Consider the following 108206-nt stretch of genomic DNA (forward strand, 5'->3'; position numbering starts at 1 on the left):
AAGTCGCGGGCGACAGCTAGTATTTAGAAAAAATTATGTTTTGAATTATAAGAAAGAATTAGATTATTTGTAAAATAATTTGTTACTAATAATCGTGTTCAAATTCAAAAATTGCTTACTAGATATAAGCGATGTCTCACAGTTTTTTGTTTCGTGTAACATAAGTACTCTTTATGATGATTCAATGTCTTTTAAGTTAAAAGATAACTTTCTTGCACTCGTGCATCCGGTGAGTATTACATTGAATTAGTCAAATGAAGCAAGAAGACAGGTATATTTATTTTGTACTGATAACGTGAAGGTGGTTAAACTAACTTATTGCATGGAACTGCCTTAATGACCAATTAATAACTCTGAATATGGCAGTAATTAAATTTTACTAACCATGGGTTTATGAGACCAAAATATCTTTATAAAACATATATCGTCATTCCTATCATTATCTTTGACAAAACAGATACAATGGTATGTTTTAAACGGAGATTTTGGTCTCAGAAACCCACGACAAGCGACATTCACTAAGCGGCTGTTAACAATTTAATTACTTTAGTTATAACCCGGGAGCCAGGTACATTTTCGGTCAATTATTTCCTCTCGAGCGAAACTTCGTAAAATACATAAGGGACTTATACTATGAATACTCACGACCATCAGCTGCGGCTCCGTGGATGGGGTGGGCAGTGGCAGCCTCCCACGCATGGAGAAAAAAAATTTTTTTTCAGTCATTACTATGAATGAAAATTAATGTCAGCTTGCTGTATCTCAGTGGAAAGTTTGTCAGCTGGTACCTTGAAAGGTGTAACGCAACAGCATCTATGACAAAATTTGACAAACTTTCCACTGAGATACAGCAAGCTGACATTAATTTTCATTCATAGTAGCATATAAACGATCACCAGGTAAATTTTTAGTTGAAAGGAAATCATTGAAAAAAAATATTTTTTTCATCTTCAAGGAGCCAGCTAACGTATAATCCACCGTGTTATGGTCAGCCGACTATGTTTTTCTTTTAAAATACTACATAAACTATACTCGGATAAATTTTCAAATGAGAGGAAATGACTGAAATTTTTTTTTTCTACATGCTTGGGAGGCTGCCACTGCCCACCCCACCCACGGAGTCGCAGCTGACGGTCGCCAGTGTTCATAGTATAGGTCCCTTATGCATTTTACGAAGTTTCGATTGGGAGGGAGTTGGTCATGAAAATCTGTCGCTGGCTCCCGGACCATTAGGTTAGAGACATTAATATAATTTTGAATAAACACAGAATGTACTTTGTAATTCAGAATAAGAATCAAATACTAAGATTCACAAGACAATTATACTGCCTTTGACAATGGACTTGTGACGGAAAGAGGTAATCAATCAATTTATACAAGGGTATGTTGTACATATACATATTAAGTATAATCCTTATTGACTGATGTATGTATTTTGATATATCAGAAGTCATATGAAGCTTTTTCTAGTTCTAAGCGAGTATAAGCTTTTCTTGGTTAAATTAAATTTTGTTAAATAATTAATTATGTTTTACTTATTACAGTTCATGATTTTGATTAAAAGAAATCCTATGTAGAAATTTATATGGCCTATAAAATCGTGAATCAAAATTGCCTCCGAAATGAGCTTCAATACGTAGAATTCGTAGAATTTTCATTAACGAGCTTTCTAATGGAGAGTGAATTTTCGAGATGCATTGTAAATTATTTTCGACAAACAGGAACAGTATTTAATTAAGATTTCATTTGAAATGTAATTTTAATAAATGTTACATTTAGTTAATTATAATATTGTTCTAAATCAACATGATGTCTGATATTGGTGATAAAACAGGCTGTTTATCCGAGTTATTCGATAGATAATAATAAATCTTTGTTTAACCTTGAAACAGTATGACAACATATGTATACATATGTAGTTTTGACGCAGGGAGGTTGTAATTTTTATGACCTTGCTTTTAACTTACTCGGGAACTGCGAGTCGGTATTTTCATTCACACTAACGGAAGCGAGTTGAAATTTCCTTGTCAACCTCAGACTACTTAATCTGGGAAGCAGACTGAACTCGTCGGAGGCCTGAGGCGGCTAAATATACTAACATATTGAATTAAGATTACATTCCTTAAAATTAAACTGAATCGTATTCACAACCTTGATACAGTAAATATAATGCAATAAGTTGTAAGCTCCCAAAGTTCTCTCAATTTAAAGTTTTATCGTTAAATCATGTGATCTTTACCTCTGATGTTCTTGTGATAACAAGTTATCAGACATGACATACCTACACGTAAGTTATATTTCCTGATAGGTATCTATTTTCATAAGATCTTCCCTTTGAGAAAACAATAGATTCAACTCGCTTGCATATGACTTTGTTTGTACTACATCGTTATCTCTAGCGCATTGTTAGAGGAAAGAAAATTATTTTTCCTTGGAAAATAGCACGCAGTTTTGTTGAATATATTTTTAAGTAAGACGCAATAATTTTCATTAGTAAAAATAATTCATCATTTTTATTATGGCTTTATGGTGAGTACTAGAGTTATCTCTATTTTATGAAAGATTAGTTGTCGTCCGCGGCTCCGTCAGCGCGAAATTATAAAAAAACGTAATAAGTAGTCTATGTGTTCTTCCTATGTTAAATTTCATAAAGATCCGTTGAGTAGTTCCGGACATACCCGCAAACAAACATCCATCCAACCATCCGTCTAAACATTTGCATTTATAATATTAGTAAGATATTTATGTTTTTTTAACGTTCTCAGCACTTTAAAGTCTTGGTAAGGTTACGTTTGTAACTTAGGTTAGCCTTAACATACGAATGTCATAAATTTCTTTTACACTTCCAACTAAAAACATTTTCCAGTTGAAATTTTGCAATATTTTTGTAATCTTTACAAAAATAATACCATCAAAAACATTTACTGAAACTTTATTTGTTATATGAAATTAAACACTTGCTAATTGTATATACCTTTTTCAAAAATAATAAGAGATAAGGCAATATCATTTCTATTACCTAGAGATGAGTTTTTACTTGTCACTCTATTTAACAACAGATACGTAAGTCGACGAGTATTGATGACCTGTCGTTGTTACTATGACCTTCGTTCTTGTTAAAAAAAATACGTTAGCAAGTTTTATAAACACACAGAATTTTATAATATCAATAATCATGATAATTAACTTATTAAATAATTTTTAAATATGTCGTTAGTATACCTCAGCATCTTGAAGATTTCATCTAAAAGGGGCTTTTAAAAAATTGAACTCAAAGATATTAGATTCAAAAGTTTGGTTAAAATGGTACAACACTTATACCATAGGAATGGAAAGAAGGTTTTACAGCTTAACTTCTTTAGTGTACATACAAACATCGGTACTCCTTACAGTCGGTTTTCACTGCCGGTATTCGTACAAAACACAGATTGTTGTCCATGTCATTTTCAATGAATAAAAAAAATTGGGATGACAACACTGTTTAATACTAGTATTAGTTGTGAAAACTGATTGGTTATTTTTTATTATACACCAAACATTTTATACAACTTGTATACACTTTAGGCGATATAAAAAACACTTTAAGAACTTTTGAGCAGTCGTTAGACAAGAAAATTATTTGTCATTATTTTTTTTCGTAAAAGATTTCACGATTAATAAGACGAGATAACTTTAGTAAGATAGAGCATGATTCGAGTTCTCCTGACTCCTTGCTCTATAATATTTTTTAAAGCCCTAATTTAAGTTAAAAATATTATGTAGTAATAATAGGCGACGGGTTAATCAGAAACGGGAACTTTTGCAGACCATCAAGATGAGAAAAGTATCTTACCTCGGTCACGTGTTCAGGCACGACAGATACGAACTCCTCCAACTCATCTTGATGGGAAAAGTCCCCGGTAAAAGGAGTGTTGGTCGCAGAAAAAAATCCTGGCTGCGCAACATCCGAGAGTGGACAGGGGTTACGAGTGCCGCCCAACTATTTCGCCTCGCAAGAGACAAAAGAAAATATGGACAACTGATCGCCAACCTTCGCTAGTCGAAGAGGCACTTCAAGAAGAAGAAGAATACTATGAGAATTATTCTTCTTAATGATTTTAGGTATGGATGTTTTATTTATTTATTATAAATTTAATAAAAATATTTGTAATGTCACTTGAAAACAAATTGAAAACTTAACCATGTCTAGAGCGTAAATAACAAGACCTAGTTTATCTATGTAGCTGCAGTTAGGAAAAGGGTAATAATAGCTTTTAGAATATACGAAATTGCAAAGCCATTCAATCTATTTACAATATATTTTAATGAATATATCCTAATCTTATTGTAGAATCTAACATTATACAAAACAAGCGTACGTACATAAATATATATCGTAGTTGATATAATTGTGTGTTTGCACTGCGAAATGACCTGTACGGATACATACTCGTTAGTTCTATTTTTCCAGAAAGAATGGGAGAATACAGAGGTAATATCTACGGTACTTTTAGGATTAATAGTTCTGTTTCGGTTGTTATATTCATTTGTAAAAAATCGTTCATTACGCAAAGTATTTAATTCGAACCAAAAACGTCATGTGAAAGCTGAAAGCTTTTTCAATGTAACTGTTGAGAGTTTTCCCGTCAACAGACGCTTTTGCTAAAACTAATTGAATTGCCTTGTAATTCTTTTTCACTCGCTATTTTGGAAATGCATTCAGGCGAATTTCGTGCAAATTATTCATTTCGAAAAGAGACTTCATTTGTCCACATGTAATAAACTTACCTATCTTTTCCTACGATATTTGCACGAACACCGCATTTCTACAAATCACAATTACTTATTTAATGTAAAGTCAAATTAAAGTACATTTCAACAACAATACAAAAGAAATAAGACAATTGATTTCTGTTTAAAGCCGGATTTTCGATTTGCTCATAAGTACAATTATTACTTATGGATACAGTTAAATAATCAATCTTACTGTTATAAATGTGAATGTTTGAATGGATGGATAGATTAATGGATGTTTGTTAGAAGGTATCTCCGTAGCGGCTGATCGGATTAAATGAAATTAATTGTCGATGTAGAGCATAGCCTGCAACAACACATAGGCTTACTAAGTTTTTCACATTCGAAAATTAGTCCGCAATCATTTATCTTCTAATATGGAACCGCATAAAACATGTTGAACATGATAGAACGGTACTGTATGAACTTTTTTACTATGAAACAATCCCAGGACCGACTAACACGGGTTTCGAGCATGCGATATCGATCGTTATCGTTCGCCATACACGGATCGCAGTTTGCAGCTGACACTAAAATGCTGTCAGCCGAAATTCAAACGCTTGAAGCTGTTAAAAACGCCCGCCCGGCTGTTTTTCTGTATAACGTATTTAATCATGGGCTTTGAAATTCAATAAATTAATAAAGATATCTAAATAATTTAGAAATCTTATGAATGTCAGTCAAAATAGTAAAATACACAAATTTTCCAATATATCTCGGTACCAGGCAAAACTAGTTTTAAGGTTTATTTTCACATTCAGTTTCGACGCAATATCACGTTAATTTGCATCCCAGTATTTGATACTATGTTTTCAGATTGGCTAGCTCTGTCGTGGTTTAGAAATTCTGCTATTCCTGTAATTCACTGAAAGAGTGTACGTGATACTCTGCGTATTCAGATCATGAATATAACAGTAATTTTGCTACCTTTGTTCATGGATTTGTATGTGAAATTCAAAATGAATTTGGAATTTCCTCGGTTCAAAAGGAGTATAACAACGTGGCCCTACAAGTTTCTACTAGCACTATAGATATTCTCTTTCGGTTGAAACTCTTATAATAAAACATAACATTTACCTGTCTCATATGCTTTGAAATTTAGGAAACAGTATTTTTTATTACTTTAAACTATACATCAATATTTGTCGGAAAAAGACGTCGCATCTCGATTAACTTTTTTTTTAATTTTATAATCTGAGAAAACTAATATAAATATATTCCAAGAAAATAAATTTACTAAACAAAAAAGACTTAAATAAATAACACAAAGCTACAAATACATACAGCAGGGCCTTACCAAATAACATAGAACTACTCCTTTAATAACATACCGTCTCCTGAAGAAATGTAAACTGTACCAGAAAAAAAGAAAATTTCTATTCATTACTTACTTAAGTTTTGCATTTCTACATTCTCGCCCAATTTTCTCATCGTAAACTATAAATAAACCAATCAAACCAAAATAACAATTGCATTAATGTTTGATCCAATTATTTCGTGTCGTCTTAAGAATATTGAAAAATTGACTCCCATATACAGTACTAGAATGTTGAGGTAAAATATGGCGAGAGTTAATTAGACACGACTGAATTGATCTACAACATCTGTTTCCGTCATTATACTCGTAATAAACGTAAATTCACTGCGAGTTCTTTTGTTTATTATTATGAGTGTACCAATTACTATCTTTTAAATTACAAAATAACGCAAGTAATAAATTTTTTTTCCATAAAAAAAGAAATACTTATTTAGATTTATTTAGGGTACAAACATTCTCTGGTCTCTTCAGATAATCCTACTAAAATTTAATTACAATCTGTCCATTGGTTTAAGAATGCATATCAAACAAACGTACATAATTTTTTATTTATATAGAAAAATTTGACAACTATGTTACGTATTACCGTGAAATTCTACTAACAAAATTGTTCAAGCCTATTGTATTATATACGTATGTCTTTGTCTTTGTTTATCAAATGAAATGAGAGGGACATCAAGATTGTTTTCTATAATTATTTGGAAACATCATTTGTTTTTTTCAAGCTAACTTACACCGACTCAATAACGATTAAAAAGCTTTTATACGACAGCGCTCGTAATTGCAACAAAATTAATTCACTGCGTAGGCGTAAATGCTTGTTTATAAAGAACATGAATAAAATTGTTCAACGATTCATTTACAGAACGTGCAGATAGAAAACCGAGACAGTCTGGCCGAGGTAACTTTATTGTGAAGGTAGAAATAAAATTTGAATGAAACTAGATTGCACTACAATGTTTCAGGTGCAAAACGAACTACGCAGTGCAATCCAACTGCTTAAATGAATATTTAAAATGGAATTGCTTTTGGTTATTGCATTTTGTATTTTTGCACCAATGAATTTCTTACACGCAAATGCCGAATATGTACAAGAAGTAACTTAGAACAAGAACTAGCTGTCTTCTTAAATAAATTAGCCGAAGAAAAATTCATCTCTCACCAGTGTTTTATTGTACATGTTACTGTGAGCAATTTTATAAATTTTAAATTTTTTAAAATACTCAAATGAGATTTATTATTAAGAGTAGTTTTGTAGTTTTAGAGTTACCTATCTATATTGGTAGGTCTGGGATTCATAAAACTTTTCCGTAATTATATATGCGTTCAATAAGAACATGCAAAGCAAAAGCAAAGCAAATATACATGTTTTTTCAACTTGTAGTGCAGGAAAGAAAACAATCTTGAGGCTTATACATAGATGATCATTAAGAATTGAAATATCAAGAATACTAGCTCCATCTGTGTTCAAGGAATAAACACTGTTAAACATAGTATATCGAAACGAATTTTCTGATTTCCTTTGCATTATATTTATTGCGACATCTATACACAAGCAAAGGAAACAACTAGAACTTTGTAAACAACTGAAGCTTTTTGACCAACTAGAGCTTTGTGGGCCAGCACTAGTTTTTAGGACAAGTGAAAGATGTCGCTGTTCACTTACTATTCGTGGTCCTTCCTATGGGTCGCTCAAGGAGTGAAATTAGTATTTTTAATAGTCTTAATATAAACCTACTGAAATTAACCAGAACATATCATATACTAGTTGTCGCCCGAGACTCCGTCCACACGGAATAAAGAAAACTTAAAAACATAGGTTACCTAAGTGTTCTTCCAGACTATGTTCCGGAAGACTATGATCCGCTAAGCCGTTCCAGAGATACTTTCAAACAAACATCCATCCATCCATCTAAACAATCGCATTTGACTATAGAGGTAATATTAGTTAGGTTATGACTAAACGAAAAATCAAACCATACTCGTGAAATCTCATGGTTTTGATTGTTCACTTTATTTTCTAAGATTTCTTTTTGTCTAATTTTATATCTTCAATGATCCTATTAGTATTTGTACGAATTTAAAAAAAAACCAAAAGAAAACTTTAATATTAACAATTTTTGTCTAGTGTGTTTCATAAAATATAACTCTATCAACGACGTACAAAACAGGATTCGCACTGCGATATTCTCACATTATAAAAGTTCGATTTGCGCGCTATTTTATCCGCGCACCTAGCATTGCCAGGCAAAATAAACGGTTTTCCGGCTTTTGTTAGGCTAAAAAGCCTAACAAAAGCCGGTACACTCTCGTTTGGGAAATGTAAAAACATTTCCCAAACGAGAGTGTACCTATTACTGTACTAATACCTATGTACCTAATACTGAGACAAAATCCTAAATAATATAGAGTGTCCGACTTTTCTACTAAAATGTCCGGCCAAACTGGCTGGGCTGTCTGGCTAGCAGGTTTAGCGACCTGGCAACCCTACGCGCATCTTTGGATATCTCTGCGCAGGTGTTTTTGTTTAACTTGTTGCTCTGCTAAAAGATCCATAAATTTCATAGACCGTTGCCATGGAAATGACATATATTCCATTTTTCACTCCCTGGATTTGTAATGATCAGGTATATGAGGTGTATTCCTGAAACAGGTATGTGCGATGAAACACATCTGTCAAGGGAAAAATCCAATTGGCAAGTTATCGCTGTCGTGATTAAACGAGGTGTTTTTGTGAAAATGCTGTGTTTAAAGAGTTCATTAAGCAGAATGTCAGTGAGTATTTATGTTATTTATTATTTACCACTAAACATGCTGAAATAATATATTAATATATGTCATGAAAATATTGATTTTTATGTGTGCGTAATAATAATTCAATATTTTTGAAGAGTTGTTTTTTATAAGCGATATTATAAATGTATTATAATTTTATGTTTTATTGGTTTGTAATAAACAAGTTGTTATTAATCAAAAAATATTTTTGGTCGCCGCGATAACTCTTTGTCAGCAAAATTGATTTTCTCCGCCGTGGCATAAATCAATGCAATTTGCGCGTGCATTCACCGATGCGCGAATTTGTATGTTGAACGACTTTCCATCATTACTTAACCCGGAACGTATTGTTAAAAGTCAAAATAATGCATAAGTAATGATGATAGACCGACAAAGTTATCTGATCCGGTGAGCATGTCAAACTAAGTTAAGATAGGTCCTTAGCGCCTCCTGTCAATATCAAAAAAAGTATCATAAGATCTTTGTTGTAATGTAGTCTTGTCATGATTTTTTTTGTACCGTCCTTTTCTGTGTCTATATAAGTTTCACATGTTTTCTATCAGAACCTACCGCGACAGCAGCACCTCTTACCGCTCCAATTAAGCTTGTTGCAGTATAAATGTCAAAAGAATTAATCTCAATTGTCTTGCTTATTTGCCACCTTATATTATAAAAAAGAAATCCAAAACTGTATCCCAATCTGATCTACGCATATAGGTCAAAAACACAGGTGGGCACAGTTAATCGAAAAGTTAACTTCGTTAATCGTTAATTCGTTAATTAAAAAATTAACTTCGTTAATCGTTAAAGCGTTAAATTCTCGAAAATTTAACGCAAGTTAAAGTTAATCGTTAACAGTTAACCATACCAAAATTATACATACTAATTTCACATTTATTGTGGCGACACTTGTTTAAAATAGTAATTTGACTATACATTCTATAACAAATTAGTATTGGAGACAAGTATGAATGCATTATAGTATATTTCATTACGAGTGCGGAAAGCCTGTCATTGCAGAGTTCCGACAAATGTATACCCGAGCCGAGGCGCAGCCGAAGGTGAGGGTTGACAGTTGGAACAAGTTGTAATGACAGTTCCGCACGTGTACTAAACAACTATTTTAATACAGTTGCGAAAAACTAAAGCAATTTAATAGAATAATAAAAACACAAAAAACTCGACTAACTAAAATGTTTGAAAAATGGCGCCAACTGTAAAAGAATACAAACAGAGATTTTTTTTGTTTTCTTCACCCATTCTGGGTAGGTAAAGGGAACTATGCCCAAACGGTCAAGTCTTCAGTAGATTATTTTTATTGAAATGAAATTTAATGAGATGAAATAAAATGAAAACTAACCTAATTCATTGAATCAAATCATTAAATCTGATATTGTAACAAATTAGGAACTTCTTTTTAGAAATATTTCCATGAATCATAAAAACTTCAATGATTTTTTTTGTAAAAACTTCGTGGTTGGTTTTTTTCTTTTTAATAGACATTATTTTGACAGTTGGGAAAGAGAACGCACGAGTTTGGAAAAGCTAAAGAAAAAGCACGAGTAAAAAATTGTTTTAATACAGTTGCTCAAAAAAGGGATTGAAGGGTAATGCAGGGACGAACAGCGTTCGGAATGTGGGCTATTACATACTCTTGTTTTATATACTCGTAATGAAATATACTATTTCGAACCTTCTTTTGATTTTGTCCTGTTGGTCACGTCTTTCCCGGACGCTCTGATGCATCACACTTGCACGCGAACTTCACATATATCAATTATCAAATCACCATTGGAGTCGCCGACAGTCGCCCAACATAGATGAACTTATGAGCGTGGCGTGGCACGTAATTTAAACAAAATGACAGCACGTCTCCAAGTTTCTAATTTAACGATTAACGGACTTTTTTTAACGGAAGTTGAATTTAACGGAAGTTAACAAAAGCGTTAACACTTTTTGAAGTTAACTTAAAAGTTAATCCGTTAAGCAAAATGTTAACTTCGTTAATTAACGATTAACGGATTAACGAGTTAACGCCCAGCTCTGGTCAAAAATTATAAATATTATCTGTTCTGCTCTTTATTAGTGTTAGCAATGTTTCACTCTAATTATGAAAATTTATAACGTTTTTCATAAAAATAATTATTTATAAATATTTTCATAACTTCAACACGGATTTTCAGTGCCCATTCTCTTGTAAAAATTAGAAACAAATGATTATTACTATTTTTTTCTTTTCAATGAAAAGTAGAGTCATGATACTATTTATTTATTCTGTAGACAGGAGGATCTTACCACATTTCTTATGATCATTAAAAGAAACATACAGAACCACATATAAGAAAAATTTATTAATATAAAATGCAATACGCTACATAACTCGATTCGCCGCAACGGGTAATACTTAAATTCATACAATTCCACCAAGTACACATCGGAAACTAAATACGAGAACATAAAAACATAGGTCTATATATTTATAGTAAATATATAAGTAAAATTAGACAAATGTAGGTATGTACAGTAGCACGGCTAATCCTGGGTTTTCGAGATCAAAATCCCCGTTAAAAACATATTGTAACCTCTGTTTTATCAAAGATAATGACAGGGATAACGATATGTTTTATACGTAGATTTTGGTCTCAGAAACTGACCGTAAGGAAGTCAAATAGCCGTCGCATTAAATTACTATGAGATACATTTAAGTAAGTAAAGGGTATTTAATCTTGTCTGTTCTTATGTTTGTTTACAAGACATCGAACGTGTATTATTAAAATATTGAATACATTAAGATAATAGTAACACATCAATTCCAAAGCTACTTGTGTAATTAAGATGTAAGTAAACATTTTAACGAATCTCACGATCAATATTTCACATTTAAAATAAATTCTGTGATTACTAAAACAGACAAATGTTCTTTGTAACATTATTTAAATGTTTTTTTTTTTTTCAATTATCATCGAAAATCAATCTCACGTTTCATCCGTTTTATTAATACAATCCATAATTTCCAAAAGAGATATCTAATAAAAGTTAATACAATTTAGCAATACTTTAGACACAGACAGACATTTACACTACAAATAGTTACATATATTTAATTATGCAATAGGGCAAATGATTGAAATCATTCATGTTGTATTTGTGCATGCTCACATTACCATAATCTTAAATTTATTGAATTAAATATAGAGTAATCAAAAAAGATTTCATTTTACAATTATTTTCCATCAAATAGTATTTACTTAATATATGACTTATTGTAATACTTTATCTTTGTAAATTTATTAAAAAAATGATGTGGTTTTTCAAAGAGAGATAAATACGTTTAAAAATAACAATCCGGATAGTTTACAAACAATGTTATTATTAATCACAGACATTAGTGTTAATGAATGAGTGATATTTTACTAGGTTTTGTATACATGTAAATCTAAGGAGAATTTAGAAAGTTTGCACCTTAAATGATATAAAAAAAAATCGTCAAGAACCCTATTATATTTTACTAATCTATTTATACTGATATCACTGCATTATACGTACGAATGGCTGAACATTGAATCATTTAAATAAAATATATCTCGATTTCAAATACAAACGATATCAGTTCAACCGTCCGTTTGTTCGTAGCACAGCAATACGCATTGTTTATGCATCAACCTACCGAGATAGAAGCACAATGGAATGTACTGATTGAGAAATCTAATCAACTTACTTAAATCAATATTATCATTTAATAAAAATTACAATTTCAACATCGATAAGTATCCGTATTGCACTGTCTATATTGCAAAATAACACATTACAATAAATAATACTTTAAAATTAAATTACACGCAATTCTTTATACTTTGATAAACATTTAAAATATAATTATTTCATATATGCTAATTAATTGAAATAATAAATGTACATTAAAACAATAACTTTGTGTTAAATTGAGGTCTGAGATAATGAACATATCCATAAATACATTTTTATGACCTTTAAACATTGTTTTGTGTGAGAAAAATAATATTTGTAAGATGAATGTATATGGAACCAAATAGTAGATCTCTTAAAATTTTAACTTATTTGTAACATATGGCCATTTTTAATACATTTAGCTCAAATTTGCAGATCTAAGCATCTTATAGATTAGAGTAATTGTTCGGATCGATTGTATTCTGTAAGACAAAGATGCAATGCAGAGTTGTATGGATATTCGTAAAGGACAGCTTAATTTTATTATAATAGTATCTTGCATTTGAATCTTTTTGTGTATTTCTGTACAATTGTATTAAAAAAAAAAACCCTGCCCCTAAAGGTATAGAAATAAAATGGTTTTACTATAACACAGTTTTTACTAAAGTTAATTCGAACAGATCTTTTAAAAATAAATTATTAAGTAAATATGACAGTGCTAGTCTTATATTTTAATGATAAGAGAATATCAGAATTAAAAAAGCTCTTCCAATTAACAGAAAGCAAGTTAATGTTAAAAGCATTATAATTATAGTAAAAGTATAACTGGCTTTGAAACTTAAAAGTTGCTGTTAAAATACGTAATTAAATAAATTTAGAAATTAGACACCATATAAAATAACTAAAAAACAAATTGTAATATTTTCTAGAAAAGAAATAATATTGTAACATTTTTATATTATTACTTAATTAATGGTAGAAATTAAAGCATTTTTATTTAAGAAACTTGGTTATGATTGCGTGCTTCTACAGTTCAGTAGGTTCATACGTATACTTATATACAGGTTGATTCTTTTTCACACAGCCGCAACTTTTATATCAAAATTTTGCTAACATATTTATTATTTAATTTATATAATTGTACATTTGATAAACGCCATTATTTTAATATAATATTCTTGCTACTCATCTCCTAACATGCAGTTGTTAGCCCAAGTGCAAATGAATATATATATATTTTATATCTAATCACATCTATATATTACCTTGAAGCACATGTATACACGAATATTTCCATATTATTTTCTATATACCATATATAAACTATTACATTTAATTTACTACATACATACACTTTGAATAAACTTATGAATCACATTTTAAATATTACTTAAAATTATTTACATACATTTTCCGATACTTCCACATGAAATAATTATCTAATTCATAATACAAACCAAATCAAGCATGACAATTCAAAATGTTCAATTACTTTTTATTAATTAAAATCATAATCACTTTGTAAAATTTGATTGTACTGTATTTAATTTCAATTGTATATTTTGTGGTCTGTGGAGCGAGGGCCTGGTGATTTGGACACCAGTTCCTTACCCATAGGGAAAACAATAAAGTTATTTCATTTTATTCCAATTTTGTAAAATTGTCTACATTTCAAATTTTAATTAAAGAAGTGATTGAGGTACAATTATTATACTCATTGTTACAATACTTTAATTTAACCGTTTCTAATCTACACATAAAAGAAAAGGTACATTTAAAGCGGTTATATTTATCTAAAATAATTTAGTAAGAAAGAGTGACACGAGGTCTTACTTTTACATAACAACCAATATTTTTTTCAGGTATGAAATTAAAGAGTACTTATACTTAGGAACCAGATGATAATAATTTTATACTTCATTCGGTTTAGATGTTTATGTATATATTTATACATACTAATTTCATTTAAATCGTACCCACAAAATTTTACACATTTATAAAAATCCATCAATTGAAATATTTAGATTCGAAAATTCTAAACAATGGCGTTATAGATCTATTTTCTTTCTTGTTATACCTAAAATAGTGGTGCATTTGGCAATTTAGTGCACACGAATTTTCTAATGCGTATTATATTTAACATTCGCTGATAATTTAAAGGGCATATTAATTCCAAAACTCCATTGAACATCGTCGTAAATCCCGAGAACGTGTAATTTTAAAATTTTGTCAAATTCGGGAAGACAGCAATATTGGCCCCCGGCTTGTCTAGAATTACCTAGAGCACGAAGATTCAATCAATGAAATATCTCGTACAAAACCTGTCACTAAAGGAATCACGCCCTATTACAAATTATTTAAGTAGTCAGTAAAAACAGTCGTTGTACTTCTTATATAATCAATATGAAAACACATCAAAAATAAGTATGGGAAATTGTTAGTCGTTTATGTCAAAATTTTGCTATAATGTTGAGCCCGTTTTGAAAACACTATTTATTACAACACCCTGTATCCACAAAGTCTTTCACTTTGTCGTTGTGAAGCAAAGTATTTCTATTGATTCTGTTCCATGTCCTTTGTAATACTATTTTTTTATTGTGGAATGAATGAATGTAAGGATGTGCTGTAATTTCGATGTCAAATTGTATTGATTGGAATCATTTTTGTATTAACAGTCCATTTGGAGCTGTTTGTTGTAAGACTTTAATATCACATCAATATTAACATCGAATCTACCACAAAGCTGAATCTTAAATTTAAGATATTTGACTAAAAAATAGCGACTGTGTCTCAGAATCAACTTGTCAGTAAAATTATGTTTATCCACGCCTCTACACACCTAGTTTATGTGAATTCAAAATATATGTATAACAATTACGTATTCAACTTTACGAATATAAATTTATTGTTATATAGACCAAAATACATTAAGTTTCCTAACAACACCACGTGTGTAAAGGCGTACAAGCTATAATCTAAATGAACCCCCGCAGTGAACGACAAATAAGTAGAAATTTCCTTACAGAAAAAACAAAAACCGTAAGGAACACCGCGAGGCTCACACGTCGGAATGAAAGAGTAAAAAGAAAGCTTAAAGTAATCATACATCGCTTACATCAATTCCTTAAAAATAAACACAGTACAAAATAAAAATACAAGTATTTGTCAACGTTTCGAAACAGTCAACGAGATGGTATGTCAATTTGTCGTAGAATGTTATGTAGGGTAATTGAATGTAGATAAAGATGAATTTTGCCAATGATTGTTTCGAAACGTCGACGTATCAGGTAACGCGACGCACATCCTACTAAGCTTAAAACTAAGGTTGTGCTGGGCGTCGGTGGGAATATCTGCCGAACATCCCGCGTTTCAATAAATAATATGTCACGTGATGTGAAATGCGAGTTGGCGAAGGGCACGCGGTGCATGCGGTTTGTGAGCGGTTTGCGTTGCTGCTCCGCCCCGCACTGCCCTCCGCACGTCGACCACTATGATAACGATGGCACAACTTTCGGCGCACGGCCGCTTTGCGACCGCGCCACATAAAAACAAAACCTCTCTGTACACAAAGCTTACAAAATCTTTTACACAATAAACAACGGCAAATATAAAATGTTTCCATATTGCAACAAAGTACCGCAACGATAGAGGCCAAAACATCAAAGATTTTAAACTTTTTCGACGATAAAAATCAATAAAAAAGGAATTAAAAATAACTTTAAAGCATTAGGTGCGATGAGTGTTGACTCGGCTACGGATCGTAGCGATATTCTTTGGCTTGCAACGCTCTGTGAACACATCCTCCCCAGGGGCGCGCTATTTAAACCGTGTAAAGCTAAGCGAACGTCAAACGAGTAATCTTCATTCAATTTAAATAGATCACAATTCACAACAAATGTAATCATCTGATAAAACACACGGCGCGCGCCTGCGTTTTAGGCTAAAAGAAACAAGTCGGGATAGCTTGTGGGTTCGGTTTAAGGTCGTCGCGCCTGGGGAGTGGCAGGTTGTTTAACTAACTACGTGTGGCGCTTGGCGTGGAGCGCGAGATGGTCGGAGCGGGAGAAGCATCGCTCGCAGTGGCGGCAGCGGAAAGGTTTCGCGCCAGTGTGCTTGCGGTAATGTCTGGTTAGCTCGTCGGACCGGGCGAAGCGCCACTCGCAACCTTCCCACGAACACTTGTACGGCTTCTCACCTGGAACCACAAGCACGGAATTCTTTAAAAAAAAATCGAATGAATATCTTACAAATTGAGCTCTAAAATTTTTTATTTCTGAATAGTGCTGTTTATATATAGATTTTTTTCCCGTAGAAATCTTTTAAGCTTAGAAAAATTACGATTCAGTAAAGATAATTTCATTGATGATTTAATATAGTTTGTGTCGAATCTGAACACCGCTCTGATCGAATGTAGCGTGTTAACACGTGGTATCGTCTGGTTCATGCTCCCCCTCATATGTAATGACCGACTATCATATTTTTATTTCGTGGTATTTTTAACTCGGATGCCGCGCGGTGTTTTATTTCCCAGATAAAATGAGAGCGCAGTAGCTAACGTCATATATGTGGTACCATTCGGTGCAAAGTGACAAATGCCGCGAAAACATATTTCATGAATAAATTTTGCGCACGCGAGAAGTTTTTTAAACAAATTTTCCACATTCCGTCATAACATTGCGTGTAAATATGAATATCATACTCCACAGAATAACTTTGTTACGGAAAATAGTACACGAGTTTCGGGCTGAAGATATAAACTAACATAATATATTTGATACCTATATCGGGCCGGTATCCGGAAGTTTCTAACAGATGTAACCGTTATAACAGCATATATTTATTTTTGGATTAGGAACTACAAATATCTAGTCCAAAACTATGTCAATCCATTTGATATTTATTTGTTGGATTAAAATAAAATTGAATGTATATTGTTTATTGTAGGAGCGCAGTGGGACAGGAAGCTCTAACACAACACGCGATGTATACTCGTAGTAATTCATTTGATGTTGGATCAAAGAGAATTCAGGGAACATAATGGATTACTTCAAACTAACATTTTATGTCTACTTCTATAGATGACCATTATTATTATTCAATAACCATGATATTTTTATTAAAAATATTTTATAATAATTTCGAATACTACTAAAGTACTTCAGAATTTAAATACAAATTGATTCTTATCATATATAATGTTATATTATACCTAATGAAAGAAATACATATTTAAAATTTACGTATAATGTAAACTTGTGTCAGGATGTTTTGTTTTGCATTCAATTGCATTCTCGATAAACAATTAAAGGAAATAAAGCTTCGTTATCTAAATTTAACATAAACGCAATTAATATCGTGCAATTATTAACGTGATGAATAAATAATCTGATATTTACATTGAGAAGAAAATTCGATCACTATCATGATTATGAAGAATGGAAAATTCTGTTTATTGAGTATTCACAATGTTGACCCGTTTCAAAAGCTTTCATCTCTGTTGGATAGCGTGTTTGCTTACCAATGTTGTAGGATGAAATCTGTTAATGTAATTTTGACCTACTTCTCTCCAACAGATTACCTAAGAGTATGTGTATATACGATTTAGTCACGAATAATGTTTATATACGATTATGAACTTAATCTCTGTTAACATAGATTTATTGATTATTAACCCGTCTTCCATATTGGCAACGTAGCAAAATATATCAAAATCCAAGATCAGCCACTTAACCTCTTACTATATCCAAAACCAGTGATAGTATAGGTTCTTTATTCACACTGTTGCTTGTTCATGGATTTAAGATTCGCATTACCACATGTGATAAGAGGGTACTGAGCATCCCAGAAGCTGTACATGAGAAAACAGCTTCGCAACTACGGGCATGAGTTAACATGATCCATGCCGCTATTGCCACTGTCAAGTATGATAAACACCTTGCGAGTTGTAAGACGAGTGTTAGCACTCAATTTGTTAAATTGTTCTTTTATATGCATTAAGTAAACTTACCCGTATGCGTCCTCTTATGCGCCTTTAGATGCGAACTTTTAGTATAGACTTTATCGCAGGCGGGGAACTCGCAGCGATGGACTCGACGGCGCGGATCCGTTGCGGGCGCGGGGGTGGCCGCCTGACGAACTACAGGCGGCCGTCGGCTCGGCGCAGGGCACACTGGCTCTTCTGAAACCCACAATGTAATGGTAAGACTACACAGTATTAACACACACACAGACTTGTTTGTAACAAAAGGTAGCAAAAAGTACAGTTTTCTCAAGTGACTGAAGTTTCGGTTGATACTTCAGAAGTCTACGCTGACGGCTTACAGAAGAAGGATTTGTCTAATAGACGATATTTATCTACGAGTACCTTAATTAAAGACGAACGAAATATTTGAAGGCATATTGCTAGATACTCGGAGGAATTTTATTATTTAGTAAGCTTATAATACATTTTGTAGCAAACATTCATCTCTAGCAGAAAATATAGCTGTATGCAAGATTTAGAATATCCCATTTTTCACAACATGGAATGCAATAAACTTAACTTCATTATAATTTAATGAAGTATTTTGAAAAAAATTCTGTAGCGAGATTCGTTTTATAACCTTCATTTTTTTTAACATCGTAGCAGTTCAATAGCAATAGTATTGATAAATTGTAGATGGTAGTAAAATGTAGGGATTACTTTTATTCATATACATTTTACGCCAGTAACTTAAAAAGTTTGACCTGGTGGCATTGATGTGTATAAACATTTTAAAGTTTCATATGAACACACGGTCTCACTTTAAAAGTGTTGTTTGCGAATTCCGAAATGCAAATAAAATAGCTACAATTTAAAACTTTAAAATATATAAGTGGTGCATTAGCGTCTTAAATCTAGGGTAGTTTGAATAACTCACGAACATAGAGTGAATTGCAAATCATTAGTATTAAGTAAGGACATATATTGACCTAAATATTAATTAATAAATTGCAGCATAGCTAACACAATGTTTTTGTTATGAGCAACAAACGAAAACCACAGCTAGAAGTCTGTTATTTTTTTTAATTTTCCAGATATTTTTTGTATGTTATACATTAGAGTCTGGTTATTTTCTTTGTAAGTAGTGATTCCGGCCATACTGCGGATTTAAATTTAGATTTATGTTTTTTGTATATCGATTTGTTTCTTTGCCCATTACATTGTAACTTACTGTGGCCGCGACCGAAACCATTTTGACGAGTGAGCTGTCGTTTGTGTCCTATCCTTTCCTTGAATGTAATTTCAATGCAGTCAAAATAATTAACAACATCGAAATTATGTAAAATTCTTTCGAATTTCTTCATTAGTTAGTTATACAAAATTCATCAAAGAAAACATTTTTTTTACGAAGCTTTAAGGTTAAGAAAATTTAGCTTTGAATAGATAACCTATTCAATACAAGTAGATTACTTCCAAAACCGTATCACATTTGTCTTCACCAAGGGCATCTAAATATTTATCCTTACTATGTCAAGACTGAAGTTATGAGTTGGTTATTTAATCAATTGTATTGTCGGGCAACTGCTATTGAAATATATAATATACAAATAATAATTAAAAAAAACATTATGCCAACAAATATTTCATAGAATACTTATTACGGCTTAAAATATCCAGGTTAAATTTATATCGTTATATTTTTAACAGAATCATTGACTTCTAGAACTATTAGTTCCTAATTTATTTTGTGTTTGAAACATTGTATGTATACGAATGTTTGTTATATATTTTTCTACAGAGTTTTCGGAGTGGATTAACGTTGGGTTATCATAACTTTGCCAGAACCCGCATAAGATATTTAATTGCGCGGACATCGTGACCGACCGATGACCTCGTTTGTCGGTCTGTGGGGGGAAAATGAACTGTATCCGATATCATTATATTACATTCCTTGCACTAAATGCTTTATTAGTTAGGTATTGGTAGCATTAGAAATAGTTTTTCTACGTTTCGAATTTTCTTTTCATTTCCTTTTAGTATTTCCATACCTTCCGTTTTGATGTGTTGATATTTTCAGTTAATGATAATCGCTTGTTATAAAGTTGATTAATTTTCTCGTTTGGGATCAGAGTAGATTTGTGATCACTATCGTCTGAGCCACGATAGTATTTTTTTATAAACATAATTTATGTTATCAATAACCATTACGTTTAAATAGCATAAAATAGATAAACGATTTGAAGTATGTGTGGTGTGAAATAAAATAATTTTATTCTGCGAAATGAGCAAATATCTGAATTTTTTCAATTTAAGAGTACCTACTTCTAGAGGTCGACTGTCTGTCTGTAATATCGATTGTAACAAGTTCGCTGATACGGCAGACGTCTCGCGTAACCTTCGATGAAAGTGGAAAGTAGTGACTAAATTTCACAAAGAGATTGTGATTGAACATTGTCACAGAGGCTACAGATGCTATATACGGTCCAATAAATATTTGCATCGGCATGCGTTTCTCACAACAAATAGGGGATATAACCGTTAATATTGTGTGCACTTGGCGGAAGTCATGTCATGAAGCACAATTGACTATTAAGTATATTAAACGGATATCTCGGAACCATTGAATCAACACGTTGGAACTTCATAACACGAAAACAATTTATTTGTACACGAATTACTTTAAGCTGCTGTTGCTATATCAGATCCCCTATTCGGTGCCGAACATTAAAACCTTCTAATGATACTATCGTATTATTATATGTATAAGTCAATTGATATCTCAAATATAAATATAGGGACTAACTAAATTATGTTAACTTGTACGGCATTATCGGATTTTGGAAATTACCGGGTTAAAAATTAATTTGTTTTCTGACCTCTAGGTTCGTCGGAATCGCTCTGAGGTTCAGTCTTCACCACGGTGACGGTGAACACCCTCTGGGTAGGTGATGATTGCAGAGAGGGGGGAGAGGCGGTCTCTGACCTCGCCCATTCCTCCTCTTGGGCCGGCTCCCGCCGCTTCCCCCGGGGCTCCTCTCGGAGGTACCGCTCCATTTCGTAGCATGTCTGAAAGTTATTTGAAAATTTCATGTTACTCTTAGATGACGCTATCGTATTTAATGTCCTACGAATTTCTCTCGCCAGCACTTAGTATAATTTGCTTTCTTTGCAATTTAAATTTAACTGTTGGAAAAAAGTCGATTCGCATCAGAATAGTATATCTTATTTTTAAGATATCAAATATATTACCAGGAATTTATATAACAGAGTAAGGAAAAAACACTTATATATGTACCTACCTATAATATGTGCATATGTCATTATCATTTGACATACAAAATTAATATAGTCAGACGTGAGTTATTTTAGAAGTATGAATGTTTCAATTATATTAAATACAATAGGTGTTTGTTCTTTCGCAAATCAAAATTGTAAGATTCAATAATATATATCGCTATGGCCGAGATTTAACTATATGCGTTTTGTTAGTAATGGCACTAATGTATACATACACTAACTTAATAATTAATTTTAAAACAGCATTGCATAAGAATTATAAAAATAACACGATAAACAAGTCCAGAATAAATTAAATTTAAAATACAACATTCGCTTAACATTTTCATAATATCTTAATTCATATTAATAAAAAAAAAAAAAAAAATAGAAAACGATTGTTAAAACATCGAAAAATCACTACCAATAATTACACAAAGCAAAATTAAAAATTAATTAAATTAACTTTTTAATTGGCAACATGGCGTTTTTATTTCATTAAATTCCTAATACCAATTCACACTCCTTATCCAATATACTCTAAATAAAATTTTAGTTGTAGTTACATTAAATATTTTAACCACTTTAATTCACATAAATAATTAAAAGGTTCAAAGGCTTCTTCTTAAGACTTAGGTACAAAGTTATAAGTAAATACTGTTATTGTATATTTTAAGTTCTTCATCTTACTTTATATTATTATCTTATTCACCAGTATCTTATTTTTGTTTTTCTAAAATCCATTTAAATTGGAGTAGGATTTCTAAAATCAAATTTTACTCGTAAAGGCACCTTCTGTTATAGTCACGAGCACTCTACCTTATTGCCAAGTCTGTTAACAAATGTTCATCTCGTTTCTTCGCAAGTGAATAAATTTATGAGACTCTACTTTTTAAATCATGATATAAAATTTTACTACGATATGATATGATATGCAATAATAATTATTTTAAAAAGTATTATACATATATGTATTTTATATTGAACATTCTATATTTTTTATCTTACTGCCCAACTCGATTTACGAAATTATTTACTTAAACAAAAAAACAAATGATTAGTCAAGGTGTTTCTATTGATTATAATTTTTACATGAAATAGAACACAAAGCTCGACTTACTACACTCACATTTCTGTATAAGTTCAATGGCCTGCTTCAAGGTTATAAGTTACACAAAGGTACAGGGCACGCCTCTCTAAACCTCACTAACGGTACACGCTGTAGTTAACAAAGTTAGAGACGTTAATTATGTTCACATAAATAGCTTTTATGACATCAACAGACGGTCTATAATCGTATGGTAAAGGCATTTTATCAATAATTGTATGTAGTTCCAAAGATGAAAGTTATTATTTATTAACAAGGCTCATGAGATTTAAAGTTTGATTTGGTTGTAAGGTATATTCTGTTTTTTAGACTATTAATTAAGAAATAAATGTGTACTAGTAATAACTAATACATTTTTTTGCAAATTTTTAATGGAAACTTTAAAAATAAGTTTAATTTTTTTCTGATTATCTATATCAATTTAATTAGGAAACCAATTGAATTGAATTTTAACCTTTTTGAGCTTATAACATACTTTTTGCGCGTGTCTCAGTCAGAGTGTTACTATAGTGTTATTATAATTTCTATATAAATCTCTGCATAAAATCTGTGTTTACTCTTTTAGTTAGTGAATCACGGCGCTAGGTTTTACAATATAGTACGGTACTACAATATTAACTCAATATGAATATTCGGAAAAAATGCAGCAAACGTTTTTAGCGAAATATAATGGTCGTCGATTGGCGAAATTCTTGAATAGCAACTATATTTTCACGTTATTTTTAAATACTTATGTCGTTTGACTGAATAAGTGTCAAGATTGAAAAAATTGAAAATTATCTCTAAAAATCTCGGTTTCATTCCAAAAATGAATGTGCACTGTAAAGATATTCGGAAAACGCCTTAAAAATATCGTAGATGAACAGACATTTCGAGATGGACCGTTAGTTGTGGATGCTTTATTTTTTTTTTGACTAACATTTACATTAATACCTAGAAAACATAATAACTTGATTGGTCAGATCTTTCCGACCTAGTTCAGTGCCAATCTTGGTACGATAGTTTCTCGTAGTTCATCTCGTCACACATGGTCACCCTACATAGTCGACGTTTCCGACGTGCACGGCTCACTTTCACAACTGCCTTTCGCAGTTTTCTCGTATTTTTCCACGCTCAATAGAAAAACTCATTGTTATTGTATATATGTAGATAAATTCATACGACGACAGGTACTTGCGCATTGAACATCAGGTTAGATGCTGCATAAGTAAGACTTGTAGGTTAACATTATCGCACTGCCATAATGTAACACATCACATTTACCTTTGTAATGAAAGCATTATAACACACGATGACGTCAATTGATACGTTCTTGTCCTACTAAAATATTTTACAGCTTGTATCAAATATTAAAGTCACGATATCTGCCATAGAATAATATTTTACTGGAAATTGTAATATTTATTTTGATGATATATAAGTAATAATAAATCTTTTTCTGTAACATCAATAATATTATAAACAGTATTTAAGCCAAAATTAATATCACTCCGATATTTGGATAACAATTTGGTTGATGCCAACACCAACATGTCGTTATCTTTGTTTGGTTACATGAGAATATGTTATTGTATTTCGACATTGAAAAAAAAAACGGTATTATTTCAATTATTATTAATTAATTTATTGTTATTAAAAACTACAAACTCGTAAGTCTGCATTTCATAAAAAAACACATCGAATCTGAAAATTTTAACTTTATATTTTCTATTGCAACAGCCATGAATATAAATTCAGTTTGATGGACGTTAATTCATGTAAACATGAACGATATCCTATAGACATAAAGAAAGGGCAACAATAGAATCTTAATTGTCAGACGACGATATCATGAACCGTTCTATTCTCTTTTCTGTAACGTCGTTTTTCAATGAATACAGTTAATATTAAGCAAAATTCCTATAGATGTTTTGATACCATGGTACTGACTATAAGTACATTTCACAATTAATTTATCTTGAGAATAGTATTTCAATTTCAGATGAACAAAGGATTGATTTTTAAGGGTTTTTATCATTAAAAATAATTAATTCGTAAAAAAAAATAATTACTTTCTTTTTCAACCGAATTGAAGTTTCCAATATTTAATGTTTTCGTAGAATTTCTTTTTAATAATCAATACATATTTAATCTTTAGTAACAAAATAAACGGCTGGAAAGCGATTTTCGTCGTTGTGCAAATATTCTGCAAAATTTTTAAAAGCCTGCGATGGTTTTCTGTTGTACAGTTTATTTACATTGAATCAAATAGTTAACATCATCATCATCAACTCACTATACGTCTCGGAGTATACCTTAAGTTAGGGGTAGACTAGGCCGTAGTCAACCAAGCTGGCTCAGTGAAGGTTAGTTAACTTCACACATTTCTTTGAATTTCTGCGCAGATATGTGCAGGTTGCAATCATGATGATTTCTTGCACCGTAAAAAATAGTTATAACACAGTGTTATTTCCATTTTCATCAACCTATTTGTCATTCATTTTTAGCGAAAAATCAGTTTTTTTATATTAATGCGTCATAAACTGTGTTGTCAACCCTAAACAGTGTAGGATGGTCGCTCTTCCCGGACAGTAATTACATTGGCAGTTCCGCGCTTCACACCGGAACATGGTTAACTTCTTAATAGCGAATCCTATCACGAACTTAATGTACTAACTTTAAACTTGCCTGTATCGAAATTCGTTAATTCATAATTAAAAAGCTGACACATCTATACAGAAACATAGTTATCTCGATTTTAACAAAGAGAACAAGTGGGATACAATATGTTTCTGTACGCTTGTTTCAACAACTGAAACTCACGGTTAGAGAAGTCACAAATTATTCTATTCTTCTAGAGTTTAGATAAATTGAAATTAGTATTATTTTGATTCCTCATGATTTGATGGTTAATTATTAATAATAAAAAACTTTTTACAGTAATATCTTGTCCCGGATATTGTTTGTCTAAATCTACCATTGAAATTGCGAGGGCAGCAATCTATGATTGATAGCAGTGCGGCTCCATTTCAACTGCAAACAGTATCATGCAAACCTTACTATGACATGTTATGAATCCAATTTACGTTGTCACTTAAATATGTTAAAGTATCACTTAAATATAAAAAGGGATCGTTCTATTTCATTTAGTTGTTTTATAAAGAAACACGGTACCTCGAGATAATACAGTGAACAGTGATCTCATCGTCTGTCAACCACGACGTTTTTAGTGCTAAAACGATTTTCGCGAAAAGAGGCCACGCCATTGAGGGCACTTAGAAACCGTTTGTACTACAAATTGTTAGGAACACTGAGCGCTAAGCGGTCGATAATTTCACTTCTGCTTGCGTAAACTAAACTAGTATTACAAAAATACGTTAACCGCAACTAGGGCAATCTGTATTTATTAATGAAGCTAAGATTTATTTACAACATTCTTTAAATATTTCTTTACGTACGTTTTGATAAAAGTGACATAAATATAAATGACGTCGTGTAAATATAAAATTATTAACTTTAATTACAGGTTTTCTAGGAATTCTGAGTTTATATTTAATTGTAAAAAAAAACTGTTCCCACTAACTATCCAAGGGCAAAAGAAGATTAAGGTCGAAGTTGTATTTACAGGATTTTTGAAAGTTGTCTTGTTGTACCTGTTTTACTGCTGCAATTACTGCTAACCTACTTAATATTTTTCTTTATTTTGAATACTAAGTATTTACAGGCGTAATAAATTCGAAATGTCACTGTACCACACTATAAATGTCATGTGATGACAAATGAAAGTGAAGTAACCAAATGACTCGGTCAGGGGCCCAACGACCCATTAAAGTAAACTGTCATTCAAATCGAATGTTTTAAATTGATTGAAATAATGTAATGAGAATTGCTTGTCTTGAAACGACATCGACGTCGCTTGATTGGACGTCATCTTAGCAAATAGTTCTTTTTTCTTTTCAATAGTGTTGACAACATCTGTACAAAAAATATTGTTACTACCATCAATTTCATAAAAAAAAAAAATCAAAATAAATGTGCCTGTGGAGATTAATTTTTCGCGTTGTTAACTGTTACAAAGGACGTCATAACGGCAACTACAACGTGTGAACATGTCAATGAGCTGCATGGAAAAGCCAAATTAATTTTAAATATTTTGTAACATGGTACAAAACTTTTCAAAATCAGTTTAATTATAAAGTAATCACTAAACTGAACCATTTTGTCCTTATCCTTTTCGAAGCAACTTTCAATGTACGCTATCCTCATACATTTTAATGTCACAAAAAATGACAGGTTCAATCAATTCAATTAAGATATGAGAATATTACGAGTAGTTTATATAGTATTATTAAAAGTTTTATATTTTATATTAAATTATCTCGCGGGCTTAAGAGCATCCTCACAGATTAATCAAATTAACGTTACGTTAGATGCGCATAGAGGGCGTATAACGTAAACGTATGAATGTTGACTTTTATTTATAGAGTTTGGATTGAATGAACGTCACTACCGGGAATGAAACAAGATTTCAATAGGTACTAATGGAATTATAACATTTCAACGAACTGTAGCAGTACGAATTAAGAACGTTAAACAAACTCTCCAATCCATTTTGCTCTGAGCAGTGGGTCCTACTTTGACTACGTTATTCAGTTTTGAGTCTACGCTGACGGACTCGGGGATAAATACTCTTTCGAACAGATAGTTAGATTTACGGAAATAGTTACTCGATATCTACAGGGTACTATGCACTGCCAGCTATTATACTTATATTCGTCATCTATAATTTATTAGAAAAATCTATAAAAAAATAATAACCATATATTTCTATTGCAATGCGCACAATTTAACATTCGCATAAACGAACAGTGGTAGATCCCGCAACAACAATATTTGTTGGGTGCACGAATGGGCCGGGTCGACCGGTGAAATACCACGACCACACAGAAGACAGGCGTGAAGTTGAAGGAATTCCGCGTTTCGTCTGATGAGTGTGGTCCCGGAGGCCTAATTTTAGTCCTCTTTCCCTTCCCACCCTTTTCCTATTAGGAAATAATGGGAAGGGGAAGAGGATTTTGCGGAAGAGGGGACGCAAAGGAATGGGAAATATTCTCTTTCTGTGCGTCCCCTTCTCCGTTGAAAGGTAGGCAACGCGTCGGCATATGCGGATGTCTATGGGCAACGGTCGCCTCGCTATTTCGGCGAATTCAGGCCAGGCCGTTTGCTTGTTTGCCACCTTTTGATATAAAAAAAAAACCATCAAACTTATAGCAAGAATGTTTGTAGGAGTTCGATTCTACCAAATATATGTAATATAATAGTAATAGTATAAATAAGCAGATGGAATCCATCTAAATAAAAATTAGAATGTAGAGTATTTTTCTCCCAGATATACATCCATTTTGTATAATGCATTGTCCCTTTCATATTCACTTAAATGTGTATGTGAAAATGTACAAAGGCGCTATTTACTAATTAATGACTAACTAAATAAAATATCGTAAAAGTCTATGATTAACAGAAGAACATATAAGTAAAATGCTAATCTTCAATTCCTTATATATTTATTATTTCAGAGTCTTAGATTTTTTTACGAAACAAATATATTTCAGTTTGTTAGTATTTAAATGAATAGTTTATCACCGACACAGTCGCTTTTACGAAGCCTTACATCAGATGAGAATAATTGAAATCGCTTGCAGCGTAATTGCTCGTGTTTGTTGTTTTTCGTGTGGGTTTGCAAACACGTATCGGATATGTTCGAAAAACACGGTCACTAGGTGTTTTATGCGAAATGTAAGAGACACAATGGTAAATGTAGTGAGAATACTTAAGAAATAAAATTTAACTCTTTACCTGTTTAATTTTCTCAATTCTGGAAATGTATAAAAATAAAGTTATAGGAAGTTTTATTTTTAAGGCAAACCAAAAAATTATCTCACGATTTACGGTAAGGCAAACACGTAAATAATGTCTTTGAATGGTTAAAGGGTTTGCGTCGAAACTTTTAAGTCATTCGAAGACGACGGTACTTTTACTATAAAATATAGGTACTCCCTACAAGTCAATAAGATGCATAGGAAACACTTTACAGAATTTAACTGACAGCACAATGGTCGTCTAAGAGACGTTCGGTTGAGCTTCGATTAAAAGGTACCGTTAGTACTATACTACATAAGCAAGATAAAATGGTTTCAAACAAAATGCGTTGCGTCATACGGACGAGCCAACTTTGTATTGTTATGGTATTTCTGTCCGTGAGTCATCAATGAAGCTTGCTCATGTGTTCACGTTTAGGGTTTAGACCCAAGTTTCATCAAAAATATGAGAATAAAAAAAACATATACGTAGTGTCAGTATCAATTAGTAATACCAGATTCCTAGTATCTGATTTAACTTTTTAAATCTATTTTAATAATTCATTTTCATATTTTCGATGTATTAAAAGGACTTGAACGTCACAAAGTCAATTGTACCGTACTTCAACATTACTTTTACAAATCTTTTAATTTATAGATATCCACCATGCACTGTTAGAGTGAGCACAGCGGACGTTGTTGTAAATTAGTATGCAAATCGTAGCATTAAATTTATGCAACGCTCGTATTCCCTCAGTGGCAGCCCTGGCGGGCAAATGACCGTCACCGGGTCTCAGGCAGTCGCCGCGGCACAAGATTATACGCCCCATTCACATGTTATAGCCCGCATACACCCGCCACGCTGTCGTCCCAATCCCCGCTCTGGCTTACAATAAAACCAACAATTCTTCCATAAATAATTGCTTCCTTCTATCTACTCCAACAATTATTAGTGACAGCCCTTTGCCGTAAAATGACTACTCATACGTTGTGTTTTTTTATTAATAAAAAATATCTCAATTTAATTTTTACAAAAGTAACAATCGCATTTCATCAATTTGTTCATAAAGATACTCATCCATGTCTAAGAATACAGATGGAGACAAGATTTATGATTTTAGAGTAACAATTTTGAATAATCAACTTTATCAATTAAAATATGATTTATACAATACTTTAATAATGACTTAAAATAATCTATAACCATACTTGGCGTATAGTTGTACAATTTATATACTTTTTTATTTTTAAGAAACCGGAAGCGAGTAAGAACTGTGATGTATTTCACACTCGTCATGTTTATTGTAAGTGAATGATGTTAGCCAGAAAAGGTGACGAAAACGCACGCTTGTATGTCAACGCCTTTACATCGTCGGTCCGTCGTCACCCACTTACACGGCCCAGACAAGGCCGACGATGCATTTCGTGTGATAAAAATCACAAAAGTAAATTCACATCGAATCTGTGGCATATACATAAAGTTTCTTTTCTTATTACTTTTATACGATTTTACAAATCGCAAAGATTCGTATTTACAATAAACAAACAAATAAAAAGTAATAATAATTAGACAGATAATGAGATAAGATTAAAGTTTCTCCAGTCAATCATGCTGTCCTAGGGATAATTGGCTGACTTCACGACCTTCACTCGAATTTTTTCGAAATGTGTGCAGGTTTCATCACAATTATTTTTTATGAAAGGTAGGTACAATTCTAGAATCTAAAAACACATTGGTAAATGGCGGGGACCGAACCAGGATAGATTACAAGTCCAGTGATCCACCTACTGCGCCACCGACGCTCTAACCGTAAATAATTAACCGTTATTAACTGAAATTGATGAAAATTGTGCTATAAAATGTAATAATCGGTGTAGAAGATAAGGTAGGTACTGATTGCGGTACACTCACATCTGATAACCGGGCAGCGTGCCAAGGAGGTTACACGAAATTACTTGAAAAAAATACTTTACTACCTACAAAATGTTGAGATAAAAAACATACACCTGTTATTTAAAAACAATCAGATTGACATAATACTTATCATATAATAGCTGTCGCCCGCGACTCCGTCCGCGCGGAATAATAAAAAAACGTAATGTTTTCTTCCAGACTATGTTCTAAATTTGTGCCAAATTTCGTCATGGTCCATTGAGCCGTTCCGGAGATACCTTCAAACAAACATCCATCCGTCCATCTAAACATTCGCATTTATAACATTAGCAAGATTAGACATTAAGTGCACTTTCTTTCAAATATTTTAAGCTTAATCGCCATCCGCCGCTGAAAATTCAAGACGTTTTTTTATTTTCACTATATAAAACTGATATATCGATGTTATAACGGTCTGCTGGACATTTTATGTTTAGAAACGTGAAACTAATATTAGTTTGCAAAAAGCACACATTGACATTTTGTTTCCGATAAAAAACAAATATACCAAAAAGCAGTTGATTTTAAGCTTACCCAACTAACATCTTCTAAAAACTTATACAATACTGCAATCGAAATGTTTTATATCGTCTTCGTCCGATACTTAAAGAGACTTTTCTTGTTCATTAAAAAGCTTGCCTATCCGGCTAACAAACTTAATTGACACGGCAATAAGTTTATTTAAGATCGTAGTGGTACTCACTAACACCCTAATTTAATTGCTTTAGCAGGCTTTTAATACAGATTTCTCTTATCAAAAATCTATTCTGCCACATGACTCTGAGTATGGTACTAAGTTTTTAATTATATTCCATAGAAAATATTTAAGTTTGTAGACTCCAGTTACATTTTTACCAACGGCTTGGATATTTAAAACGGCTTTATGCCCTTGAATTGTGGTAATTTTAAGTCAGAAAAATAATAGTAGTTAATCAATGATGACCACGAAGTCCTCAAAATAAACACTTGGCCTGACGATGAACCCCCGACGGGTCCGAAACTAGTCGGTGTCGTCACCGGACCATCACACGTGAGTTAAGCCGTCCTTAATTAATTATTTATTATGTCTCACGAAAGTTTAAACAATTTAAAGTAATAATAGCTTGATAAGATATTGCGAAATGACATATGCAAAATTTAAAAGGGAATATTACTGTCGGACTATGGATAAGGTGTAAAACCTGGAATGGGAAAAGGCTATAAAATCCGTTCACATAAGTTTTTTTTTTATTCGCTTCGTGTAGCAATCTACAATTGTTCGCTATCGAATAAGCTAAGAGAAATGTTAACTTGAAATTTTATTCAGTTCCACAAAACAAGCTGAAACTTTCCCCGCTTTAGTTTTTATTTGACCAGTTGAGGGCGTTTCTTTTTGCTCCTCTTTGAACTTCAATACAAACTTGATAAAGACTGCAATTTGCTTAAAGTAAATGGAAACACCATTCATTTAAAGGGAAGTCTTTTACGGTTGTCGAGAATTTTATTATACAGTCGAATAATTGTTTTAATTACTTTGTGCATATGCAATTGGTACAAAATGGGGGAAAATTTTAATTGTACAAGGTAACAAAGGATGGAAACAACAAAGGATTCTGCGAACTCTTGCGTAAGAAGTCACATATATTGATTGGATATCATTTTAAATCCAATTTACCTGCGATACTTTCTGTAATACGAGTATATTTAATAATGAAAAATCTGTTGTGTTTTGATGACAATTTTAAAATAAATACATGGACAATAAGATCATCCCAGCTTTATATTATTGGCATTGACAATCTTTGTTTTGAAGAACGAGTGGGCCAACTCGCGGTAGCAAATGCCGCATCCGTTCGTAAGCCCACGCATACACGTTCGCAGCATAGCTGAATTTTCCGCCAATTGCGCCGACTCTAAAAATAATATTATAGAGTCTCGCGCAACTCGCACTAAGGTTATTGTATACAATTGCAAATCAAAGATGATTACGTTCTACAACCACGTGCTCTATGAATACTATTGATGACTTATAAGAAATCAAGTAATTTTTTACAAGATCCAATAAGACGAGTTGTATTGAAGCCATAATATAAAATAGTTTAAATATAATAATTGTAACAAGCTCTTTATGAGCAATAAAAATACGATAGTAAATGTACATTGTGCAAGGCGCTGGTGCCGACAACTAAATGTAAGAGCATTCTCTCGGCATTTTATGAAACATCTAAGTAATGAGAAAATTTTTAATAAATAAAATGTTTTGATAACAGCACTAACGGATGCGTGCTCATGAATTAATTAAGCACCGAGCCCATCCATCCAAATGCACTTTTAACATTGTATTTTAATAAAAGGGCCGGCGATGTATTTAACTGTGGACGTAGCAAAAAATTATGCAATCAAGGCGTACTTTCTATTCCGGTAATTCTATTTGGCGCGAACGATCCTTTGTGGAGTGATAGCGGCTAATCCCATCGGAACTGTAGACCTAGATTCGATTCCGCAATGTTTAAACTCGTCGCCGATCGAATGAGCGCAAACAGACGACAAACTCGGCTACTATCAGGTTCGGAACAAACGAGATCCAAAAACAGTTAAACGTATAAAAAGGTTTTAACAGTTTACACAAACTTACGAATCGTTTGTAGAGTTGAATAAATATTTTTAATTAAAATTATCGGTGTACGTAGTGATTTTCGTTTTATTATTATCGAACCTAAGCGTTACAAGCCATTCTGGTTTCTTATATGCAATTAGTATCTGACTCATTTACGGGAATAAGTTCTCATATTCGTCGTATTATAAAAATAAAAAGTTAGTTTTATTTGTAACCAGATGACAGATTTTTTCAAAGTTTATTTTTGACCAGTCAGTATTACATAATCAGTATAATTTCAACTATAAATTTCTCATTTCCATATCTGGTACGAGACTCAATCATGTTGGATGTCAAGGAATCTTAGAATACTGGGTAAATGGCGACATATTTCTATTTAAAGGTTAATAAAGGTAACGTTGGGCAGACCATATATAACATCAACCTAAAAAACAACCTAAAAATATGTCTATTGAAATCATATTGGAGTCCGAATGTTCAAACATTTCCTATTCCGAATGAAAGCACTAAAAAATAAAAGTCTTTAGTTTTTCTCTATTGCACGACACACATCGAAAAATATTAAATCACTTCCGGTGCAGTTTGAGCAATTTGTTTGTATGTTATTATTTTTAACATACGTAAATATTCATATATATTTAACATATGTAAATTAAGCTACATCCTTTAATCTAGAAAAGTTTTACTTGACTTTAAACATTATAAAAATGTTTTCTCGGAATTGTCTTTTGTTTTAGTCCGTTTTCTTCGCTAGTCTGTGTATACAATACTGAGGCACAGATGCCGCTGTGAGTGCACTCAATTTGTGTTATATTTGCTGGAATTGATCTAAGTGTCCATCGCTTCTGCTTCCAAAACGTTAACAAATAAATTGTATTTGATAGTAAAATGGAAATTTAAATATTTCGAATTGCTATCAAAATGTAGAATATCTATTTTGAAATTACTATTAATTTCAAATAGAAAGTGAGTTAAATAAACAGAATTAACTAGCGGTCAATTCGTTGGTTTCGATTCGCACTGGTTCTTTTTCCATCTTATAAATATTATAACAAATTGTGAGAAATTACTATAAAAGAAGAAAGATACTTTACATATATATATAGACTGAAAAATTACGCCTTTCTTTGGATGCTATAATTATTAGCCCACATTACGCTGACCTGAATCAAGTCCAAAATTTTTAAATTACAATTTGTTTTACCCGTTAATGTTACTCGGTCTAGTTCACACAACTTACATATATATTTTGATTACAATCGCACAAGTTTGCTAAAACAAAGGAAGTAGTGAAAATAAAAGGGTGCCTCTACAGTGCATGTACGTGTTATTTCCTGTTTTTAAACTTTTTAATATTATAATGGACTCTCGTAATAGATTATTGTTAACCTTTGAAATAATATTTTCGGTTTTAAATGCGTTAGACGAGTCATAACGAAATTAAATGACTAGGGCACCTGTTCTCAAATATTTATTTTCCAAAAATTAATGAAACATACCGTAGGGCTGTTGGTCGATTCATTCATTATCTTTCGATCTACGTCATTGTTATCCTTTTAAATATATTGCAGAACTACACACACAACAGTATACAGTAGTAAACGAATTATTTAGCGTAAAATTATTAAAGCCGTTAAAACATTTTCAGATTGCTGTGTGTGGATGGAGTATTAAATTTGAGGCCGGATCTACCGGACCGGGTACCGCGCTTAATACGTTTAAGGCGAGATCTGACGTTGTCTAATCAAATTGTTATGAGCTGTGCAACGTTCAAAATGATCAATGTGCCCTGTATGCGAGATGCTGTGGCCAAACGACCTTTCATTCCCCACCCCTCAAATGACGGAGAGGAAGCTATTAAATCAAGTTACGTGAATTACGTACACAAACTCCTTTACATAAACTCCCTTAAATAATTTGTCCTTCCTGACGTTGATCTAATTGTGAATGCGTTATGTACAATATTCACACTTCTGCTACTCAATATTTGAAATATTAAAAACTTTTTTTTCCTACTAACAGACTAATATTTTTCGCGGATTAACCACACGTACCCAACTAGGCTATAATTTTTTTTTAATGAATTCGTAACGACCCATGGACACGAATAGTCATTCTTAAGGGATCTCTTAATAGATTTTGACTTTTTTCATTGTAAATGTAAAAATAGGGATAGCAGTTTTCATGATTGTACGAGTTTTTTTTGTTCGGTTCGGATAAATTTCGATAGTATGACAAATAGACAAACTATAATTAAAATGAATTAGTAGGTTTAGTAAAACATAATATCCTTTTAGTATCACTATTCTCTTTTATAATGCCATTGGTGTCAAAGATGAATAAGCATCCATTATCGGTCGCCACCAGTGCATTGTTATCAAATTTATTTAAAAAAACACATTGTTTAAACGAGTCACGCGACACGTTACGTTTTTAGGTATTCAACCTAAAAAGCAATCGATTTTCTTTCTTATATCATTGTGTCTTATTGTTATGCGTCATCTTCTAATTTTTTTCAAGCGAATAGATAAATATATTAGTAATAATTACCTTATTGATCAAAAATGTTACCGTTACCTTGTTAAGGTTCATTTACTGTTTGTTGAAATGACGGTTTAGATTTAGTTGATTACATTTTATCATTTCACCATAGTTTAAAGATAACATTATTTGTGTCTTTTAGCTTACCGGGTCCCTTTAGACCAGTGTTTCCCAAGGTGGGGCGTACGCTCCACCTGGAGGCCATTTGGATTTAGAGGGGGGCAATTCGGAGATCTAAAAACTTAAGGCTACATCCTTACAATGATAGCCAGTGCTAAAACGTTTGAGAGACAAAATCCGTTGCATTGAAACTATTTATATGTGTTTTCGTGTTTAAAAATGTTATATGAAATTGATCTAGTCTGCCAAAAGTAGTTATATTATTTCTCTAACATTGTAAATTTAGGCCTCGAGAGAAATTTATTTCTAAACAAAATTTATAAGGGGGCAATAGTCATGTTCATCCTGAAAAATGGGACATGGATCCAAAAAGGTTGGGAAACACTGCTTTAGACAGAACGAGGCGGAGAGTAGAGCAGAATTTTATCACAAATAAAATTGAACTTTATACGATTAAAACAACGTTTAATTTAACTTTACACGTCTTTTCTCATCAAGAGTAAGCGTAAAAATACCTGAGAAGTAATATTAAAACTTAATTTTATTTGTTATAAAACCCCGTGCCCGGTCTGTGTAAACAGACCTTAATAATTAATATAGATTTCTAATGTAAGATAATGTACAACGCGTATCTCATCCTGTTTTCGATGACTGTATTTTTTCATTAATGAAATATTCACAACAATGTTTCTTTGAATTATTTCATATATATCATACTTTTATTGTATTGTGGTTTTGTGGTGTAATTAGCTAGTGAAGCACAGAAAATCTTAATAGTTTTTGATAGGCAGTATCAGACAAGCAATGCTCTATGTTCGATATTTACGCTTTTCATTTGGTGCATGGTGAGTCATGGTTACTTTACTCACCGACCTCTCGTATACAAGGATACATACACACACAATGACACTCTTGTATTGTGGTTGCATGATAATTGCTTGGGCTATTTTACCGTAATAGTGCTATGAATGGAATGCTGTATGGCGTGGCGCTAGAATACATTCTGCTTATATATTAACACTTACCTTGCAATAGAATGCATAAATACGCTATGTTTTATGTATCTAATTATTTCTTTGAATTTTCACTAGCATGGTAATGTCGTTTGTGGGAACACGTATATATCCATTCCATTGTCACTTTATTTAGCGAAAACTAAGTTTATAGTGAGGAGTGACATTCGATTTGTTTTGTTCCCAGGAGTGTCAGTGAGTGTATGTCAGTCGACATTATTGGTACACTATTTTATTATTTTGACTACTAAAATGCTATTTGATTCAAACACTTTGCTTTCAATAGTTTAGGAAACTTTTAAATTTAATAATTAAAATATCTATCGAAGCAGTAGTAAGTCTTTAATTTTTGTGATATTTTCCGGAAATGATCTGAAGCGTTAACATGCTCCCTCTGTGCACATATTACGCAATTTTTGGCTCTATTCCAATAGATATATACAATCCAAATAAAAGACATTTCGAGGAAAATAGCATTCAGATCGTGCGACAATGCAAACTTTAAAAATACAGCCCAAAAAGTGTGAACACCTTGTTGCAATGGACATTGGAAACTGACTGAGCTACAATAGATATTTTAAAATAAATAACATTTAACAATTTTTAGATAGAAAGCTACAAAGCTAGAAACAACAGAAATTATTATAGTGAAAGAACTAAGCGTGGTATTAAATGTAACATTGAAAGCACGCAAGCAAAATGACTTTAAGCACAAAGCTTTTATAACAATCAGATAGAAATGGAAGAAGAGACGCAGGGCGGTCCAACATTGTGGGCATATTTTACGTCGATATGGAAGTAATGCGGCTATCCGATAACCGCTCGAACTTTGAAAGACTGGAAACCTGTCTACTAACGTTTGAATTACTTATTGTTTTGAGTCGTCGATAACTTTCGTCTATCTTTATATTTTGTTTCGAAAGCAATATTACCTCATTGTTTGACCTATAAACTACTTTACTTTGTGTTTATTTTCTTCTATAAAGAAATTAATCTGTATAAAAAGGAATGTTTTATAAAACAAATGTATAAAAACAAAGAATACGCTTGTGGATTGTAAAGAGACACTAATGTGTTGTGGTTTATCGATAGTTCCACTAACTGACACACATTCTCGGAACTACCGGCTATAAACTAAGCCATTGTGTATCACCCGACCATGGTAACCTGCGGAGGGAGATCGGGTACACAGAGAATGAGTACAGATGTTCCACTTCTTAAATTGTTCGCCGCACAATAACTGGTATACTGCAATGTCGTGTGAATTTTCTAGGTCGAGTCTTGTAAGTTTTTCAATGTTCAAATGAATTTAAATTATTTGTATTAAAATTTTTTTTTAAATAACTTTATAGATTTCGTACCCGTGACCTATTTTTTAAAAATCTTGCTACTTTTTTATCATTGCTAAAGGTAGTTTTTAAGTAGGTAATAAAAGCTATTTTTGGAAGAATTAATTATTCTTAATCAAGGAAGCAATATTATAGCACATACTGTTATTACGAAGGTAACACAATAATCCAACCTCATTGCCAATCTACATTACAAATTAGATTGAAGTAAAATAATAAGGATCGCATCCTGTGATAGGCATTGGGGGCGGTCTATGTTTAGCAGTGGGCAGACAAAGGCTGATGACGATGATGATGATGATGGTATAATAATTAGGTTAGTGGTCTTAGTACTTATATGTTAAATAGTTGATTTATCTATATTTATATTAGCCTACTTTACTTCGCCCTCACCATTTTGGGTTGAGTGATTCCTTATTATAGAACTTCACTTTAGTGACACTTGTATTAATACATTTTATCATCTCCTACATTCTCTTTTACAAAACAGAGACAACAATACGAATTCATACAAGTTATATTGAAGTCAAAATTCACAGTGTCATTGAAATAACAATACAAGTCGCATATTTTTCTTTCACAGCGCAGAGGAAAAACTAGATTTGTCTCTTTTGTAAACAGCAATCATAATTTGACGTCAGTCTGCATCAAAGTTATTAATGAGTATTTTGAAAGTTAGTTTTATGCTCTGTGGCAGTTGAGTTATCTTAATTACCGCAGCTGGTATCATTTACACCGTGTACGTTACTTGCCATACGAAAAATCTTATAACTATAACAAACTCGAACTTAAAGGTTTAAAAAGTATTGCAAATTTTCGAACATCTATCATATTGTACAAATATTATATACATTTCTAAACTCAATGTTATTTTCGCTGAGAGATAACGTGCATATTCCGTACCATAAACTCGTGTATTCCAAGTAAAAAAAAAACATTCTCCCATTCCGAGAAAAAAATAGAAATGTTTTAATTTTAAAATAAAGTAAAAAAATGGATCCATAAGATTTCATGGCCTAGTAAATAATTAAAAAGAACATTAGCCGCATTGAAGAGTTCCCGGGCACGATGCAGCACATGCGACGTGTATTACTCTGTGCATCAATTAACGCGCTACATATGGTCGAAGAGGAAAACACCGTGAATTCTCACCGCCGAAACTTAAGTACAAAAACATTGCTGTCTCCATTTTTAGAAAGAGATTGAGAAGGATGTATAATTATGCACAAGTTTAAGGAACAAGTTTAACTTTATAAGTAGGTATCATACCATAAAAGTAGATAATTAACATTTTCATTACTATAGTTATAGTATTATATATGAATGTTTATTATTTATTTATTAGTCTTGTTAGTAGTACATATTTCGCCCATTGCATATTTCCACAATTTTTGTAAGTATTACTAAAATCGTTGGCACTATTCAACTTTCTTGTTGACTTAAACAGCCTCAGATATTTTCTCAGATAAATTATTCCGCGAGACGGCCAGACTATCAAGATTCTTTTTGTTTTGACATGTCCCCGAGGACGGTAACTCCATAGATTTTCCATTGACAGGTAATTCTCTGATATTCTATAAAAATGGGACTCAAATTTCTTAAAACTTTATTTATATATTTTAAAGTTTGACGAATATTTTAAAAAATATTCGTCAAACGATGCTTGCCAAAATTATACGTTGACAATAAACCGAGCGGGAATGCCATTCACGATATCCTTTAAAGTTATGCATACTGAATACCTTCTATATAAAGGCAAGTTTGAATTAATAAAGACGCGGCCATTGTTTTCATAACAAACTGAATTCTCACTTTGATACGTTAAATATGTACGTCATATCGTTTGTAAACTTGTTATAAAATCACACTACCTGAATCCAGGGAATATTTCAAGTAATTTTGTGATCAGACATAATTCATTTAGTTTCCGGTAATGGAATATAACTTTCTTACTTCTTCATTGATTGATAATCTTTGATTATGACGCTTTACGCACGTAAATTGAACACAAAAACTGAATTCAAATGGTTGACGAGAGCTCTGCACGCATGCCTGCAGAAGGGAGTGATAAAACTCAAACACAGATGGGTGACAACTGTCACTCACTAAAATTGCAATGTATTTTTCGTACAGGATAGTGTTCATTGTGACCGTGGTTTACTCGTGCCCTTGTATCTGGTAAACCTAAGTCGATTTTACTTTACGTAAATTATGTGGATAGTATATTATACAGAATATTTTTACTACTCTATCGCTGTTAGTGATTCCAATATAATATGTAGTTATATTCTTTTAAATGTCCTTTGATTTAAATTAACAATTTTGTTCGTATAAACTTTCTGCAATATAGGTATACAATTCCAATATATGTACATAATTCTTACGATATAAAAACGGATATGAGAAATAAAGTGTATTTTTGATTGTATAAAATAGTTTCCCGTTAAAATTACATGTTTACTTATTATTTCCCGTACCTCTTGTAAACATATTATATATTTGAATGATCACGTAGGCACGAATAAGAGGATATAAACAAAACATAATTTGCTTGCAACTTTACACAATTGTTTACACTTTAATCCTACTAAAATTCTTTCTAATAACATTTTCTTTTAACACTCACGAAATTTGAATAAAACCGTATATATAAATATAGATTTTCGATTGAATCATGTGAGAATTATTTGGACATTTGATTTACGCCAAGCGATTATAGACTTAATAAACGTAGCCGTTACATGACGTAATCGTACTGGACCGGAATGCCGCTGAACAAGTTTGCATGCAAAAGCCGACAAACAGACGCGAATACTAAAATAAATTTATTTACGGGTAACATACTCGTACACAATTAACCGTATGGTCGTAACCACTTCGTAATAGGGAGCTTTCTGTTTATAAAAGGGCGAGAAAGTTTCCTAATATAGTATATATGTCCGTAGCCAATACAATCTCATAATTTGGTGAAATAATTCCGAATTATTATAAATTGAAACATTCATGTTGTTTCCTTTTATTTTTTATAATAAAAAGTTTAAGTTGCTTTCAGTTATCCAATAATTGTATACTATATAAAAAATGTAACTCTTTAGTCAAGGGAAATGCTTAAATAAAAAAAAAAAACTTGAGAGGTGTCAAGGGACACCCGGATGAAACGAAGTTCCTTTCGATTAATTAGTGAAGGAACCAATGTTTATTCTATGAATAAAAAACTTAAGTCTTCACAAGAAGTACATTTTATTTGTATGAATTTTCGTTATATATAGTCACGTCGTTGCCATGTTGAAGTAGCGCTCATTCGTCGTTAACATACTTACTATAGCAAAAAGTGTCGTGACAACTTTTCGTAAGAATTTTTTCCGTCTAGCCCCCTTTCACAACGCGCGATAAGGAACTTCGTTCCAAAAACATGTAAACTTTTTATAATTACATTTGTTATCTTGAATAAATTACATTAAACTGTAGCCTCGACTTATAACTACACGTCTTGTTAAATTTTGCAATATGCTGCATAGAATCGTTCAACAAACACCTCCACATGCTGTAGATATTAATAACATATTTAAAGAATAATACATCACATTTCATACAAAATAGGGATCAGAATTGCTTCAACACTCAATACGTAGTCTAGTCACGTAAACACAATACCATTGATTGTGGATACTCGGATGGAATGTGTTTTGGCGTCACACCACCATTTTTCAATACATTGTCTTGACTTAAGACAATGAATCAACTCTGTGGGATAGTATGTCATAATTATATCTATTCATAGGCTCGGATAGAGATTCTTGATGTCTTGACTTTCATATTAATGGATAGTAATACCGCTTGTATTTTACATGCGTTACAGTTGATTTCCATTGTCGAAATATCTGAAAAAAAATCAATAATTTTAAGTTTGGATATTTCGCCATTTTCATAAAACTGACAAATCTTAAAAAACGCATCGTGATTGTTAGTTGCAAATCAAAAGTTTAAGTTCTTGATTTTCGTATTTCCATCTTCTACAAGCGAGATTGGCACTAGGGATTTATACATCGATCGTGTCTCTGAGAAAAAGCCCTGTCTATTTTCGCTCGTCAATAGATTAGCACCAAAATGCTCGCTCGACTATTCTGAAAGAGATTTCACATGAAAATCCAAAGAGAATCGAATTTCATCGACTGTCGAAAAGATAGCTCTGCAATTTCACTTATTGGAGCAATCTCTTATGTAACGTTCCATGAAAACTAGGCTAAATTGTAACCTGGATTTATTAATAGTCACGAGACAATCTTTCATGGCAATTACGCGGTATTTAACGTCCAACTTACGATCCAATAACTAGCGCTGAAATTCAAATTTTGAATTTCTGTGTGTGCCGATTAATTTGGCTGTGATTCGGAATTTGTGAATGTTTTTATTTTACTTTCAATATTTATAATAGTTTAATGTTTGTTAATAATCACAGGGATGAGAGAACAAATAAATGGAGATACTAATAGGGATGGGTTTAACTAATATTCAGAAAGCCAATTTCTATTCCAAGTACGTTTATTGAAAATAAATGACGCGACGTCAAGCAGCAAATCATAGAATACAGAGGAAACATTTGAATTCTCGTAAATCGTTTACGTAACTGACACTGAAATTGTAATTCAACGTGGAAATTGTTGAGGGAATAGTTAATTAACGCCGGACGGTTTGTATCCCGGCAAACACTGGTTCCGCGTCAACCCGATTATGTTCGGCTCGTCTACAGACGGCTCTAGCTAACAAGGTGCCAAGATCTGTCCGCATCGACAAATTGAAATTTGCCGCCCAGCTTGAATAATTTCAGCCGTGTTACAGTGAACGTCACAACATACTCAAAGCCACAGACGACTTGACTGCAACTTCATAAATGATACATGGTACATGCGTATAAATATTATAAAGTATTCTCAAATTATAAAATTAGTTCAAATATAAGTCTTCTCGCCATTTCACAATCAGGAAAACAATAAAAAAGATGGGAAATGGATAGACATCTTCTCTTATTAAAATTAACGTGCGACGTGCACCTCTCTTTTTTGCTACTTCGTTCTTGTGCACACAACACTGCTCTATAAATATCAATTGATATGGCATATTATTAAAAACCTACGGCAAACGAATAAATGGAAATATTGTAGATATGATACCCAATTCGCTGTAGTTTATTACGAGATGATATTTGCTTTGGCAGATGTTAACATCGCATGAATAAACAAATAGTGGTTGGTGCAAATTTGAACGTCAAAAGTCTGAATAATCGAAATATTTACAAATAATGTCAAAATTGTGCTTATTTATAATTTCATTTTAAAACAAAAAAAAACGTATTTGTATTATTTAAAAAGAAAAAATCTTTGGCGTCCTCAGAACATCCTTACGAAGTTTCATCAAAACCTTTGCAGTGGTTTAGAAACACTTAGGGAACAAACATAAAAACTTTTTATTTTCATACATGCATATAGAAGATTTTACAAAAGATGATTCATTTGAGGTTAAAGAATGTTTTCATCCTTAAATATCAAATATCAAGGTTAATGTATTATATTACTATTGTAATTTTCCATGTTTTGATATAGTCAAAGATTTTTATATTTTATATTGAGTGCATTAACAATCTAACGCAATTCTAACAATTAAGGACGAATGAGTAACTTTTGTTGTAACTGATGGCCACAGTATGCCTCTCATGATCATAATAACATAATTGTAATACGAGCTGTAATGCAAGAGGTAAAGAAAATTAATCGAATAAATGTAAAAGAAACTAAATGTCGAAATACTTATAAGGCTATAAGAATAGGCTTCGCAGGTAGTACTTAATAATATAATGTAATTTTACCAAACAATTAAATTAAAATTCAATTAGAAAAATGATATGTATTTATTTGATGACGAATTATCCGTTGTACTGTTAGCTTACAACTTGTATAAAACGTATTATAACTATTTGATAAAACACAATACGTTTTTTTATATTAATAAGGAGGCAAACGAACAAGTCAGTGGCGCAATGGGTTAAGCACTTGACTTGCAATCTGCAGGTCCTCAGAGAAGGAAAACATCGTAATTTAACCTGTACATATCTGAGAAGAAATTCAATGTGAAATGTTTGAAGTCAACCAATCCGCACTGGGCCAGCGTGGTTGACTATAGCCTAGCCTACACCTATCTTGGGGTAAGCTCCGAGACCCTCGGTGAGCTGATGAAACAAACACGCGATCATCTGAAATAACGAAGCGACCGCTGCCCATAGACAGCCGCAATTGCAAATGTATTGCCTATCTTTAATCGATGGACCTAGTAGAAGTTTTAATATTGTAGGCTTTGAAGTGCCCCCAAACTTTCACAATGTATAACTAATCTAAAAACTATAGAGAAGGTTAAGTTTTATGTGTGTTTTAAACTGCGTTGCCGCAAACATTGTAGATTTATGTTCTATTAATATTTAATAATCTTAGACCAAATAAAATCGATTTTACCTTGCACACGTAAGGGCCATACTCTGATATTTAATTGCATATTTTGTATAGCCGATGTAAGAATTGATTCTAAATCTAAATCACCTTTATTTGACCATTGTACAAATTTTAAATGAATATCTTTCAATATCTTAACATTTTCAATATTAAGGTCGTAGTTATTGTCCACCAGTTGAAATAACTGCACTAATAAATTAGTAATTTTTTTCAATTTAATTGGTACTATATTTTTTAATGTAGCATTTCCTTTCATTAAAACTTCATCAATAAAATCTATTACATCTCTCTGATGTTTTGAATTTCCTCTTATGATGTCCTTGATTCTTTTCCGAAAATTAATATTTGTTTTGAATGTTACAACATTCGAATTGATGTATTCCGATATTGCAGAAAAAAATGCTTTCAAATTGTAAGGTCTCGTACTCATTAATTGCTTAAACCAATACGTGAGGTATTCCGTGTAAAATATTTTATCGTAGCATAGATTCAATATGTTACAAACATTTCTCTCTATAACGTGTACAGCAATTTTACATTGTTGTCTTGATATTTTATCTTTCAATGGTTTTTCGTCCCATTCCGTTAACTGCGACAGTTTGCCACCGATGTTTTCCAAATTATTTCTAATAATATTTTTAAATACAGAATTTGAAAGCTCCAATATCGTGATTTTGAATGTTTCCGATTCCAAGTTATTTCCTATGTTAATGACTTTGTGCAATTTAGATATAACAATTATTTGTAACTCTAAATGACTGAAACGAAATTCATTTTCAATTAAGTCAATTTCAGATTTGTTCAAATCGTAATCTGTAATAATGTTGCGTTTTGTATTATTTAACTGCTTTAAATTTATTTTAATAAGTATATCTAAAAACAAATCTAGCGAAGTACTATCGACTGCATAGTTTATTTGCGGCAAATATTCACTCAATTCTGTAACTCGTATTGGGTGTTCGGTTTTTGCGGTACAGACGTAGGTTACTGTAAAATTGAAATGTTTAAATATATATTACTTTCACTTTCATTTAAAAATAACATTTTTATAATTTAAAAAATACATCAAGTGTTACTCACGGCATAGAATAATGTATAGTGCCGGCATTGTAATTCCATTATAGTAAATGAAATTATTTTTTAGTGTAGTCGTAAACTTTGTATTTCATAAGAAGTAATATTAAGATCCTGGTGTTATTTTTGAAGTAATATATTTACGTGCCTTTATTTTGCTGTTTGCAAAATAGTGATTGTGTGTTTTAGACGGTAAACGTTGAATATTGATAGCTTAGTCACAATATTCAAAGTCTTTCTTTCACCAATTTAATAAATACTCGTAATATGTATCAGAAGTCGACATTTTCTCATATGATGGAGCTGATTTGCATTTATTATCTGTAATAGTAATAGCAATTTGTCATCAATAACCCATCTTTCAATTAAAAGAAAAGCTAGGAACAATTTTCGCAATGTATCAACGCTATAGTAGCGTAAAGGCATCGCGGTAAAATGTTATTTCGTATTTTCTTCCGTAACATTTATTGTCCGGGACAACCAGCGATGAACTTTGTTGTATTCGAGTATTTTTTCCCGTTATGAATAAAAATAAAGTACACATTTTCCTTCTTATAATTACCTGACTTTTTTCTGTTTATGTTCTATGTTAGCATCGAGATTATTGTTGATTTCATACCAAAAAATGCATACCACGAATACTTGACAGTTTTGCATCATAAAAGAAATCAAAGGCATATGTTAGTTTCGAAGCCCTAATTTTGGTAGTCTTTTTCCAAAACTCCTTCCTACAAGTTAATAAATAATTAAATAAACTGTTTACAAGTTTACAAGTATCAAAGCATACAATGCCTCAACCAACAACGTACATACGAGTATATGAAATATATAAAGAAGTATCAAAGTCATACGGCCGGATGACACGACGCATATCAAAATTTATAATTGTAACACAAAGCAAGGACGTAAGGAAGTGATTTTCCCTAAGGAGTAAGAAGAAATACGAATAGGTGAACACAATAGTGTTCATCGTAGCGATTGGCATTGGCAAAACGTTTGTGTTTATGGTTAAAATTATTAATTAATTAATTAGTTGATTTAATGACTTGCGATTTGTCGATTATGATTGCCTATTTCGAATAGCAATAGGTTAATCTTGCTTTGAGTAATTTGGATAATTTTAAACATTTATTAATAATGAAATCTCTGACAGATATCTGCTCTGTGGGAAACTGAAGCAGCAATATTGCTCAGTATGTTAATTAACAGTTATTATAAATTGATACGTACTCTAATATTAATTGGAATTGATTACATTACCGAGAACAGAGCGCTGCAAGATTGCAACATTTTTTTGATACTAAAGCCGATATTATGATATAGTGTTGGTAAACTTAGGAAGCAATTGAAAGCAAGTTCAAAGTTTGTTAGTACTTAATAGTTGAGAGAGGAAGCAACACTTTTCTACTGGTAGAAACACTATGAATAACAGTATTTAATAATACTTTAAAAATTAGTACACACATTCCGAAATAGTTTCAATACATCTTACGAGTTCTTTGAATGCTTTATAAATTGAATTACAAAGAAACGTGAGAAGAAATGGTTTGCGAATTCAATATAAAGAAGATTGGAATGACTAGTTCGTTGATAGTGTAAAGAAGGTTTAAGTAATAAATTGCCTACAAGTTAAAATTTGAGGTGACTATGAACGGAGGCTTGATAAAAACATTTTGTTTTTTCAAAATGATATTATCGGAGAATAGAATAATTTTATTGTTTAAATTTACAGAAAAATCAAGCCTCTAAATGTGGTATTTTACAAGAGGTATTGAACGGTTTAGCCAACTATTTGGTACCAAATGGAATAAAAACCCACAGCGTATAACTAAGTGCTAGTCGACAGAGTTGTTTCAGCTTTTATTTTTTGTAAAATAACGTTCGGATTCACTGCTCCTCTAAAAATATAGCTTGTGCAAATAACGCAATAGAATACACTGTTAATATTCGGCTTCCCGTGTGTACTCAAAAAACAAGCCGACATTTAGTAAAGCCCTTTAGCAAAAAAGCTTTAAATTGAGCACTTATATTTATCTTATTAATATTATAAATGCTAAAGTTTATATGGTTGGATGGTTGGATAGATGGATAAATGGGTGAATGGATGTTTGTTAGAAGGTATCTCCAGAACGGCTCGACGAATCTCGGTGATTGTGGGCATGGATGTAGGAAATAGTCTGAAAGAACACATTGGCTATTAATTCAGTTTTATTTTATGCTGAGCGGACGGAGTCGCGGGCGACAGCTAGTTCATAAACAAATATTTATCCGGTTAGCTTATATTTATTTTAATTTGAAACGAAACTACGAACAGATATTTCAGGGGTTGCCCAATTTGTGTGTAAATACACAGACCACAAAAGCCTTTGAGTATTTCGAAATAAAGTAAAACTTATTTGATATTGTAGCCGCTTTGATTAGATGCTCAGAATTGTGTTGTTTCTACGGCTTGCTTAAATTATTCAAACTTTCGTGAGACATTATCATTAACTTATATAGGAACGGGTAAAACAGTCCCACTCACCCTGATAAAGGGCTCCCGATGGGCTCGAAACTAGTCGGTGCCGACATCAGATATATGCACGTGAGTGTTTTAGCCGTTCCTATATAAGTTAGTTTCTACGGCGTTGAAAATTATAGCTTAGAATGTAGATGAACGAATTCAAACTTAAATTGCTTATAAAACATGACATATTAAAGATAAACCAAATAATTACAGTCTGAAATTTTTTGGTTTATCATTATACAAGCATTGCTTCAAATAATGTTACCACAATAGAGTTCGAAAGTGATGACATATAAATGAACAGTCTCCATGACAATTCACAGCACAACAAGTTCCCGATGCGAATCCATTATACACATTGTAATGAGTCTTGAATACATATTAGTTTAATCAAGTATATTGATTTAGCTTAAGCCAGTAAACAAGTAGAAAATAGCTAGCCTAGTAATTAACTTATCATAGTGTATATTGAGTGTAGAATATGGTTTACTTTTAACTGTTAGTAGGTCACTAAAGTTCTTCCTTTACTTTGGTTTTGCCAAAATTTACTCAAACCAATTATACCAATTATAGATACTATTTTCTTTATTTATAAACAAACTGTCGTCCGTGTGTCCGTGCGAGCGGAATTAAAAAAAATAATAAACCTATCTGTTTCTGCAGACTATGTTCTACATGTATGCCAAATATCATCGAGATCCGTTGAGCAGGTCTGGAGATACCTTAAAAAAATTCATTCATCGATCCATCTAAACATTCGCATTTATAATATAAGTAAGAAGTAACATTAGTAAAATTGTGCTTGACAACAAATAAAATCATACAGCTACCTCATAACAAAAACAACTGTGATTCCTGATTCCTGATCATACTTATAGAAAAAAACTCAAATAAAACACATAATTTATTTCGCTATTTATCTTATTTTATGTTTGCGAAATTTCTAGTCTCTCATAGCATCCGTGTGTACGGACAAACGGTAGTAGTCCATAGCGCCTTTAATTATGCGGAACTAATTCTTATTGTGTCAAACGTCTAATTACTATCAACTATCTTGCATAAGATAATTTATTACAAACTAAGTAATAAGGTATTATATTAATTTGTTATTGATAATATTTAATACCAAAAGAAAAAAAAACAAAGCAAAAAAATCTCCTATGGCAAGTGTGCAGAAGGCCTAAGAGATTACATTCAATTGATTTAAAGGACGAGTCATAGACACTACTGAATGGGAGTTAAATTATTTGGATAATTGAAACGAACTCGTTTTACTGGAACCATGATACTACTATCTTGTAATGAAATGGCCATCGAATGCAATAGGGATGCCGCATACGCGGTAGCTGTTTTTTTTTTCTTCATTAATACATTTGGAACGTACACAAACGTGTTATTTGTTAAATTAAATTCCACCGATCATTAGCACAACGATATTTAACTATACGAAAAAAAATTGTTAGCTTTAATTTAAATAAATAAATAAAAACAATTGTAAGTAGGATTGAAAGATATAGTATTTACATACGTGTCAACGATTAACGAATCGTTTAATAAAAATCTACATAAGACGGTTAAAATTAAAACTGGTTTTAATGACACGTTGCCAACGATGGTGTTTAAGCGTTTGAGAGTACTCCAGCGACCGACTTTCAGAGTTGACGTACTAAACTTGGCCTGATTTAAATTAACACGGGCCGATAACTGTGACGTAACCGATGCGAAAAGGCCTGCCACTGCACCTGCTAACCCGTTTGCTCAGTGTACCGACTAAGGTGGATAAATTCCCACGGAATGCTCTCTAGTCCCATCTATCCAGATCATTGATCAATATAAACAAATATGTGAACTGAAAATGAAATAGATCAAAAAATATTTCGTATGTACAAAAATTTTCTTGTTAAATTTTATAATCGACTTTAAATATAAACATATGGATTATTAATTTTTACATAATTGGAATATCCATTGATTTATAATTTTATTTAATTTTATCCATTAGAAAAGTACATCAGTCTGAATATCAGAAGTATTATTCATTTAATTTCTTCAACTGAAGAACTTCAACTAATGAATATCTTTATTATACTAGTTTTATAATTAGGTTTTAATTTTTTTTTTTTTAGTTTAATGTGGTAATTTAAAATCAGTTGATCCTTTTTTATAATAATAAGTGAGAAACCTCTATAAATGATATTAATTATCTGGTCCCTAGCGGGCTTTCATAAGCCAGAAACTCGGGTCAGAGTGAAATCTCTATAAGTAAGAAAAAAATTGCGGCCCCTTGGACTCTCACTAATCCAAGTTCTACTGTACTTCCGAAAAATTGACTCAAGTTGCGACGAAATATTGAAATTTAAAACGTAGGTGGCTTTAAACAAATACGTATGGGAAAAATTTTACTCGATCCGATATTCGTTTGCCCTCTTCTCCTCTAAAAAAGTGCCATTTTTTTAATAGTTTGTTAGAAAGACCGTAACAAGTTAACAGTTTGAATAAATCATTGATCGGCTTTTAATAGACTTAATTTTATTGTTTAAATCTCTTCGTTACCTCTTTCATAAAGTTACAAAAAGTTTGCAAATGATTCAGAACGTTTATAAGTTTAAACTGTTTTCAAGTTTTGAGGTGTAAAAAAATCGTACAACTTTCCGACCATTGGTTTATTCGAAATATTTCCAAAACTTTTGAGCACAAGAAGTACAAAGATTTTCCCGAAGCCTTAACAGTAAAGTGTAATGACAAGTTAAAAGCTTTTATCATACGAAGGAGTCACATTCCAAACAAAGTTGTACGAATATTTTTTAAATCAATACATAGTATAAAACAAAGTCGCTTTCGCTGTATGTCCGTATGTATGCTTAGATCTTTAAAACTACGCAACGGATTTTGACGCGGTTTTTTTTAATAGATAGAGTGATTCTTAAGGAAGGTTTGTATGTATAATAAATGCATAATATAGTAGAGAAACACTGATAAATTTAGTTTTCTAATGTGATGTCGCAAATAAGCACGTTTTTTTGCGCTTATATTGCAAACGCTGGCTGAACCCTACGAGATAGACCAAAATAATGTACTACAGTATTGTTCACCTTAAAAAGTTCAACAAAAAAGTCCGCGATGGTATATGTCTATCTCTTAGGGATAACCCAGCATAACCATTTTTATTCTTTTACGAAGTGATTTTAAACAATACAGCATTAATCTTTATCCATTTAAGTACCTTAAATAAATTGTGCATTTATTCTGTAGTAGGTATATTTTGCATTGCACCCGTGCGAAGCCGGGGCGGGTCGCTAGTACAATATATAACTTATTTATAAAATTTGCACTTCACTTTGCTACTGTGTTTTACTTCAAATATGCCAATTTAATATTGGACAGCAAATTAATTTTGCTTCGAAAAGATTGTCCATTCATTTCATGTTTGTATTGTGATCCAAGTTAATTAATTAATTAAGTGGAACTGAGAGCTTTGTTCATTGCATGTCAAAATTAATATTACTTTTTCTATGAGAACACTAGAATCTTTAAATTAGCGTTCTTATGTCTGACTAATTTTATAAATGCTAAAGTTTAGATGGATGGATGGATGTTTGTTAGAAAGTATTTCCGATACGGCTAAATGGATTTTGATGAAATTTGGCACAGATATAGAACATAATCTGGAAGAACACTAATTAAGTTTTTTTTTTAATTTCTCGTGGACATAGTTGCGGGCGCAGTTTTTAATAAATATTATGACAAAATAATTTCAACACATTACAAGCATTTTTTACACATGTTTTAAATCAAGAGACTACAAAACGACATAGAGCAGATAAATAACGATATATCTGGTATATTATAATACTGTCTTAACATTAACTAGCGACAAATCGTATTTACGTAATTTTCTATTATTCCTAAGTCGATTTTTGTCTAAATCTCGTACAGTTTACCCAAACGTATTTCATATAAGCAAATTTTCATCGTCTTGATGAAATTGATTATTCAAATATTATATTAATATATTCGTCATTGACTGCTTTATGTCCAGATTCTAACGAAAGATTATGTTGTATTTGCATAGATTAGGTAATTATCCGAATTTTTTAAACATCATATATTACAACTTTCTCCATAAAGTCGATTAGCACTATTTAATTAAAGGATCTATTAATCAAATGTTTTCCTTTTGTTTCTTAAGAAGTTAGATTATAGAACTCTACCAAATGCATCTTCTCATTCATCATCATTCTGCTGCAACAAGTCACTGCTAGACTTTACTATGCTTACAGGTATGATTTCTCATAGTTGACCTATTTTTAAGGTCGCAATCTAAAATTTTAATCTTTAAAATTCTCTACTACCAAATATACTACACAGGAATAAGAACATTTTCATAAAGAAATACATTTTACTTTTACGAAAAATTAAACCTAATACTACTGCCTAAATCATAAATACCCTTGTTATTTATTAACACAAAATTAATATTGTGAAGGGCTATTTAATATTGAGAGCTGAATGTTTATTAAAATGGAACAATGAAACACTCAAGAATTTGTTACGTTACAAGAATCGGCGTAAAAAAAGTTCTCGGGTAATAAAAATAAATACTAATACATATTTTTAGTAATATTAAAAGTTCTTCTAAATTCCTACCCTGTGTTTCTCTTTCCATTTCAAAACAAATAAGTAGATTTATTATTATTCATATATATTGTGTTAAAGTCTATCAATCAAGGCATTGTCGATTAATTTTAGATTTTGTGACAGGGTGGAAATGCAATAAAAATACTCATATCGACTATCGGCGGTATATCGATCGATCTAAACCTCCGTAAGCGGAAACAATTCCGACAGGCGTGACAAGATGAGGCTGCGAAAGCAATTATCCGTTTCCTTGTTTTCATATTAAAGTTGTTTTGTTTGGAAATAGCCTGCTAGTTATTGGAAATTAGAAATTCCGTTAACTCTAATAGGTATTGTCCCGTCTCGATCCTTTCGTTGATAATAATGATTTAGGGATTATCAACTGGCAAAATATATCGGTTACATAATTTAAAATAAAAATAAATAATAATATCTTACTACTTAATAATATTATAAATGTGAATGTTTGAATGGATGGATGGATGGATGGATGTTTATATGAAGCCATCTTCTCGGCTATCTGAACGGCTCAAGGGATCTTGATGAAATTTGGTATAGGTGTAGATCATAGTCTGGAAGAACACATATTACGTACTATTTACGAGTAAAGACATGCCTAACTAGTAACCATGTGTTCACTCACGGTCATACTGTATATATTTATTTCAATTTATACTAGTTAAATTATTTTGATTTGGTATTGAAATCCAATTTTATAAACATAAACTAGCTATCGCCCGCGACTCCGTCCGCGCGGAACTAAAAATCATAATAATTAGTCTACGAGTATGTGTTCGACCAGACTATGTTTTACGTCTGTACTACATTTCATCAAGATCAGTTCAGCGGTTACGGCGATACCTTCAAACAAACATCCATTCATCTAAACATACGCATTTAAAATAATACATAAGTAAGAAGTAAGATTATGAACCTAATTATGCGTAACATTTTAAAGTAAAAAATGAAATATAATATACACAGCTATTTTTCAAACAAATCAAGTTTTACAATCTTAACAATTAATCTTTGCTAAACTTGCAACAGTAACAGAATAGAAACTTCCTACTTATGTGTAGGTAAGTATTGTGGTTGGGGTACGGACGTTGTTTAGATGCCCCTATAGAAAGTTTCCTTTGTGGAGGACAGTTTAATGATTTGAAACACTGAATGTTTATGTTCTTACTAGACTCTAGAATTACCGCATGCTTTTTAATGCAAAGTAGAAAGAATAATTAATGCCATATGATGACACGCATATATCTCTTGTAATAATGTCACATATTTACTCATATAAGAAAGAAAATAACTGTATCTCTAAAGTTCTTCGATTGGAGAGTCGAATCAGAATCATAAATGATCATTCCAATATACTACTCTTTGTTTTGATAGAAATATTACCTTTGTTATTGCAAAATAACTACATTACCAAACATGGTATTCATTTGGTTTTTGCATAAAAATTCCATTTCGAAGTTATTATATGAATATGAAGAACATTTAAAAAAAACATCAAAAACCAATTACATATGCTTTTCAATCAACAACCGTACACAACCGTTAAACTTCAATATAAAGATTCATGACTGCAGTAACGTGAATAACGACTGTCTCTGCCCTAGTATTGAGCAAGTTGGTTGTACCAAATATCTTGGACTAATGATCGATCAAAGATTATCTTGGCACAATCATGTTGAATTATCTACAAACAGAATACGAAAACTGATTTGGATTTTTAAAACTATCAGAAACATAGCCTCTAGTAAGCTTTTAAATCAAGTGTACATGGCTCTTGCGCAGTCGATTCTGACATACTGCATCCCTGTTTGGGGTGGTACTAACAAAGTTAAGCTCTTAGAGCTAGAACGCAGCCAAAGATCCCTAATAAAAGTCATGTACCATAAGCCCTATAGGTATCCTACGAGATTACTTTACGCTGACAGCAAGTTGTTGAGCATTAGGAAATTATACATACTACACTTGTTAATAACAAAACACAAATCAGTTTTCTATAATTCTAAATTGGATACTAGAAGAAGCAAAAAAGCAATCAATGAAGGTATGGTAAAAACATGTTTTGCTTGGCGTCAATATAAAAAACAATCAGAATACATATACAATAAAACCAATAAAATTCTAAATATGTCACATTTGAACCTACATGATTTAAAAAATATTGTTACGAATTGGCTTAATCAACTAGAATATGATGAAGTAGAAATGTTACTTAACGCACCATAACAGACACATTCAGAAACTAAATAGACCAAAATACTCACACTACTAGTTCCACGCATACACTTTCATGCACTTGCAGTTTAAACGCACACAACACAACACAACAACACGCGCGCATTTACACTTAAAAGCAAACACACATGCAATGTATTAGTCTAAGTCATAACGAAATGTAACAAAATAAAAATGTATAAAATTTCATATGTTATGGAAGAACGGGGCATCCTGACACAAGTATGTACTTACTTAAAAGGGTGCCTCAACCTAAAATTTGTTTGTAATAATTGTGTTTTGAAATAAATAAAATTTATTATTATTATTATTATTATTATTTAAAACTAATATTATTCTGTTCGCGTAAAGTTGATTGTAAGGACAACGCACAATGGAAGAGTAATGCTGAGTTTCACATGAGGGCAGACCAGTGTTGGTGTAAAGTGTTACTCTGCAGTACTGCTATTGTTTGATCACACACTTACTGACAAAACTGTACTATACTGCCTCGGCGCTGACGTGTGCGTTCGAGCAATATTAGTACTGCAATGTCTTACACCTCTGCCTTCTCCTATGTTCTGCCTTTGTGTGAAACTAGCATAATGCGCGTGAATCATTGTCTGACGCTGAAAGTAGGCAAAAATCATATAAAGGCACGTGCTTGTAACAGTGCTTACATGAACTAATCTATGAGTATGAAAGATGTTGAAAAATGAGCTCCATATTATGAGTTTGCCTTGAGAATGACCTCTAACATATTGAAACTAGTTCTAGATTTTATAATCGTAGCGTAATTTTCGTGGCAAATAAAAAAAACTATCCTGGTTTACATCGGATTACAAGGTCATCTTTACATAGGGTAAAAGCTTGTTTATATAAGAATTGTCAAAACTTCTGTTCAAATAATGTACTCGTAACTGGAAAGAAGCTTCAATGTTTTTTAACAGTTATTTTCCGACAGACAGGAAAAAGTTTTTTTTTTTTTGCCTGCATGTACAGTATATTTTTATGTAAATGGGTTTATATGTGTTTATAATTCCATTGTGATCTATATCCTAACTTACAGAGCTGAATGGATTTTAGTTTATTTTTATTATATTAACAACTAATAATTAAATTAATTTAAAAAGAAATCTACCGATGACATATTTGCACATATTATGCACATTGCCTTATAGAGTACACGTTCGTAATTAATTCTGTTTGAGTCATCATGCGACCTCTCGAACGAACCGAACAGCTGTTGGGGTCGCAGCTTGTGAGTTCAAATTAGCTTTAATAAAATCGGCTCGTGAATTTTAAAGACATTTGTTATTAAATTGGTCACGAGTTATGACTCATTATCCGCAGACATCTCATACGTAATCAGAGCACAGACCTGAAAGGTGAGCTGAGTCAAGTAAGAAGGTAATCTGTTAAATTACAGCAATATAAAATTGATATATGTGATCACACAATATTTATACTAGTAATATTAGAGAATCATTGAGATTTTTCAATACTCGTATTATTAATATTTCTGTTTACACTCAAAAATATTTGTCTTCTTTACTAACAAGTAAGGAGCAAAAGAGTATATAAATATTGTTAATTAATTCAATCTCATTTATTATAACATATATTAACATTAAGTGTGTAAAAAAAACTACCTAATAAATACTTTACTTTCTGAGACTAGCAGTAACTATTTTGATAACAAATTCTTGATTTTGTTTTCAACAATCAATGACTTGTCACTTTGACACTTGTTTCTCTATCTACCTCAAATTTTATTTGGCTGAAAAGCAATTTCAAAACTTTTCAAAAGATTGCGCAAAAACATATTAATTAAAGTATCGACGTTTGCATAAATAATTGACCCTTTAATTAACATCACATAAGATATTGTTAACTTCCGATCAAAGATACGATAGAAGTTCAATCAGGGAAATCTAAATAAAACCGATTAAAACGTGGCATCGGATATACCTAGCATCTTAATAAAGTTACAGCATTTGTAACAATAAAATAACAAAAAACATAACGACGACGTTTATCCATTTACAAACGGAATACTCCTTGAAGTCTTAAAAATGAGTGGAATAGTTAATTTTACTTTACTTGTATACACTTCTTTACGCTATCTAAGGTATGTAAAAAACGGGACAGGTTTATTTTGTAATTAACAACAGAATTGCAACTCATAAATGTTAAATAATAAATTTATATTTTAATGCGATGAAATTCTATTACGTTTTCTATTTTAATAAAACACTTTATTATAAAAGTTCGTTAGAACTAAATGTAGAATGTAGATTGTGAACGCTAGAGGAAATAATTACGCTAGATTCGAGTTTGCGGCAGATGTGGAAATTTGACTAGACAGTCACAATTACCTTGTTCCCCGTTTCCTGTGATACATATACAAATTCAAAGCAAACATAGCTATCGTTTGTCGACATACAAATTGCTCACACGGTTAGGTGAAGACTCTCAATGAATTAACGAAAACCAAAATTTCTCCTCTTCTTTCCACAAAATAATATTTCCATAATATTACTTATGAAAACAAAATTATTTACAGAATTTATCCTTCATGTTTGGTTTTTCCTTTCGTTTTAGAATTATTATGTATTAAATCAAATCAGAATTAACGCAGCGATCATGTGATCTAACTTGCAGGTTATAATTTATTTAATGATAAAATATTGACAGAAATCTTTTTAAATTTTGTTTTTTCCTACAGAAATGTTCGACTCCCTACCATTTCTGTTTACTCTCGTATACCGCATGCTAATCTTCCTGGTGTTGCTTGTCAGATATCATGTTACATCTTTCCTATCATAATCACACTAATATTATAAATGCGAATGTTTGGATTTGTGGATGGATGGATGTATGGATGTTTGTTAGAAGGAATCTCCAGAACGGTGTCATGGAATCGCTGAAATTTAGCATAGATGTCGAACATCGTCTGAAAGAACATAAAGGCTACTACTTTTTTTTTTTAAATTGAGATGCTGATAAACAGAGATAGCAATAGCAAAAATTTACCGTGCTTTTTACACCCTATCCCGTGTCGGTAAGAGGGTGGCATTAATAGCCGTACGTGGTACAAATTTTTGCGACTTACTTGCTTTAGATCTGAACCACGAATTAGATTATTATACCTGCAAAACCTCTTCAACATATATCTGGTATCATAGTCAGCTTTGGACGTTCGCTGTTAGACATAAGAACCCCACAAAATCAGTCATAAATAATGGTGACTAGCTCTTAACAATGCATAAACCTTTCTATTCTAAAGTGGTCGCGTATAAGGCGAAGGATTTTTAGGTCACTAACTAGAAGGCACAGTCTACTAAGACCATCCACGAGGCAGGGCTATGAACTCCTCTGAACATTGCTGAATTTTCAAAATTACTATTAAATATGGAGACTAAAGTATTTTAGACGCCTTTTTAACGTTTTTTCTAACGTGAATCATATATTATGCGTATTAAAATTTCGCGCTCGCTTGCAATTTGCACCACAACGAAAATAAACTCTCCCCCTGACAGTTGGGTGTGGGTTGCCGTGTCAGGAAAGGGGTCAAGGATCGATTATCAGGGTACACGCAGGACGTGTGTTGAGGTATTAGTATGGTTGGAACGGCATTACGTTTAATTTAATCAAGAATTTTATATATAACCTGCGTTTAAATCCTTTATATGATGTATTAAACAAATATACGTTGACGTATATATACACCATCTGTTATGAAAATTACGGAATTCACTTAAATTAAAGTGTAACATTTCCTTTTTCAATAAAATATTATAAATATTGATTATTGCTACTTGCAGATGTACTCGTATATTATAGACAATTTCAGAGACATTTGATGGCCGGTTTTCCACCTTTTGCTATAAAGAAGAAATAACATTTCAATTTCGCAAGTTTAGTCCAACCAAATGGAACTCATTTTTTAAAAGTAATATTCGATAGGATTGTTTTTAAAGTTATCAAAAATAGATAGATATACTTTATAAATATACAAATTAGTAATTTATAATTATTATTTTATGTGAATGATTAGGAAATTAAACATAAATTTTAAGATAAATGCTAACAAGTAAATTGTAAGCTATTTAAGTTTTACTTAAGAATCCATCGGAGGTGTTATAAGTACCTACTTGAACTTCTTATAGTTCTTCCGATAACTTGCGCTAAGTCTACTAAGTAAAGGCGGCTCCACACTTCAATTTAAATATTTTACAACCACACACGTGAAACATATCGATGATATACGAGTTTATGTTTTTCTTATAAGCGGAATGCTTATCCACAAAATATGAGTTAGTTATCGCAGATGCATTTTAATAGGACACTTTAAACGTTTATTAGAAACTAGCTTTTGCCCGCGACTCCGTCTGCGCGGAATAAAAAAATAGAAAATGGGGTAAAATTATCCTATGTCCGTTTCCTGGTTCTAAGCTACCTGCCCACCAATTTTCAGTCAAATCGATTCAGCCGTTCTTGAGTTATAAATGGTGTAACTAACACAACTTTCTTTTATATATAGATTGCTGATATTTTTATACTTGACGCTCTAGAACTAGACGTAGATTATGTTGATCATTATAAGAACCTACCAAGATAATATTCATATTCGCAGTGATAATATTGTTGATTAATACATCTTCTCTGGCCTTTAAGAAATATAAAAAGAAACGGTCACCCGCTACTTCGTCATCGCAGAATTAAAAAATAGCCTCCACCTAATATTCCCGCGTGCATCAGCTAAACCTTCCATTTGAAGTCCCGTCAAGAACGGTCGAGACGATCCGGAGACTAGCCGGAACAAACGCGACCTTTTTGACAGACAGATGGAAAGACAGACAAAAATGCTAAACATTAGTTTTTATCAAATCAATTTTTCTTTTTCATCAATTTTTCAGCAAATTCACCATGTGTAACGGATAATATTTTTTTCAATATTACATACAGGGACTGGACTCCCATTTTTCAAGAAATCTAATTACCTCTTTTTGCGAAAGAGCAAGATTACTCAGGAGTATTTGTACATTTTACTGATATCGTAAAGGCGTTACATCTGATATTTTCTTGTCAGTATCCAAGTTGACGGAAAGGAGTATTGATTTTGTTACAAAGCTGTAAGTAATAGGTCAGTATAGCGAAAGGTTGTCGTAATATTTTCGTGTCTTGCCATTTCTTGCTTAAATTGATCGAACTAATTATGAAGCGTAATTAATATTGATAGTTTAGATAAAACCGCTACTAGTTTATATATCTTTCTGTGAAAGTATGTCATCTCCAAAACGTATTTTAAGGGTTATTAACATTTAATAATAATTAAAAAGAATACTAAAATGACTTTAATATAATTTCCATGCATCTCTTTCTATGAATTTTCAGAACCACAAGTTGAAGTAAGGATAAAGGCGGAAAATTTCATCGCTTGCGTATTTCGCATTTCCTACGTAAGGAAAAAACGTTATCCGCCATTGTATTCGAACAATACGAACTGCCCTCACTGTGCACTCACTACATAAAAGTATTTAATACATAACTAGGTATACGTATAATCACAGTTAAGGCATTCTTATGTCGAATGGCCCAAGTTTTCTTTATTACAAGTTTCCGTTATTCAATATTTTCTGATATCCTGTTCGCCAGCCGTAAGATACAAAACATAACATCACTTTCAAACATTTTAAAAACGCAAAAATTATCAAAATATTTGTCAATATTGTGTGAACAGGATATTCGCACAACATTTCAGAAAAAAGTGTCAAAAAAAGCCGCGTACTATCACAACAGCTAGTTTTCAGATTAAGGTAATTTTTTGTCGTAATACTAGTTGTCATCTGCGTCTTAGTCAGTGTGTAATTTATAAAAAACTCGACGAGTAGCCTACACATTATTCGAGACTTTAACTCTGGTCCAAATTTAATCGAAATCTGTTCAGCTGTTCTGGAGATACTTGGCAACACATTTGCAATTGTAAATTTTATAACTACGTAACATATGCCTTGATAAGGATATTAAAGGGAGATAATAAAATATGGAAGTCCATTACATGAAAATTACATAACGTACGCAAGGCTTTTATGTGAGCTTTGAAAATAATTAACAGTTTGTAAATAACGTATTGTCGGTTGGGTTTAAATTGACACAATAGACAAGTGATGCGAGCTACCGCTCGTTGAAGTACCGGTACCCGAATAAACGGAAAGGTTTAGTTACGCTATTTTTTACTTTAACGGAAACAATACGCAATCATTTGAACCACTGACTCGGGCAGAAGCTAAATTGCCTCCTCATTCGGTTCTATTTATTTGGTTTAAATTCTAAAATTCTAGTATTTAGTTGTTTTAAAATTCGTAAATTATTCTTAAATAATAAATTTATACTGCGGCCTGTTACTCATATTATTATCCGTTACTTTTTTTTAATGTATGGGTGTAAGTTTTTATACATATATTTCCGCGGTGGAAACCCACACTAAAATATCAAAATGTTTTTTAAAATAAATCTAATATTTTAAAAGGCTACAAATAGATTCTAAGAATGTAGCTACGTGTACTTAAAACTTTTATGCTTTTATGGGGTAGTTCATCGATTTACGAAAACGTTGGCAGCTAAACCAGTAAAGTGATGTCATTCTTTGGGTGTGTTTCAGTAATGGCAAGTGTCACGACCACGAAAACGATTTTACAATGAGTTCCCACTGCCAAAATAGGTGTATAGAAACATATTGTTCACACAAATCTTAGTGTTGCTACAGCGACAATGTATTAAGCTTAACACCTCACTTTTAGAATATTTACAAATAATGCTAACTAAACGTTGTTTTAATTATTAGTGAGTTATGTTCAAGTTTTATTTTAGGATAAGTAATGTGCCATTCCAGTGCGTATGTCCTTTTCGAACACCTAAATATCAACTGAATATTAACATTCAAAATTATTTATCGATTTAAATAACTACCATAGGACTTCCATAAGACGTGAGTTTAGAATTAATGAGGCAACGCCTAACAGCCGTGTGGCTCGGAATTGCTTCTTATGAATGCTAAATCGCTTTTAGTGAGATTGCACTTAGAGAGTATATTTAAAAGTGGAATAATTCCACAAAGAATAAAAATGAGTATGTATAAATTCGAAAATCAATTTGTGACAATTATAGTAGTTAACGAGTTAACTGTGCAATGTGATTTGTGCACAATAACCTGCCCAATAACTAAATCACCACACAGTAACAGTTTACAGTACTTACTTGATTAATTAAGTGGTACGTCCATATATTTTCATTCACCGTAATCAGATTTGATGCAATTCCGGCTATCCTGGTCAGTATTATGTGAATTCAAGTAAATTTTAACTAAATGTTTATTTCTAATTGAACTGTAATAAAAACAATATTTTTTTATTGAATTTGTAAATAATTACAAAGACAATTACAGTTAAGAATTGATTTAATCACAATACCACATCGCTTCAAAGAATAAAAAAAAACATCAAAACATCAATTCTCTGTTTCTAATCTCGACTATCGGACAATTCTGAAAATGAAAAATATTCCAGCATTTTCTCGCCTGAATTGCAAAGGAAAAAAAATCAATCCCTCATTTGTGTTACCTTGATAATACCCAAGATACGTCTGCTAGCAAAACTACAGTATTTTTCTTGAGTTCACAACAACCCTATAGGGTTGTCAAATCTTAATATTCATCAGATTAACCTTGACATGTTGTCCCCGCTACATATATTTTCACTAATAAATTCATGTTTTTTTAAACAAATGCATTTTATTACATTGTAGCTTTTATAACTGAATTTGGAAATTATAGCGTAAAGCAAGTAAATGGATTATGTACGCCTTTGAGATATGAATAATTCGAACACTCCACATGCCTTCGACCTAAGAATTTCAACACTTATCTTTGAGTTCTTACCATAGGAATTTTTCGCGGTGGAAGTTAATCACATTGTATAGGTTACAGGAATTGTTTATTGTTAAGACATGAGCGATATGAACTTGGTTGTAAGATTACAAAAACATAACAATTATATCAGAAAACTTAATAGAGTACCTACTTTACAAAATGGGAATTTATATGTATTATCTTTCTATCGGTCTTGTATTCTTTTTAATTCTAACATAGCTTTTCACAATAACTACGAGCAGATTTTCTAAAGCTCGTACCTTGTAGCACAATGGAATATGTCGATTCAGTCATAGGTTAACAATTGCAACTTTAAAGATTTTCCTTCATATGATCGGATCATATAAAAGAAAATCTCCTGATAAAGCTCTTTCACTAGAATTGCCTAAACGATTGAGAGCATTTTCAAAGAACTAAATGGCGTCTGAAGTTTGTTGCCGTACGACTTATTGCGAATTTAATTTTAATAACTGCAATAATTATACTCAATTTAATTAAAGAAAAAGATTGAAAAGGCAAAAAATCTTACTAACTTGGATAAAAACGATCTAAATACAAATCACAGAGTTTACGAGATTCCAAAGCGGTTTCGAAACGTTTTCCACTTGGAGAAAAACTTGTTTAACCTAAAGGCGGCAAAGTAATCGCAGAGTGAGATTGGATACACTGCAGTAAGTTTTAAAATCAACATCTTGCTTACTTAATTATAAAAAGTTTAACAGCAAAATTAAAAAGTAATATTCCAATAGGAATAATATGCAATAGCAGAGTCAAGAACTAAAATTATATAAATGTTATAAAAGTAATGGTTATTATACGCATAGTATATACATATATATTAGTACATCTTTAACATTAACCTTGAAATATAAATAACGAAACGGCAAAGCGATGAACGTTAAATTTAAAATTATTCAAACATGAGATAACATCTAGAATGTATTGTAATTAAACGCTGACGTAAGTTTCAACATAAAAAATATACACTTTTGTAGTAATTATCATTCAATTGACGATATAGAAAATATCGCAGCGGACCTATCAAGTGAATACTCCAATCGTAGCAGCTTTTATGCTATAAAAAAAGGGGCAGCTATTTTTTATTTCATAATCCAATGAACAATATAGAACGATCGAAAGGTCAGCATGAACAATAACTGTATGATATTTTACGTCAGAAAAACGTATCAAAATGTAAAATTTACGTGATAGTGTAACTTTTACTATTACTAATAGAGGTAGTTTTGTCAGAAAAAGTTTGGGGGCAACTTTTTCCCAATTTAGGAGTAGTTGGGTATGGAGTGGATATAGGGTTTTATAAGTCCACTTTCATCCAACGTAGCTGTGCATCGAAATAAATCAGAATATAAGAAAAAACATTTCATTTTTTTGTTCATTAATTTTTTTTTTTTTCATTTTATTTTACGTGCAATTTTTGTTTTAGGCATATGGCATTCTTTTACGTTTATGTAAATTTGTAAATAAAATTCCGTAGTAAAAAAAGCCATCTTCCTTATTTAAAACTAACAACAACAACATAATCACGCCCATAACCCAGTGGGGGAGGCAGAGACCACAGATCTCCATTTGCCGCTTTTCTGACACATCTCTTTCGCTTCTTCTACATCTACGCATACATGCAAGTCGGTTTCTGTTGCTCTTAATATCGCCCGTCTTGAGTATTTCTTCTCTGGCCGGTAAAAGTCCGTCTGGGACAGCTTTGACCGACGCTGTCGCTCACATTCGCACCATAAATTTCCTTTTTTAATCTCCCTTAAATAAATTAATACTAATAATGAATATATATATTTTTCTTGAATAGTGAAAAATTATAAATATAAACTTTGTAAGTATTGTCACAATACTTATTTTCTTGTTTCAATATAAAAATTAAATTAAAAAAATCTTACCAATACATCGTTCTTATGATTCATCCAAATATTTTCACAACTGTTACACGTAGGACGAGTCTCACGAACCCTTAATAATATGCCTTCTATCTCTTTCATTACAAAGCTAAAGAAAGAGATAACAGACAACCGGTTTGAATCACGGCGAACTGCTCATTCTTATTTTTAGTGATACGACTATTCTATGTTAATCTGTCCGTTGCTTAAATTGTATGGTATAATTTAAAAGCATATTACAACGGAGAAGAGAAATAAAAGTTTAAAAAACCAAACTTCCTTTTCTTAGTGATCTCTTTATAATGAGAATTTTTAGAGTAATAACACTAACCCCTCATTTCTTTCAAATATTGTTTAATCGACAAATTCGATGTAAAACAAGACGCGTTGGCAATCGTCCTCAACTGTTCCGCTACTTCTTTCAACTTTCACCAACAATGAGTCAAATCTCTCCGCTATCATCGCGGTGCTAATTCTTTGTGACATTGACAATCCTCCGGTTCGTTCACTCGTGATTGTGTAATCAATTCGGACACCTATATAAATATACACAAGTATGTAACTATGCTATGTAACATAAAAAACGCGAATCCAATTTAAAAAATATATAAGGGTTGGTATTATTTAATCACTTGATTTCACCTGTATACTTTACTTAACAAGTAAATAGGATAGAAAAGTATTTCATTAAGAGTATTTGGAATATCTACCGTCAGTTGATATTTATAGATTAGTCCCCTATGCGTTCCTAAAAAACTAAACACTAGATAGATTGTGTTGAAACTACAGAATATTCGGAGGATGCCAGAAAAAAAAATGTCTTCTAAAAAACCATATAACTATTTTATTTTTTTCAATGAAACTTTTCGCTTAAAATGTTACATATTTTTTTATTATTTAAACTTGTGGTATCATTTTTCGCCAGATTCAGCTAGAAGTGTAATATAACCTAGTTTTTGAAGTCAATTGAAATCATTTTTAAGTTTTAATAAAATAAGTTTATACAAGCTATACAGCTAGCAATGTCAAATTTTCTAGGAATATCAAATATTCAAGACTCTCGGGACATAAGGCAATCTGTGAAGTGGTCTACCGTGTCCAGAGAAACTTTGCATGCACAAAGATAAGTAGTTACTTACTCCTACATACCCAATGTTAAAATTAAATAAACACATAATTATATTCATCAAATCAAATATTAAAATGTCTTGTTCAAATCCTGAGATTTGAATGAAATATAGTCTTAACTTAACTCAATATTCATCAAAATGACTCTCCTGAAAGATCATATTTTTATGAATATCCTATATACGTGGATGCCATTTTGTTTACTTGGATTACCTTCGTGCACATATCTTCCAGCATTAATCTAATCTAATAATCAATAAAATCGACGAAGAAGTCAGCGCTCTCTCCAAGCCAATCACGCAAATTGCATCGTATTATGATACTTCATGTGTAATACTCGTACCTTCTTCCGCTTCTGCACTCAATATGAATCATTAATTGAATGTAATCAATTCTTCGATCGTTGCATTTCTTTGCCAATTATGACTCGTACGTACTTGTTTGTTGAGTAATTTTTAATCGGACAGTTATTTCAAATTTTAAACATCAAAAAGGTTGCTTTAATAGAGAAAAAAATATTTTGACAGGACAAAGAAAATTTTTCAAAAGGGTGATTTCGAACTTCAAAATTTTAAGGTGAGACATCTGTTATTTTATCCATTTTTTATTTTAGTCTATAACAGTTATAATTATTTTTACAAGGGACGAGAGAAAAAGAAAAGTATTAATAAAACGGTCTTTTTTCTGACAGATAAGATTGACGGACGCCATGATTTATTAAAGCTCTGACAAGTCTCAAGTGTCATTTTTGGAACAGTAAAAAGTTTCGTTTTAATGAAAGAATATGTCACCGAGAATAATATCGATTTATGGCGATGGAAATTGTTTGTTCAGATCGATTTCTTATTGCATATACAACAATCAGGAGAGACATCGAGAAATACGGCTGAATGTCGTTAATCGAGTAGTTAGTGAATGGAATAGATATAAAAACTTCATAATCGGCGACACATCGTACAGTTTAAATATTATGAGCGCTTCGGATTATCAAAGTTTAATGTCAAGAGATGGGCAATATGGTGGGCATGTGGAAATACATTGTGCAAGTGAACTGTATAATGACTATACATTTAAGGTCCACGTCAACATGAGCAATAGAACAATAGATTATGGAAGGGGAAGGATAACTAAACATCTATTATTTTCGGGATGTTTCGATGCAGGTCATTATAGCGTTCTAGAATTTGGCGATAATTAAATTATTTTATTATTTAGTCCTTATTTTTCTTTTTGATCATCGAGAAATTTTTAGAGGACAGTTTCAATTCTTGACGATCTGGTTTACATGTCATATCTTCGTTGGATTCACCACGACCACAATTTTTTTTGTCAAGTTATGCAGACCTCACAATGTATTTTTTAAAAAATATTAAACATTTATTATTTTGGAATTATCATGTTTATTTTCAAGTGTTTTTATATTCCTATAGCAACATAGTCTTAACAATTAGGTGTATTTTAAAAATACCGTTTTTTTTTTAAAATACAAACGACTTAATGAATTTTATGAAGTTACGTTGACAAACATGGAATTAAAAAGTCACTTCAATGGAGTTAAAACACCCCGACTCGGCTAGTTAACTTAATAACTGTGGTTAACATCGGCTTGAGTAACTCAATTTCGCGCACAACGAAAAACAATAAACCTACATTTACTTTCTCTTGTGAAAATTTTTAACTTTTTATTTTGAATTAATATTATTAAGGCTATATTTTCTCGTCAAAGTGAAATGATTGAGGAAGTTAGTATGATTTTAAAAGTATTTACTCGAAATATTCTCGTCAACGATACATTATGAATGTCGTCCGTTTGTTATTCGACAGATTGTGTCGATTTGTTTAAATTAAAATCCCGCGACTTTTCACAATTTGTCTTGGTCTTGGTCAATTTGTCAATTCATGATCGGTCGACGTAGCTTAAATGTGGTCACCTAATACCAAGTTATGGGTAGTAAACATTTTTAAAGATTGTACTTTAAAATCGTCCTTAAAACCAGCTAACTGTAAAAATTTTATTAACATCCATCAAATCACTCGCTACAGTAACAAACACAGTTTGCTTTTCCTCAAACGGTTTTGATTTGTGACTGAGTCAGTTATAAATAACTCATAATAAATTATTTAACTTTACATCAATAATTTGAAATGAGTCATTATTGTTACACTGCTGATTCATTACGGTAGTGTACTTGGAAATTATGTAAACAAGATAAAACTTTAACGTAAAACGTATTTCGTAGTTTTTGTCATACGATCGAACTCAATAATCCCCTCCAAAGATCGATCCACAGATTATTTTAATTACTTTGTACAATTGCTGTAGACCAGTCATATCTTTCTCAAAATGAAAGGTAAGATTTTTAGATTTCTATTGTGATCTTGATATCGATTTTTGAAGCGTTCCAATAAAAAATGTTAATCAAAAATATCATAGATATGCAAAAATGGATCGAGTTGGGTTATGGAGTTCGGCCGTTACGGACAACTAAAATATCTGCATTATGACGATGACCTAGATGATAAGGATAGTAAAACTATTTATACATTCCAAAATAAACGAAGATTCACAGGTAAACGGACCGTTAGAGAAACCTTAGTGCGGTTCGTTTTAATTTCCGTACTGTTGGAAATTCAGAATTCTAATGATCTTTATGTTCAAAAACAGGGAAACTAGATGAGAAAAAGCAGAAAGAAAGGAATGAAAGTCTAAATGAGTTTTAGATACCAGCACCTAACTTTCAGACAATTTGTAGAATTTTAGCGTACCTTTGCTTCACGCTTTCTAACTTTTAGATATTGAACATAAGAGTAATATATACAATACAGTATATTAATTGGATACATCATCATTACATACTTTAAATCGCAATATTTCACAAACTAATCGGTATCTCATAATAAAAAAAATGCCTTATAAATCAGATGTTGATAGTTTTTGAAACAAATTCGGTCCAGCACAAGTATACAGCATACTTTGACGCAGAATAGACATTAATTCATGATCACGATCAAAAACGTTCGTAAAATATTGTTAACTAGATCGGTACAAAATCAACTAGAGTAAATTTAATTTCTTACGAAAGTAGTAAATCAAATACATCGGTCCAAAATAGCAAAGTTAAATAACATGATCTACTTCATTGAATTGTAAACATTGTAATGAACAGCGCACACTCGATTATTTGTAAATCGTAAACATGGACATGTTTCATACAACATGTCACGACTGCGAGGACTGACTCACATGTGCTACGTGAATTTCCTCACAGTATATATTCACTTGATACATTAAACGCTAAAATTCTTATAAAGAGCACTGAATCACGCAGACATTCACAAACTAGTCAACACGGATGTAAAATTATGTATTTATTTAGTACATCATGAATTAAAACACATGTGGTAGATGTATTTTTCCATGTACCTAATCAGTCAAAAATGTTGTCTGTATATGTGTACTCGAAGTAGCAGAACTTCAAATGACACAGTTAATAATTACACTTATTCATTAGTTGTCGAATGTTATCCGGATGGTATTATCTATAGTCGACGATTACTTCGTTACCTACTATTTATAGAAATTGTTTAAAATTCAAAGAAACATTCGTAGTATCAATTTCCTTTCCACGCTATCCATTTGTCTTTAGTACGTAAAATGAATAAAATAATAAAATATGAAGTCATAAGTTGCTGATATACTATCTGTTCATTGCATTTTCAAAGTAAATACTTTTATCAGAATAGCGATACCCCGAAAACATTGAATGTATGTACATATGACTGTTATCTCAATGTTGTAATGATAAAGATCGCCACATCGTAAAGATGATACTTAACAATCAGCTGATTCAAAAATAAATATTAATACTTATGTAAGTAAATAATTACAATTCAGACTGTTATCAACGCAAACCCTTAGCTTATTATTGCTATTTTCGTAAACCGTTTTGCAAGTATTAACACATGTGTTAATATTATGGATTTTTCAAAGTAAAGTTTTCAGTTAAATGTTTTTTTAATATATAACTTGTTCAATATCAATCAAAATAAATATGTATTGTATGAAATTTCGTTCCACTTCACTGCGCTGACAGAACCGAAACGAAATCAATCCCTTTGGTGAGTTAATTAAAAAATAAAATGAAGCTTAAAAGCAATATGTTTTATGAACTGTAAATTGCACTTATATAGCATGAATTTTATTCGACTTGCATCGCTATTTTTAAATTATAAAGATCACCAAAGATCAATTTGTTTTGAAATACTATACTAACCTTTGAAATGGTAATGAGCTAACGATCTGAATGTACGTATTTTAAATCTAAAATAATTATCATTTTTTACTACAGTCTTAGAATAAACTTAGGTTAGATGTCGACACTAGAGAAATAAGAAGTGTAATATGTACATTATAATTAAAAAAAAAGTATTGGGAATGTATTTTTTTGGTTCCACATTCACTTTTTCTATGTTAGATCGCCGCAATTGTTTACTTTAATTACTAAAACACCTGATTGATAATGATGTACCTAATCCCGGCCGTGGCGACCATCTTCAACTCCAATGTTACCGTTGATGTGCTCGCATGTGGCTTTTGTAGCCACTTTTGTTTGTAAAAATCCTCGCACATTGCGGACATGATGTCGGGCTTTTAGCTCGCCGCGTCTGGCATCCAGCTCAAGGAGCCGCCGGTTTTCAAAGGCCTTTACGCTAAATTATGAGTGGTACAAAGCAATAAAACCCCATTCGAAATGTGGTGACTGAAAATGAACAATCAAGTTTGAGAGAGGTAGCCACCAAACTTCTTGCGCCTTCGCACAACTCCGTCATTATAAACTATATTTTGACCAAAAAATCAACAAATAACGTCTAGTGACCACCTTTTGTTCGTCATATGGCTTCGAATTACCACTTTATGGCACCAGTTTTAATTTGTTAGAAGACATAAAAGAAAATTTTCGGAAAGTATTGAAATTATTCGATGGCGTAATTGTAGTTTCGAAAGGACAATATTTTGAAGGCGATAAAATACATTAGAATGAATAAAGCTAAATAAAAAAAGAAATAAAGATAAAACACATTTTGCGAGTTTTCTAACCGAGTAGAATGTGTCCTTTGGGTTAATACAACTGCTTCAAGCAGACTTTGTCAGTTATATAATTTGAATACATATTTGTTATGGCTGGTTGTTGATTTACTGTGCCGTATAGGATATCCTTATACAATCTGTGTCCTAATTTCTACAGTTTCCAATGTTGTGTTTGCTTTGCCTGCTTCCTGTTGCTATTACTAGCAACGAATATTTCTCATGTTTTACTGATTTGAAGAAAACTATTGTACCGCTAATCATTATATAGATAATTGTAATATGAAAAGAACCGAAAACTTGTATATCAGCTTGGTTGCATAATTATGTTTCCTTTGGATTATAATTCGTCCCATCAAAACGAGCCGCTGATTCTATTAGTGATGTATCGTCAGCGAACCTTATATTAGCAATGTTTATTGAACGACGGTATAATCTTGTTAGTAAAGTTATTGATCTCACACCCGTAGTCAGCCGGTTCCTCGCCCTACAAACTGCGGCAGAAGCGAGCTTCCTTTTAATATTTGCTTTTTCACCTTCACTTCTCTGAGAACATATTTCCAGTTTCGTTTATTATGAAAAGTTAGGTAGAAACTTCCCATAGCATCTGAATGTTCTTAGGTTCTTAGGTACCATTCGAATCCCTCCTACAGAGTTCCCATCTTGTCCTGGTGGTGGGGCTATGTAGCTGTGGTATGGTCTCCCATGATGCAATTAAGCGGAATCTATGGCTGGTCTGTGGAGCTAGACTAGAGGTATCATACGAATATGACCATTGGAATAACAACCAACAAAATGTATACTACATATCTTACTTCTTACTACTATTAGAATCTTGTGGATCGATGGATGTTTGTTTGAAGTTATCTCCGGAACGGCTCAACTGATCTTGATGAAATTTGGCATAGGTGTATGTCATTGTCTGGAAGAACACATAGGCAACTTGTTATCTTTTTTTTTTAATTTCCCGCGGACGGAGTCGTGGGCGACTACTAGTATTAATAATACGTAAATAACGAATCCGGTCTATTCAAGCCAAGCAAGAAATAAAGATTAAAATAATAATCACTAAGAAGTTCGCAATAAAAATGACAACTGTTGCTTTTATAAAAGCAGCGCTGTTGGTAAAACTGCGTCTGCAAAGGTATTACGTAACCGAGACTTGGTATCTCGCTTATTTGGAGTTCAATTTATTCCACGTCCACTTTTTGCAATAAAAACCGCTTCTTGTCCCAATGAAAATTAAAAAAATAGCAAAGCGCTGTTGTACACGTAGAGTAAAATTATTTTTGTTTGTAGTAAAAGATATCGACCTTAAAAATTTTAATATTAAAATATTATTTTTGTGTAATATTAAAATTAACTTTTATTCCACAGTATTATTTACTAACGGTAAATAGACTACTTTTATCACTAAGAAGAAAATATTTAAAAGTACCTATAAATTTCAAAAGAAAAACTACCAAATAAAATGGAAAAGTGGGAAAAAAGTAATTAAAAATAATCATATATTTTTTCAAAGAAATTCTTAATTTGTGATTTGTGAGTATTTCCAGACAGAAAACAAAGACAGGCCATTTAGTAATTGTTATAGTGCCGTGATCTACCGATTGGATAGTGGCAAGTACATCGTTAAGATACGCGTGGGTAGACAAGTCACCCAAAAGCGTCGACCTCTAGTCGTATGACGAACACTGCGTGCCTAATTGTCACGAATTAACTTTAATCGTCATTCCGTACTCGGGTTATCTCGCAGGAATGTTTCGTACATCATTATCACTGCATGCCTCTTATTTGTCCCACCAAATTATTAAGTCCTAAGATGTAGATAGCCGTATTACCAATAACATTGTCCGATCCCGAGGTAGACCTCTATAAGCCAGAAACTTCGGTTAGAGAGAAACGTTTGAAATATCGCAGTCCTACGGATTTTTGCTTATCCAGGTTCGACTGTACTTGTTTTAAGATTCCTATAGTATATACAAATCAAATACAAAAACAAACTACTTTTGTGCAGTTGTTTTGGTAGTAAACCCACGGTAAAGTTTCATATAGTAAGAACTGCTTTGATTCGATAAGTTCCACAAGGTTCATGCCGTTGATTAGATATGGACATTAATATCATATTCAGTGAAATACCTTTACAACTTTTGATATTGATAAATAATTACTGATACGTATGCAACATGGAACAACCGACAACGTGGAATTATTCCGATAAACAGCACAATGCGAAAATATTCTCAGAATTGTGTATCCTCGTTAGCACAATATTTGCAAAGGTTCAAAAGAACACATTTTTCTTAATAAATATGTTGCTCATGGAAACGAAACGTTTGATCTTTTTTTTTTTGTAGGTTTTTATATTTATTTAATTGTGCTCCAACAAAACCATGTCAACTTATGGAAATCTATAATAATGATCCGTAAAATTGTGTGAAATACATAGGTAACAATTTATTTTTGTAATTGACCGATTTCCAGCGGTACTTTTTCAACGATAACTGGACGCACGAGCGACTATCTCAGATAGTTACGTAAACTTTATCAATGTCGATAATCAATATCTCTTATAACTTCTATGGATTTTTTTTACATTTATGCGAAAAATAACATACAACTTCTCAATTTTAAAGGTTTTCTTCTTAATCTAGTCCGATTTCAAAAACAAATAAAAATTAAAATAGGTCAAGAGATAAAACAGTTTACAAGATTTAAAACTGGATTAATCTATGTAATAAACTACTCTTGTACTGACCAATAAGAAACATGTTTTGCATCTTTAAAGCAAAGCCCTCCTTTATTTAATTCCATCTAATATATAAAATTCTCGTGTCACAGTTTTCGTTGCCATACTCCTCCGAAACGGCTTGACCGATTCTCATAAAATTTTGTGAGCATATTCAGTAGGTCTGAGAATCGGCCAACATCTATTTTTCATAACCCCCCCCCCATTTTTTAACTGCGCGCGGACGGAGTCGCGGGCGATAGCTAGTAATCGATAATAATATAAATTTTATGTGACAAGCTCAAGGTCTATAACAATCGCTAAGACGATGAGTAAGCTCTGTACGGTATTGTATTGCAAAATAAAAATATGGACAAGATCGTGCCAAATAGAAGTATTTGCCTGTAGCAGACGTTGACATTATCTGACCAGCTCTATCGACATTAAAACGTGCTGCAGAAAAGTCTTTCATTACTTTCAGTAGGATAAACTTCTTTAATGACTTTTGTGCTCCCCCGTTTCGTTACAAAAAAAGTATAATATTGAAGTTATCTAAATTATTGACTTTTTCATATAGCTCGCTACACACAGAAGATGTTCAGTAGTCTTAATTGGAATATTATTTGCGAAACTAATTAATGATTGAAATAATACGTTTTGATAAAGGCATCTTAAGCAAATAATTTTAATGTTTCTGTTTATTAATTATGCTACCCGTGTTTGGTACCAATTAACGAAATGGGACTTCATGTTAGGAATTAGGTAAATTTCGACGAATTTTCTCCACATTAATTCTTATTGGAGCTTTATAAAACAACCGGAATTAGTGGAACAGGTAAAAATGTTTTTTGTCGGGAGTAAAAAACACTGCGGTTACAAATTCCAACCAAAAAGTATTGATTTAAAGAGGAAATTTTACAAGTATTAATGCGTTTACTGATTAGGATTGAAACCTACAACCAAATTGCTGGAATTCCTTCTGTTGCTATGATAAATTTTTGAAATAACGTATTATCTTCCATTGGAACTTAAATATTGTCTGGAATAAGCTAAATCATTTGTTGCAAAATACTTGATGGTGCAGATTCAACTATTTAATTGAAGCCAATTAACACTAATTAAGATAATCGAAGAGCGATTCTGCTATATTGCTTGATCAGCTTAACAGCCGGATTAAAATCCAGGCGGCTGGTTCTAATTTGTTAACAATTGGAAGAGTCTCACTCAAATTGTTATAATGTATAAGTCCGTGACCCGGCTTTTCTGCCAGCATTACACAAATTTCAGTTTACGCAAAATATATTCAAACGTACTGGGGAATCATAATTGAGGCGTTATAGGGATTTACGGAGAGCTAACATTTACTTCTATAATATATACCAATATTTCAAGTTATTGCTTCGATCATTTCAAATACCTCTCGTATGATCCCATCGTGTTCCATCAACTAGAATCTAATGCTTTCTGTAAGAGTAAGCACGTTATTAAATAGGTTCATTCATTCATTTAAGGTTTATTACAACAATCCTCGTTAGGGTATTCTATGAAATTACTACAGCATTGGGCGACAAACGGACTTTGTATCAAGAGTAATCAGCGGAGCAATCATTGAAACATTTTTAGGAAATACTAGTAAAAGAAACAAATCTTTCTAAACGTAATCGTAGTTGGAAAAAGCAGGGCATGTTACGAAAGTGGACGAAATACAGAGAATTATAAGATTGAAATTCTGTGGTCCAATATTGATCCGCGTTTCGACCACGTGTTTCTCAGTTTCGAATGGAAAAATGAATATAGGTACATTGTAAGTAATCCTAAATTTAAAGTGATAACTGTGTAATAATTTTAATAAATATGATCGTTTCGATTAATGCCTTGAAATGTATTTCGACGAAACCATTTAAAATGTTTCTGGTAAAAGATTTGATAGTAAAAACGAAAGAGAAATAGTTTTTGAAACAATTAAATATAACTCATGTAAACTGTTTCTATTTCACGCATAAAATTATCTTTTTCTTTAGTTAATTCAGAGTTACCTAGATTGTTCGTAAAGTCTAATAACTGTCAACACTTTATCGAGCTACATTTAAAAAACTTATTTTAAATTAATTAATGATGATATACAATCGCATAATCCTTATAATATTCCCCCTTAACACTACACGACATTTATGAATAAAATTGTTCGTATATGTCCAACGTTTTAAAAGTTGAAGCAAAACTTTGTAAAATAAAGTTTGTTTTCAACGTTGAACTATGAATAGCCGAGTTACAGCGGCAATTTCAAAATAATAACCGACCAGTTATTACAAAAAGTAAGAAACTGAACACTTGTGTGTATACAAACTCGGTTAATAAGATAAACCGTTAATACGAACTTCTTAAAACATTGCGAGGATATTTTTAGTTGTGGCGTAAGCACGTTCTAGCGTAGTAAAACGCGCGGTGATGTACAGCGCACAGCGGCAAGTCCTCTACTTTTTCGGTAGGGAAATTTAAGAAAACTTCTTAGGTATTGTCAAGTTTCAACAGAGGTTAAGAAGATCGTCGGTTTAGGCTGAAGATTCGTTGAAAATCGACCGCGAAGTTTCACGCAAGCGCGACGCCTCCCTATATTCAAGTCTCGAAATTGTTAAACAATATAATGCGCCAGCTTGTTCGCTTCCAGTGCATGCTATAGTGGTAGAGTCACCGCGCAGCGTCACTTACCTGTTGCCAGTAGTCCTCAAGGGACAACTTCCATTCGAAATAGCCGGTGTCCGTTACGTCTTGCAACTCGCGGAATAGGTTACCGCTCGGAAGAACATCCATCGTGCTTACATGTGATGCCGAACGAATTTTTAGCACAACTCACGTAAACCCCCCACGACAGAACGCGCACGACTGGTTTGCCCGCGTCTCGCGACGGCATCCCCCCAACCCGCGCCTGCCCCGCGAATATCCTCTTGCGTAGAGTAGAAACAAACAGAGACAATGCTTATTGCTTTCTCTTTTTTCGTCCTTAAGGATAACCGAAAATACCATGAAATTTTAATAGGGAGCTCCTGAGATTAATGTTCAATTTTTTATTTAATTCTATGAACTTATATAATTGGATTATGTTATTTTTAAATATATGCTATATTAGTGCACTGACGATTGATGCCTAGTTGTATTAATCGAAACGATATTAACATTTGCAATGAAAAAAATTCTTAAACGGAGTGATGAACACATATTTTGATATATTTGACAAAATTTTAGTGATTGTTATAAAACACCAATAATTGACTTATTAAAAAATATAAAGTGCCACTTAATAGTTTATAAAATACATAATAAAACAACCAAAGTCAAAGAATTTCCACGTCTTAAGGCGTTCGACGTTTCAGAAAGTGACGAGTAATAAGGAGTTTTCACAATATTTAGAAACCCCAAAAGTTGAAACACCTCCCAAATAATTGAAATTTATATACAAAATTATCAATGCTTTGAAATTTATTAAGACGCCTTACCGAAGCCACCACGAAGACCATAATATAAATTTTCCTTCGGCTATTTACGTCGTTTAATTAGAAAAAAACACATTATTAGTATAACTTTTTCCATTGTCCTGGCTCTTGACCTTTCGCTTTTTGTAGTTCCTTAAGCTATTGTAATTGTTATGTTATACTATTCCTATTGCACGTTAAAATTAAAACAGAAACCGATATCTGATTTTGGGCACGTAGTCCCAGCATTGTAAAGTTTACCTTATCTCTTATGTTATTATTATCTTTTATGACTTATCGCATGATTAATATGTTTAATATCCTTAATGCATAACGTAAGTATGTTTTTTTATTTAAAAATGTTTTTGAGAAAATAGAAAAAGCACAGTACAGCAAACAATCTAGCAAAGAATCTAAGAAGAAAATTAAACACAGAACATACTTAATAACAACTAACTTAATAAAAACGTAGACACAAGTTATTTAAAAAAAAATCAGAAAAATGCATGTACCTATATAATTTTGCTTTCATTTTCCATGAAATGCAAGCAACAAAACATTTATCTTTTCTTAATTCGCGTAAATAGGATTTTAATTTAATTTTAATAATATTAGAATTGTTCAATCTCTGAAGGTTAATTAATCTGAGCAAAATACTACTCCCGCGCAACGCTGGCATGTGGACGGACCCCGTTACGCGCGTACGCAACAAACCGTGACAACTCCATTCATACTCACGCAGCAATAAACAGTACTCATTGCGTAGATATTTGGTAAAATGAAAACGATTCAATCAACCGCGAAGTGGTCAACACACAAAATATGCAATTTAAGTACTCAAACCACCAGCGTTGTTACGACCACTTTTCTTGTATATTTAAAGTATATTATTTAAAACTGTGACTGTTCAACAGTACACACCATATTGTCATAAACTAATAACTTTCAGAATGGTTTGCCCATCTAAGATACAAAAAAAACAATTTCTACCTACCTCCTTTCCCATCTAACTTCTCCTTGATATTGCTTTCTTGTTAGAAAAGCTCTTGTCGGAAGAAAGCAGAAAGCCAGAAAGGGTATGAAGTCTAAAATTGGTTCTCTTATAGTGTTATTAATTACGATCCAGTATTTTGGATTCCGTTTTTCTACCGCTTTGAGTGCAATCGAAAATAAAAGCTATGCTGTCTTATATCGTAAAATAGTTCTTATAGCACATGGTATAAGTTTCATTTTTTTTTCTCCCAGATACATCTTATTAAACAATAATACTTCATATAATAATTACAAATATATCACGTAATAAAAAAATACCGTATGTGTTCTTCCAGACTATGTTCTACATCTGTGCAAAATGTTATCAAGAACCGTTGAGCCGTTCCGGAGATACATTCAAGCAAACATCCATCCATCTAAACATTAGCATCTATCTATATATATAAAAGAAAGTTGTGTTAGTTACACCATTTATAACTCAAGAACGGCTGAATTGATTTACTGAAAATTGGTGGGCAGGTAGCTTAGAACCAGGAAACGGACATAGGATAATTTTTACCCCGTTTTCTATTTTTTATTCCGCGCGGACGGAGTCGCGGGTAAAAGCTAGTTTATAATATTAGTAAGATGATAAGGTTGCACTTCGACTTGCTGTTAATATTACTACGAAGAGTTGTATTTCGGCATTCGTAAAGTATAACTGTTTACAATCAATAAAGCTATTTATACATTGACATTCTTCAAAATGTTACCATACTGTCATAACGTCATGTTTAGAAACAGTCAACCTTGAACTTGTCTTACTCAAATTGTTTACACGATAGTGAAAATATTCAAGTAAATACATTTGTTATTTTAGATAACAAGATTTTTCTTTAAGAAACATGATTTGAAAAAAAATTATCATCCGTAAAATAATAATATGTATTAAATATCAGATAAACTAGAAAGAATTGACTATTAAAATTATGATTGTTGTATAAGTTTGTAACATTAGCACAGCAGCTAAAATGCATTTTTTTCACCGTTAAATTCTTATAATAAAGCTACATAAATACCTACATATTTTTAATACTACTATCCGCGCGGCATTTAAAAACTTACTAAGTAATACATCGGCGTGTCCTACATCTGTGCCAAATTTCATCAAGATCCCTTGAGCCGTCCCGGAAATACCTTCAAACAAACAATCATCGCTCCATCCGTCTAAACATTCGCATTTATAATATTAGTAAGATCATTTTATCTTCCTGCACGATTTTCTCTTTACACCTATCTTTTTTCACAAATAAAAAGGCAAAGACTCTTAGTGGCCAGTATGCCACCTCTTTAATAGAATGTTTTTATTGTGCATTTTAATTTTAATTAACCATTGGTATATGTAATGTGCACATTAGTAGAAGACGACAACATATCAGACGAACCCTAGTTAAAAGTGGGAATACTTCGTTTAGCAATAATAACTATTGGTAAGCCAATCCAAGTGGGAATATGACAAAATAAATATAAAATAAGAAAATCGTCTTTCCCATTAGGGAATATGAATATAGAAGTGATAAGATTGACAAAATAAATTGTTGTTAAAAGTAAAGCTTGGCCATTTTATGTTATTGACTAGCTCACACACAATTGTCATAAAAAATTCAAATATAAAGTTAACAGCACTATATAAGTAACTTTTAAACAAGCACATTTAAGTTAACTATAGACTGAAATTAAAACGGCCATTCCAACTGTCGCATCTACTCAAATTAGTCTAGCGGTTAATTACGTTACAAGGTTAGTCGAGTTGTTTTTATATAATGAACTAAATATGAATGTAGAATGTATCTTATTGTAGATATGCACAAATGCAAAACAATCAGAACCACCAACCTACAAATGTTAGCTGCAAAATGACTATGAAAACTAGTTTGTCTTTAGTTATTCGTAAATGGTATCGTCAAGTGAGCACGGTTCTAGTATTTTAATATAACAAAAGGAACTTGTGTTTATCACAAGACAGGTGTAATAGTGACTTTAATTTTGTTTTTCATGCTTGTTTAAAAGTTTACAATACCGTGGACGTGTGCGTAATATGAACGTTTCTTACTAAAAATGGATGAGGTTTAGACAACACAGTGAGATCAAATGTAATCTGCTATGTATTTTAAATAAACCTATGGTTCCGTTTGTACCGACTGTACAACATATTGTTAAACGTATTTTTTCAAAAGAGAAAATTACCCACGATCATAAAAGTCACACAATAAGTAGTAATTATGTAGAAAAAAGTTTTCACAGAATTCGAACCGTATGAATATTACTTCATTTAAATGAAAAGAGAAACAAAAATTAATTACACCCCAAAATTGCATATTTAACTTTCGACATTTTAATTAAAAGAGTAAAATTCAATACAAATTTTTCATGCGTAAACACGAATAATTTTATACCATTCACTGATGGATTTTGCAGGATTGTAATATTCCAGTCGACGCAGTGCTTTCATTAAATAGTACAAGCCTATACATGGCTGCAGCAATAATGAATGCTGCTCATTTATCAAAGGACAAAGAACATGTAAAGGAAAGGTTTCATATATTTTTGATGGACGCCTGTTACTCGTGAATATGAGGATTGGTTTGATCATTATTAAATTATTGTTAATTAATCCAGAAAAGTACCAGTGCTTCGTCTTTAAACAAAAGCTACAAAACACAGTAATACATAATAAAATTATACATTTACATGTATCATAACTACGTAAATGAAGTATTATAACGTATGTTATCTATGTTCTATTATGCATTGATGTACGCTGTTAACCTGACTTACCAAAAATGCTCCATTTTTTTTATTTCCGTTGCATGTTTTGTTTGTGGATCAACAAAAATTGTAAAGCGACTAAATTGTTTCATACTTTCATAAAGACCTAAAAAAAATCAATACCATTTAAAAACTCCGATCCAACTATTTATATTTAAACTCCATATAAAAGTAAAACGCTCGGTATTTGAAAAAAAAAATAACTTCTATAGAGAGAATTGATTCTGTAAAGAGCATACGTTAGCGAGAGAGTGAAGAGCCGCGTTGTATAAAGCCAGGGTTTGCCGTGGAACGCTATCGTTTTAACGCAACTCGGAATAATTGAAAAAAGCGGATGGTAACACTCGAATTCTAAATTTTTTTACCGAGTACTGACTCGGTCATCAATCAAGCTCTAGAAGTTTATTGAACACAAGCCTCTAATATTTTTTTCTAGTAAACTTCCGTTCATGTTAATGTGTCACATTTTTCTTACTTTTATACTATATACTTGTTATTTTCAGCAAACTAAATGTACTGATATGAGTAACAGTTGAATTAAATTTTAAAAGACATTTTCCCGCTATGATAATAAGTCGTAAACATTCTAGTCAGAATTTTATGGAACACTATTACTCCAGAAATTTACTGCACTGAAGCTTGTATTAACAATACATGTTATCATTCCTTACTTCAAGTATATGTGTTAGTGGAAACGTCACATTTTTAAGCACAAACCGAAATATCAACATTACCACCTGAGCTAAAAAAAGTAAGCAATTAATCAAAGTAATTTTCTCGTGTTCATTGGAAATTAGTTATTGCCAATAAAGCGTTGTGTTCACACAAATATTTTATTGTATGTAAACTATTGAAACAAGTGACGATACAGAACTACTGAGCAAATTAAATGACCCGTTAAATTAATTTTCAATCAAAGCTTATCGTAGATTTAATGAATTGTATTGTCGTTGCTTATCAGTTTACATTGTTAAAATAACTAAAAGGAATAAATTTAAAACATTTTTCATTTTTTCTTGTTTATTGAAAGAATAAAAAAAATAAACAAAAGACAAAGTACACGTTAAGACGATTTAAACGAGTCCACACTCAATAATTTTGTGGAGTCTTCACGAAGTTCCTATGGCCAGCTCCAGCTAGACCATCAGATCAGCACCATCATAATATTGCATTTTTACGCGATTTACATATGTATGCAAAATTTTAGCTTAATTAGTAACCGGAAAAATGGATATTTGATTTGCACTACTTTATGATAAACATTGGGACAAGTTAAACTAAATAAAAGCTTGTAAAATATAATATAATGCAAGTCCTAATATTATAAAGTACTTAATTCTAGTTAAGTACTCTCTGTTAAGAACTGCTACAGTCTTAGTTATTCCAAAAATTATTTTCCTAAAAGGTAAAAATGATTATTCCTAAATATTGTTAGTATTTGTTATTCCACTTAATTTGTTTTCCAAAAGAAACATTTTGTTGTCAAGATTTAAGTTTATATAAGTATTCTTAAAAAATGTATGTTTTATTGTGTTGTTGATGCATACGCAGTTTTAATTTGCATGATGGGTATGATGTCACAATCCAATATAATATGAAGCTTTACACAAATATGAACAACTGGGGATTCCATAAATATGTCTTTTCAATTGCATTTTTGTAGATTCACAGCCGTATTGAATATAACCTTTCAAAGGATTTATATGAAAAGGTATTTTTAAAATACAATTTACAATTCAAATGTTAAAAGTATTTTTAAACCTTGAATATTTATTTACCTTTCTTATTTACTTCTATTGGGATATCATTTGTTATCATTTTAACTTCAATAAAAGTCAAAATATTTTCAAGCAGCCCTTTTTAGATCACGCATTTCTTGCAGTGACAAAGACAAGAGTGTAAACAGTCAAAATAATATCAAATTTTACAGTGCAAATAAAAAGTTTCACCGTGCCAGCACTACAACAAAGCACACCAGGGAACCAACTTTCTCTGGCGCCCTAAAAATACTCTAGCAAAATTTCATCACAATTTGTCCCGTGGTTTGAACGCGTACTGGAAAAACGAACATTGTTGTTTGTTTATATGTATTGGTCGTTTACCTAATATATAAATATATTGCTGACGACCTTTTTGTGAAAAAAAGCGCTCGATAATTTAAAATCATTTTATCGGGAATTGTTTTGTTATTCACATCACTGAAAATTAAAAACGAATCCAAATTATTCGCCTTGTTTAAATCGTTAACCATGTGTTGAACGTATCTGAAGAGAAAAGATTACTAAGGAAAAGAAAATAAAAAAAATATACGTGAAGCGAAATGCAGTATCCTTTGACTTTGGCGTTGTTTGGAATCAAATAAATATTTCTTTTTTGCTTTGCTTTTTAACATCGCTGCAGTTTGAGTAGTAGATGCGGCAAAAGTAAAGTAAAGAAATGAATAGCGCAACGAATACAATACCTACTTTTGCATCATAATTTAGATACGGCTTGCTTATTTTTGAAATGTTTTTATGTATTAAGTTATACGTATTTTACTCGTATGTGCAACGACAAACAAGTATTTTAACTAACGTAACAGTTTTAATAAGTACACTTCTATAATACAACGACTACCAAAGTAAATTTAATCATACTAATATTCCAAATGCGAATGTTTTGAGGTATAGGTAGATTGATGGATGTTTCTTTTGGCATACGTGTAGAACATAGTCTGGAAGAACACATAGGGTACTTATATATTTTTAATCCGCGCTGACGGAATCAAATGTGACAGCTATTGTTATAATAAAAGTGTAACAGCAGTCAAATTTTACGGTTAATTTAAAGTTGTGTAATTGCATGTAACCTTGTAAAATTCCATATTCAAGATGAAATTCAATCTCGAGAAGTTTTCATAATGCAATTTTCTTGACGAATATTTCTTGAGATTTTTGTAGATGTGATCTTTACCTTGACAACCGAATAAATTTAAATGGCCTAGATTTGAATTCTTGCATATTACTCATGTCAACTCAATCAATACGATAATATTATACAATAATGTCATATTTTACAACTACTGGTTCACTTTATTTAACCGTTACCTCAAATATACACGAGTAAAATCTAAAGCAACATCGTCCCCTTTAAAATTTAGTCCAAAAGATTTGTAAAAATTCACTCATCCTCACAAAGCTTAATAACTAGAAGATAGCAGCTTATTATTTTAATGAAAACATTAATTAAGTAAAACAGGTCACGTTAATGTGTATTTTCGTTACAGAAAAAAGAGGCTTTATTTTGTAATTTCTGAAAGAGCTCACTGGATAATCCTATCTCAAAAGCGAATGAGAGAATTACCGTAGGTGTCTCGACGTACATGTGTTGCCACACGACCCAATGCTAAACTTACACCGAACATTCGATCTCGAACTATTTTAGATTATCTGAGTTACGTTTAATATATTGAATGTAACATCGCAATAGGAATCGAAAAACACGATCTATTCAAAGTTTATATTTTCATAAAGTTACATTTTAAAAAAAAATATCAGCGTCGCCGCGTTGCCGCACTGCCCGTGTTGTGTGGCATTTCTCCGTCATGTCTTTTAAAGACGCGCCGCTGGGACGCCGGAGCCTTTCAGAAAATATCACTTTATTTTCCGCTTACCGTGTGCAAGCAAAAGTGTGAACAACATGTCATTCTATAATTTACCTTTACGATTAAGTATGATCGCATCTTAAATACTTTACATTATGCACACTTATTTCATAATAGGTTTAGATTTTGTGGTCTTAATTTTTTTGTTTTTTTAAATAGGGATTATTGATTTTTGGTCAATATTTGGTTCTGGACAAATAAAATTTGTATTATCTAATATATAAAATTCTCGTGTCACAGTTTTCGTTGCCATACTCCTCCGAAACGGATTGACCGATTCTCATGAAATTTTGTGAGCATATTCATTAGTAGGTCTGAGAATCGGCCAACATCTATTTTTAATTTTTTTTTTAACTGCGCGCGGACGGAGTCGCGGGCGACAGCTAGTTATATATAAAAATTACAGACGTTCTACAGAGCAGTCAGTATGTGCGGTGCGGTGCACCTGTTGAAACCTGTCCACTTGTAAAAGGTTTCCGTAATTAGGTTAATAGTAAATTAGTTAAATTGTTTGCGCTTTGTTTGCTGCAAATGTCGACAAGCAAAGCTCACTTGATATGGTTTGCTTGTCGCTTAAAATTCATTGGAAGTGTGAACTGGAGCCGGTTTGTTATTTTGCTCTTTAAAAAAAAAATACAAATGTAATATTTTTTGATATTATTATAAATGTGAACGTCGAACAATAAGAGGCTAAAAGCCTTGTATAAAAGGGGATGGCCAACTTTTCTAATCTAATGGATGCTAGTAATATGTTATATAGGTACATATGTAGTTTCTACGCCATTCCTGTCTGCTAAATGAAGTTCATATTTATAAGTAATTGTTATTGGATTCGACTTTTTAACTATAGGTAGATTGTGTTAATTTTGTAACTAACATGTTTAAAGTTAGCTCCCAGTAAACGTATTTCGATTTTAATATAGAACTTTACCAGCTCAATAATGGGATTGAAAATGTTTAGTTGCGCGAATTGAATCTATTTTAGACACAAAATTAAATCAAGTGATAATTCGAAATAAACATTTTGCGTTTTCGGCGTGTTTCCATTTGTTTTTTTATTTTTATTATTGTTCATCGATTACCATGAGTGGATCAGGTTTATTGATTAGATAGATTAGATTAGATTAGATTTTTATTTATAAATATTAATATTTTATATACTACATTTATGTAAGACACTCAATGCTTATATTACTTCAGATCCACCATTTCCGGATTCACTGTATAACTGTATATGTAATGAAGTCGTCTAAAAACAATGTTAATTATTTATTCCCTCGAACAATCAGATTCAATTCTCTTTTAAGCAAGCGACGTAACTTTGACGAGTGAGTATATTCGTCGAACGTTATACGATCTTTAGACTGCTCGAGGCGCGATAGAAAACTCGAGTGGATCGTATAATTAGGCCAACATAGCTATCCTTAAGATACTTAAAAATTAAAATGATAAAGCAAATGCAAGTATATCATTATACTTTCAGCACACTACATTCAGTAAACTATGTATTATAGTGCGTACTTTATCTGACCTTTTGCCAATTAAATAATTAATGAAAATTTTGTATAGTTGTAATTCCTTTTGAAATTCCGCGTTTACAGTAGTAATCTACTGTAAGCATGGCATACTGACTGACATTACATTCTGAAGAAATATATAAATGAAAAGACATCTTACTAAGAATTTTTCACATCTTAAACTAAAACATTACACTCATGTAGTCGGATAGATAGAGACTTCATTGTAAGGTAGAATAAATAGACATTTCGACCACTTAACAACGTCAAGCGCTAGTTATTCATTAAAAACAAATTTATTGATTTCAATAGTCATCTGGTTATTGATTTTAATGCGTATAAGCAAAGTATATTATGAATATTTCAATATTGTCCGATATCATTGTTCAGAGGTAGTAAGCGAGCTGCTGTTTCTGATAAAGTTTCAGCGATAACAGACTTATATTACAAATGGTTCGTTCTGTGTTAGCGGTGACCCCTTTATAGCTATAGAACAGATTAATTTGCATGGAAGTTAATATAGGTATTCATGAGGTGCATAACTTAACGTGCATTCCAATTTAACATTGCTTTGAAGCGGACGAGACGCTTCATCACATACTCCACCAATGTAGCGTCGCTTCCGAAATTACATGAACATTTAAAAAATAATACGTTGTCTCATATAAAGTACACTTTACTCTTTTATAGGATTATAAGTAGAAATAGTGTTAGAGAACGCGTGGAAAATTACATAATATGATATTCATAAAGAAAAACTGGATAAGGGATAAACTGGAGAGTGCCGGATTAAAGATAAGCAGAACCAAGACGGAACAATTATTCAGCGATTTCGGGGGCTTATCCGGTTTTATCCCGATTGCCTTAGATGGCGTTGACCTTCCAGTTTGCTCCGACTTCCGGTACCTCGGCTCACTGATCCAAAACGACGGCGATATTGACGGTGACCTGAAAAATAGAATAAATGCGGGATGGATGAAATGGCGGCAGGTCACAGGGTTAATATGCGACTTACAAAATTTCCCTCAAAATAAAGGGAAAAATTTACAAAACCATCGTAAGACCTGTCATGATGTATGGATGTGTGGTGTAATAAGACCGGATAGGATACGAAATGAGAATATTATAGGAAGTCTGAAAGTAGCATCGGTAGTAGAAGAATTGAGAAGTAAAAGGTTAGCGTGGTTGGGAAGAATCGCATGTGGCAAAGAGAACGTTAAGTATAATTGTAGATGGGTACACCGGTGGAGGTAGGCCTAGGAAGAGATGGATGGATTGCGTGAAAGATGACATGATCAAGAAGGGGGTGACAATGGAAATGACGGCAGACAGATTCATTTGGAGGACGGGAACCTACGTAAATGGGACAAGGTCAAGGAGATGATAATATTAGGTCCTTACATATGAAATTGGCGTTTTGTATGGGAGGAACAAAAAGTCGAATATTTTTTAATATAATATATTTAATTAATCAAAGTATGAACCATTATTTTCATTGCACTTTTGCCATCTCATAGGTAGTTCATTGATCCCTTTACTAAAAAAAACAGTCGGACGGGAATCAATAAAATCTTTGAAGGCGATTTGGACTGACCCATCGGAGTTGAATTTTTTCCCTTGCAAGAAGTTATCCAAATTTAAAAAAAAATGGTAATCTGTTGGAGCAAGGTCCGGGGAGTACGGAGGATGTCTTAGACTTTCCAATTGAAGCTCTTCTAATTTAGTAGCCGTCTGTTGCGCAGTGTGTGGTCTAGCGTTGTCGTGAAGCAGCAGTGGCGTGGAAAGATTGACCAGCCTAGGTTGTTTAGCCGCTAGCTTTTCCATCATGGTTTGCAATTGCTGACAATAGACATCAGCCGTAATAGTCTGGCCAGATTTGAGAAAACTGTAATGAACAATACCGGCACTAGTCCACCAAACGCTTACAAGTAACTTTTTTGGGGTTAATTTTCGCTTGGGGCAGGATTTGGCTGGCTGGCCAGGATCCAACCATTACGCTGAGCGCTTCCGATTATCGTAAAGAACCCATTTTTCATCACGGGTAATGATTCGGTTTAAAATACCTTCATTATTGTGCCGGTTTAGTAATGTAACGCAACAGTCGACGCGCGTTTGCCGGTTTGCTTCAGTCAATTCGTGAGGTACCCACCTTTCAAGCTTTTTAATCTTCCCAATTTGCTTCAAGTGAATTAAAACAGTTTTATCACTAACATCGCACCCTGCAGCTAACTCGGACGTGGTTTGCGATGGATTCGCTTCCATAATCTTCGCCTTCAACTCTTCATTATCAACTTGAGTCTCAGGCCGTCCACGGGGCTTGTTCTGCAGATCGAAATTTCCAGAACGAAAACGTTGGAACCAAAAACGAACTGTGTTTTCTTTTGCAACACGACCGCCATACACATCATTCACCCTTCGAGTCGTTTCCGCAGCACTAGTGCCACGGCGGAACTCGTACTCGTAAATAATGCGATATTTTAAGTTTTCCATTTTGTAAAATGAGTGACGCAAACAGAAAAAAACAGAAGAAAAAAAACAAATGAATGACGGTCATCGAACCACAAATACATGAGTCTATAGCTGTACAAATTTGAATTTGGAATTCCTTACCAAAGAGGAGAAATTCGTGATTAAAGTGGCCAGTACGAAAAACGCCAATTTCATATGTAAGGACCTAATATTCATAAAGAAAAGTAAGATGAGCCTGGCCAAGATGGTCAGCTTTAAAGTCTGTATAATTTGCTTTTTTATTTAGTTGCCAGTACCATTCCCTTTTATTCTCTACTGACTTATTTATGAGTGGAGGTTAATATTCACTTTAGCAATCCTATTACTAGCGATTAACGGGTGACAAAATCACACGGGGGCAACTAATTATCATACTATTATTTTAGACCGCTCCGGGTACCACTGCATACTACGCCGTAGATGCTTTTGGTCCTCAAAGTTGTGACTACTATATTTTATAAGACAGATGAATAGTCTTAAATTGGGAAAGCAATTTGCTTTTGTAAGGCCTGCTGTATCTAAATGTACTTAATACAAAATATTAATACTAAATACCAAATACTTAATACTAAATACCAAATCAGTGAGATTATTTCCAACCGTAGACGTAATCTGTTGCGAGCAGTACTTTATATTACTACTAAAATCGAAATGCTTGCAACGTATTTAATCTCTCAATGCAGTGTTTTCTTATTTAAAAAAAGCTTTTATAACATACTTAAGTGTTTTGTTTGTAGAAATTTCTTATTTTTATACAATGCGAAGATTTTTCTTTTAGAATTTACCACGATGTATTATTTCCAGTAATGTAAATACTGAAAATAGCTTCTTAAACTTACTGATGAAGCTGTTTACTTACTTGTACTTCGTCGGAGTTGAATTAAAAATTTTGTTAAAAGATTATGCATTTGCCAGATTGGTGTGTATCTCTGGTATAAAGTTCCTCCAGATCCATTAGCCATTTTGTGTGGTAACATAGACTCATCTATTGTGTTTTATAATATTAGTACGAGTATTATAGATTGACGCTGACTAGAGTGTTTTTTTGTATGAAAGTTTTTTTTTATCATAAGGTGGCAAACGAGCAAGCGACCAACTGATTCGCCGAAAAAGCGCAGCGACAGCTGCCCATAGACGTCCGCAATTGCTGATGCGTTGCCTACCTTTATCGACACAAGAGAGGACGAGCAGAAAGAGAAGGTGGTCCCGCCCTCCGTAAAATCCATAGTACTACGTTCATTATTAAACCATTTTATAACAAAACACAACTTAACTTTGGTACTTAAGTTACTAGATTTAGTAACTATTTCCATTTAACGAAATTTATTGGAATTACATATAATAGAACAAGCTGTCGCCCGCGACTCCTTTCACGCGGAATTATAAAAAAACGTAAAAGTAGCCTATGTGTTCTTTGAGATCATGTTCTGTTCCAGATCTGTGCCAAATTTCAACAAGATCGAAGCCGTTCCGGAGATACCTTCAAACAAATATCCATCCATCCATCCATCTAAACATTTGCAATTATAGTATTAGTAAGAAGTAAGATAAGTAAAATATTTTTATAGAAACAGATATCTGTTTGTTTAGTATAATCACTTATTCTCTGTCCATTTACTGAAGGGGAACAAACATATAAGCCGATCAACCCCAACAATATCCCCGTTGAAGTTAGATACACGTGCCACGATGATTCTTGTTAATTTATTCTGTGTAGAAACTTATTGTTAGTGATTTTCATTTCAGTAAATTTTTACAAAAAGCATGTGATGTGATATGAAAATATTGTGTAGCCCTTCGTATATACAGGGCTACATTTTTATTAAAAAAAAATTAGCAATCAAAATTGTTACATAAAATTCTGTTATTTTCCTTAATATACGAGAATACAGTATTATTAAATTTAGTAGAGCAAGTAATTTATTATTATGAAATTTATAATTATAAATGGATATAGTTTTTGTTATTTTCACAAAGGCAAAGGTTATTTAACTTTGAAGGTTGATTTTTGTTTCATTTACTGCTGTCAAAAATTAAAATAATAAATAACACCCAGAAACTATATCCTGAAGTTCTCGCTTAAGAGGTCCTGACGTTAATAACACTTTTTAGTATCAAACGAAACATTTTGTATGCTTTCTATTCACGTAAGTAGAAACCTTAAGCACTAACTTAGAAGCGGGCCGTCAAAGACTTACTTAAGAACGTTCTTATTTTACAGCCCATCCATCTTATCTTAACCATCTTCACCTCTAAAATCAATGCTACGTATTCGTACAGAATACTTACTTGAGTTTATACATATATAATCGTAATTATAATTTATAACGTTTTATAAATTGGCACTTAAAACGGAAAAGTATTTTCAGTCAGCATTATCTCACATAACAAGTTCCGAGAATTTTCACTTTGAAAAGGAAAAGAATCTTTTTTACCTCTCGAGGGACGTGTAAGATACTATACCTTTGAAAATGATTGATTTGTGTTGATACGACATATATACGTATTTCCGGAATTAAATTCTGACTTTGGATGTCAAACTATTGTTGTTTTTTTTCATATAGTACCGATAGGTACGCCGATATGTTTTGTACAAGTGTTTCGAAACTAACGTCTCTTTTATAAAAAAAATCACGGTTACATTAATTTATTATAAGCTATACATCTATAATCTTTATAATAAGTAAGTATAACACATGTGTCTGATGTAATTTGTGAATGCCTTTAATTGGTATACATATCATACAAAATGTATCAGTGTATTTTTAATTTGTTTATTTTTAATATGTATGCTGTTAGCGTGATTAAGTAAATAAATAAATGTTCAATCTACACAGTTGACATGTACTCGCTGTACCAGTATTGACCAAATAGACGTGTAGCGTCGACGCACTACGCGTCGAACACTATTCCCAGGACGCAACCATACATTATAAATATCGACGATTTACGTCGCTTTGTGTACGATAGACCTTATACTTGTAAATGAAAGCAGAACTTTTATAGATCTTTAACGATTACCTAGACTTTATTTATTTCCTATTCACACTATAATTTATTATTTTAGATAATATATGTGTCAATAAATTGCGTGATAAAATTGCCTCTAAAATTTGGGTGATGTCTTATTTCCATATTAAAATAATTTTAATTACATAGAAACGACTCTTCATTTTTTACTCGATGGGGTTGAAAACGAAATGAAACGACGTAATCTAATAAGCCTCCTCCTCCTGAAACAACTATTACTAGTTATTTAAAACAACAATTGCATAATTGTAATTTTCGATAACAAGTGAAACAGGCTAATTAGTTAAAATATTTGTTGGCGAGGCGAAATTTGCTTTATACAACGATTCGGTAGTGGAAGTCAGGTTGTGGTATGTAGTCTTAGCCCCTTTCCACCTTTCCTTCGAGAAAGTTAGTTTCGATCTCTGCGAACTTCACTTTAAACTTTAAACGATTTTTATTCCTTCTCAATGTACATTTTGCGCTAAAGTTTTAAAATGATTATTTAAAGAACTTTTATAATAAAAAAACAACTAATGAATTTCCAATCTTTTCGGAACCGTTCAGTTTTCGCGTTTTACGCATCTTCCGTTCTGCAATCATTGAATGATACCTTGGGAGGTTTTGCTTGAGAGCAAAATCCCATTATAAAATATAGTGTTATCTCTGGTTTGTTAAATATGATTAGAGGTAGGATAACGGTTTGGTTGAATGATTTTGGTCTCGAAAACCAAATATTAGACTTACATTGTCCATATTTGTGCTAGCGAGTTATATAGTAGAACATAGTCTGTAAGAACACATAGGCTAGTTATTACGTTTTTTCAACGCCGCGAGGACGAAGTCTACGGCTACAACTAGTTATAATATCAAAGGTATTAATAAATACAGCAATTATTATTGAATCAAGTACTATTGAAATATTATTTCTAAGTCTGGCTTAGAATTTAAAAAGTTTTACGTCTATATCGCTTGCTTGGCAAAGTTCATCAAAGTTGGACGAACTAGGAACGTGTTCATTTCCTCTGAGCAATATTATGAATTTATCAAACACAACGAATAAAACTTCATCATTTATTATTAGAAATAGATTCAATCGAATCGAAGAAAGTGTAGTGATTTGATTTTATTCTAACGGACAAATAATGAAAGATATGTTTACTCATTAAATATTTAAGTATACAATTCTTTGGTTTGTTCAACCCTTGTTGTTTGAACAAAGAGACTATAGAATTGTATAAAAGACAAACATGTATTAAGTAATATTCGTTATTTTGATAAAAAATTCGACCTTCGTCAACCAGTCTAGCAACTTATGTAGGTATTGCACAATGTAATTTTAAGTCTCATATTCATTCACCGATTTTATTCATTTAAATCTTTCGTTTTTATCGAGTCCTTAAATTGACTGAATGGTCCTTCCATTCAGTCAATTTTAAGAGAAATTAAAATGAGTTGTACTTTAAAAACCCACACATATTCGCAACTTATTACGATGAAAAAGTAATTTTTCTCGATTAATATGTTGTGAATTCTATAATAAAGAACAAAATGGTAGGTAGGTTATCTGAACTTTTATAGATCATGCTGCATTAACATTAACACAACATTGGTTTTCCTTGCAGAACTCATGTCCATTGTCCTTTTAACTTATTCCTAAAGTTCTTATAGATAGTGTTCGTTTTATTTAATACTAATAGTTCTAAGCTACCTGCGCACCACTTTTCAGTCAAATCGATTCAGCCGTTCTTGAGTTATAAATAGTGTAACTAACACGATTTTTGATCTTTATTTATTCAATAACAAAACATGATTTAGTATTTACATATTAAACAGTCCGTTTAATATTCAAACAGTCTTAATACATCTCACATGCTTAAGATATGCGTGGGGTGTCTCGTCAACAATATATAATCAAAGAATTAAATTCGCTTCCCATTTAAAATCAAAATGCTTTAACAGTAAACTGTCGATAAAATTAGAAAATTATAAAAAGTCGTTTTTTTATTAGTCAAGTACACAATTCCAGATAATTAAATAAAGATCTGTTGGCAACCATAGAAAATATGCAATTCAATCAAAGCGCCTAGTTAAATTAAATATATATTTTGCATAAACGCGAAAACTCTAGGTATTGTTTATGACATTTCCATAGAAAAATATATAGATAAAGATTTAAATATTACATTGAAATGTTATTCAGACTCATTTTAATAACGACTCGTAGAAAAACACTGGGAGTCTTACCAATAATTAGTTAAAAAAAATTACAACCAACAGTACAGAGGCAGAGGCAAAATTTCATTCGAAACAAAATCGTATGGTGTTGGAAACATGAAATATGAATTATCTATAAAGCATCGACAAAAAGTGAAACTGTGATATTCAACGAATTTTATAACGGAAGAAAAGAAAATAGCAATTTAAAAAAATAGCCTTTGTAGTCTGTAACAAGGTACATAGGATAAGAGAGATGGCGTCGCGTGACACACTGACTTAAATAACAACCCTTGTGTTAAATAGCAACAAATTATTTATTTTCCACAAGGAAAACAATTACGTATATTTAACTATTTTTTATAGTATAAGGCGGCAAACGACCAAGCGGACAATTAAATTGGCAAAAAAGCGAAGCGGCCACTGCCAATAGCTATAGCTTTTGTAGATGCGTTGCCTATCTTTAATCAACAGAGGAGGGAAAGCACAGAATGAAGATATTTCCCCTTCCTATGTGCGTCCTCCTCCCCGATCCACTCCTAACCACCCCTAGAAGAAAGGGGTGGAAAGGAGAAGAGGACGGATATTAGGCCTCCGGCACGCACACTCATATGAAGAGCGGAATTGCTTCCAATTCACGCCGATCTTCTGTGTGGTCGTGATATTTCTTCGTAGATATGGCCCATCCGAGCAACATATGTTATTGTAGCGGGCTTTGCCACTATTAAAATATGTTTTAAGATTATTAATAATGTACATTAATGTGAAATTTATAGTATTATATTTATTATATTAATTAAAAATGGGACTGCTGGACCTGCTCGCAACACAAGAGTTAATTTATAAATTAAAAATACCCCTTCAATATCCCATTTCGATTTTTATTCCCTTTATTTGTAATGTCACTTTTGCTTAACGGGGCAACTTGGAGATCAGGTGTTACGTAATATAATCTTATCGAGTCAAAAGTCGATAACATCGTTACTTTCGCAGTCCAGTTACCGTGTTACCTGTTACCATTAAACGTTAAAAATAAGTTTACGTTATCTTAACATCCTATTTGCAAATTGTTTTAATGCTATTATGTGCATATTATCAAAATTATACTTACGCGGATATTATAAAAATTTCAAAGTTCAGTTTTAAAATTATAGCCAATTCGTAAAGATTATTTGGAGAGTTTGCCAAGTTAATTTGCTAACAAAAGAACGGTAATATACAGGTTTTGAGTGTATATGACAACTTTCCATTAACCCTGGATTTCTGAGACCAAAATCTTTGTATTAATATATCGCCATCCCTGTCGTTGTCTTTGAAATAACAATAGTAACATTAATTAAATTAACATAAGCGGAAATTTCGGTCTCAAAAATCCACAGTAAGTAAAATGGCAGTAAGCATGCGGAGTATTTGATTTGAAAGGCGTGAAAAAAGAAATGAATTTATATGAAAAAACAAAACCTATATTCTTAAGTCTTTTTATGCTGATCGTTTGCAGAGTGAAGAAATACGCTAGAAAGGAAGTACACATAATTTGAAAAACAAAAAAGTTTCATTTTCAGATCTATCTCAGGTTTTAAAAATCCGTTGTGTCGATGTATGATAATGATATGTGTTAAACAGAAATTTTGATCTCAGAAACCCGAAGTTAACGTAATTGTTTACTTTATCCATCAATTAAATGTAGATTTCCCATAATAAATACAGCCTATGGCATCTTGACGAGGTATTCAATTTATATTATTACATTTACTCGTATTAAATTTTATTAAAAACTTATTTCATTTTAAAATTAAATGAAAAACAATTATCTCATTATTTTAAAGATATATAAAAGATATAACAAAAATATTTCATTTCAAAAAGAAAATCTAAATGAAATTATTTTCGCTCCAAGTCGTTCAGCATTGCTTTGAACTTACTCCTAGCGTCTTTAGTGACTGAACAACTTAATTAGACCAAGTATGCTCTGCGTCAATAACTAATAATTACCATAAAAGCAATGCGATTCGCAGTTCGATGACTCAAAGCAATTAATTTAAACGGAGATATTTAACTTATATAAAATATATTAGTAGTATCGATGTAACACTTAAATAAAAATGAAAATTCAACTGTTGTTACTTTGAAATTACACTGCCAAAACTTTTCTTCACGACACCCGGAATAAGACAAAAAAAAACTTATAAACTAAGTTACGTTTTTAAGTTCTCGTAATTTAGAACCATAATGTTATTTGTCGTGAAATTTCTATGGCATTTTTTACTTTTTTATTACTTTGAAGTTATGGTAAAATTGCGTTCTATTAATGGTCCTAACTCTTTGTTTTTATAAAAATAGCGACCTTTCATTATAATATTTTCATGTTTTAATAATAACTAGCTTCGTCTTATCGAAATTTTGACAGCAAAGATCTGAGCTTTGTGAAACCTAACCAAGTATGGACATAAAAGCAATTATACATGAAATCTTTTAGGTCATAATCTTCACATATTTTGCAGTTTTATTTAGTTAAGGGGATCAAGACATAAACATATACGGCACTACTGGAGTATTTCTGGAGTGTATTTAAGTCGCGATTTATAACTAAAAAATACTTTTGAGACATTATTTCTTATCCAGCCATAAACAGGTAGGTACTTAAAGAATGACAACTTTAAATTTAGTGAAAACTATTCATGTGAATTATAACTTCAGTGGACATTACTTTTGCAATAAAAAGAAACTGACTTAGGCGTTTTACGTAATGCACGGGAACAAATAGACGTGAATACAAAACATAAAAAGACGGGCCTGCAAATAAAACAAAAACTGTGTCAATGCCATTCTTGTTATGTTCTCATTAATTCTTAAACACACTGAAAGTAGTAGTTTCGAGTCCACTATGATAAACATTGATAAATAAAAGACCTACTTGGGACAATGAGGTCTGATTGTTGAAGTAAAAATCTTACTAAAATTTGATAGGACGATTGGCCTTACACTCGACGCCAATAATAATCGAAGTATTTCACTTTTTAATTATTTTCAGTTCAGATTGAACCAATCTGAGGATGGCAATTGGAATAAAAATCCTAATCTATTGTGCAAGGCAATATACCGAGTTTTATACTTTGAGAAGGAAGTTTGTATGGACAAAGAACTTAAACTGGTGTTATGGATCTATTATTGAGTTTAACTGTTAAAGGGATTTTATTCTCAACAATCCTCATTAATAATGGATATTGGGTCAGGAGAGGACCAACATCAAATATATAATATGATTTTGAATACATAGGTAAATACAATGTTTGATCTTTGAATTCCTTTGACGATGTTAATATTGAAGGCCCTTTGCAGGTCGTCATTGCAAATTACAAACATACTCCGATATTAAATTATGATTGCTATTTGCAGATGCTCTGTTTACAAATATAAATTTTACAAACTAGACTGTAAAAGTACGAGTAAATTGGCATTTCCTAAAATTTATAAATCATCAAGGGGCTTAGATTCTTTTGTGAAAACGACTCAGGGCGCTTTTTTCGTTGTGGAACAGAATTGAAAGAGAAACATGCCGAGCTTTACCCTACCAACAGTTCCTGTTATCAATCTTGCGAGAAATTGTTTTTGATGCAAATTGATAAAATAATTTTTGATTGAAATTTTACATTGAAAATTGGTGAGTTTTTTATAGTATAGACCAAAAGGGATATTTATCCCGGTGGCCATAACTTAAACTAAATTATGATATCTCAGTAGTGCCCAATGTCAAAAAAAATGTCACGAGGTCCTTTTCGTACCGTAGCTGACAGGCCTAACCGCGATAGCAGCACCTCTCTCACGGGGTGAGATATCCTTCTTTGTCTAATAAAAACAATAAGGGTATTTTGCTAGTCCGCGTTTTCTCAATTCGCTTTCGCACACGCAAACAAATCTTCATCGTTAGTGCTATCCGTTCCTCACCACTTTGAAAACACCCACTTTCCTTGTCCTTTCCCCACCAGTATATGACTTCTGTCGAATATAACACGAATATGCATCTCAGTCGGTAAAAGAACGTTAACAGTGAACGGCGGTGGTAGCAAATGCGAAAGTGAGAATTTCTCTTGTTTTGCACGCAACGTTACACTGTGCTTCTGGTTAGTGTTCCGTCGTGCCGTGCACTGGTTGGCGGGTTTATACTAAGAATATTTCCAGACTAGGCCCAGAGAAAGCTTGTTCGCGGATCGCAACTATCCTAAAAGGTAATGTTAAATTTTGGCGAGACATGCTGTGCGGAACGGGTTTTATTATTCTGGTTTTATTTTGCTTCTGCTGGCGAATGCAAAAAATATTATTTTTCTTATTTTATTAAGAAGTTATTGGCAGTGTTATGTTAGTGGATTTTATAATATCAACTACTAACGAATTGGATATTATTATTGAATACAAATGGAGTTAGCAGTAGACTGATATAAAGATTTTATTACATTATATTTTACTGTTACACATTAAACTTATATTTAATTCTAAACTTTTTTTTGTTTTATTGATTTTAATACATTGTTTTTCATTTATGTATTCAGAAGGCAAATATGTTTTTTGTTGCGTACTTTTGTTTTTATTGTTCCAAAGAAAACAATAGTGTAACGAACAAAATGCTAAGATTCAAATTCACACAGCCAGCATTTACGTTTAAGTGTAATTTAGTTTCTGTGATTTTTTTCCCTAACCATTGGTTTTTGAGACCAAAATCTCTGTATAAAACGTATCGTCACCCCTTTCATTATCTTTCACGAAACAGAGATAACAATATGTTTCAAATGGGGATTTTCATCCCAGAAACCCACGTTAAGTATGCTAATTTTAAATCTAACTTGGGTTAAGAGTTGCGAGAACACATTTTTACTAACATCTATCCAGCGAATGTATCGTCATATTAATATAATTATACCTACATACATATATTGTGCACTGGTATTAAATCTGACGCTGTCAGGTAACGATCTGATGCTTATCATGTATAGAGTGGCCGAGCATCGAACGCCTCGAACGTCCATAAATGAGCTTCGATTGTAACAGTTTGCATCATACATGATTACTAAACCGCAAACTGGAATATACTGTAATTTACAAGCAATTTAACTTCAATAGGAGAATATCGGAAATGTTTACTCTCAATATTCCTGTATGCGGATCACAAGCTTTAAGTCTGTATTCAGTTGCAGTTACGCTTATATTCAATAAGCTTCATTAAGGATGTTTAGAACTATACAACAATAGTAACTTTGAAGGTATCATTCAGTTTCTATTGCATATTCTCCTCACTATTCTGTTTGAATGAATACAGGATTAAACAAGGTTGCTAATGAACTCTGATTATGTATGCTTAGTAATATTGTTTAAAATTATAACGTGCTCCGCTATAGACTAAATTACGTTTTAACACCTTAGCTGCGGCAAGTAAAATCTTAAACCTTCGTCTGGTGCGGCGGCGGGCCAAAGTGTGCCCCCAATGATTTTTCCGCCAGTGCGTGGCAGGCCTTTCTCGACCCACCAGCATAAGGTTAGATTAAAGCCGCATTCACATTTGCTTGACGTGTCGTGTCGTGATGCTTTCTGTCGTGATGGCTACTGTTCACATCTATGTGACGCGTTATGACGCATTTTTAATCAGTTCCGTTATAGCTCTCGGAGAGTTTACACATTCGCAATGTTTTTTCATGAATCATCCGATTCGGATTCAGATTATGAAGAAGATATGCAGTTATTGGCACTGGCAACACTTCTAATAAAACAAAAAAAGAGAAGAAGATATTGGATACATCCAGTAAATACAAAAAGATAGTTTAGTTTTAATAGATTGATCCTTATATTGTTTACATTTTGTATCATAAATCGCTTTATATTGTCGTACGTACTCGATCAGCTCGTCGTCCATACCTTCTGACGCGTCACAACACGACACGTGCGCGTGCACACTAGTCCGACCCGCTGTGTCGTGTCGCTGCGCCGTCCCCCGCACCTCACCCAACTGACGCGGACCGGGATCCGGGATCGCTACTGACGCGACACGACACAAGCCATCACGACACACTGCGTCAGAGAAGTGTGCACGCAACCATATTAATTGTATGAGACCGATACCTTTCTGACGCATCACGACACAACACGTCAGGCAAATGTGAACGCGGCTTAAATCGCTACAACTTTGCGAAAACATAATATAGGTGTGTACTTTTTGGACTGTTAGAATAACCTTGAACCCACCTTCTTTAGGGTTGATTCGCCCCGGGATCTGCCAAACAGGAAATGAGAAATGAACCAGGGAAAGTGGCGGGTCGATATCGACCAGCACCGCACTAGAAAGTATTTTTAGTAGTGATGGAAAGACAAAAATAAGGAGATATCGAAAATAAAATAGAATTGTAGAAAAGAAATGAAAAATAGTTTATTTAATTATTTATTTATGCTTGCTTGCTTTAAAACATTTCGCACAAAGATTTTGTGTGCACATCCTATTTCTTTTTTCTTGAAGGAAAATATCTATTTTTTTTCTTGGAGGAAAATATCTATTTTTTTTCTTTAAAGAAAATATTTCCTCACTGCTGTCACTATCACTTTTATCTGCCTCGCGAATTAGTTTATTTTCCAAAATTTGTATTTTTCTTTTGTTTCCTGCCATCGTGCGTCGTTAATTTTACGAAAAGAAAAAACGCGACGTACAGTTCAGTGAGATGGCTCAACACTAACTAGCGAAGCGGGGCGCTCCGTGCGGTATCGGGTCGCCAACCGCCTGTTGGGACGGCGGGCCGCGATAAACCCCTGCCGCACCGAGTTGATATTTTTCACCGTCAGTGCGTGGTAGGCCGATAAAGGCCTGCCGTGATTTTTTATGAGATAATCGTTCCGCACCAGTGAGAGGGACATAGTTTTCTTCGTCCGCACCAGCTGAAATTCCGCGGCAGGTCGATCTAGGCCTGATCCGCAGTGAACGTGTTAACAATACTAAACAGAATAAAAGATTTCTTCTTTTGCAGTTTTACTCGTAAACAATTGAATGAGTAAAAGTGTTAACTTGAGTATCCTACAGCGAAACACCTGTAAAATCTATTATTATTACTGTTTGTTTTTATAAGAATGTACTAGTTTAAAATGTGTTTTTGTACACGTATTTAAACAGTGGGAACCAACGATTACAAAATATCTACATACTCATAGCACTTAAACGTGTATTAAAGTATTTTCTTCATACGATGCGATTGGTAACGGGTGTTAAATTATTCTTTATTTTAAAGATTTATTGTAATTTTTTCTACAAAAGTTACATTCCTGTTTTTATAAGTAAAATTGGAACATGGGTTTTGGTTACCTTTATTCTTAAGTAATGAATCGATATATTTCTATTGTTTCAGATGTGGCTTACTATACTAGCAGTGTGCATTATCTGCTTGCTCCTCGCTAAAAGCACTGTAAGACCTAGAAAATTTCCACCAGGACCTAAATGGTTTCCCATAGTGGGTAACGCCGGTGAAGTTAATAAATTACGTGAAAAAACTGGCTACCTGTACAAAGCTGTTAAAGAATTATGTAATACATATTGTAAAGATTCACCACTGCTAGGTCTCAAGATAGGTAAAGACAAAATCGTAATGGTGAACTCACTTGATGCAAACAAGGAGATGTTATACAACGAAGACATTGATGGAAGACCAAAAGGTATTTTTTATCAAACTCGAACCTGGGGCGAAAGGAAAGGGGTCCTATTGACTGATGGAGAGCTATGGAAAGAACAAAGAAGATTCCTAATTAAGCATCTTAAAGAATTCGGATTTGGTAGAAAAGGTATGGGTGATATAGCTTGCACTGAAGCATCCTTTATGTTGGATGACGTCGCAAATTTAATAAGCAAAGATGGAGCCAAAAACGGAATTTACATGCATAATTTTTTTAACACTTACATTTTAAATACTTTATGGACTATGATGGCGGGAATACGATATCAAGCTAGTGACCCGCAAATGATAATACTACAGGATCTCTTATTTGATCTTTTCCGCAATGTCGACATGGTTGGAGCACTCTTTAGTCATTTTCCAATATTAGCTACTATTGCTCCTAAGATGTCTGGTTACAAAGATTTCATTAGAACACACAAAAGAATATGGAGGTTTTTAAGAGAAGAAATTGCAAGGCATAAGGAAAATCTAGACGAGGATGTCGACAGCAGAGATTTCATGGGAGTATATTTACGAAATCTAAGAGAACACGGTGAGAGAGACACATATTCGGAAGGTCAATTAGTTGCAATGTGTATGGATATGTTTATGGCTGGAACAGAAACAACCAGTAAGAGTATGAGCTTCGGATTCAGTTATTTAGTACGAAACCAAACTGTGCAAAGAAAAGCACAGGAAGAAATTGATAGGGTTATTGGAAGAAATCGTTTGCCGACTCTAGACGACCGACCAAAGTAAGATAAATTACAAATTCTGTTTTAATTACATAATAATGCATTGGAAATTACTGAGGTATATTTAAAGTTTAAACGTGTTCCAGCATGCCTTACAATGAAGCAATAGTTCACGAATCTGTTCGACATTTTATGGGGAGAACGTTTGGTGTGCCACATCGAGCTCTTCGTAATACCACTCTAGCTGGATATAATATCCCTGAGGTGAGAATTTCATTAAAATGTTCTTTAAACTTTAAAACTCATCAAGATTAATCAACATATATAGGTAGCATCTTAAAGATTTTCCTTTTACCTAAATATTTTTCAACAATAGAATTGATTATCATTTTACGCCCTATTGATTACAGTAATAAAGATGACATTTCTCATTGCAATTATTTTTCGAAGCTAGTGATTGAACCTTGATTGTGACCAAATCACGTAACACATATCTTGTAACGGGTTAGCAGGAACGCTACCATGTTAGATACCACTCTTATATCACTGAGGCTATATACAGCGAACATCACAAGAAAACTTATTTGATTGAAAAATAATTCTTTCAGGACACAATGGTGGTGAGCAACTTCACCAACATTTTGATGGACGAAACTCTATTTCCCGAGCCGTACACCTTCCAGCCAGAAAGGTTCATCGTTGATGGAAAACTTTCTTTACCAGAGCACTATTTTCCATTCGGCCTATCGAAGCATAGATGTATGGGAGATGTGCTTGCTAAATGCAACATCTTCATTTTCACGACAAGCATGCTGCAGAAGTTTTCCTTCTTGCCCGTTCCAGGTGAACCTCTACCTTCATTAGATCACATAGATGGTGCCACTCCATCCGCGGCACCTTTCAAAGCCTTAGTGATGCCAAGGACTTGAAAATCTGTTACAATATTTCTTGTGAATTTACTAGATGTAAAAACTAATTCAATATATCTTTTAAGAGGGTCATGTTTTACAATATAAATATATAGACGTACTTTTCTGTTTATAATAACTTTTTGTGATAATAAAAGGAGTTAAATAAAATAAAAGTAAATTAAGTAACATTACTTTATTATTTAGTTTTCATAAATTTCTTTTTAAATCGTATAATTTCCTTAGTATATTTTGATAGAATAAAACTTGTATAGGTACGCAATTCCATTTGAGTGTAGAGATATTTTTAGTTCATTATCAATAATATGGACCTTTAAATCTGTATAAACTAATGTTACCGCTTCTGTTGTATTGTACTGTTAAAGTTTCACATCTCTGCTTTTTTTTTTCATAAATATGTAGTAGGTACTTTTTATAAAGCAAGCAATAAAATTCATGACAGGCCTTTTATACATAAAGTTTGCGCTAGGTATATTACATTATCAGTCTGTAGTTCTGAAAACGTGTTCATGTGTTGGCTTATCTTTGGTTTCTGAGACCAAAATCTATTTGTATAAAACATATTATTATCTCTGTTTTGTCAAAGATAATGAGAGGGATGACGATATCAAGCTCTCAGATACCAGCGATTAGATGTAAACCTTGTGTTAAAATAACAAATATTATAAAGATTTCTAATAATTGTGCATGAATTACGTCATCTCTAAATAAATAAAACAGCCAAGTTATAAATATTCATAATTCCAACTTCATTTCGTATGAAATGTTGATAAAAAAGCGAAATGTTCCTGATTGTATAAGCGAGCATGCAGAGTGCTCGTTAGCGCCTTGCGTAACCTTGCCGTTACTTCACGACGATTGTGGTTCGAAAACACTTTACTACTTCCGTTATTAATTCCATAACTATAATATAATAAATTACACTGTTCATAAATTTAAGTGAATTACGAAGAGATATGACTCTATGTCCATTCTATTGTGATCTATATCCTTAAAAACTTCATGGATTTTAAAGTGTGGAGAATGGATGGATGTTTAATACCTTCAATATCTCCGGAACAGCTCAACAGCAGATGACTGAGATTTCAATAAAATTTAACAAATATGTAGAATATAATCTGGTAGAACACAAATGCTACTTTATGTTTTTTCTTCCAGTTCCGCGCGGACGGAGTCGCAGGCGACAGCTGGTAATTATATAAAAGTACAGTTTCAGGGTTATTAGTTTCCTAATAACTAATTTCGTACATGTTGATATTACTTTAATATTATGTAATAGTTTTTTGACCAAATGTGAAATTTGACGACACTAATACTTGAAAAGATTTTCAAGGTTGTATGAGTACATGGTCTTAACGCTGTAACCGGTTTTTATTATGCAATAAATGTCTGTCAAGCTTCTAGCAAGTTCTCATTAGAAAGTTGACGGAACGTTATTATTTTTTCTGTTTACTTCGAGACCGAATTTAAAAAACAAATTAAACAAGTTGGAGTAATATTAAACCCTCAAGAGAACCACCGCGCCTGTGCCGCGCGTGTTAACAAAATTATCAGTGTTTTTACTTTTGTCATTTCACATAACGTAAGGAAACTTTATACTTAATACATACTTTTTAAATATAACAAATACATAATTTAAACGTATTAGAGATGAATTAAAAGCGCTCGTGAAAGTCGCCTCATTAAAATCTGACTAAATAGATAAACTAGGAGCATCGCTATTGCACGACTAGTTTCAACCTAAGAAGAATCAACAAACAACTCATAGAAAATTGGTAATAATTCGATGAACTTCTGTATAAATGGGGGTAAATAATAACCACTACTTTTTCACACTTTATTGTTAAACATTGACATTGAATACAACGACAAAGACCATTATAGTGCGGCAAACATATTTGGCCCGGTTGGCAAAAATGTACCTAAACTAAAAATAAAATACCAGAACTTGTCTTGTGTATTATTTTCTACGGGTAAAGTATTGATTAAATTAAATGACTGACTGCATTGTTATTGATCACAATAACAAAGTGTCCGTCGGGCCAGATATATTTGTATACATATTGTATAATCTTCAAAAAACATTGACAAATGGATACAAAATTATCATGAAAAACGACGAACATTATAAAATGCAAAAGTGTATATTAAATAAAGCTTGTGTAATAAATTTTAGAATGTAAAAGATAAAATAATCAAATACATAAATAATAACAATAAAGATCAAAAACAATAACTCTATAAAATTTAAAATTATATAAAATATTTATGGATCGGGCAGGGAGACACTCCAGTTGTATTCTAACGGGGCCTTCCGCAAGCCTCCTACCCCACTAACATAGAAACATTTCAAAAAACTTAAACACATTTAAAAGATAAAAACTGTTCTCGAATGATAAGATATATTACTTTAGAATCGATCAACAAAGAGACTAGACTTTATTCGAACATTGGTATATAATACAATGAAGAAAACAATAAATAATATTACTTATTGTTTTCTTAATAATATTATTAACTAGCTTTTACCCGCGACTCCGTCGGCGCGGAACAAAAAATAGAAAACGGGGTAAAATTTATCCTATGTCCTTTCCTGGTTCTAAGCTACCTGCCCACCAATTTTCAGTCAAATCAGTTCGACCGATCTTGAGTTATAAATAGTGTAACTAACACGACTTTCTTTTATATATATAAGATTAAATTACCTCTGGTAGCCTAGGTACTTAATGGCTCAATCTTTCCATTCTCTCATAAGGAAAATGGGTACTCTTAACCAGACTTTAGATTATTCCAAAAAAAATGACATATTTTTATTTTCTAAAACCATGTAGGAGTTCCGATTACAAATATTCCGACGGAAAATAAGTAGATCAAAACAAAAAGTGGAGTCCTCGATCAAGTACGAACTGCTAAAACGCCTGCACATAAAATATTTATTCCCTTTCACACTCCTTCAAAAAACACAGATAGCAATATGATTATGCACAGAGGAATTACACAGTTTTGGTTAATCATATGTATTATAATAATAAATAAATATAGGTATCAAACTTTCAACTTCGTGTTCATTGAAAAGTGGTAAAACGTTAATCATTTTTAAACCATTATGAATAACTATTTGAATAATGTTATTCGTTGTCTAGTCTTTATGATGATCTGTGTATAAACGTAAAAAGTCTTTGTCGATTCTTCTTAACACTACAATAACGACAAATACATTTATGACACCAAATTGATTAAAAATACACGAATAACTACATGTTTTATTAAATGTGCATAAATAATAATAAATAAAATCTAATAAATTTTAAAGAAATTAATACTTTTTTAAAGATACAATTCCGAGATTATTTACTTGATTTAATTAAATTAATAAAATTCCATCGGTTACATCGTTCGAATAACTTTTCCTTAGTCTACTTTACTATTTTCTATTCTTTGGGTGCATTTAGTTTCATCACTCAAGGATTTATTACATAGATACATTTTTTAACAATTGATGTAATAAAATTAACATTACCGTGAGTTTACACGACCCAAAATCGCGTACAATATAAAGCCATCCTTCTTATCTCCCTTGAAAAAAATGAAATAACAATAATGTTTTTATACATTTGTTCTACAGTGGAAATTCATTATTATAAATAGCCTTTGACATTATTTCTTCTATAAATAAGAACATTAATTCTTATTTATAGAATATATTGCGACCCTGTATCTTCAACATTGCAAACAGGTTATAATTTTATGAAAAACATAATGATATTCACGCTTTTGACATTGGTTAATTCAACTTAAAACTGAAAAATTATTGCTAAAACATGATACAACAAAATGTGATGTATGTTATGTAGTATGTTATTTTACAAAAATTCCGGCAGTGAACAGTTCAATTGAATACTCAAACTAAAATTATTTTTAACAAACACAACCCTTATAACTCAAAATAATTTGTTCCTATTCGTTTTGGCATAAAAATAAAAACTCAACCGATCTTATTAAAATCGGTAAAAATAAATTAATATTAAAGGTCCAGTCGGTTTAAACATGCTTCCCAAATACTAGTTTATAAAAACAATATTAACAGAATATAATGATGATAAAAATATTCATAAAGTAATCAAAATAAAAACAATCAATTTACATCTATTATGTGTACGAAATGCTGTACTAAAATTATCAAAAGAACTATCATTTATTTTGTAATAATATCGATTATCGTTGGTTTTCAAGATCAAAATCCCTGTAAAAACATATTGTTATCTCTATTTTGTCAAAGATAATGAGAGGGATGACGATATGTTTTATACAGATACTAGCTTTTACCCGCGACTCCGTCCGCGCGGAATAAAAAAAAAAAAAAAAACTGGGTAAAAATTATCCTATGTCCTATTCCTGGTTCTAAGCTACATGCCCACCAGTTTTCAGTCAAATCCATTCAGCCGATCTTGAGTTATAAATGGTGTAACTAACACGACTTTCTTTTATATATATAGATATATATATATATTAACAACATTGACACATATATAGTTGTTTCTGTGTTATCAATGAAAATTTGAGAGATGACAATACCAGGGTGTCTGACGAAACCCACAGTTGACTTCAGTGACGTTACGTTCAAAGTGGGATACATGAATAATACAATAATATTTTCGTTCGGATCCATTTATCCATTCACGCGTGTTTGTGAAACTGGGCCACTTTCACTTTACAGTCAT

General features: G+C 32.2%; 2 protein-coding genes across 2 annotated transcripts; one reads left to right on the top strand and one right to left on the bottom strand.

Moving 5' to 3' along the window:
• Positions 1-16479: 16479 nt before the first annotated feature.
• Positions 16480-76888, bottom strand: LOC106717264 (Krueppel-like factor luna). Its single transcript, XM_045686119.1, has 5 exons — positions 76727-76888; positions 21392-21581; positions 19747-19804; positions 18561-18757; positions 16480-16748 (listed from the first exon to the last, which is right to left on the bottom strand). Exons 1-5 carry the CDS (start codon positions 76826-76828, stop codon positions 16573-16575), a joined length of 723 nt encoding a protein of 240 aa, XP_045542075.1. The 5' UTR covers positions 76829-76888; the 3' UTR covers positions 16480-16572.
• Positions 76889-98169: 21281 nt separating this feature from the next.
• On the top strand, positions 98170-103519 carry LOC106717103 (probable cytochrome P450 303a1). Its single transcript, XM_014510817.2, has 4 exons — positions 98170-98408; positions 101559-102616; positions 102703-102820; positions 103165-103519. The coding sequence occupies exons 2-4, from the start codon at positions 101559-101561 to the stop codon at positions 103483-103485; spliced, it is 1497 nt and encodes a 498-aa protein (XP_014366303.2). The 5' UTR covers positions 98170-98408; the 3' UTR covers positions 103486-103519.
• Positions 103520-108206: the final 4687 nt, after the last annotated feature.

The sequence above is a fragment of the Papilio machaon genome, chromosome Z, assembly GCF_912999745.1.
Source record: "Papilio machaon chromosome Z, ilPapMach1.1, whole genome shotgun sequence".
Lineage (NCBI taxonomy): Eukaryota > Metazoa > Arthropoda > Insecta > Lepidoptera > Papilionidae > Papilio > Papilio machaon.

What these genes read in the sequence shown, in the direction of transcription:
- LOC106717264 (XM_045686119.1), bottom strand. Translation starts at nt 76,828, where the DNA reads ATGGATGTTCTTCCGAGCGGTAACCTATTCCGCGAGTTGCAAGACGTA. An exon ending in TGGTTTCGGTCGCGGCCACA is followed by an intron (nt 18,758 to 19,746) that starts GTAAGTTACAAT and finishes AATACTGTGTAG; the next exon opens with TCTTACCATTACATTGTGGG. An exon ending in GCATAAGAGGACGCATACGG is followed by an intron (nt 16,749 to 18,560) that starts GTAAGTTTACTT and finishes TTGTGGTTCCAG; the next exon opens with GTGAGAAGCCGTACAAGTGT.
- LOC106717103 (XM_014510817.2), top strand. Translation starts at nt 101,559, where the DNA reads ATGTGGCTTACTATACTAGCAGTGTGCATTATCTGCTTGCTCCTCGCT. An exon ending in ACTCTAGACGACCGACCAAA is followed by an intron (nt 102,617 to 102,702) that starts GTAAGATAAATT and finishes AACGTGTTCCAG; the next exon opens with CATGCCTTACAATGAAGCAA. An exon ending in CTGGATATAATATCCCTGAG is followed by an intron (nt 102,821 to 103,164) that starts GTGAGAATTTCA and finishes TAATTCTTTCAG; the next exon opens with GACACAATGGTGGTGAGCAA.